This window comes from Aedes albopictus, chromosome 2 (genome assembly GCF_035046485.1).
Source record: "Aedes albopictus strain Foshan chromosome 2, AalbF5, whole genome shotgun sequence".
Lineage (NCBI taxonomy): Eukaryota > Metazoa > Arthropoda > Insecta > Diptera > Culicidae > Aedes > Aedes albopictus.
The window spans coordinates 459,820,595-459,941,003 of NC_085137.1; the positions used below are offsets into that span (position 1 = coordinate 459,820,595).

Genomic DNA, 120,409 nt, shown 5'->3' on the forward strand with positions numbered 1-120,409 from the left:
TTCTATCTTCTATCTTCTATCTTCTATCTTCTATCTTCTATCTTCTATCTTCTATCTTCTATCTTCTATCTTCTATCTTCTATCTTCTATCTTCTATCTTCTATCTTCTATCTTCTATCTTCTATCTTCTATCTTCTATCTTCTATCTTCTATCTTCTATCTTCTATCTTCTATCTTCTATCTTCTATCTTCTATCTTCTATCTTCTATCTTCTATCTTCTATCTTCTATCTTCTATCTTCTATCTTCTATCTTCTATCTTCTATCTTCTATCTTCTATCTTCTATCTTCTATCTTCTATCTTCTATCTTCTATCTTCTATCTTCTATCTTCTATCTTCTATCTTCTATCTTCTATCTTCTATCTTCTATCTTCTATCTTCTATCTTCTATCTTCTATCTTCTATCTTCTATCTTCTATCTTCTATCTTCTATCTTCTATCTTCTATCTTCTATCTTCTATCTTCTATCTTCTATCTTCTATCTTCTATCTTCTATCTTCTATCTTCTATCTTCTATCTTCTATCTTCTATCTTCTATCTTCTATCTTCTATCTTCTATCTTCTATCTTCTATCTTCTATCTTCTATCTTCTATCTTCTATCTTCTATCTTCTATCTTCTATCTTCTATCTTCTATCTTCTATCTTCTATCTTCTATCTTCTATCTTCTATCTTCTATCTTCTATCTTCTATCTTCTATCTTCTATCTTCTATCTTCTATCTTCTATCTTCTATCTTCTATCTTCTATCTTCTATCTTCTATCTTCTATCTTCTATCTTCTATCTTCTATCTTCTATCTTCTATCTTCTATCTTCTATCTTCTATCTTCTATCTTCTATCTTCTATCTTCTATCTTCTATCTTCTATCTTCTATCTTCTATCTTCTATCTTCTATCTTCTATCTTCTATCTTCTATCTTCTATCTTCTATCTTCTATCTTCTATCTTCTATCTTCTATCTTCTATCTTCTATCTTCTATCTTCTATCTTCTATCTTCTATCTTCTATCTTCTATCTTCTATCTTCTATCTTCTATCTTCTATCTTCTATCTTCTATCTTCTATCTTCTATCTTCTATCTTCTATCTTCTATCTTCTATCTTCTATCTTCTATCTTCTATCTTCTATCTTCTATCTTCTATCTTCTATCTTCTATCTTCTATCTTCTATCTTCTATCTTCTATCTTCTATCTTCTATCTTCTATCTTCTATCTTCTATCTTCTATCTTCTATCTTCTATCTTCTATCTTCTATCTTCTATCTTCTATCTTCTATCTTCTATCTTCTATCTTCTATCTTCTATCTTCTATCTTCTATCTTCTATCTTCTATCTTCTATCTTCTATCTTCTATCTTCTATCTTCTATCTTCTATCTTCTATCTTCTATCTTCTATCTTCTATCTTCTATCTTCTATCTTCTATCTTCTATCTTCTATCTTCTATCTTCTATCTTCTATCTTCTATCTTCTATCTTCTATCTTCTATCTTCTATCTTCTATCTTCTATCTTCTATCTTCTATCTTCTATCTTCTATCTTCTATCTTCTATCTTCTATCTTCTATCTTCTATCTTCTATCTTCTATCTTCTATCTTCTATCTTCTATCTTCTATCTTCTATCTTCTATCTTCTATCTTCTATCTTCTATCTTCTATCTTCTATCTTCTATCTTCTATCTTCTATCTTCTATCTTCTATCTTCTATCTTCTATCTTCTATCTTCTATCTTCTATCTTCTATCTTCTATCTTCTATCTTCTATCTTCTATCTTCTATCTTCTATCTTCTATCTTCTATCTTCTATCTTCTATCTTCTATCTTCTATCTTCTATCTTCTATCTTCTATCTTCTATCTTCTATCTTCTATCTTCTATCTTCTATCTTCTATCTTCTATCTTCTATCTTCTATCTTCTATCTTCTATCTTCTATCTTCTATCTTCTATCTTCTATCTTCTATCTTCTATCTTCTATCTTCTATCTTCTATCTTCTATCTTCTATCTTCTATCTTCTATCTTCTATCTTCTATCTTCTATCTTCTATCTTCTATCTTCTATCTTCTATCTTCTATCTTCTATCTTCTATCTTCTATCTTCTATCTTCTATCTTCTATCTTCTATCTTCTATCTTCTATCTTCTATCTTCTATCTTCTATCTTCTATCTTCTATCTTCTATCTTCTATCTTCTATCTTCTATCTTCTATCTTCTATCTTCTATCTTCTATCTTCTATCTTCTATCTTCTATCTTCTATCTTCTATCTTCTATCTTCTATCTTCTATCTTCTATCTTCTATCTTCTATCTTCTATCTTCTATCTTCTATCTTCTATCTTCTATCTTCTATCTTCTATCTTCTATCTTCTATCTTCTATCTTCTATCTTCTATCTTCTATCTTCTATCTTCTATCTTCTATCTTCTATCTTCTATCTTCTATCTTCTATCTTCTATCTTCTATCTTCTATCTTCTATCTTCTATCTTCTATCTTCTATCTTCTATCTTCTATCTTCTATCTTCTATCTTCTATCTTCTATCTTCTATCTTCTATCTTCTATCTTCTATCTTCTATCTTCTATCTTCTATCTTCTATCTTCTATCTTCTATCTTCTATCTTCTATCTTCTATCTTCTATCTTCTATCTTCTATCTTCTATCTTCTATCTTCTATCTTCTATCTTCTATCTTCTATCTTCTATCTTCTATCTTCTATCTTCTATCTTCTATCTTCTATCTTCTATCTTCTATCTTCTATCTTCTATCTTCTATCTTCTATCTTCTATCTTCTATCTTCTATCTTCTATCTTCTATCTTCTATCTTCTATCTTCTATCTTCTATCTTCTATCTTCTATCTTCTATCTTCTATCTTCTATCTTCTATCTTCTATCTTCTATCTTCTATCTTCTATCTTCTATCTTCTATCTTCTATCTTCTATCTTCTATCTTCTATCTTCTATCTTCTATCTTCTATCTTCTATCTTCTATCTTCTATCTTCTATCTTCTATCTTCTATCTTCTATCTTCTATCTTCTATCTTCTATCTTCTATCTTCTATCTTCTATCTTCTATCTTCTATCTTCTATCTTCTATCTTCTATCTTCTATCTTCTATCTTCTATCTTCTATCTTCTATCTTCTATCTTCTATCTTCTATCTTCTATCTTCTATCTTCTATCTTCTATCTTCTATCTTCTATCTTCTATCTTCTATCTTCTATCTTCTATCTTCTATCTTCTATCTTCTATCTTCTATCTTCTATCTTCTATCTTCTATCTTCTATCTTCTATCTTCTATCTTCTATCTTCTATCTTCTATCTTCTATCTTCTATCTTCTATCTTCTATCTTCTATCTTCTATCTTCTATCTTCTATCTTCTATCTTCTATCTTCTATCTTCTATCTTCTATCTTCTATCTTCTATCTTCTATCTTCTATCTTCTATCTTCTATCTTCTATCTTCTATCTTCTATCTTCTATCTTCTATCTTCTATCTTCTATCTTCTATCTTCTATCTTCTATCTTCTATCTTCTATCTTCTATCTTCTATCTTCTATCTTCTATCTTCTATCTTCTATCTTCTATCTTCTATCTTCTATCTTCTATCTTCTATCTTCTATCTTCTATCTTCTATCTTCTATCTTCTATCTTCTATCTTCTATCTTCTATCTTCTATCTTCTATCTTCTATCTTCTATCTTCTATCTTCTATCTTCTATCTTCTATCTTCTATCTTCTATCTTCTATCTTCTATCTTCTATCTTCTATCTTCTATCTTCTATCTTCTATCTTCTATCTTCTATCTTCTATCTTCTATCTTCTATCTTCTATCTTCTATCTTCTATCTTCTATCTTCTATCTTCTATCTTCTATCTTCTATCTTCTATCTTCTATCTTCTATCTTCTATCTTCTATCTTCTATCTTCTATCTTCTATCTTCTATCTTCTATCTTCTATCTTCTATCTTCTATCTTCTATCTTCTATCTTCTATCTTCTATCTTCTATCTTCTATCTTCTATCTTCTATCTTCTATCTTCTATCTTCTATCTTCTATCTTCTATCTTCTATCTTCTATCTTCTATCTTCTATCTTCTATCTTCTATCTTCTATCTTCTATCTTCTATCTTCTATCTTCTATCTTCTATCTTCTATCTTCTATCTTCTATCTTCTATCTTCTATCTTCTATCTTCTATCTTCTATCTTCTATCTTCTATCTTCTATCTTCTATCTTCTATCTTCTATCTTCTATCTTCTATCTTCTATCTTCTATCTTCTATCTTCTATCTTCTATCTTCTATCTTCTATCTTCTATCTTCTATCTTCTATCTTCTATCTTCTATCTTCTATCTTCTATCTTCTATCTTCTATCTTCTATCTTCTATCTACTATCTTCTATCTACTATCTTCTACCTTCTATCTACTATCTTCTACCTTCTTTCATAGTTTCTACAGCTCAGTTTGGTCTTTTTTATTAAACTCTACCTGACTGCTTTATATACGTGAAGTCCACACCAGATGAACCATTTATTTATTTTATTCGTCGCGTGTCCAGTCGCTGCCGAATTGGACTTGTTCCTTTATTTCCGACTCCCACCCCCAGAAGAAAAAAAAACAGACACACGACGACAGCTACGGATTTGGCTAATGGAAATTTCAGTTCGCATTAATCCCAATCATAAATATTTGTTCCGACTTGTCCTTGAAGAGGTTAGAACGATTAACGCCGCGCGGGCCAAGTGAAAATTTCTGTCCACCAGCAACAGTTTGATTGACAATTTTTCACCCGATTTTACGACGATCCCCAGCAGCACGTGTCGGGTGCGAGAGAAATTTTCGCACTTACCGCCCATTGACAATGGGGGGAGCTAGAAATTAAATCAACGTGAAGATTCATTTTCGTCTGCATTGCTTAAATTGTTGCAAAAATTTAGAGAAAACAAATACGCAAAAGCGAAATCTGTCGTTCCTCGATCCTCTGGCCGTGTGTCTTGTTCTGCGCGCCGGAAAACAGCGCCCAAGGAGGCAGGCGGTCGTGTTTTCTCGCGATTGTTATTGTTATCATTGCTATTATTGCAGCGCCGAAGTGGGTGTTTACGGGATTGTGTTGTTTTTAGAGCTTGGTTCCCGGTGTCTCTGGCCACCGCTCCCACTCATGTGTGGCCTACCTTCATTCCCTGTTGATGCAGATCTTGATACGAAGGGAAAAAGCAGATTATTTTTAATAATTTGGGGGTATGATGTCAAGAAATGTGGGCTGGTTACGATAAACATATTGCAATTATACATTTCTGACGCTGAATAATGTGATAGGGTAAAAAAAATTCTTCGACATAAGCGCTAATTCCCGTCATATCAGATGCCTCATTAGATGGAAGCAAAACGATGTAGACTATCGACAATTTTTCTAGTTTTGCGTACGACGAAGGCAACCGCACCAAAGCAGCAACTAGCCGAATTATTCTTCATTATCATTTAATTTTCTCTTCGTCTGATTCACTTTTTGAACCAACCTTCAATTCACACCCCAAAAAAGCTCTGTGTCACTCTAAAGTCGGATTTCACTGCTGCAGAGTGCAGCAAAGGCTATTCAATTAATTAAATTTCACGTCGGTAAAATGTAATCAACAAGTTGTCTTCGTCTAGGGAGGATGCAAACAAATGTGTGCGTGGATTTTCTGCATACGAAACGTCGTATTTCATAACCACGGAGAAAGATTTCCTCGTTACACTGTGATGGTGAATTATGATCTGGGGGGCAAAAATATTAAGGTACCCCGGGGCAAGTGGGAGCTAAAAAAAGGCTAGTTTGGTTTTGTCATGACAAAAAATTCTAAATATAAATAATTTTATAATTCCAATGGTTCTAAAAGACATTGTTGGTATATTTCTCCTTAATAACGGGCATTAAAACTGTTTTGAAATTTTAACATTCTATATATTATGCATATAAAGAAAAGTGGAGCAGATCTTCATTTACTCCGCATCACGGGGCAAGTGGGAATCATTCGGAATTTTTGTACAAATGGCTTAATATAGTTGCTGCATATGTGTAAGGTAGCATAAAAAGAAATAGCTGATGCGAAAAACTATGTTTAGCGATTTATGTTGGAAGTGTTTTGTGGTATCGTGCATAAATTACGTAACATACATAATAACGTTTCAATGAGAAAAAATTTGATTTAACCATAGCATCTTGTGCAAAACAAATTGATTTTTTCATTATACAAAAAGCGCCATAAAGGTAAATGCTGGAAGATTTCTAAACTTGCTTTTCATATTACGTAGTTAATGAATCTCGCCAAAAGATTTTTCAAGATTTACAGATCTTTACCTTACATAATTTTCCGATCATAAAATAAAGATTTTTAAATCGTGAACTTTGAATAAGTCGTTTTCCAATTTTTTCATACTTTATGGTCGGTTCCTAAACACTCATTAAGTAACGAAAAACGAAAAAAAAAATATAATTTGCTTAAATGAAAATATGAAAAATAGAGGATTTCGAAGAAACACACGTTCTACCCAAGACTTTACCATTTTAAACAATAGCTTCATCATCAGAATAGAAGAAATTAAGTATAATTCAACGATTGATTACTTAAGACGCCGATTTTAACTTTACTATGTGAATTTTGACTTAGGCTGAAGACAGCGAGATCAAACTATGAAATTGTGTTTGTTTACTCTCACAGGTCTCACTTGCCCCAGATGCTGAAATGTACTGGGGCAAGTGAGAGTAGTCAACTAAAGGTAATAAATAAAAATAAATTACACCTTTTTCGCTTAAAATAATTTTCAAGCACTCCAAATATCATCCTGAAACCGAAAAAGTTTGACTTTGTTTGATATTCCATTTTAAAACGACGAATATAGTAGAGTACGTTAATCTCACTTAGTGAATTGAAAATTATAAATGAACAACAATAATATATATGGTCTCTTTATGGTGAGAACAATAACAATTTTTGAATTCAAAGTATCCGTTGGTGTGATACCTATGTTTTCCATGAAGAATGTTGACCTTAAAAATAAAAAAATAGATAAAATTATAGCCGTAGGTCTCACTTGCCCCGGATTCTCACTTGCCCCGGGGTACCTTATTTGAAATATTTTGGTCGTTATTCCAAGGCTACATCCATGCTCAAAAGTACTTTGAACACATGATTTGATATGGATTGCGAAGAATTTGACTGACTTTTCAAATAAACACCTACGGTCAAATCTTAATTTTTGAGCATCCCTACCATAGCGTCACGTAGAAGGTGTGCCGGGAATTCAATTCAGGTTGTGCCCGAAATAGACGTGAACTAGACGGAAACAGAGTTCGAGGGACAATTGTGCAATCTTATTATTTTAAGAAAATTTTAGCTAATTTGAAATATTGTTCTGCATGATATGGAAGCTAATTTGTAAATTAGTTATTGAATACTAAACTGGCTTTTTAAATTTTAAAAAATGTATTGATTTTTTAATTTTATACAAATGAGAACCTTTTTCTAAGACACAAGGTTTTTAGCGGCTTCTTTAGCGGTGTTGAGATAATTCCATATTCTGAATCTGCATGCCAAACTGAGCCGATATCCAAATTTTCATGAATTTTGGTGCCCGGGAACCTATTTAAAAATGAGTTTGAAATTTGTATGGGAGCGATTTGTCGAATCACCCCTCGTCGCATTTTGTACTGGGCGGAGCTGTCAAGTAGTTACCCAGCTGTCAAAAAGTGATTTCGGAAAATCTCTTTGTAATTGATTTTAGGTATCGTAATAAAGTTCTAAAAATCTGAAAAAAATCCTAGTGTCTTAGAAAAAGCTGCTCTTTCGTATAAAACCAAAAAATCAATACATAATTAAAAAATAAAAAAAAACTTAATTGGCCATTAGGCGAGGCGCAAAAATAAATTCGATAATTATTGATCCATGCTTTGCGAGACGCGGATTAGATGAAAACCCTATATGAAATGTGTATCCAATTATCCAATTATATCCAATTATCGGGACACGCAGTAAACCTCAACCGATTTTAATGACCGACGGTTACTCGACGCGGAATCTGTTCGAATCGGTTTAGCCGTTCCGGAGTTATGGCCATTTAGGTGTTCCGGACCGGTACCCCAGGAAGGGGCCAGATATGAAAATGCTACAATACCATGCATGCGAGACTTCAGACCGCGGCTTCTTCGATAACCTGATGAACGGTGAGCAGGAAAATAGTCTCAGGCCATATCTAAACCGGTAGTGTTCCGGAATTGGTTCCGGATGTCTCACCGGAAGTGGCAAAATATAAAAGTGAGCCAAATCAATGCATGCGATACATCAAATAGCGGCTTTTTCGATAACCTGATGAACAGTAAGCAAGAAAATAACCTTTGATTCAGTAGAGACTACCGGTAGTGTTCCGGAACCGGTTCCGGGTGCCCCGCCGGAAGTGACCAAATATAAAATTGAACCAAACCCATGCATGCGACACATCAAATCGCAGCTCTTTAGATAACCTAATGAACGGTTAGCAATAAAATGGAATCAGACCGTATTTAGGAAAACCAGTAGTGTTCCGGAATCGATTCCGTGTGCCCCACCGGAAGTGGTCAAATGTAGATGGGAACCAAACCCATGCATGCGACACATTAAATGGCAGCTTTTTCGATAACCTGAAGAACGGTAAGCAGGAAAATAGTCTTATATCACAGCAGAGACTACCGGTAGTGTTCCGGAACTGGTTCCGGGTGCCTCGCCTGAAGTGGCCAAATATAAAAGTGTACCAAACCCTAGACCTGACCCATGCAGGCGACACATCAAATAGCGGCTTTTTCGATAACCTGATGAACGATTAGCAATAAAATGGTTTTAGACCATATTTAGGAAAACCAGTAGTATTCCAGAACCGGTTCCGGGTGTCCCACCGGAAGTGGTCAAATGCATATGGGAGCCAAACCCATGCATGCGACACATTAAATCGTGGCTTTTTTGATAACCTGATGAATGGTTTTCAAGAACACAGCCTTTGATTACATCAGAGACTAACGGTAGTGTTCCAGAACCAGTTCACATCAAATCGCGGCGTTTTCGATAACCTGATGAACGGTTTATAAGAAAATAATCTCAGATCACATTAAAGACTACCGGTGGTGTTCCCAGAGCCCGTTGTGCATGTCTCGCCAGAATGACCAAAATGTAAAATGAATCAAATCTATGCATGCACATCAATTTTCGGCTTTTCAGAAAACCTGTTAAACAGTTAGCAAGAAACTAGTCTTAGACCATATTTGAGACAATAGGTACAGTCTTGGAACCGGTTCCGGGTATCTCACAGGAAGAGGTAAAAAAAGTGAAAATGCAAGCGATAAATATGTGCAAAAGAACACAATCTTGACAAAACTGAAGCAGGCTCATCGAATCACTCCTTTTCAAATTCCTGAGGTGTAAATATACAGTAGAATTGGGGTTGCATGGGAAAATTGAAATTTAATCGCATTAACCTCGAACAAAATTTTTCAATCCCCTTTGGCGTCTAAAATTACTGCACAAAATTTTGATCCGACTGGTTTGGGCGAATATGTTTCCGTGACTATGATTTGAATCGAAAACTGTTCAAAGTGTTACGTCTGTTTGTCTGTGGTTCTAATTTGAATTGAATTCAGTATGAAAAATTTCACTTACTGCTATTTTTTGGTCAAATTTTATGAATCTAGTAACCAATAATAATAAAATATAGCCTTAAGTGTGCAGAAGAAAGTTTATCGAAGACTGTAAAGTGATTTTTAGTTGTGAAATAAGTTATATTTTAGCTTGTTCTTATTGTCTTAGTATTGATCGGCCTAAAGCATACAGGCCAATAAGCCTAACCTCAATTATACTCAAAATAATGGAGAAGATTCTGGATGAGCATATCAAAAGCTCGTTTTTAAAAGCTCACAAGCTAAATAAATTACAGTTTGCCTATTGCAAAGGCAAGTCGACGGTAACAGCCCTTCACACGTTGACGCAAAAAATAGAAAAAAGCATCAAATACAAGGAAGTAGCGTACTGTGCATTTCTTGATATTGAAGGTGCGTTTGATAACGCTTCACATGCTTCAATCAGATCAGCTATGTATAAACGGGGCTTTCATGGCTCAATCGTTGACTGGATCACTGCAGCGCTGAGAAATCGATGTATTGTCTCCAGACTGGGCGAATCAACCATTAAAGTAAGTACGTCTAAGGGCTGTCCCCAAGGAGGTGTACTTTCACCATTGCTGTGGTCTCTAGTTGTAGATGACTTGCTTAATAGTTTAGTGGCAATGGGATTCGAAGTCATTGGTTATGCAGATGATATCGTGATAGTGGTAAGAGGGAAGCATGATGAAACGCTATCAAACAGAATGCAAATAGCGTTAAACTACACTCTTGCCTGGTGTAAAGGAGAGGGACTAAACGTAAATCCCTCAAAAACTACTCTTGTAATTTTTACAAGAAAAAGAAATGTCAATATAAAGGCACCGTCCTTGGATGGGGTACAGTTGACATTCTCCTCCAGGGTGAAATATTTAGGAGTCATACTAGATAAAAAACTGAACTGGAGTGAACATCTAGAGCATGTAGTAAATAAGGCAACAACTGCTCTTTGGGCCTGTCGGAGAGTGATCGGGGGAAAGTGGGGGCTAAAACCCAGGATAGTTCATTGGATCTACCTGGCAGTTGTTAGACCCAAAGTCTCTTATGCCTCTCTAGTCTGGTGGCCTAAAACCAAAACCAAAACAGCCCAACGAGTGCTGGCTAAACTTCAACGTTTAGCAACAGTGTTAGTAACAGGAGCTATTCGAAGTACTCCTGGTTCAACACTAGATGCCTTAATGCATCTGCTACCCTTGCACCAATTTGTGCAACTAGAGGCGAAGAAAAGTGCCTTGAAGTTAAAAAGATATAAGAACATCTTAGAAGGCGATCTAACAGGACATTTGGAAATCTTAACCAATGTTACTGTAAATCCACTAGTAATACAAAATGAAGACTGGATGGAACCAAAATTCATCTTAGATATACCATACAAAGTTTCGATTGATGATCGGAGCGTATGGGAATCAGGAGGACCAACGGTTCGACCAGGATCTATTGTATTCTATACGGATGGATCGAAAATGAGTGATAGAACTGGGGCTGGAGTATATGGACCCAGGACTAAACTCGCCATACCAATGGGTAAATGGCCAACGGTGTTCCAAGCTGAAATTCAAGCTATTTTGGAATGCGCTGCCATCTGTCTTAAAAGAAAATATAGACATGCGAATATCTATATCTTTTCAGACAGTCAGGCAGCTTTAAAGGCAGTCTGCACATTTGAATGTTATTCTAAGCTAGTATGGGAGTGCATTACAATACTGAAGGAACTGGCTGGAAGGAATACTGTAAAATTATTCTGGGTACCAGGTCATTGTGGAATTGCAGGCAACGAAATTGCGGACCAGCTAGCTAGGGAGGGATCTCTGGGTGCCTTGTATGGACCAGAACCCTTCTGTGGAGTATCATCAAGTGCTCTATCGATGGAGCTAAAAAAATGGGAGAAACAGAGCGTAGGAGCAAACTGGCATACTGCACCTGGAATATCCCAGTCAAAGAGATTCATCGTGCCAAGCGTGAAAAACACGAACACACTACTGAAACTTAGTAAACGCGAATTAAGTGTGTACACAGGATTGTTAACTGGGCACTGCCCATCTCGACACTTTCTATTGAAGCTCAAGAAGATTGAATCAGAAGAATGTCGGTTCTATGGTTTCATCAACTCTGAAACCTCGGAACATCTACTTTGTGAGTGTAGTTTTCTCTTTAAGAAGAGAGAACGTTATTTCGGTGGATGCATCATGCATCCCCGAGATATCTGGTGGAATATAAATCCCAAGAAAGTAGTGGCTTTCATTTTGGAAGCTATTCCAGACTGGGGTAAAATGCAGGCCTAAAAAAAAAAAAACAATCGCTAGTTCTTAATACTAGTGAGTGTACTAATGTACTGCATAAAGCAACTGGGTCTTACCACAATAAATCAATTAATGGTCGCAGTGGTTGTGTACCCCTACAGGGAAAAAAAAATTGATCGGCCTCCAGTAATAGTAAAGGTGGTCAAGCAGTCAAGGAGGACTGGGTCTCCAGTTAGCCTAGTGGTTAAGGCTATGGATCGCCAATCCGGAGACGGCAGGTTCGTAAAATAGGTCAAACAGTCAAAATTTGAGATTTTTTGATGCACTCTATGAAAAGTTATAGCATCTTGAACTTTTTTGTGAGAGAAAAATAGTTGCCTATCCCAAACATTTTGGCCATCCCCTGTACATACTGGAAAAACAACCATAATGTCTTGCCTCACACAAATGTGGGAGGCTCAAGCTGTTAGTACACAGAGTCAAATATTTGTCCATAAACCAGCCAATGCTCAAACATCTTGTTTAACTCGATCGAATCTTCATTAGTGTCAAACTGATGTTGTTACTTGAGTCCTTTCCTTGTCAAATATTTGACCCTGTGTACTTCAGGCCTTACCGTAGTTCAAAGTCGATCATTTTTCCGGTCCAGCGCGGATCTCCAACTGAGAGCGGACATTTGTGGTAAACAACACACAACGTGATTGCAAACAACTGTTGTAAACTGCACCGAAACCGATGTTTTCGGTTTGTATTATTTTAAGCACTCGGCTCGGCAGCCAAAACGCATCAAATTGCATTTTGGAAACCTGCCTTACGCGAAAATTTCCACCATGACTCGAAGTGTGGACCTCAGCATCTCAAAAGAAGGAACCCGGGTAGAGGTGAATGGCAAACCAAAAACAAAAGAATAACAAATTTTATTGTCATAACTTATTTTATCATTCATGAGTTCTTCATGAAGAGCTTAAAACAACATGTGAATAGCATAATATGATATCATATCAAAATATTCCATTCGCTTGTCATTTTAAAATTTGGAAGAATAACTACTGAATGTCTTATTTTGCTATCATAACAAATTTTACAATTGGTGAGATATTGTTGACCTTTTGCGAGTTTGATGAATTCGCAGTTTTGGCACTTATCAAGAACAACATAATGACAAAATTTGAATTTTGGTTATTCTAATGGTAAATTTTGATATTTGTTTGCAATTACTTTCCATCCAAAAAACTTATAAGTTTTCATTTTGTTATTGGAATAAACAACTTAATATACCCTTCTTTTGGATGACAAGGGAATAACTAATTTTGATATTGTTCTATTTTCAATAACTCAATAATGGTATATTTTGCAATTCTCTATCTTAATTTTTTTTTGTTCTTGGTTTGCCATTGTAATGTCAAAATTTGACATTCTTTAGTTATTTTATTGAACAATGTCAGTTATTATTTTTGCCCTTTTGTCACTTATTTCAAACAAACCAATGACAAATTTTACCATTCAGTAATTGTTTTTGAATTGTAAAACTTGCAATTGTTTTGTAATTCTTTTCTGCCCGGGAAAGGTGCACCGGGATGAAAACGATACCCTTCGCGCGACTCGACAGACATCGTCATGGCACAGTAGTCATAGCATTGAACGATATTGAAGTGGCCAGTGCACTTTCAGCACCACCTGCAATTTATCATCCACACCCAAGTCCACCACTGGCCTGTCTGGCCGCCCACAATGCTCGGTAGGGATGAGTACCGCGAAGTGAATTAACGCGATTAAGATGGTCCCGCGAAGGAATACAAAGTTTACAATCTGTATGTAGTTATCTCTGTGGCGAGGATAACTTTCTTTAAATTTCTCAAATTTCCAATAAAATTTCTATTTTGTGGCTATGTTTTGTTGGGCATTCCTGAAATAATGTTCACAAATTCAATATCTGGTCATTTGTTTTGAATCTGCTTTATGCGTCAAGCAAGCCATTATTGATTAAAGGACCAAAGTTGTACTCCACATTGCAGGTTCCAAGAATAGTTTATTGAAAGCTACGCGCCTTCGAACTGTAGAAATAAATCCATGAAGACGCTGGCTTAGTTGATGATTTTTAAATTTAAAGATATTACCGGACGACCACAGTCGGAGCATATTGGAGTACTCTCTCCTACTCAGTGGGGGTGGAAATGATCTCTGGTGCATGCGGGTATGGTGATAATTAACATGTGTACGAGTGGATTATCTCTTGTTCAGGGCGTTCCAAATAAACGATTTGAACCATTGTTGACCTTATTTTGAGGCATACGGGACTTTAAATGGCTGCAATAATCGACTTTTCTGGGAAACACAACAAGACATTAAAATGCCGGCTCTGGATTGACAGAAAGAGATCACGTTGAGGACAAGACCTATTAGCCTTGATCTTCTCTTGTCAATTGTACTTTCAACATAAAAAATAATTGCTACCAGCTCTCTTGCGCTAAATGAAAAAAAAAACGGAAAACGACTTGCACGCGAAAACTCTACAAGATCAGTTTGTCAACGAAGCGAGAAAACAACGAAAATCAAAATCGCAATAACATCGGTAGAATTTTCTCGAGACGCAGAGTCTCGAGCAGTGTGATCGAGAAAGTCGATACAAAACAACAACCGGCCTTTTTATAGTTCCCCAAGAATAACATGACAACAACATTACACGGTACGATGCTCAGATGCGAGGGAGAGTGGTTTTGGGAAATCCAAACAGAAAGGTTTGAAAATAAAACAGGATATTAAATTACCGAAGGCACCGTTTCTGAATGGAATGGAAACAATACGCAAGATCAAGCATAAGATCGGAGGCCGCGTGGGAGCCGGGAAATTGTATAATTTACTGTCTGTCACAAGCGTGCGGACATTTGAAATACGGTGGTGACGCGAAATTTGTCTAATCAATCTATTTTTTGGTGGTCGTCACCATAGACGACAGTGCTCTCTGCGCAAAGAAGGTCGCCGCTAGGAAAATGTACAATGCACATAAAAATTGTGTCTTTTTTCTTAGCGAATCACTTGAGTGAATGACGCTATTGGTTTTTGTGGTTTTAATGGCATAGGCAGTGGATGTCCATTAAACTTTATTTTGGTCACTTATGGGTTTCACTTTAATAATTTCAATGTATTCATTTATTTAGTTCACATCAAATTCATGATAATACTGAATCAACAATTTGCCGCCATAATACTCGATTTGCAGCTGCAGCTCTCCAACGTCGGTCACGCCCAACACTCGCCAGATCACGCTCCACCTGGTCCGCCCATCGTGCTCTCTGCGCTCCACGCCTTCTTGTACCAACCGGATGGTTAGTAAACACCAACTTTGCAGGGTTGTTGTCCGGCATTCTTCCAACATGCCCTGCCCACCGTATCCTTCCAGGTTTGGCCACTTTCTGGATACTGTGTTCGCCGTAAAGTGCAGCGAGCTCGTGGTTCATCCTTCTCCGCCACACACCGTTCTCCTGCACACCGCCGAAGATCGTCCTTAGCACCCGTCGCTCGAAAACTCCGAGTGCTTGCAGGTCCTCCTGGAGCATCGTCCATGTCTCGTGTCCGTAGAGAACCACCGGTCTTATTAACGTCTTGTACATGGTACATTTGGTGCGGGGGTGAATCTTTTTTGACCGCAGTTTCTTCTGGAGCCCATAGTAGGCACGACTTCCACTGATGATGCGCCTTCGTATTTCACGGCTCACGTTATTGTCAGCCGTTAGCAAGGAACCGAGGTAGACGAATTCTTCTACCACCTCGAAAGTATCCCTGTCTATCGTAACATTGCTGCCAAGGCTTGTCCTGGCTCGCTCAGTCCCACCTACCAGCATGTACTTTGTCTTAGCCGCATTCACCACCAGTCCGACCTTTGCTGCTTCACGTTTCAGGCGGGTGTACTGTTCTGCCACCGTTCCAAATGTTCTGGCAATAATATCCATGTCATCCGCAAAACAGACAAATTGGCTGGATTTCGTGAAGATCGTACCCCGGCTGTTGAGCCCGGCTCGTCGCATAACACCTTCCAGGGCGATGTTGAATAGTAGACAGGAAAGTCCATCACCTTGTCGTAGTCCCCGTCGAGATTCGAATGAACTGGATAGTTCACCCGAAATCCTTACGCTGTTCTGCACACCGTCCATCGTTGCTCTTATCAGTCTAGTCAGCTTCCCGGGAAAGTTGTTCTCGTCCATGATTTTCCATAGCTCTGTGCGGTCGATACTGTCGTATGCCGCTTTAAAGTCGATGAACAGGTGATGCGTTGGAAGCTGGTATTCACGGCATTTCTGGAGGATTTGCCGTACGGTGAAGATCTGGTCCGTTGTCGACCGGCCGTCGATGAAACCGGCTTGGTAACTTCCCACGAACTCATTTACTTTAGGTGAAAGACGACGGAAGATGATCTGGGATAGCACTTTGTAGGCGGCATTCAAAACGGTGATCGCTCGAAAGTTCTCACACATTAATTTGTCGCCTTTCTTGTGGATGGGACAGATTATCCTTTCCTTCCACTCCTCCGGTAGCTGTTCAGTTTCCCAGATCTTGACTACTAACTGGTGCAGACAGGTGGCCAACTTTTCCGGGCCCATCTTGATGAGTTCTGCTGCGATACCGTCCTTACCAGCCGCTTTGTTGTTTTTGAGCTGGTGGATGGCATCCTTAACTTCCCTCAGCGTGGGAGTTGGTTCGTTCCCGTCCTCTGCTGCACCAACATAGTCATTTCCTCCGCTGCCTTGGTCCTCCGTGCCTACATTCTCTTCGCCATTCAGGTGCTCGTCGAAGTGCTGCTTCCACCTTTCGATCACCTCACGTTGGTCCGTCAGGAGGCTCCCTTCCTTAACCCTGCATATTTCGGCTTGCGGTACGTAGCCTTTGCGGGATGCGTTGAGCTTCTGGTAGAACTTGCGTGTTTCCTGTGAACGGCACAGCAGTTCCATTTCCTCGCACTCCACTTCAATGTATATTTCATTCAAATATGACGTTAGTCTATTAAATCTAACGAGTCTGTTCATACTTGATGGACAACAATTCGTAGCGGTGAATCTACGCAAAATAAAGCACCCGTCTATACTACTGGTCGCGGTCCTGGACCAATCGCCCTGAACGTTCAGAGTCCTTAGGTGCTCCTGAACTACAAAATGTCAACGTGTGCGCGGTGTGCCGTGTTTTATTCGCAGTTCATGCGGCGACGCTAGATGCCATCTTCCAGTTTAGGCGCTGTCCATAAACTACGTAGTCTTTTTTGCCATCTTAGACCCCCCTTCCCCTCGAAGACTTCAGAAGAGGTCATACAAAATTTTCGATTTTTTTATGGAGCGTAGACTTTGACCAGAAACCCTGTCCTCCCTAAGAGGCTAAGAGCCTACGTAATTTATGGACAGGCCCTTAACGCCGAGTATTGTTCGCAACTCTTAACATTCGAAGACTCCAAAGGCTCTCCGATAAACTTCTCTCAACGCCCACAATTCATGGCCTTATAAACCGAGCTGAACAGTCAGAGTTTTGTAAAACGCGAGTTTTATCATGGTGTGCAGCCTATTTACGGCACTTCAGCTGGTTTCTCAGACCAAAAAAGGCCCGATTTGCTGCCACAATCCGTCTTCTCACCTCGCGGGTGAAGTTACCACTTGATTTAGATCCGTCAAGCGTCGTGACGCGTCATACGAATTAGCCTAATCAGCTTCGCCGGAAAACTACACGGAGAGACGAAACTACCCAAAAGTGAGTTCTTTCCACTCAACTTCGTGGTTGCGTGTGTCAAGCCACTTTTGAGTTGATGGAATCGATGTTTTTGTTGGGTTGTTCCCGCTTGCTTCCATGTGAAAGGAATACCTAATTTTAGGTTTTTTTCACCCAACCGAAATTTTGACTAGGTTGTATTCACTCAAATTTGAGTACTGTGCTAGAAACTCAGTTTTGGCTTGACGCACTGAACTGCAAAAGTTGGGCTGTTTCTCTCTTCACTCTCTGACAACATTAGAAAGAGCGCATGAAAAGGGAGACGAAAAAGAACTCAAAATTGAGTTTAAAAGTACCTAATTTTGAGTTTTTCAGTTTCTCCGTGTATGTTCGATCATAATCTTTTACACACGGAAAGAAATCCATTCTCCTTATCGTGAATATAAAATCATGTTTTTATGATTACTGCCAAGTCATAATATCATAGTTATGATGCATAATATCATGAACGAGTTAACCAGAATCATGAATAGCAACAAGCATTTTCATAATTTATGTTAATGGTTACTACCTAGCGTTACACTTATCTGCCATATGTAATTGTATAATTTGCGCGGTCGTCCAGCACAGACACGTGGAAAAAATCAAGCTGTTATTTTTGAAAAGTTTCCATTCGGTTAGAGTAATAAATGTGCATTAAATGTTGAGTTTGCTTGGGACTAAAACTTGACTAAAACAGTAAACGCGCAAAAAGTTCCTAAGCATTGACCAGCTCGCGTTCGCTTGGTGACATTTGTCGTAGTTCCGAGTTTGTGTACGGAAGGGGTAGCAAATTTTGTGGGATTCACGCGCGCTGGTTTTTGGTGATTCTTTCGATTTTTTGTATATCCTTCGTTCGACGACTGAAGCCTCAGCAAGTGGTGTGAACGAGTGAACATTCGATACGGTTTGGACGGCATTCTTAGGCTATTGGATACAGCAGCAAAATTTAAAAAGCAGAAAACCAGATGAATAAGATAGGTGGGTTCGATCATTGTTGTTTTTGAACATATCTTTACTAATAAGAGGCCAACTTGAGAGTGCTGCTTTCTCTTAGGAAAAGAAGGATGGTGGATAGGTCCCAAAATCATAGAAATGGCCTCTGATATCACGAATTTTATTTATCATTTTAGCTTGCATTGTTTTCTAATCTAAAGGCATTTGGGATCAACGACAGAATAATAAAAGTAATTTTTAATTTCATGAATTCTATACATGGATCAATCTCACTCAACCATAATTTAATGAATCTGGTAGTTAAGCATCAGGATCTGCATCCAGGATTATGAGAACAATTCTTGATGAATGCTTCTCATGAATCCAGCTTATCTAACCATAATTTCTTGAAATTGTAAAGAAAATTTGGTTAAGTACTGTTCCTTTTAATTCCCAGGTTCATCATCATAATTTCTTGAGTATACCCAGATGAAAATAATGAGATTTACACGTCATGTAAACTTCAGTTGAGTCATGTAAACCTAGTGTTATGATTGTTTACATGATATATCATGAAAATTTGTGTTATATGTCATGTAAACACACAGAGTAATGCTTAATCACATGATATATAACGGAAGTTCACATGATATTTTATGACTTTTACATGCTATGTCATGTAAACTTTTATGAAATCCCACATGCACAGAATTTTACACTCTTTTTTCGATCTGTGTATTTACCATTTCTGGTCGTCGAAAGCCAAAACAATAACGGGTGTATAGCGTTATAGTGAAGTCAATCATGCTTTCTTACCTTATAATCATGGTATTTATTTATAACATGAAATCGTAAAAATAAAATTATCATTCATATTCATGATTTTCGGAAAGGATTTTTTTTTTCGTTTGAATGGAGCAGATCGCCTCTTCCTTACACTCCTCCGGTAGTCGTCCGGTTTCCCAGTTCCTGACTATCAACCAGTGCAGACAGGTGACCAAGTTTTTCGGCACATCTTGATGAGTTCAGCTGCGGTACCATTCTTATCAGTAAATAGCCTGGATAAAACAAAGAGGAGAAACGTCAAAATTGGAACAGTCGATCTAGTGTCATCCCCATAGTTTCAATCGAGCGGAGACCTGTCAATACGACAAGGATTCTCCACTTTGGTATACTCGAGACACTTTACTTACCAGCTGCTTCGTTAGTTGTGAGCTGGTCAATTGCATCCTTAAATTCCCCAGCTTGGGAGTTGGATCATTTCCTGCATTGGCGTAATTGTTTCCTCCATTTCCTTTGGTCTCCCGTGCCTACATTCTTCACGCCATTCAGGTGCTCCACCTTTCGATCACCTCATGTCTATCCGTCAAGAGGCCCCCGTCCTTATCCCTGCATATTTCGGAATTTCCATGTTCTTGGGCACGTTTCCAGCAATGCCATTTCCTTGCACTTCGCTTCTTCCAGTCGGCCCTTTTTCTCCCGAAAGAGGCGGGTCTGCTGTTTCTGCTTCTGTTTGTAACGTTCTACATTCTGCCGGGTTCCTTGCTGCAGTATTACCGCCGTTCTTCTCCTCTAAAATCGCTCTGCACCCTTCCTCGAATCATAAGTTCCGTCAACTCCTTTCCACGTACCCGATGGTGCTCTCGGCTGCCTCGATGAGCGCTGCTTATGGTGCACTACAGTAGTCCTGGCAAGACTACCTCGAGATTTTACGCGTATGATGAGACGACATCCGATTGCTTCAGTCGCTCTTGGTTGTACCGTAGCCGTACCGGTACCGTACAGTATGACCCATAAAATAATGCGAAAATCCATTTTTTTCTTTCTTTGGTAATTTTTGTTGCAATATTTCTTATGAATTCAGTTTTTTTTAGATAGGGCTACTATAATGAGGTGATTGTCATACAGGATATCTCAAATTTGTGTCAAAATATTCATTGGTTACGTATATGGGATATCTAATAGGTGCCATCAATTTCAGAAAAAAATAAATGTTTCCTCGAATTTTCGGAGCTTTACGAATTAGAATGAAAACTTTTAAATACATGGAAATCATGCAGAAATATGTATTCTTAAAAACGCGGCTATTTGAAAAACTTTTTGATAACAATATTAAATGCTTAGGAACCAAAAACTTAAAAATGTGGCATATTTCAAAAGCCTTATATAAGATAGATCCATAAATAACTTCAAGCTGTTTGAAAAAAAAATCAAAATATTTCTTGCTAATGAAGGCTTATAAGCCTACGTTTATAATAGACACAAATACGTATTACTTAACAACAGTTTGATGCTTCATACATCTGTTCTTCTGAAAATGTTCATTTGTCGTACACTCTAATTTTCAGTAAATGTCCCATAACTTATAAGACAATATTTTCTTTTTCACTTGTCCAAAGCACCAACGATCGCCTGGAGACCTTGTCTATCTACGAAAGTCCTGTTCTTGAAATAAAATTTAATTGAATGTGACTGAGTGCAATTTGACCAAAATTACAACCTTAAAAAACACCTCTGGCGCGAGGACGTTTTTGAGATCCTTATGTTTAACATTATTTTTATCAATGGTTTATGATTCTAATCAGTAAATGTTCCTATGCCATTGTTAAATTAGTGCCTCGACTATATTATCCAATAGATAAATACAAGGTTTATCGATTGGAAGCAGGTGAACAATGTCTTCGAAAACTTTCGCATTTTTTTATGGATCATACTGTACATTGTAGATAACGTAATGTTTTGGGGCGCAGTTTGACCACCACCGAGAGGGTCACAGGTTCTGACGTCGAAAATGTTGGCAAGGCGTCGTACACAAATTACGTAACGCTATAGGGGGAGGGGGGAGTCTAGCTTAGCGTTACGAGCCATACAACATATTTTTGGTTTTCATACAAAAAGCGTTACATGGGGAGGGGCGGGAGTCTGAAATCGCTGATTTTAGCGTTACGTAATTTGTGTACCATGCCCAAAGTGCCGTCCGTCAATCAGAACGTGCTCGATTTGCGATTCCGTCTGCTGTGATGATCTGCGAATGTAAAGATAAGGGAAGCTGTGTTGGATAAGCATGCTAAGTATGGTCATATTTCGTTCGTCAGCTGAAGGGCGCTGTACTTTACAATCGCCGGTCTGAGTTCCTCCTGACCTTCCTAAGCGTTGAGATCGCCTATGATGATGGCGACGTTGTGGTTTGCTTCCGGAGTGTGGTCTGTGCAGGTCGATTATGTTGAGGTTGAGGTTGATTCTTTCGTCAATCGGCTACTAACCGATCACGCGCCTCTGCATATTGCCCATCACGATGATAAAGCAGTTTCCAGCTAGCGTGTGTTGCCAAAGCTCTGGTAGATGACATGATTACCTCAACACGTTCGCACCATGGATCCTCCCTCCTAGCCAACAAATTGGTTCACATTACTCAATTACAACTCTGCTAAGTGATCCTTTACTCGATTAAAGGAGATTGTTTAAAATGCACAGATTTGCTCTATTCGTACAAATCTGGAAGCCATATACTGTAGTATGCGTTGCTGTTATATAAATGTATTATGTCACAATAAAGAACTACTTCCATCGAGCTAGACGTGTTTTCCTGCAACTTCAGAAGTGGGATGGATCCGTTCCGGAACTGTTTTATCCAAATTTAAAGTTACTACGATTGCTGATTGGAAACAACAGTGAATCTTGCAGCGTGTCTAATACGGTCATTACTCTCGAACGAGATCGGCGAGAGGAGTTACGGAATGAAATGGAGCAGAAGCGATACCATTATTGAGAGGATATTCAAGCATTGTGTTGCATTACAACTTCGAAGACTTCGTCGACGAGTTGGAGTTTTAAGAAAGATAAAGTTGGGACAGCTGTGCACATCGAGGACGATGTGATAAGTCAAGATGGCCGAACTGTAGTTATATAAATGTATAAATGCATTATGTCACAATAAAGCACTATAGTATACTTCCATCAAGCTAGACGTGTTTTCCTGCAATACGTACATTTCAATGAAATTATTCTGTCTTATACAACTGCAGATGAATTGATCTGTTGCAATATAGAATTTCAATTATATCTGTGTTTGGATACCAATATGATTTCTTTTTTACAAACAACAAAAAAACGAAAAACGAAAACAAATCGATTTGCGAGTCTTGATATTTTGACCAACAGCTTCGTATCCAGATACTCTACCACTAAGCCGTTCATTTGATGTTGTAGGGTGCAGAATTTGGACAAATATAAGTTTTTACGGACTGGTCAGTAGCGCGGACGATGATATCTAAAAATATATAAACAAAAGACCGATCTGAACTTTACTTTGTGAACGATGCCAATTGCGCTGACGGCGGAATGTGAAGGAAAAGTTAATGTTTACGATCATCCGGGAGAAGAAAACCCTTACCTAATATCGATACCAACGGAAGTCCACGATGCGGCCAGCACGGGCCGGGTTCAGCGTTGATGTAAAATGGATACCCAGGTATGAAAATGGAATAACACCAGAATTCTCTTCAATCTTTGCAAGCATTAAAATATTAACTTTCCACTGCCACCGCAATCAGATTCCCCTCTGTATAATTTCAGATTCACAAATAAGAACTTATAAACAATCAAACACTATAGATTACACTATAATCGTAACCACTACAGAAGAGATTGTATAAGGATGCCAATATGAAATATGATTGTTGAATTACATTGTTGTCCATTTGAAATTGAAATTATACAAGAACAAGACGTAAAACATGATCGGATGAAATTGCTGGCTTCGTTAACGATTGCAGTTGATCAGTTATCGCTTTTTTATAATTTTAACTGTACATGAAAACGATTTGAAATTACCATCCTTATCTGATATCTGATTTGTTGGGCTGTCCAACATACCTCCTACAGCTCTAGGATGCCAGACCGGCGGTCCTTCAGTAGATCGGTGATTATACGAGTCCCCCAACGAGAGACCGGCAGTTAAACATACCGAGTTTCCAATCGCAAGTTCTTTTTGTACACTGGGGTCATTGCCGTTGGTCTCGGTTGGTATTTACGGCTGGCTCGCATGGCCGGACATCGACTCCCTACTTTCCGGACGACCATAGTTCACTATTCAGCTTAGAGTTCTTCCATGTCACTCGGACGTCGATCAGTCGACATGGGGATTAGACGTTGTAGCGAGCCGCTCCTCCTGGAGAACAGACGCTCAGGTTTGCAAAAGCAAACGTCCCCCTCTATGATTTATCTTCAATGATTTGAAACTTTAATATCAAAACTCAAGAAATCTCATATCACAGATATTTTTTACCAAACTTCTCAACGTATGATGCACGCGGAAAAATACTAAATGGAAAAAGATCAACCAACTAGGTGGTGGTGCTATTTTTAGTAGTTCCATCTGCAATCAACAGTCACTTTTACGATGGCAACAAGCAACTCGCCCGAACTAAAGAGCCAGCTAGCAGTCCATATACTCATTTCGACGAGGTAACATAAACGACCTCGTAACGGTTCTCGGAAAGGCGTTTTCGGAGCACGGAAAATAAAACAAAATCTCACTCGTCACCACGTTTGATCATAGGAGAATTGCAATTGCTGATCTATCACTTTACGACATTCTAAATTGCTTTGGAAACGATTTAAATACATATAATTTATGAGTAAGAATTAGATCTATCATGATTTGTCAACACTTGGTTCAATATATACCAAAACCCAGAAAGATTCAAGAACGGAACAATTCCTGAATGACCTGACTGCACCATTGCTATTATGTTTTTCGCAACAACATGTCTGCAACCGAAAACTTTTGGACCAACTGAGAAAGGTAGTTCCTTATAATACTAAAATGAGTTATATAAAATAGAAATCATGATACTGAATAGCATAGAACAATAGGTTGTTATGCATTAAGGACAAAGTGTTCGGAAGGAGTACACAGCTCAAATTTTCTTGAGTACAAATCTAGAGAACCGTCAAACGATTCTGGCTGAAAATGTAACTCAATGATTACTGTGCGGAAGCAAGCAGCCAGATGCGTATGGCAGTTCTCTAGATTTGTGCTCGAGAAAATTGGAGCTATGTACTTCAAATACTTTGTCCTTAAGGTGAAACATCAAGAAATCCCATAGCAATTTTGCATACAAACTTTAGAGGCACAAATCTGACGAACGAAGCATCGAACCAAGCCACACTTGTTTATCCTGGCTTTGCTCACTTGCAAAAAGAGCCAGCCTTTCCAAATCGAGAGCATTTGTTTACGAATTTTCAAGATTGGTGCTCTTGAAAACGTGAGTAGGGGGCCAAGTCGGCCATTGTGGCAGCCATGTTTGTACTCTCTGAAGTTTCTCCTTAACTCTGAGAGCTCTCCCAATGTAATTTATTCGACACGGAACGGTTATTCTGTCAGCAAACTAATTTTCCCCTTTACCGCTTCCATTCCTCAACTTTAGACAACGCAAAATTATTAATGTCACCACACTCACGGTAGCAGGATGCAAAAATTGTGCAGAAATTAAACTAATTAGCCACCCATATGTGCCTAGAGTAGACTCCAACTACACCGAACGTTGCGCTACAACATCCTACACATCAACACTAAATAACTGAAATTATGAGACAATTTGACACCAGCTCAACCCAAACGGTTAGCGAATCGAAACTGTTTTCTTATTCACTTTAGACTAACATCCCAACTGAGCAGCAACCTCCTTCTCAAATAAGAGCTCTATGGTCCTTCCGCAGCATCATACCAAGAGCTTTCTTTGCCAAAGTCACCATTAAAGCATTATTCGAAAAATTGCGAAAAACTGGGAGTAGTGTACTGAAAATATCTACATTTCTAGCCTGTAATTTCCTTTGAGTAAATCCCGATCGAAGAAAATCGCAATAAATAAGGTTTGAGGCGCATAAACTCATTGTCGAGATAAACATCACACATGCCATCTAACGTGTGATTCTCCACGTATTCAAAAGAAAGTCGCCATTAGTCCCTAAGAATTGCTCAGATCCATAACGGTAAACACATCGCAATCGCAGGTTCGCCTAATTGACAGTCAAAAAACAGGACCCCCATATACAATGTGACAACTTGCTGCGCGCCATTTCATTAAAGTATTTTCCTTCAGGATCATTAGACTACACTGCACTGACTGGCTGCAAGTGCAAGCAGCCACACGAGATTGGACGTCTTAATCAATCTTCCCGCGAACAACGGCAACAACATTAAGCCGGGCGCAAATAAAGTCGGAAAATAAATAACGCAATATATTGGTGTCGGTGTTTAAACATCCTTCTTGATACGCCCCCCACCGACCACGTTCGAGAAACTGTGCAAAGTCTCAGAAACGTTCGTTAGTGAGTTATGACTGTGAATGCAATTCACCCACATCTTCGCAGAAATCCGCGTCAACGAACGAAGATCGCATCTCCACGCAATCAAAAGTTTGTCTATCCATGCTACCCACATATGCGTGGTGCACGCCTGCCACCACTAGCCATGCCGACTGACTAGCTGTAGAGACATCTTTTTATAGATGATGGCGAAGCGACTATTAGGATGATGATGACGGCGACAGGAATAACTCCGTTTTGGTCATAATGCCTAGAATAATGTTGGCAGCTGGTTGCGGACATGTGCTGTGCGAGCTACGCACATTTACGCAACAGACAGTGAGGTAGTACTAGGCAACATATTAGTAGTTGGCACTAGTAGCAGCAAAGCATCAGCGAATGTGTTTATGTTTTATGTTTAGTTTGGGTACACACGTATGTAGAACATAGGAACCACTGTTTCAAAATTTAAGGGAGTGTGGTGCACAGATATACGTCCAACCGACTTTCAATCCTGAGCACCTACGGTGGTGCAGAGGGCCGAATCGAAAGATCTCCATCCTGGGCGATTGCCCGCCATTGCCTTGACCTGTAATCAGGTCTGTCGACATGCTTGATTTCGTTGTTGAGGATGCGCCGCCATGAGCCTCTGCAGTTATCGTTTCCGCCCCTGCATAGAGTTTGGCTGACCCACCTCCACTTTTACTCTCGACTTCTGTCGCTATCGGCTTTTGGTGACATCGACAATATAGCTCCACGTTGTAGATCCAATTGTTAGGCCACCCACCATGCAGGAATTATATACCACAGGTATCTATTGAAGAAGACCTGCAGCCGTTGAGTGTTCTCCACTGATACACACCATGTTTCACTGGCGTACAGCTAGATTGCACGTTCGAGTTGATAATTCGGATTTTGGTGGGTCAACTAATTTCGTTGTTTTTCCATCATTTCTTAAAATCGCAAAAGCAGCCCTCGCCTTCTTGATCCGTGCACCTATGTCGATCTTGGTGCCGCCATCGGCCCCATTTATGGGCTACCAAGATATTGGAAGCTTTCAACATTCGCCACTACTTGCCCAGTAAAGCTGGAGGGGTTGACCGCGTTTAAATCTAACGATTTGGTCTTGTTGACGTTGATGGTGAGACCTGCCGCCGATTAGCGATTGGCAAGATCATCGAGCTTGCTCTGCACGTCAGAGCGCCGTTGATCAGCCAGTTCCCGAGCAGAAGAAAAAATCAGCAGCATAATAAAATATGTTATTTTCGCTTAATAACTGAATAATGGAATCAGTAATGTTTATGTTATTAGCATAACATATTATGTTATAAACTTGTCTGTCATAAGCGGCAAAATAACAAAAATTATAACAAAAAAATATTCCTGGAAGTCTAATTCAATAACATGTTTTGTTAGATCAATAACAACTTAATGACAGGAAATTTGTGATCTTGTTTTTGTTGTGTTATTGTTCATCACATAATTGAACATTAGCTATAGTAGAATAATAACTATACTTGTTCTACAACAAAATATATTATTGAAATGTTATCGTGGGGATATATCGCAACAACTTCAACATAACAAAATAAGATTACCCAACAAAACATGTTATTAAGAAGATATATTTTGATAAGTTAACAATAACAAATTATGATATAAAAACAGGCTATCTGATTCGGTTGTTATCAATTTGCTATTCTCCTCTGCTCGGGTTCGAAGTCATTCAGGTGCTCCATGGTAATGGGCTACCACAGCGATCCACGATTTGGCTCACGGTCAATCGCACTTACCAGGATCTCGTCGATTACGATGAGGAACAGTAGCAGTGATAGGATACATCCTTGCCTCACTCCAGCAACGACCCGGATTGGATTGGACATCACACCGTTATGCAGCACTCTGCACGAAAATGCTCTGTACTGTGCTTCAATGAGGCCGATGATTTTCTCAGGGAGACTCTTGCGCCTGAGGGCTTCCCACATGTTTCCGTGATTGAGACTGTCGAAAGCTTTTTCATAATCAATAACACCAGGTAGAGAGACTCTTGGAATTCATTAATATGCTCCAGGATGATACGGAGTGTGACAATATGGTTCACACAGGATCGTCCGGCTTGGAATCCTGCTTGCTGTCGTCGGACGGTTGCGCCAATCTTCTCCTGTATACGGTTAAGTATCACTTTGCAGATGACATTGAGAACGATACACAGTACCATGATGCCCCGCCAATTATCGCATACAGTCAGGTCACCCTTTCTGGGTACCTTTACTAAGACGCCTTGCATCCAGTCGGACGGAAATGTCGCGGTTTCCCATATGTTTCAAAATAATTGAATCAGTAGTTGTGCGGATACTACCGGGTAAGCCTTGAGCATCTCAGCTGATATGCGATCGACCCTTGAGACCCTGTTCGATTTCATGCACTGATGGAGCTTCGGTGTTGACACGGGTTGGTAGCGTGGCCGACACTTGAAAAAGGTTTCCAAAGTGTTCGAACCAGCGTTTCAACTGGTCAGCCATGTCGGTTCGTAACTGTCTAGACGTGTCTTTCACGGGCATCGTAGCATTTATCTTGGTCCCACTAAGGCGACGTGAGACATCGTAGAGAAGACGGATGTCCCCGGGTTTGCTCACTCGGATGTGGCTTTCTCGCCTTCATCGGCTAGGGAGTCCACCCACGCTTTTTGTCCCGTCTACATGAGCGTTTCACTTCCTTCTCGAGAGCCAAATACCGCTGGCGGGCTACGGCTTTGGCTCCTCGTGTTTTCGCTCACTATATCGCAGCTCTGGCGTTCCTTCGCTCCTCTATCTTCCTCCATGTATCATCTGTGATCCACTGCTTTCTCCGGGTGCGTAGCTCATCCAAATTATTCTCGCCGGTGACGATAAAGGCGTTCGTGATGGCGCTCCATTGATCTTCTACGCTTCTACCTGCTGGAATATCCGCAGCACGGTTCTCTAGCTCCTCGACGAAGGACCTTTTCATCGCAGTGTCTTCCAGTCGGCGTGTGTTGAACCGGCGCCCGATTTTCTCCTCCTGTCGATGGATCCTAGCAATGCGCAGTCGGATCTTGCCGAATAGGAGATGATGGTCGGACGCAATATCGGCGCTACGTTTGTTCCGCACATCAAGAAGCCTCCGTCTCCATTTTCGGCTGATGCAGATGTGGTCGATTTGATTTTCTGTGACGCCATCACGGGAAACCCATATCACTTTATGCACTGGTCGACGAGGAAAGAGCGGTCCTCCAAGCACCATGTCATTGTTGCCACAAAACTCTGCAAACAACCTTCGCGTTGAAGTCGCCCATGAGGATCTTGATATCATCTTTCGGAATCTTGTCCACGACAGCATTCAGTTGTCTGTAAAAGTTCTCTTTCGGCAACATCAGTTGGCGCGTAACATTGGATCATGGTAAGGTTTCGAACCCGTGTTCTGAATCTGACTACAAGTATCCTCTCATTAATAGTTTCCCACTTCATGAGCGCTGCGTGGGCGTGAACGCTGAGCAGGAAACCAACTCCACGGTGTCGAGGAGCGTGTTCATCTCGTAGGCCAGAGTATAGCAGAATTTGGCCCGACACCAATCTGTGTTCTCCAAAGTTTGGCCAGCGGATTTTGCTCAGTCCTTGGATCTCAAGCTTCATACGGCATGCCTCATTGGCTAGTTGTGCCAGTTTACCCTGCTGGGCTAAGGTTAATACATACCAAGTTCCAATTCTTGTCCGTTGTTTCGCGCTAAAAGTCGTTGCCGTTGAATAAGTTTGTAATCTTTCATTTTCGGTTTCTGTAACGGTTTTTGGGTTTCGGAAACAGTAGGGGCCCATATAGCCGAGGCGGTAAACGCACGGGTATTCAGCATGACCATGCTGAGGGTGACGGGTTCGATTCCCGGTCGGTCCAGGATCTTTTCGTAAAGGAAATTTCCTTGACTTCCTTGGGCATAGAGTATCTTCGTGCCTGCCACACGATATACGCATGCAAAATGGTCATTGGCAGAGGAAGCTCTCAGTTAATAACTGTGGAAGTGCTCATATAACACTAAGCTGAGAAGCAGGCTTTGTCCCAATGAAGACGTTACGCTAAGAAGAGAGAGAGAGAGAGAGAGAGAGAGAGAGAGAGAGAGAGAGAGAGAGAGAGAGAGAGAGAGAGAGAGAGAGAGAGAGAGAGAGAGAGAGAGAGAGAGAGAGGTTGTTGCCCTAAGGTCCCCTATCCACCTTGGTGGAGCTGCCACGTCATACATTCAGCCGCTGGATGCTAAAACAGACGCTGTTTGAGCCGCACCTCCTTGCAATGTTGGTAAACTCACACTCAAAGCACACTCATGAACCGCTCCTGCGTGAGCAAACTCGCACGCGATTCTGAATCGTTTTCTCACGCGCGAGAATTTCATGCAAAATCTCGCACTCACGAGTCAAGCGCCGAAGTCTCATTCGCTTGTAAAACAAAACCAAATACCAAATACATTTGAACGACAATCAATGTTGTTGTACGCTAGATTCGCTTTTGTTTTATCATACAATCCTAAAAATTTCGATGTAAACATTAAGAACCCCAAGAAATAAAGGAATGAGTGAAATCATGAGTCAACTCATGCATGATTTTTTCGGCGGTGAGTTTGGCGAGTCAAGAATCGCGCGTGAAACAACTCAACCATGAGATTTGAGAATTTGAGTTTTTACCAACACTGCCTCCTTGGTGAACAGACGCTCGAGACGTACCTCCTCAATCTAGCTGAAGTCCGAAGGACAACAGTGCCCAGGCTGTACTACCAGCTAAGCACACAACTCTTAGCTGGCGGTCTTTTTTTTTGTTTTATATTAACGTGTATTTTAACTTAAATGCTAATTCTACACTTACACTGGCGGTCTTTGTCATCGCTTAACCCGTGGAAGCATGAGATTGGAGATAGGTACGCCAATTAAAAAATACTACATAAATTAGGAAAAGTGCATTGCTATGTCAAGAACATTAAAAAATATGTGTTGGTGCAATTGATGTAGCTGTCTCCAGTTCCATTTTCGCGGCTGTCCGGTACGCTATGAAGCTGATTTTTTCAGCATATTTGGAAGATTACATAGGCTTGTTAACTATAAAAAACGAGCTGGATTGCAAGATAACCGAGAAAGCCAGAAATTCCAACTCAAACCTTACATACTTCAAGGTTTACAAGCTTAACTTGCTGTTTGAGACTAACATAGTTTTGTAACGAAAATTTGAAGAAAATTGATTAGTCTGAAGGGGCGCTCGAAGAGTTAAAGTTTTTATAGAAAAACAAACAAAAATGAATGCAGAAATAGCACATCAACAGTTTTCTGCAGTTAGGTTGCGATGGAATGGTTCAATCAGAACTATTTTTGGCATTGTTTCACGGAATTATATGGACATCAAGTTTGTCTACGACGCTTGTAAAAAAAGGATGTCCAAGGTACAGTTCAGTATATAGAAAAACAAGCAGTTTGTATATGTATATGTAAAAATAACTAGGATGACAAAGGGTATTATCGGCAGGTTTGTTCTCTTCGTCATGAGGGGTTTTTGTCGGCCAAATTTCCTGAAACTTGTTCATATAATTTAGCTTGATTGGAAAAGATTTGAGATCAATTTTGAGTTCATCAGGTTTAAAAAAAAACATTGACGAAGAGAATAAAACGGCCGAAAATAGGGAATCGCGCTACTTGGGCGGTGGCTTCTATATTCGTCTGTTTTCCACTATAACTCAGTCAATCTTGAACCAATTGACACAATTCTTGGAATGCGGTGAGATAGGTATAGTATCTACCCGTGTACAAAATTTCAAGTCAATCGGTTCAAAATTGACCGAGTTACAGTGGAAAACAGACGAAAATAACAGACGAAGAAAACCACCGCCCAAGTAGCGCGATACCCTACGTGTGAAAGTTGCGTAACTCACCGGAACAATCCGTTCCCAGTCATCTTAGCAAACTCCAGTAGAATCACTTGGCAGGATACTGGCAGAATCGCGATGCAGGCGACTTGCTCCGCCAAAGCTCCACTCCACAAATGAGGTAACATCATACTGCCCACCTCGTTATGATGCTTGCTGTCACCAACGCTTGCTAGGGGAAGGACACCCAAGGGGAATGTCATTAATCATTGTTCACACCAAGGATCGGTATATTCGCCTCATTCCATTCATATTCACTCCTCTTTGCTGAAGGCTCAAAGCATCAGCAATCATCAACTATTGAAAACAATTTTTTTGCTCAAAATTACAAAACCAGTATTGAAAATTATTTCACTGCTATCTACATGGTAAATATAGTGTAGTGATAAATTTTGATTACTGTTGGTTGGAATTTGATCGATAAAACTGCCATTTATTTTGTCAATATGGATGATGGATTGTTTCCTCTGAAGCGAATCGAGAAAGACGCAGCAAACGGATTGTCCTGATCATACACGCAACCCCAGCAACTGACTCTCAGCAAAACGATTTTCGAATATCAGCAATGAACTTTCTCAATTGCTATTGTTTGCTCATTGCTCGTTTGTATGAATCGCGACATTAATAAGTGCGCTGATATGTCGGCAATTTGAATTAAGTGTGACGATATTAGATACAAAAGTTTCAATTATTTATTATGTTAACCACTGTTTAGTTTAGGCACAGACAAACAGACGTAACACTCTTCAAAATGGCTTGGCACATGCATTTAACGATCAATTCAAATGTCATTTAATTTGCGCGATCGTTCCACCAGATGCGCTAGTGTTCGATCGCTTTGACGTTTGCCAGTGTACACGTTGCTGAATGATGCAAACGAAAATTACAGGCAATTTGTGTAGTAGTGTGCGTGTCAGCAAAACGTCAAATCGAAATCCATCATGGCCGACAGTGTCGCGCGCGGTTCTACCAACAGGCGACAGTGTGCTCATGAAAATGACACCAGGCAAAAGTTTTTGATGAATTTCCTCTAAGAGTTACGTCTGTTTGTCTGTGGTTTATGTAATATCAAAGAACAAGCCTATCTTTTCTTTTCCCATTATTCTATCCCGTTGAAATATGAATCTACTTTGTAGTGACTTGTCAGTTTTGGCAAAATTGAAACACGTGAAACGTTTCTATCTAATTGGAAACTTCTTCTTAAGATTTTCCCATCAATATTTTTTTAAGTTTAAGTTAGCAAGAAATAATTTCGTTTATGTCCCCTAAATATCTCGTTACCAATTTTTATTTTTTGAAATACCTAACCTGGAAACAGCCGCGAGTACTTCGGTTTCCCAAACTAACATAGTATTTAAGGCAGTATAAAAAAAAATGTTTAATGTAAAATTAATGCAAAAAATGAACAAATGATTTCAGCTCAGTTTTGCTCACGTGGCGCCCGAGCCTTCCAAATGAAGGTTTTATTGGCTCAAATGCACAGTGGTCCATGAACCAGATTTACGACGAAATATTCATTTAACGCCTTCAAATGAACTTTTAGGCTAATATGATCTTCTACAAAGTTGTCCCCAATAATAAGGCCCTCTTTCCAATGTGCATGAAAATTAGGGTGGTCCATATTTTCAAAGAAATTGGTCACCAAACTTTTTTATTTGCAAGAATAACTGTAAACATTCTTCGGGAAAGTTGTAGATCTTTCAATTTTGAGCAAGTTTGCTGAAGACACTTTTTATGTAGCTTTCAAATTGACCGATCTAGAGGTATTTTTCTGAATAAGCTTAGGGTGGTTCAAGAAAAACCGGTTTTCTGGCGTTAACTTTTTCAGTTTCGATTTTTCATCAAAGTCGCCCAAGAAACACTTGTAGAGCATTTGAAGACGACCACCCTAATTTTCATGTACATTGAAAAGAGGGCCTTATTTTTAGGAACAACTTTGTAGAAGACCATTTTAATCTAGAAACCCATTTGAAGGCGCTGAATGCATCTTTCCTCGTGAATCTGTTTCGTGGACCATTGTGTAATGGGGCCGGATTAGAACGTCTGCGGCCATACAGTTCCGGACTTTGATTCGCGATTTTTTTTTTGCGAAATAGGGTTCAAAAGTTTGGATGCGTCATAATTATCCCAAGTAACAATTATAGTTTTGTGGCAATCCTGAAGTAATTTCTAAGATAGAATAATAAAACTTAGCAATAAAGCTTTTTGTTCTGCAAATCTGAGATAAAATAGGTATAAAACATTCATAAGACTAATCTGGCCCACTCTTCAGGAGATCTTCAAAGCTGCTTTTGAAGACTGCTTTGAAACTAGTTGTATTTATGTACATGCGCTGATGATTGATTATAAGAACTTCATGAAACTATAACAAGAATATCTTGAGGCATGTTGATCTTTTAGCTGTCTTTCTCAAAAGTGTCAACAGTGCATAATAAATAAAATCTTTTACCTTAGCATTATGCAGATGCAAACAAGTTTTGTTTCATGGATGAAACAATAATTGAACTGCGAATTAATTTTCATCAAATTGAAATGGCTAAAACATTTAAATTGCCTGACAGATTATTGATGACAGGGAATCGAAATTTTCCGTGCCATACCCACTTTTTCGTTGATATGCCACCCAAAACATACGAAAATTACAAAGCGCCTCAAAAATAATATCAATCATTAATATACGAAGACATAAATTTCCTTTAAGGTGACTTGGTGCATCACAGAATTTTCATAGGAATCATTGACTTTTTAATTTTCAATGATTGTTTGCCTCGCGTTTTTGAAGTGATAAAAAACGGGAAATTTTGCAGTCACGCAGTAGAAAAAGTATCATTACACTCACCACGAGTGAGCATATGGGATGATACATTTTCATCCGAATTTGCGCTTTGGTAACTGAGTTTTATCACTTTGAAATTTTGAGCGAGATTTCAATGATGCTGATGACGCACTACGCGTCGTTAAAAACAAAAGGCTACGCCACTTTTTCAATTCTTTCTAAGCATGGCTGCCGTTCTAAGCGAACAAAACTCATACAGCCGCCATCAATTTTTATAACCTTTAATCCAAACCCCCTCAAAACAATGATGGAACCAAGTCACCTTGCATGAACGCTACAGCCTTTATTGAAGATTGTTTTTACTAGTTATGATCTTGAGGCAGATTTGTTCGTCTTAAATGAAACTTATTCGTTTTATACAAGAGTAACAGCCTTTGGCAATTGTTTGTTTACGTTTTCGATGCTAGAAAGTTGTCTCTGTACATTTCGCGGTGTTACGCGTCAAGATGTGCCAATTCCATTTTGTTTCCCTCTATTTTTGCTATTAATAATGAAGTGCAACTTACTACAAAATACACTATTTGGCATGAGCTTGAGCAGAGTCACAGTAAGTACCCATTTCATTTTCGATTCGCATAGCTATGGCCTGTGTGAGAAACTGGTTGAAGGCAGGACGACAGCAGCCAGCTACTCGCATTTTTGATTGGCCGTAAAATCATTATTTCGTTGACATGATTACTTTTTAGCACAAGAATGGCTAAATTATCAGTGAGCAAACATGTTTATGTGTTTATATTTGCATGAGAACGCGGTTTTTCAACCAATTTGTTACATTCATTATTTCGTTGTCTTATCATTATTTCGCATAGTTCTTGTTCCAGAGTAATGGCTCTAGCTCAAGAATAGAAGGCTTCAAGAAGTTTTTGAAGGAGGATTAGCCAGATGAAATGCACTTGAATAAACGAAGCATAAACTTTTAATAAAATATGTTGATGTTATGTGTTGAAAATAACTTCAAATACACCTTAAAACTTATTATGAGATTTAATGCTCTTGTAAATTCAGTTGTTTTATGCGCGAATTTCAAAATTAACTTGAAGACAACTTAAAAAACGCAAACGAGCGAAGATTGTTTTCTCTTGATAAAAACAACTATAAATGTTCCATGAATTGGCCATGCTCTGATAAAGCTTCCATAAAAATAATCAAATCTAAAAGGAATTGAAATTGTTACTTGGGATAATATCCCATGTACCTTTTTTCCTTGGACTTCGTGGCGTATCTGCAAGTTCGGAAGTTATGCCCCGAAAAAAATGCGCCATTATGTCCTGGGACTTTATGGCCTCGGACTTTATGATACTGCGCCGACTCCAATTTCAAAAATGTAACATGTACAAAACGATCATAAAAACTCTGGTCGTCCACGAACATAAGAACCAGTAAACGCTAGGAGTATTCAAGAGATTTTGGGGTGCTTGGGATTATCTTTCACGGTATGCAGAAAAAAAAACAGTGTGTGCGGCTAAGAGGGCCTGCATACCAGTCAAACGGTTGGTCAAACATCGTATGGCCAACAAACAACTCTCTCCGATTGACGCAATGTTAGTCATAAACCGATCAAACATAGCACAATTCTGAGCGTGTTAATCAGTCGTGCGGCCAGGTTTGATCAACCGTTTGACTGATGTGTGGCCTCCTGAGAGTGTACCAGGATCCCACGAATTCTACATTCCCCACTGGAACTTGGCCTGCCTCGCTTCAATTTAGTGTTCTTTGAGCACTTCCACAATTATTAATTGAAGGGCTTTCTTTGCCTGCCATTACATGAATTTGTATATTGTGAGGCAAGTACAATGATACACTATGCCCAGGGTGTCGAGAAAATTTTCCTGACCGGAACGGGAATCGAACCCGCCGTCTCCGGATTGGCGATCCATAGCCTTAACCACTAGACTAACTGGAGACCCCCACAAACTCTATAATGAACCTTATATTCCAACGGTGGACAAAGCTTGATTGTAGCGGGCAAGATACGATGACCAAGCTCATAGAACACTTAGCTGAATAGCAGACTCTGTCCCAGTTCGGACGGACTGTCCGACCTGTTCGAACTGTCCGAACGATCAGTTTCTTTGGGACAAAAAAAAGAAAAAGGAAAATGAATCCTCTATCTTGGACCCATATAAAGTTTCATTGTAAACTTCGCCCACCTCACAGTAATACTTGCATCTTCTATCAGGCAGTGTTGCAAAATGAGCGAGTACTCACGCAACTAGTCAAACTCACGAGTGAGTATGAGCAGTACATCTTAAACTCACCGTGAGTATTACTCACATTTGAGTAAGCGCTGTACAACTCACACTCACTCGTGAGTATTGACGTGCAGATACTCACTCACGAGTATGCTTTACTCATATTCATACGGTAATCTAAAATTTATCTAAAGGCTTGGAATCCTATCAAACATTAAAATGGTATGTATTATTGGGGCGAATGTATTGAATCAGTAGACAAGGTTGCTTGTCAATAATTCTATTGTTTTTTTTTATTATAGTGAATTGTATCTTACTGGTAGTTCTAAGCGCTCCGTTAAGGGCGGTCCTGATGAGGTCCCCTTTGAGCCCAACAGCTCAAAATGAGGGCTTTTGTTTGAACTCAAACCTCTTGTAGACAGAGATCAATCCCCTGAAATGGCTGTCATCCACATATATCTGGCGTGACATTCACATATAATTGAGTTCAGCGTTGTTTTAAATGGACGAAATGTATTTACATGCTTGTGCGTCTTGTAAATTTAATAGAGAACACTAAACGCATTGAACAAATGTGTAAACGATCGTTTCTCAAATGCACGATAATTCGTACGACAAAGTTCGCTTCCGCACGTAGCAGATTGAAAGGCAGGCTGAAATTTCGTAAACGAGCCCGTTCGAGCCGGCTTCAAGAACTAACGCTTTCTTCAGGGGGTTGGCAGAGAGAGCAATTAAGAAAAAGTAATTTTACGGAATCGTGTGGTGTGCTCGATTGGTAGCCGATTTGACCTTGGATTTGACAGTTCGATAGCAGCAAACCTGCTGCAAAGGCGCATATAGTGCTGAATTAATGCCATTTTAGCTGCTTATTGGTTACCTGGGTGTGATTACTGGCCATGTTACTGGTAGTAATTTACTCGGCAGTTTTTTTTTCTTTTTAGGTCCGAGGCTCATATAATTAGGGTGGTCAAACTTTACATGAAAAAAAAAAACTAAGCCTTGAAAAAGCTCATGGGATTCCTTCAGAATTTGTTCCTTTTTTTTCATTCTTCAATCACTTTACCTAATTTACAGCTCTTTTGTCCACCAGGGCGTGAGCGATTCCAATTGGAAGATGTACTTACACCGAGAAAAATTTCTACTCAATGACTGAGTTGGCCTTACTCAGTAATCTAAAAATCCTGTTTTCTTACTCAGTTTCGGCTAAAAGTGGGACAACCCATTGGCAATGGGTTGTCCCACTTTTAGCGGAAACTGAGTAAGAAAACAAAGAATTTTTCGATTTCTGAGTAAGACCAACTCAGCCCCTGAGTAGAAATTTTTCTCTGTGTACACTTTGTACAGCTCCTAAATGTATTCTATTATAATTCTACTAGATCGAACTGGATTCCGCTGCGCTGTTTTCACTTTCAACACTATCATGGTAGAATGATGAGCACGAGGATGTTGATGTGTGGCTCTTGTTCCTTTTCCGGTCCGATTGGGGGTCCATTATGAGTTGCCGTTAGCCGATATCCAGGTGTCCGGGTCCGTTGGAGCATATGCTCTGAAGAGGGTCAGGTGCCAGCTGCTCTCGGGGGGAAGAGTAACTGACGAAAAATTGCAAGTGCCGGGCTGGGATCGAACCCATGACCATCCACTTATGAAGTGAACGTGTAGCCACTACGCTACGGGCCCTGGCAATTTGGTCCTTTTGTCACCCATAAGTTCCAATAAAGTTTTGTTTCAATTCTATCAAGTCTAAGCACTTTTTTATGAAACATCCAGCGATTTGTGCTGATAGGGCACAAAGTTGTACCGGACTCTAGCAAAAAATTGCTTAAAAATCAACTATTCGTTTTGCTGGTTCTTGCTTTGCTGGATGCGTTTAGTGTATAAGTTTCATGTTCGAAAGTTGAGTACTCGAGTAAATTTACTATTTTATGTAAATTTTAACTTACAAACTGATCAAGTGTTTAGTATTAGGAAAAACGTTACTTTTCCTTACGGAATAATAGAACGGACTATTTTTCCGCGCAGAAAAAAACTATAGCTCTTTTAGATTTACAAGGGAGCCGTTACCAGTGTAAAACTTTTTTTCCTTACTTGCCTACTCAAGTAATTTTGAAGCGAAACCACTATTTGTCCATTATATGCCCTATATTTTTGCACAGTAATAGAAACTAGCCACATGGGAAAAAAACGATCAAATGTATGCAGAAAAGAAAAGTTTTAAATGTTTGGACCTAGGAGATGCTATAATTGACCCTACCATTTTAAATTTGAAGGTAGGTAAATATATGCCAAACATCTTTATTGAATACCGTAAACAGCGGTTTTCAGATCGTGCACCGCGGTGCACTTGGTGCACCGCGAAGCCTTGTCAAGTGCACCACGACAATTCTGAGTATGCTACAAGTCTGATGAAAAATTCTTCATTAATTCATCGACCAACAACGAGAATAACTGATAGCAGTGTTATATGACTATTGTATCTGAAATATTTAATTTAGGAAACCTTGAGAAATCAGAGCAAAGCATCTCTGCGGCAGACAGAAAAATGTTTAAATAAATCCTTTATAAGTTTTCTAAGAAGAAAAAACTCTTATGAATTTATACCATTAATCTTAGAAGGTATGTTGGAACGTATTCTCCAGAATTTTATTAAGAATTTCAAATGGAATATGACTAGTATTTTCAAGAATCTAAGAAGGTATATTTCATTTACTTTTGAAGTAATTTACCACGAACCATACAACAAGTATGTTATTATTTCTCTGGGAATTTGACTCAGATATTTCAAGAGGTATTTTCAAGTTCTGAAAACAGACAACTATTTTGAAGATATTTTTTTGAACCCCTCTAGAAATCTTTCATAAAGAATATTTACCAAAAATCACACCGGTTATCCAGAAATCCAGGGATCAACGCAAAACTTCACTAAAATTAACCAAACACTAATATCGCCAGAACCAAGATCATGACCCGACGTATGCGAAAAATGTTATACCATTGACAAAGTATGGTGAAATATAGAGATTTCCTAATTGATGATATTACTTTGCATGCGTAGGTAAACAATAAGAGTTTTTAGCCTATGGTGCCAAAGCTCTCGAGGAGATTCACCTTTCCTCGAAAACTGTGCCTTGTATATAAATAATCACCATTGCAGTACAGAACAAACGAAAACATCATTTCAAACCAACAAAAATAACTTACTCACTAAACTCACCGTGAGTAAAATGAGTAACTCACGCGTGAGTAATGACGTCATACTCTCGCGTGAGTATTACTCACAAGTATGACGTCATTACTCACGCGTGTGTATACTCATACGCGAGTAACTCACAGCGTGAGCATTACTCGCAAATGAGTAAGGTGAGTGAGTATTTTTTACTCGTGAGCATGAGTTTCGCAACACTGCTATCAGGTCGCCACCTAACACATAAATCAACAGCAACAAGTAGCATCGAAAACTCGATCCATCATCATCCTCCGAAGTTCACCACTCCCCTACGAAAACCAGCTTGGCAAGCAGCTATAAGATATGAAAATGGTATCCATTCTTACAACCACGTTCAACGGCAGTTACTATACTACTTTTTTTCGACGGCGACGATCATCACTGAACACTGACTCTGAAAACGTTCATATTGCTCAAACTCGCACACGCACACTGAGCATACACATGCGCAACGCCGCCGCCATCATCAGCCATCCTCGCACGTGCACAATCCCCCCAAACGCATATCTGATCTTACGGATCAGAGTTTTCCCGAGTTTCCCCAGACCGCATGCACGCCAGTCTAGTTCGTTATCCCTATGCCGTTTCTACTGCTGTTTGCACAAACAAAATAACAACATGACCAATACCACCACTATTGCACAGTGGGATGCGGTGGTATAGAAATGGTTAACATTATTCTGTGGAAATTTACAACTTGGTACAGTCGGGTCTCCTATAAGACGCTGCCACCCTCTGCAATTCTTAGCTGTCTTGCAACCGGTCCAGTTGATTTTTTGCCTGAAGTAACGCTATATTACAGGCTAGTCACATACCGAAAATGAAATAAATTGGTTAAAAGACAACGAAGTATATTTCTAGGGATTCAACCGAGGATTTTTGGTGCTACATTGAAGGGTTCAAGTAACACCACAAAATCCTCGGAGAAATCTCCGGAAAATTTCTAGCAAGATCTCTGAATACACCCGATTCCGTTTTGCACGGGGGATACGTACCGTGCAAAAAAAGTTTTTGATTCAAAATTCGAAAAATCGTGCAAAAAAATAACATCATTTCTCAACGAATCATGCAAAATAAGAGTTTGAAAATGTTTTTTGTATGTATTTTTTTTTTTGCACAGCCGCGCAAAAAAAAAAAACTTTGCAAATATAATCGGGTGTATAGGGGAAATTACCTATTCTCGGCCGTTTTGTTCTCTTCGTCTTAAGGGGTTTTTTGAAACCTATTGAACTCAGAGTTGGTCTCAAATCCTTCCCAACTAAGCTGAATTATGTGGCCTAGTTTCAGGCCATTTGGCTGACAAAAACCCCCCATGACGAAGAGAACAAACCTGCCGATAATACCCATTGTCACCCTATAAGAAATGATTGAAAAATTCTGATATTATTCTGTTTAATGTCTACCGGAAAATATCACTCACTGACCACTATTCGTCATTACACACCAGCACGCAAGCAGCGAAAGGAAAACAACAAGGAAAACAGCACCCGAAAGACGGAATAACGGATTTTAATAAAAAGGCAGACGTGCGCCGATCCGCGCCTAAATGTGAATACACCCATCGTGGAAAACCATCATCGAGCAGAAAGACACCATCATTTCGTTTTTTTTGGTGCGCGTGAAAAAAAAACTCACAATCAAATATACAAAATCTTCTGCACCGTGCAAGTATTGCGAACCGTCGTCGTCATCTGTAATAATCATCGTCGCTCGGATTATAGTCCCTCAATTGGAGAAAATCCAACCCGGCCCGTGTGTGTATAGTGCATTACCAGAATCAGAATCGAGTGTGGATCGCGACTTGGCGGAACGAGTTTTGGGATTTTCGTCGGATCAGCCAGAATCGAGACCATCAACCGCTTCAGTCGGTGTTTTTGGGTCGCGTCGAAACCATCGCGATAGAAACCTCCGCGCGGACGACGAGCATTTTTCGGAACATTCGGTGCTACGGTTTTTATTGAGAGTGTGAAGTTTGTGCAGTAAGAGCGGTTAGGAAGCGCAACCAGGTGCATTTAGTTGGCAGTGATTTTACACACTAGTGTCTATTGTTTTGTGCTTCTGTGAAGTTTACATCAACACCAGGAAAACATGGTTAGTATTGTGGGATAGTAGAGACCTGAATAATGGACATGGTTAGGAAGATTGGTGGAGTCGCATGGTATTTTGTCAATGCGAGTAATAATATTCTAATCATCATCTAAAGCTCAAATAAAGCTTTAAAATTAAAAATGATATTAATGAATAAACCGATTTTTACCTCAAGTGCAATAATGTCATAGAATTTTTATGCGGATGTAACAATTTTTTCCTCTTATTATTTACTCAAGCCATCTCGACAGGGATTTTATTTCGGGCAGTGTTCCGATTAATACTCAGTAAATGTTGAACCAATTGACACATTTTTTGGAACGCGGCGAGATATTTCAAGTCAATTGGTTTGGAATTGACTGAGTTATAGCGAAGAAGTGCTTAAAATACCAGTCACTGCCCAAGTGGCTCAGTAACCTTCATAGCGAATTCTCAGAGCTAATCAGTAGTGTGACTCAAGCTAGTATGGAAAAATCACACTTGTCATTTCCTTTTACACCATGATGCACTGGTAAATTTGCAGCTAAATCCGTTAAAATTCGAAGGGTGTTATATCCATTTGATGTTTGTATGAACTTTTCTCGTGACGGGAGATTACTTACCTTCAATCATATTTCCGATAAATGTGACTGAGGCCTTGGATGTGCCGAAAAACTTGGTGAAAGATTTTAAAGTGACAAGTCGCTTATGGGATAAGTTATATCACACTCCTTTTCCACCGAAACAACGAAATTTGTTGCTATTCTTTAAATGTTTGAATTGGACATACGGTTTCAAAACTTACGCGCGTCTGATCGCTTTGAAGTTTTTGTCGAAATTTATAGGCACACGCAAGACATCATCACTCCAAACCGATGAATAAATTAAGATCATCTCACAAGAAAAATACAATGTTTTCCCAAATAAATTCAAATACGAACTTCAAATGAGTATAGCACAGCTCAAATGTTAACAAATTTAGCTGTATATTGAACTGGAGTGTTATGGCATCATGTAGAAAGAAGTAAGAAGTGAACCATTCAGAATTTTCGACAATAGGCTGATCAGGTTTAAAGGGATATTTTCAAGGAAAATCAAAAATTAATCCAGTTTTTGAATAAACTTAAACATTTCAGACAGCTTTCTCAGATAATGAAATGACATGCCAATGTTTAGACGTGGCATTGGCTTACGGAAGACCGAAACTTCGGGAGAATAGGCAACAATCGTTCTTGTTCTCTGGTGTCCTGAGTGGAGTTATTCATAAGGGTGTGCACGCACATTCTATTAAAAATTTTATCATTTATCATTTAATGATCTCTAGTTGGAAATTTCCACACTAACTGGTGCTCAAGTAACAATCCTAATTCTATTTGGTTTTATTTGTTTTTATGATAGTTTTATCGGAACATTGCATATTCTAGTTGATCTTATCGGAGTTTCAGCTGAGCATAGCTATTCTTCATCAATATGTGGTTTTAAAAACACCTCCAAGAATACTTGAGGTTCAGTTCATAAAACCATAAACACAACAAGAACTGTTGAACTTATTTTCAGTTTTATAAGGTTCTTGTGGTTATCTTCAATCATCCGTTCTTGATCAAGAGCAACTGTTCTCGCATGAGAACAGTTTCGTTCATGAAAAATACGAGAAAAAACTCAAGCATCAGATTTTGATTCTCATCATTCCATTATTGCTGCCAATCAAGAACACCTATCCGGAAACCCAACCGCGACGCGGTGCAGTGCCAAGTTCCTCCGGTTGCAGCATCCGAAATGAGGTTGATTTGGTCATCCAGGACGTCGATTCCCTTGTAATCGGGAGTCAAATAATCGACCTGCGACACCACTTACCTGTTGGAAATGCTGACCGGAGGAATAAGGCGCTGCACCATGGCCGGTTCCCGAAAAAGGTCTGCCTGGTTGGCAACGAAGTTCACAAAATCCACCGCGGTGCGATAATTTATTGTTTGTTTACAATTTATACATGTACATGATTTATGACGTTCTCGGCGGAGTTTGCATAAACCTACATCAAGAACGTTATAAACCTGAGTACTCTTGAGTAATACTTCTTACCCTTGCATAAGATGAAATAAATTTAAGACGTTCTTGATGGAGGCCAACCAGGCTGCATTGAGAACGTTATAAATCCTAGTATTCTTGAGTTATGCTTTTAGCTCTGGCATGAGTTGAAAGAAATTTAAGACGATCTTATGGTGATGTTGATTAAAACCATCGATGATGGACCGACCACCGGCCTAGATTTCAATGGAAGCCATGTTGAGAAAACTCATGAGCAATGTTCGCATGACCAGGAATTATATTTTTAAATATTTTATTAGTGCGTTATAATGGAAGCGCGTTGCCATTTTTGGAAGTATCTTGCAACATATATAAGACGAATTTTGCTTGGCATTTGGCATCCTTGCTACATCCCGGAAATATTTCCAATTTGTGTAATAAATTAATCCCGATTACAATAATGTGTCATTTTCATTGTGTTTTTAATTTCAATTTAATTCACCAAACTTTTCTGTCGACATAAAAGCTGCACACTGACAAATTTATTATCGTTTTATCGTGCACTTGAAGAATTCTACAAGGAGAGAGCAATTCGCCTTGAGGACAACTTGGGAAGTACAACAAGTATTAAGAGAAATTTAAAAACAACTCTCCAAGAGCATCTTAGGATGGGCCTCTTTGATCTTATGGCGGGTTTATGGTTGAGTTGATGTCGTGTTGTAGAGCAATTTGGTTTATGCATGGTTTTAAAGAACAGGTGTTGAAGAATACTTCAAAAGCATTATAAAATTAATTTTGTTACTTGGGTTCTCAAAACTAATCAGTAGTGTGATTCAAGCTGTATGGAAAAACCGCTCTTCGCACACCACACCATGATGGACAACAGTGACCCCACACCGATGAATTACCTTAATTTTTGTACACTATTTATGAATCATCATGTTGATCAAATGGAGTGATCCATAAATTGTGGTCATTTTTGCCGATTCATAAATTGTGAGGTCACTGTAGTTCAATTTGCAACTTAATCCGTTAAAATTCAAACGGTTCACTATCCATTTAAAGTTTGTATAAACTTTTCTCAGTCTTTAAGTAGAGAACATTTTTTTTTTTTTTTTTTATTCCGTGTTGGGTATTAGCATCACTGCGACCATTGTTTTGATCTATTGTGACATATTCCCCATTTTTGTTTAGCTTTGTCTGGATAACGTACCACTATTGGGAGTGGTCGTCATCACTTGACATAAAGCATTTCCCCAGCACTGTACTACACATCGGATGAAGTGCAATACCGTACTAGGATTTGTTCTCCAGATTTCAAAGGGTTCAAGTAGCCCCTTATCGAAGAACCTAATTCTTTGATTAAAAATTGCCGGACAATGGCATAACAAATGTTCTGAGTCTTCCTTTTCTGTGTTACAAAAACGACACAGATCATTTTGAAGTTTTCCGATTAGCTTCAAATGATATTGACTCGGACAATGACCTGTCATAAGACCAGTATACATACTAATATCTTTCTTGGAGAGTTCCAATATTTTGCGAGTCATTTTTACATTCGGATCAATGAAACGTTTCGCCTGCCTCGCTATTGAAGTGTTTTTCCAATTGGCATCCACTTTTGATAATTCCCATACCTTCAGCTCCATTTTAAGAGATGCAGTAGAAAGCCCGCAAAAAGGTTCTGGTCCTATAAATTGGTGTGACGATCCGAGCCTAGCTAACATATCTGCTCTTTCGTTACCTTCAATTCCGCAGTGACCAGGAACCCAGTATAGATTGACTTGATTACGACAAGACATTTTTTGAAGTGATTGGACACATTCCCAAACATGTTTAGATGTACATGTCGCCGAATTTAGAGCATTCAGGGCTGCTTGACTGTCCGACATAATACAAATATTTGAATGCCTGTAATTTCTGCGCAAGCAAATAACAACACATTCCAGAATTGCTTGAATTTCCGCTTGGAAAACAGTTGGCCACTTGCCCATCGGAATCGATAAATCTACACCCGGGCCAGTCACTCCTGCTCCAACTTGATCGTTCAATCTTGAACCATCTGTATAGAAAACTATTGATCCGGATCGAAGGTTCGGACCACCCGATCCCCATAATTCACGTTCAACGTTAATCACTTGATATGAACGATTGAAGTTGTATTTTTTCGCCATCCAATCTTCATTATTCAGTATCAAGGGATTAACATTAAATTTTTCTTAAGATGCTGAGATGACCTATAAGATCACCTGCAAAGAGGTTCACAGATCTTTCAATCCTTAGAGCACTCTTTTCAGCTTCTAATTGCACGAATTGATGTAATGGAAGCAAGTGAAGCAAAGCATCGAGTGCTTTCGACGGCGTACTCCTCATTGCACCAGTAATTGAAAAAGTTGCTAATCTCTGTAGCTTTTCTAGCTTTTTTTGTGCACCTTTTTCCCTAGTCTTAGGCCACCATACCAACGAAGCGTAGGTAATCCTGGGTCTTACAATTGCCAAATAAATCCATCGGATCATTTTTGGCTTTAGTCCCCATTGCCTACCAAAAGTTCTTTTACTTATCCATAGAGCATTTGTCGCTTTTTTAATTGCATACTCCAAATGATTATTCCAGTTGAGTTTGCTGTCAAGTAATACACCTAGGTATTTGACCGTATCTGAAAGTTCCAAAATTGTTCCTTTCAATCTTAAAGTTCCAATCGAGTAGTTTCTCTTTCGTGTAAATGGCACAATAGTAGTTTTAGAAGGGTTTATATTTAGCCCTTCCCTACTACACCACAAAGAGACTAAATTTAAAGCACTTTGCATTCTGCAGGTGATGATAGAATCATATTTACCACGAACTAGTATGACTATATCATCAGCGAAGCCAATTACCTCGAATCCTTGAGATTCCAAATTTTTGAGAAGATCATCAACTATTAATGACCACAATAGAGGTGATAGCACGCCTCCCTGTGGACACCCTTTTACTGCTCTGACACTAATGGAAGAGCTTCCAAGGTTTGCCGATATTTCTCTGTTTGATAACATCTCGCTAATCCAATCAATAATGCAATTGTCGAAGTTACGTTTCCTCATTGCAGATATCATTGAATTATGAGATGAATTGTCAAATGCTCCTTCAATGTCAAGGAAAGCTGCAAGTGAAATTTCTTTTGATTCCAAAGACCTTTCTAATTTTGTAACAACTGCATGTAGTGCTGTTACTGATGATTTGCCTTCCTGATACGCAAACTGAAATTTGCTTAAAGGAACTTTGGCTGTATATGATGATTTAATATGCTCATCGATAATTTTTTCCATCGTTTTTAGTAAGACTGACGATAAGCTAATCGGCCTGAAGGATTTTGGTGATGTCCTATCCTTTTTATTAGCCTTCGGGATGAAAGTAACCCTAACTTGTCGCCACTCTTCTGGAATATAGCGTAATGATAAACTTGCTTGAAATAGTTCCGTTAAAATGGGTATTAATATCGCCTTTCCCTTCTGCAGTAGTACAGGATAAATTCCGTCCCTACCAGGAGATTTGAAGGGATCAAAGGTGCTAATCGCCCATTCCACTTTCTTTTCAGTAAAAGTTTGTTTGGCCAAAGTGCAGGCATCTGTCCTGGACCTTTCTAACACAGTTGAATCATTTATTGCATTATGATTATTAGTCCTGGTTTCACAGCTACCAGTCCCTGATGCAGATGTACTTTGGTCATCATTTGAATTGATAATAGAACAAGGAAAGTGCGTCTTCATCATCAACTCCAATGTTTCATTAGCCGAAGTAGTGAAAGAACCATCTTCTTTCTTCAATGTTCCTAAACCATTGGAATGATCTTTAGCAAGGATTTTTTGCAACCTTGCGGTCGCAGGAGTATTTTCAATGTTTTCACACGTATGCCTCCAGTGTACCCTTTTTGATCTCCTTATTTCTTTATTGTAGGAAGTGAGGGATTCTTTGTACTGATCCCACTGTTGTGTTCGCTTAGCCCAGTTGAAAAGCTTTCTGGTCTTTTTACGAAGTTTCTGTAACTTGTTGTTCCACCACGGCACATCTCTACTTGTAGACCGTTCCTTAGTGGCGCAACTTTGATTAAAAGCATATCTAATTATATTCGAAAGTTGTTTAGAACTCTCTTCGAGTTCTTCACGAGTATTTGTATTAATTGCTAACGTGTTTACTTTTTCCGCTAGCTGTGTATTATACAACTCCCAGTTTGTTTTCCTGGGATCTGTAATGGTTTGTATGAGTTGTTGACCAGCCTCATATTCAAATAATATCTGCTTGTGATCAGACAAAGATATTTCGTCTGATACATGCCAATTTTTGATTTTATCTGAGATAGTTGGACTACACAGTGTTAAGTCGAGAACTTCCTCTCGAATTGCATTTATAAATGTTGGGACGTCACCTCTATTGCATATATCTATTTCATTATCTGTAATATATTCAAGAAGGCACTCACCTCTGCTATTGATGTCCTTACTGGCCCATACAGTATGATGAGCGTTTGCGTCGCATCCAATTATAAATGCTTTATTTTGCGTTTTGCAGTACTTGACAAACGCCGCGACTTCTGGTGGTGGAACTTCTCCCAGGTCTCCTGGAAAATATGCTGATGCAACACACATTTCAGTTTTCCCGTGAGTTGTTGGCACCTCCAACACTACTGCGACGATGTCCTTTGTTATGAATTCTGTAATTGGAATTATTTTTACCTTTCCACTTACTAAAAATGCAGTTCTCGGTACTGCCTGCGCTTCATCGTAAATCAACTTACCACAATTTGTAGGAATACCAAGTATCCTACTATTATTCGCCCATGGCTCCTGGATGAAAGCAACATCCAGTTTGCTCTCCGTGAACCTTTTACAAAGTATGGCAGTTGCTCCCTTTGCATGGTGAAGGTTCACTTGTACGAATTTTATTTGTTTACTGTTGAATTTGGGTTTTTTCACCGCTTTCCTGGGGATTTAACTCTGCCCCAACGTTGGTTACACGGTTCCCTTTATTTGATTTTTTTGCTCCTTGGATTTTCAGGTTTCTGTATCCTAGTGCTATTTCTTTATTTGTCGACGTGTTATTATTCTTCAAACCGTCGACTGTACTTGTAGTGTGGCCAGAGTTTTTGATGTTTGTTTTCGTGCTCTTAACACCACTCGGACCTGGGATTTGTTCAATTTGATCTACGATCATCTTGCTATCACCAGTGCTTTTGTGGGTCTTTAGAGGACCACAATCATCCTTTCGCTCTGGTCTTTCACTACCATCTTCTTCGTTCTTCTTTTGGTATTTTTTCCTTAAGCTGGCATATCCAAATTTGAAGTCTAAGTTGAAGCAGTTTTTTATTATGGAGTTCAATGACCCTCCATCAACAGTAAAAACTAGTTCTACGTGTTGGTTTTTTATGCTGCGTTGGAGTATCCTCCACGCATCAACAGCCAACCCTTCGTTCTGGCTTTCCAAAAGAGTGAGAATTTTGTCGTTGCTATCTTCTGCACTCCATGGGAAAAAGCCAATAAGTATTTCCGGACGAGGAATGTCTTTTTCATCCACCGCCAAAAGTTCTGCCCCTGCCCAGGGAGTTATAGAAGGAATAATGCCTTTTAACCAGTCTGCTGTTTCTGGATTTTTGCAGACTATGATTAAATAGCCAGATTTGAGCACACAATTGCCAAACTTTGGCTTGAGTGACTCTTTTCGTTGTCCTGCCACCTTCATCAATATTTCCTTTTGAATGGCAGTCAATTGGTCTGTTGAGAGCTCTATTTTGGGGTATCCTTTTGAGAGCACCCCCAGCTTCACATAGTTTGCAACATCCCGGTATGATGGGTTGATCCTTCCCTCAGTCCCTTTTTGAGGTATTGGGAGTTTTGAACGAACCGCATCAATCCGATGTTGCACAGAGCTGCTTTTCACCTGGGGTTTATGAGCACCCCCGTTGTTACGCGCAATTTTAGCGGGTGTAGGATTCCCGCTTGTACTTGATCCATTCAAATCCACGTTTCTTTGACGTTTTGCTGAATCCTTGGGTGAAGGTGGAATCACTGCCAAGCGACGAGCTTCCTGTCGGCTATGTCCACTCTCTACTAGCTTTTTGAAGCGTTTTTGAGCCGCTCCACTTAGTTTTATACGAGTTGTCTCCTTAGTTTCACGTGAGGGGGCATTTGAATGCCCTCCAGACTTTTGGGAGACCAGTGTTGATGGCGGAGATGATAACAAGGTCACATTGATTCCGTCTTCATAGTCGTCGTCGTCGTCGTAGTAATCATCGTTATCAGCGCCATCGTTATCGGTGTTTAAGATTGAAGACGAAACGGAAAGGTTGTCGATAGATTTGCTTTCAAGTTGCAAATCATCTTCTTCCCTTTCTCTTTCAATTTCCATCTTCATTCCACTCATGTTGTTTGCTAGAACATATAAAGAAGGGGACAATTGTACGATAAAAGCTTTAAGGAGATTTAACACTAAAATACAAAGGAAAAGTAAGTATACAAAATCAATATAAAAAGAGAAATATATACCAATAAAAGAAAAAAAAAAAAAAGAAAAATAATATGATAATGATAAAAATAATAATCAAAATATGTCAATTACTTGTTTTTAAATTTACTACATTCACTACAGCAAATTATGGACAAATGAGTTTTTTTTGTTTTATTTATTAATTAATTAATTTATTTTGTAGGAAGCTTTTATCCCCAGTCTCCCCCAAAACTGCATTATTGCTCTGTTTGCGGCGTATACGAGCATCGCCACCGTTGTGAGTGTGTTGTTCTCACTTATTCTAATCTCAACTCACTCATCAAGTCTTGCTCACTTTCGGATGATTTGTGAAGCATAAAGGCCAAGCAAATTAAATGACGCTCGGCCGTTAGGTTGATTATATAGGTTTTAGCCGTATCGAAACCGGTAACCCAAACAATCAGTTCGAACTATAAGGGTGATGTTGATTTTGTTTACACCACCAGTATCACTAAACACTTTTTCAATTGCACAACCTCACTGTTTATACAGGCGGTAGCATAACTTGTATGCAAGTTTGGCTTTGTTATTCCACACACTGCACACTTTTTTGTTCTTCCTTATAGGTAACCATTAGCAACCGAGTGAGGAACTAAAAATCTGCTTATTAAGCAATATGTTTGCAATTCTGTTGTTACTCACGTACAAATAGTAATCCTTAGCACTTTCCGAAATACACGCACTTGCACTTGAAAACAGAGAACAATTGTGGAACATAAATGTATTAACAATGCCACTTATGGGAAATGAGAGGCACTATGACCCATGCGAAAAAAAAACAAAACCCGTCGGCCGAAACGTCGAGAGAGTAGGAAACAATAGTTTTGAACTCAAATGCTGAGAAAGACCTCCAAAATATCAAATAAAGAGCCGGAATCCACAAATGGCTAAAATATTATCTTCCATAAATTTAAAAAAAAACCTACCAAATATTTTAAAATTTGGAAAAAAAACTAGTGGAATACTTTAAAGATGATCTAATCAAAATTGAAATCAATTTAGTTCCTGTTTCACAAACAAAACTACTAATGTTTTAATAAATTAGCAGTTTATATTGGTACGCACTACCTGTCACAAGTATGAACTAAACTACTAAATAGGTACGCATTTGACCAATTTATTGGGGTGGGCGGGGGTTGGGGTTTTATCAAACTCTGTATGTTTCTGATTTTTTGTATGAGAACATTTAAAAATCGTCCAATATAGGGAGACAAATCATGCATGCCCTCCTAAGTTGGTGCCTATGCTTTTAAGATAGTACTGCATCAACAATCAATACATATGCCTCAGTGTCTTATTTTTAGGATAGTACTTCTGAAGTTAACATCTTGAAAATTACACAGTATTTCAGTATAATGAATTCGGTGAAGTTTTACATAAGATCCATACTTCATACGTAGAGAATAGTTACTTTTAAAATTAGCTCATTAGGTGGCGAAAACGTTTCTGCAAAGACTGCATATTGTCGCGATTCACGAGTCAAATTTCAACTGTGAAGTGAATTTGTTTTCCTGATATCCTAACATTTTTTTTTTAAATTTAATGTTGGTGTCTTCGGCGGAGTTGTACATATTGGTGTGAACCTTCTGTTTGAAGGACCTCTAGTTAAAAATTTCCACACAGTTGGTGCTGTAGAATTCGATAATTCGGTTTGATTTGATAATGTCTCAGTCCATTAAAAGGTATAAAATGTTAGTGTAAAAAAATATGTCGAAAAAAATACACAATTCATACCGATAATCCATGGAATTCTCCTCCAGGAGAAATCCCAAGATATTTCTACAAGGTTTCATCTTGTAGATCCTTGAAACAATGGTTAACATTTAGAAACACTTGACTTTTGCACTTCTAAAAAAGTGATAATGAAGTTGTAACTCCTTCCCGCAATCTTGTAGTGATTCGTCCCAGGGTTGCTCTTGGAATTCCTTCCGATATTCCACTCAAAATTCTTCCTGGATTCCGTTCAAGTCTCCTTCTGAGAACTCTTCCGTGAATCACACCGCGGGATTCTTTCAAGGGTTCCTTTGGGTGTTCCCAAAAAGATTCCTCTCGATATTTTTTCAAGAAACCCTTAATAATTCTTTTAGGGACTTTCTCAGGCATTCTCCCATCGATACCACTTGGGAGTTTTATTTAATTCCTCACCGGATACATTAAAAGATTTCTTTGAAATTGTCCCTTGATTTTCCACCAAGGATTACTCGGTAATTTTCCCAGAGATACCTCCCAGCATGCCTCCCAGGATTTCTTTTTTGAATTCTACCGGGTTCCTTTCAGGAATTTATTTCGGTATTTTCTCGAGATTCTCCAGGTTTCCTTAAGGGATTTCTCCTGCGACTACTTTAGGAATCCCACCAGAGTTTTGTCAGATATTTTTTCAGGATGTTCTTTTGGAATTCCATTAGAAATTTCTCCCGGGTATCCAGAAATTTCTTCCGGCATTCCATGAAGGATTGACCCGGAATTTCTTACTCGATTCCTTCTTCAAGGATTTCTCCTAGGATTTTCCACGGGATTTCTTTCCGGATTTTAGTGAGATTCCTTTATTGATCATTCCCGGAGGAGTGCCAAGGAAGGTGGGGGGTATTTTATAATCGACCCCCCCCCCCCCCTCTTCCTTACAGAGCCTACCTATAGAAATATTTCCAAAAATTCCGTTATACATTCTTGCCAGGATATATCCGGGAGTTCTTTCAGGGATTTCTCTTGAGATCCCTCCAGATTTTTCTCTTAAAATGTTTCCTGAGAATGGATTTTACCAAATAAGTTTCTTTGAATCTCTGCGATGAATACTCCATGTGGAGGAAAGGGGACTCTACGACAGTTTAACGAGCCATCTACATTCATAAACATATCGTCTCTTTCACTCGTTTAAAGTGTCTTATGTGATTCATAATTGCTGGAATATTTCTTTGTGAAGACTGAGGTTTCCAAGTAGTTAAATTTACTTTATGATGATCGCGGAAATTTTTCGCTTTCGCAGTCACAATCAAACGATTTATTTTTCTATTCATCTGACGGTTCGGTGTTTATAACACCTTCTTCAGGGAATTAGAACTAGTAATCGTTCTTATTCTTAACGTTCTGATCTAACCATATCAGTCCATATCAGTCCCTACTGCGCGACTACTGAATGGTGAGTTAGATATTAGAGTGATCCAAGCTTCAAAAATTAATAAATTTGTACGTGTTAATCTGGAAGCATAGCTTGATCCAACTTTGCTAGCCATGTTGCGTCACCTTGTACGTATTGATTCATTCAGTACATCTAAAACGAACGTCTCCTGGTTTAAAGAAGGTGAATCCTTGACAAGAACATCAATCATAACATTTGATTTCTAGATAACAAATGTAAAAAAAAACATGAATAAAGTAAGCACACGAAGCTTAATAAAGCATGACAGATTCAGTGGTGCATTCCAAGTAAGTTCTCTATTCTCAAAATATTCATCAGTTCGTTCGAACTCCAAACAGTCAACTATTCATTTGACCGTAAATCTTACATATCGGCACTCCTGTTTCTGGGTACAAGACCAGAATTTTTATTGACCTATGCACCTTCCCAATAGAAGTGGAAATGTGTTAGTTAAGTTCGCCAATTTATGCTAGTACAAAAATGGTCATCGAAACCAGGGTTGGTAATCATCAGTTTCGTCACTGACCAACGAATTTGAAAAATTTTGAAAAATCTTACCTCCTAAATCAGTTGTTTTGGACTCTCAGAAGCTACGTTCAAAATTTGAGCAAAATCAATTAAGCCTAAGGGGGCGCTCAAAACGCTTGAAGTTTGTATGGGAAAACTTGGCCAAATGTATGCAGAAATTTTAAGTTTTCGAATTTTGCCGCTAGGTGGCGCTGTAAGCGTTCAATAATCAAACCCTTCATCATTATTGTAGGTGACTATATGCCAAACAACTTTGTCGAAGATCGCAAAGTGATCCAACGTCTGTGAAAAAAGTTATAGTCTAGGTAAAGTGAGGATAAACTTTATTGTTGTTTTTCCAATACTTGTAAGGGAATAATATCAATAATGAAATCTGAATACTTTGCCTCACTTTGCATAGGATATAACTTTTTTCACAGCCGTCGGATCACTTCGCGGTCTTCGACAAAGTTCTGTGGCATATAGTCACCTACAGTAATACCAAAGGGTTCATTTATTGAACGCTTACAGCGCCACATTCGAAAAAATTCGCCGGCTAAATTCGAAAACTTAAAATTTCTGCATACATTTGGCCAAGTTTTCCCATACAAACTTCAACATTTTGAGCGCCCCCTTAGGCTCAACCGATTTTGCTCAAATTTTGAACGTAGCTTGTGGGAGTCCAAAACAACTGATTTAGGAGGTAAGACTTGGCATTTTTTAATTTTTTTGTTTTTCACATAAGTGTGGGCCACCCTAATGTTCATTCGGGATATAATTTTTTTCAGTCCTTTGTTGGGGGCTAATCTAATATTTTCTTTTGGAATTGCTATTTGAAATTAAAGCAGGAACTCTATCGAGAGTTTTTAAATATTCATTTGAGAATACCTTCAGGCATTCTCTTTAGATTTATATCTGACTGATCTTTTTGGAGGTGTTGTCTCGGCATTTCTTCAATGAATTTCATCTAAAATAAGAGAATTCATTCACAACTCGTTCTGGAATACCTCTAGGAAGGAGCTCTTTCAGGACTTTTCCAAACATCCCTAATGGAACTACCTGAGGGATTAAATCAAGACAACCTACAAACGCTGATTCGAAGTTTATTTACAAAATTGATTAGTTCATACAAGAATTAATAGAAGAATCCCTTAAAACAATCTGTGCAGCTGTTATTTTTAATGTTATCAACGTTTGGATGCATTTATGAATTTCTGGCATGCATGAATCCTTCGGAAATTTTCATGAGATTCGTATTGAAACTATTTCAGGCATATCTTTGACGATGCCTTCAAGGATTTATGAGAATTTTCTCGGCAACTTATAAAAAAATCTTTGAGAATTCATTCCGTAATTACTTCGGGAATCTCCTCAAGAATTCCGCCCATGATTGCTCCTGAACTACTTCAAGTATTTTTCGTTTTTTTAGGATTTACTTGAAAACTCTTCCTAGTACTTACATGGCCAGTACATATTCTATCAGAGATTTTCCCAGGCATTCATCCAAAACAATCCTTCTGAAAATTCCCTTTGGAATTCCCTTGTTTATTATATTAAGACGTATCTCGAGATTGCATCAGCGGAGAATTCTTTCACTGTTTCGTTTTGGGTATTTATTTGGATTTTTTTTTCATAGGATTTGTTTTAAAATTCTGTTTTTGCGACTGAATTTTTATCTTCATTGTAATTCTAATTGCAATTGTCCGGTCAAATCGTTTAGGAATTCCTCGGTAACTATTCAAAGGAATTCTGAAAGAAGTTAATCTGCGATGTTTTAGCAGGAATATTTGGATATTTAAACTTACGGGCTTCATAAAACTGTAGGAAATTGTTTCAAATGTTTCTTTACGAAAAAAAAAAATCTAAAAAATTCTGAAGGAAATCCCAAAGGTATTTTCAGTTACCTAGGCATATTTTTGTTTAAAAAAATAGATGAATATTCTTAGAGAAACCACATGTTATTCTAAAAGCATTCTCAGGAGGTACTTTTTAAATAATATCTGGCGATATTCCGAAACTAAACCCTAAACTTTTAACTAGATGTTTTTCTTAAGAAATCCTTATAGGATATTTAAACATAAACCTCTATAAGTTGTCCACTAGGTTGTCCAGATGAAATTCTTGATGATATTGTTGAAAGAAAAAGGTATTTTCAAAAGAAATTCACGGAGTTATGATTGGAAAAAACTGTCATAGAATTTTAAATGGGATCTGAGAAAAAAGTCCAAACTACATTTTTTTCTGCAATGCCAACTTGAACTCTTGAAGAAGTTCGTTAAAAATATCATGGTCAAATTTTTAAACTAATCCTAACAGATAATCATGAAAATTGGCAAGCGATATTCCATAATAAATCTATATGAACAAATTTGCAATATGGGAACGTCCATAAATTACGTCACGCAAAAAATGACCATTTTTAACCACCCCTCCCCCTAGTAACACTTTTTGAATGGGACCTCAAAAAATGTTGAATGGGTCGTCACATTTTACTGAACCCCCCCTCCCCTCTCAAAACGTGACGTAATTTATGGAAGTTCCCTATCATAATTAAGATCCTTATTTTATTTCAGGTTCCACATCACAAGCCACTGTACCAGCAGGGGCCAATTTTGGATAATTTTCTCTTATAACTCAGTCAATTTTATATCAATTGATTCTAAGTTTTGTTCACTGTTAGATACTGTAACAATCTCTCCGTGTACGACAAATCAAGTGGATTGGTATAAAATTGACTAAATTATAAGCGAAATCTGTTCAAAATAGGTTCCCTTGCCGACTAGGTCCCTCCCCCTATTACTATTATGCAAACGTACAGATCAACTGACTCACATCCTTTTTCTCTATTTTTTCAGGATGATCTTACCCCAGAGCAGATTGCAAGTAAGTAAACATCGTGATTCTCCTCGAAGAAAAACGCAAAACTCATTCGCAAAACCAAAACCCTCCCACGAATCATAAAAAAAGCAGCAAACGTTCGGAAAATCTTCATCTCTCTAAACACTGCGCACACCGCATCTGTCTGGTGATGGAAATTTAATACCGACACTTGACACAAATTTCGGCGTGCACCCACCAGCCACCACAACAGTCCACTCCGAGGCCAAAAGACAGCAGCAGCATAGGAATAGGAGGGAAAACCGTTACACGACCGACGTCCAACCATTAATAATAATCGTCCTCCTCGCTGCTGATTGGCCCCTACTGACCATACTGACCGTCGTAGTTGTCATTTTCTTGGGGGCATCTAAAAATAACGAGAATCTACTCCATAAACATTTGAGCAGCAGCCGGTTTGAAATTGTTGTGCGCATCCACCAGAGAGGATCCTATCCTATCCTAACACGGCTGCTCGCTACCACTGACTGTTTATGTCAATAGCTGCTCGAGTGACAGTAGGAGTAGATTAGCCGTTTTCTTAGCTAGCACAAGTCGCCATTTATACTTTTTTTGTATTGCAAAAGTAGGGGAAAGCTGTTGAAAGAGTTTTTCCTACAGTTTTTCTATTCATGTTTAGGAAACACCAAGAAGTATATTATTTTTTTAAATGATACCTATGAGGGATGTCAAACACATTGTTCTTCTTGGTTTTGTTAGTTTTCTTTCCTTCTTCTTCGTCGTTTTCTCCTTCTTTTCTTTTTTTCTTATTCTGCTACTCCTAGTTGTAGGAGCGTTAAACGTACATATTCATAGAGACCATGCTGTCCCAGTTAAACCAGCAACTTTTCCTAATCATGATTTCCTCGACTTCTTTGGAGTGGACAGAGCGTGTTTTTGGTCTTGCACATGAAAAATTGTCATTAGTAGAGAAAGCTCTTAGGTAGCTCTATAGGCTATATATCCTGGGTCAGCCAAATATCTTTTATAAAAGAACAACATTAAAATCCTTCTAAGATTAATAGAACATTCCGAATCACCTACCCCTAAGCGGGAAGTCCCCCAAAATGAGAACAACAAAGGCCAGATCAAACTAGTCCATCCGGCAAATTGTTTACATCCGGCCCCGCGTGGGTGGTGTGTGTGGCGGCCGGCAGGCAACCAGTCGTGTGCAACCCACTTGTTGATCACTCGAGCGAGCGGACGAGCGAGCGATGCGATGGCGCACTTGCCAAATTGGAAGATGAAGATGATGGACATTGGCAAGCCCATCAGGCCACCTGCCACAACAAACGAAAATTGATCCCGTTTTGCGAGTAAATCACTGCGCCACCAACGACAAAACATCCGTGGCGGGTGATTCACTAGGTATTCCTTCTAAGTAGCAGAGCTCTTTGCGGAGGTGGTGACAACTAGCTTTCACTCATCAACCAAGCGCGTAGAGGAACAGGGTCCAAAATGCCAAGATGGTGTAAAATGGCCTAACTCATAAAATCATTCCTGATTTTGAAAACTACTATAGGTAAATGGTGTCAAAATATTTTTGCATCAAACATTCTTCTAGAAGCTAAGCCGCCAAACACACGAAAATTGGCAACTTCCAGTTTTTCGTGCTTGCAATTAAGGTTTTCTGCTGATTTTATTACCAGCCAAGCGTTTCCAACGAGATTGAGGCACACATGGAGGCGCATGGTTGTTGATGTCTACGCTATCCATGTTAGGGGTCATTCAAATATGACGACCTTCGTTTTGCGGGAAGGGGCATGACACCCCATTTATTGACTATACGCAAAAAGCGGGACAGAGAGGGAAAAGGGAGTCGGAAATGCCCGAAAACTGAAGGACGTAATTTTTGAATGTTTCATGAAGTGGCATCCTACCCCATGGCAGATGGCTTTTTTGCACCACTTCCGTTGTACGAACCAGTTTTAAAAATCGATGAAAATGTAATATTTTAGTGAATATTTTTGCTGAAGTATCGAGCAAATATTGTCTAAGCTGGTGCTTGCAACGGATCCGGTTGGCACAAGAAGGCGTGGAGCGCAGAGAGCACGATGGGCGGACCAGGTGGAGCGTGACTTGGCGAGCATTGGGCGCGACCGAGGATGGAGAGCGGCAGCCACAATCCGAGTATTGTGGCGTACTATTGTTGATTATGTCTTGTCTTAATGATGTTGAACAAATAAATGTATGTATGTATGTCTAGTTTCTGTTACCACTTTGAAAGCCTAACAAATGAGGCTAATTATCATTGAAAATGATGAAAGTTTGAAAAATGGCATCTTACCCCACTTTCCCCTATATTCGCAGTGAACCGAGGTTGAAACTTCTCTGAATGATTTTCTGATCAGTGTCAGCTCACCTGTCAGGAAAATCAATCCATCGTGGTGGCGCGCCAACAGCGCAGCATGACTTCGAAATCACCAACATCCATTTCGAAATGTGATGAAAATTTCTCTTCTCGCTTTCATTTTTCTCAATGTTTAGGTACAGTAGACGTTCGCTCGGTACAAACGCTTTTACTGCAAGCCGCTAAGTGCAACAATTTCGCAGTTATCGCACCGCTATCCGTCAAACTGAAATGTCAACAGCGATGCGATGTTTTTCGCATGTACTTTTGATGCAATGCGATGTTTTCCGAATGCACATTGACTGCATTCTGTAGCAACTGACAGTTTTTTTTACGTCTTTGCAGTTATCGAATTTCATTCGGTAAGTGAAACGTAAACATGTTGTAGTTATCGAACGTCTACTGTACACTCACAGAATTGCAAAAAAGATAAATCGATTTTCGTGTTTTACTCTTTATTAGATTCTCGAAATTTATTGCACACAACATGAAACGAGAATAGTGTTGAATACACGTATTGTAGATTAAGAACCAAATTGGCGTCGGAAGTAACTTTATTGACTTCCGCTGCCTTTCCTATGCACTAAACATAACGTCGAAAGCAGTGCGCTGTATGGTAATGGCTAGTTTCCACTTCGTACGTACTGTGTAAAAAGACAGGACAAGTAATGATCAAGTACTGATTCCGCTTCAAAATTACTTTAAGCGGTTCGCAGATGGCAAGTAATGAAAAAAGTGTAACGCCAGTAACGCTTCCCGTGCAAATCAAATGAAGCTGTCATTTTTCCGCGCGGAAAAAAAAGTCCGTGTTATTAAGGAAAAGTGACATTTCTCCCCATATTGGTCAGTTGTCAAAATTACTTGCGGAAAAAGGAGGAATTTTACTTGAGCGCTCTACTTGGGATCTGGAAACTTAGCTTAAATGTGATGCTCTATTCAGCGTTAATGAAGTTACTTCCGACACCAACTTAGTGCTAAATGTACAATATTACATTACGAAAAGATCCTAGACTGATATGGAATCGAACATACATATCCCTTAAAATATGGTATTTCTCACGCGTGTTTACCTTTTCGGTCGCATATGGGCCTCTCTTTTCGCTTCTACTATTGTTTGACATTTCTTCAAATTAATTACTGATGTGTTATAAAAACACACTTCGTCTCGTGGTGCTCCCGCAAGTTAATTTTACGTCTGTGCAGCTTGCTAACATCTTTGTTCCTGACGATGGTGAAGGATCACTCTCGGTAAAGGGATGCACCATCGCTCGCCAACACTAAGTAGCTACATCATGGGCACAGACTATTAACCGTCCAAATGACGATGACGGATTTCGTTCTGTCTGCCAGTCGGGATTTGGTAAGCTAGATTTGTAGAACGGTTCTATTGCATTATAGAGGAGACGCAAGGGATGGCTATTACAATATACGCCAAGAAACATTGGTGAGTACATGGCTCAGTTTTGTCACGTCTTTTCATACGAGCGTAATTAGACCATGTCACGTCTCCGTCTGGCTGTTGTATTGGGAAGGTTGATGAACTCGGTGCTATGTTTATAGAGATTAACAAATGTAGTCATTGCATCACTCAACATTGTATTACAATGTTGATATGCGCTACCATGCATCTCCATTTTTTTTTTCATGCATACCGTAATCATGGGTAACATTGATCATTCTAGCTGTGGGTCTCCAGTTCCGCACTCTGCGAAGGGTCCGCAAATCGTCCTCCACTTGATCGACCCACCTAGCTCGCTGCGCACCACGTCTTCTTGTCTCGAGAACCATTTTAGTCGGGGTGCTATCCGACATCCTGATGACGTGACCCACCCACCGTAGTTTCCCGATTTTCACGGTGTGGACGATGCTAGGTTCTCTCAGCAGCTGATGCAGTTCGTGCAGTTCATTCGCCTTCTCCAAGTTCCGTCTTCCATCTGCACCCCACCGTAGATGACCCGCAACACTTTCCGTTTGAAAACTTCAAGGGTGCGTTGGCCCTCTGCACGTAGGGTTCGTGATTCGTGTCCATAGAGGACGTCCGGTCTAATCTGCGTTTTGTAGATAGTTAAATTCGTGTGACGGCGAACTTTGTTCGATCGTAGAGTTATTCGTCCAAAGTAAGCTCGATTTCCAGCCATGATGCGTTTATGAATTTCTCTGCTGGTGTCGTTGTCGGCGGTCACCAGTAAGCCCAAGTACACGAATTTTTCAACCGCCTCGATTTCAGCACCGTCGGTATAAATTCGGAGTGGCGGGCGCGCTGATTCCTCCCTGGAGCCCTTTGCCATCATGTACTTTGTCTTCGACACATTAATGACTAATCCGATTCGCCTGGCTTCACTCTTCAGTCTTATGTACGTTTCCGCCATCGTCTAAAATTTGCGAGCTATAATACCAATATCATCAGCGAAACCAAGCAGCTGAACGGACTTCGTGAAAATCGTCCCACTCGTGTTTATCCCCGCTCTCCCTATTTAACCTTCTAACACAATGTTGAACAGCAAGCACGAAAGACCATCACCTTGCCGTAACCCTCTACGAGATTCGAAGGGACTCGAGAGTGTCCCTGATACTCGAACTACGCATATCACTCAATCCATCGTCGCTTTGATCAATCGTATCAGTTTATCCGGGAATCCGTATTCGTCCATAATCTGCCATAGCTGATCTCGATCGATTGTATCATACGCCGATTTGAAATCGATGAACAAGTGATGTGTGGGTACGTTGTATTCGCGGCATTTCTGCAACACCTGGCGGATGGCGAACATCTGACCCGTTGTAGCGCGTTCACCCATGAATCCAGCCTGATATTGTCCCACGAACTCTCTTGCAATCGGTGATAGACGTCGGCATAAAATTTGAGAGGGTATCTTGTAGGCAGCGCTCAGTAGTGTGTTCCCGCAATCCAACTTGTTGCCCTTTTTGTAGATGGGACACACGATACCTTCCATCCATTCCTCCGGTAATACTTCCTCCTCCCAAATCTTGGTAATGACCCAGTGTAGTGCTCTAACCAGTGCTTCTCCACCGTAGTTGATCTGCTCCAGCGGCTTTGTTGTTTTCAACCGGCTAACCTCCTCCTCAATCACTTGGAGGTCAGGGGCTGGGAGTCTTTCGTCCTGTACACATACTGCTAGATCTGTTACCATGCCACCTTCGGTACTTGCAACGTCGCCATTGAGGTGTTCATCGTAATGCTGCTGCCACCTCTCGACCACCTTACGCTCGCTCGTGAGAATATTCCCTTGATTATCTCGGCACATGTCAGCTTGTGGCACGAAGCCTCTGCGCGAGCGGTTCAGCTTCTCGTAGAACGCACGAAATCCTCAGCGCAGTACAGCTCTTCCATCGCTTCGTGATCTCGTTCCTCCTGCTGGCGCTTCTTCAACCGGAAGACAGAGTTCTGCCTGTTCCGCGTCTGTTTGTAACGTGCCTCATTCGCTCTCGTACGGTGTTGCAGCTTTCTCGCCCATGCTGCATTCTTCTCGTTTTTCAACTGTTCACGTTCGCCGTCGTATCAGTCGTTTCTGTGATTCGGAGTCACGAAGCCTAGTGCAGTAGCCGAGGTACTACCTATGGCGGATCGGATGTCCCTCTATCTTCAAGTGTAGCTGCGCCAAGCTGCTCTTCCGTTGGTAGGGCCACTGCTAACTGCTGCGCGTAGTCTTGAGCCACTTCTACGTTACGCAGCTGCTCGATATTGAGCCGCGGCGTTCGACTTCGTCGCGTGGTGATAACAGTCGAAAGTTTTGAGCGCATGCATACAGCGAGTAAGTAGTGATCCGAATCTATAATGGCACTGCGGTATGTGCGGACATTGGTTATATCCGAGAAGAATTTACCGTCGATTAGAATGTGGTCGATTTGGTTTTCTGTTTGATTGATGGTCGGGTGATCTCCAGGTGACTTTATGGATATCTTTGCGGTGGTAGAAAGTTCTTCGGACTACCATACCGCGGGAGGCTGCAAAGCGTTGTTGCCGTGCCTTCTTTGTTGCCTATTTTTCGCTTACGGTGCCATATTAGCCTCTGCATGCTGTGAGATTTTGACTTTTACTGCGAGCACTGTGTTCAAAATTCATGTGAGAGTGAGTAGGGCAGCACCAAAACATGGCTCGCAGTAAAAATCAAAACACAGAAGAATTTTGCCAGCATAGACAGGCTAATTCTGCGTACACTGATCATCTTTTGATATATCAAAGTTCACCAAAACTGGCAAAGAACTGAAGGAATTACCGAAGAAAGCTATAAAAAAAGCTTCGCTTGAGAATTTTGAAAAACATTCCTGGATAATTCTAAGCGTATTCCCGAAAGAATCCTTGGAGGAATTACTGAAGGTAGTCACGTATGAAGAAACTGTTATTCAGCTAGTTTTGTTTCTTTGGATAGAAACTATCACCGGAGGAAACCCTAGAGGAATTGCTTGGCATAAATTCTTGAGGAATTCCTGGAGGAATTCCAGGAGAAATTACTTGAGGAATTCTTGGAGGAATTCCTTGAGGAATCCCTGGAGAAATTCCTTGAGGAATCCCTGGAGGAATTCCTTGAGGAATCTCTGGAGGAATATCTTGAGGAATCCCTGGAGGAATTCCTTGAGGAATCCCTGGAGGAATTCCTTGAGGAATCCCTGGAGGAATTCCTCGAGGAATTCCTAGATATATTCCTTGAGGAATCCCTGGAAGCCCAAGTAACAATCAGCATGCCTTGAAGGTTTATTCATGTTTTATCCTGGTTTTATACGAGCATGTCAAAAAGCTTGTTGTTCTAAATTAGTTTTATGTGGTAGTTTTTTACTTTGAACCTTTGGCGTTCCATAAAACTATCATATAACTTCTGCTATAAACATCTTCAATTAAAGACTTGCAAGTAGACATGAATTGGTTTTATCACTTATTATATACCATTTCAATAAAACTTGCATTTGCGGTTGTTGTCGGAGAGATTGTTTTTGTAAACAAATACACAAAACTGTGAGGCAATGCATAAAACCAACAAAAGATTTCGTGGCCGTAACATAAACCAAAAAAATGCTGTGATAAAACCGCTAGTTCTATCATGAGCTCAGTTATGACTAACTAAGGAGAGTTAGCCCTATTGGAGGAATCATCAGGAACACAGAGTTTTATCAGAAAAATATGTCGCCTAGCCGGGATAGTTCATGTAAACACAGAAACATTATTATTCAATTTTATGATTTCACGTACAGCTTAAGATCAAATTAAACCATACAACATGTTTCCGTCATTTTATTTTATCAGAAAAATTACATAATGTCTTTTAAACTCCGCTGTGTTGAAAAACACTTTTTTTGCACCCAATTCCACCGAGTAAATAATTGCATTTAACTTCCAAATTATGCATAGTTTGTGTGGCGCGCTTAGTTTTTGTCATTATCACAGTCACATCCACCACAAATTTTCCGTGGCATGTCTCCTGACACGTATTAAATAGGAAAACAAATCTGAATTCCATATCTGCATCTTTCCAATTGATGGCTGGATGAACAACCAAGCATAATTTATTCTGACGATCGAACATTGAGAGTGAAAAATAATCAAAACAATCATTTGACAAGTCGGAAGATGGTTTTATTTAGAAGATTGATAAAACTATGATACAACCCGAAATCCTAAGCCGGTTTGCATACGAAGTCCTGTAGACCCTAATAAGACTGGGCCAACTAGCCAGAACGTAAGCTTATTGAGGCATACAAGAACTCGAGAGCATTTTCAAGTCGGCATAAATGGTTTTATGTTTAGGATTTTTGAATCGCTAAAAAACTTTGATAAAATTTAAATTGTTACTTGGGAGAATTCCTTGAGAAATCCTTGGAGAAATTCTTGGAAGAATTCCTTGAGGAATCCCTGGAGGTATTCCTGGAGAAATTCCTTGAGGAAGCCTTGTAGAAATTCTTCGAGGAATCCCTGGAGGAATTTCTTGAGGCGTCTCTAGAGAAATTCCTTGAAGAATCCCTGGAGGAATTCCTCGAGGAATCCCTAGATATATTCCTTGGGGAATCCCTGGAATAATTCCTTGAGAAATCCTTGGAGAAATTCTTGGAGGAATTCCTTGAGGAATCCCTGGAGGTATCCCTGGAGAAATTCCTTGAGGAAGCCCTGTAGAAATTCTTCGAGGAATCCCTGGAGGAATTTCTTGAGGCGTCTCTAGAGAAATTCCTTCTGGAATACCTGGTGGAATTCCTTGAGGAATTACTGCAGGAACTCCTTGGGGAATTCTTGGTGGAAATTCTTGAGGAATCCCTGGAGGAGTTTTTTTTAGGAATCTCTGGAGGAATTCCTCAATGAATCGCTGGAGCAATTCCTTGAGGAATTTCAGGAAGAATTCATTGAGGAACTTCTGGAAGAATTCCATGAGGAATTACTGGCATAATTCCATGAGGAATTACTGACATAAATTCTTGGAGGAATTCCTTGAGAAATCCCTGGAGGAATTCCTTGACGAATCCCTGGAGGAATTCTTTGAGGAATCTCTGGAGGAATTTCTTGAGGAATCCCTGGAGGAATTCCTTGAGGAATCCCTGGAGGAATTCCTTGAGGAATCCCTGGAGGAATTCCTTGAGGAATCCCTGGAGGAATTCCTTGAGGAATCCCTGGAGGAATTCCTTGAGGAATCCCTGGAGGAATTCCTTGAGGAATCCCTGGAGGAATTCCTTGAGGAATCCCTAGAGGAATTCCTTGAGGAATCTCTGGAGGAATTTCCTTGAGGAATCCCTGGAGGAATTCCTTGAGGAATCCCTGGAGGAATTCCTTGAGGAATCCCTAGATATATTCCTTGAGGAATCCCTGGAACAATTCCTTGAGAAATCATTGGAGAAATTCTTTGAGGAATCCCTGGAGGAATTCCTTGAGGAATCCCTGGAGGAATTCCTCGAGGAATCCCTAGATATATTCCTTGAGGAATCCCTGGAAGAATTCCTTGAGAAATCCTTGGAGAAATTCTTGGAGGAATTCCTTGAGGAATCCCTGGAGGTATCCCTGGAGAAATTCCTTGAGGAAGCCCTGTAGAAATTCTTCGAGGAATCCCTGGAAGAATTACTTGAGGAATCGCTGGAGGAATTCCTTGAGGAATCCCTGGAGGAATCCCTGGAGATTCCTTGAGGAATCCCTGGAGGAATTCCTTGAGGAATCCCTGGAGGAATTCCTTGAGGAATCCCTGGAGGAATTCCTTGAGTAATCCCTGGAGAAATTCCTTGAGGAATCTCTGGAGGAATGTCTTGAGGAATCCCTGGAGGAATTCCTTGAGGAATCCCTGGAGGAATTCCTTGAGGAATCCCTAGATATATTCCTTGAGGAATCCCTGGAACAATTCCTTGAGAAATCCTTGGAGAAATTCTTTGAGGAATCCCTGGAGGAATTCCTTGAGGAATCCCTGGAGGAATTCCTCGAGGAATCCCTAGATATATTCCTTGAGGAATCTCTGGAAGAATTCCTTGAGAAATTCTTGGAGGAATTCCTTGAGGAATCCCTGGAGGTATCCCTGGAGAAATTCCTTGAGGAAGCCCTGTAGAAATTCTTCGAGGAATCCCTGGAGGAATTCCTTGAGGAGTCCCTGGAGGAATTCCTTGAGGAATCCCTGGAGGAATTTCTTGAGGAATTTCAGGAAGAATTCCTTGAGGAACTTCTGGAAGGATTCCATGAGGAATTACTGGCATAAATTCTTGAGGAATTCCTGGAAGAATTCTTTGAGGAATTCCTGGTGGAATTCCTAGAGGAATTCCCTGCGGAATTCCAGGAGAAATTACTTGAGGAATTCTTGGAGGAATTCCTTGAGAAATCCCTGGAGGAATTCCTTGACGAATTCCTGGAGGAATTCTTTGAGGAATCCCTGGAGGAATTTCTTGAGGAATCCTTCTGGAATCCCTGGAGGATTTCTTTGAGGAATCCCTGGAGGAATTCTTTGAGGAATCCCTGAAGGAATGTCTTGAGGAATCCCTGGAGGCATTCCTTCTGGAATCCCTGGAGGAATTTCTTCTGAAATCTCTGAAGGAATTCCTTGAGGAATCCCTGGAGGAATAACTTGAGGAATCCCTGGAGGAATTCCTTGAGGAACCCCTGGAGGAATTCCTTGAGGAATCCCTGGAGGAATAACTTAAGGAATCCCTGGAGGATTTCCTTGAGGAATCCCTTGAGGAATCCCTGGAGGAATGTCTTGAGGAATCCCTGGAGGGATTCCTTCTGGAATCCCTTGAGGAATTTCTTCTGAAATCTCTGAAGGAATTCTTTGAGGAATCCCTGGAGGAATAACTTGTGGAATCCCAGGAGGAATTCCTTGAGGAATCCCTGGAGGAATTCCTTGAGGAATCCCTGGAGGATTTCCTTGAGGAATCCCTGGAGGAATTCCTGGAGGAATTGCTTGAGGAATCCCTGGAGGAATGTCTTGAGGAATCCCTGGAGGATTTCCTTCTGGAATCCCTGGAGGGATTTCTTCTGAAATCTCTGAAGGAATTCCTTGAGGAATCCCTGGAGGAATAACTTGAGGAATCCCTGGAGGAATGTCTTGAGGAATCTCTGGGGAAATTTCTTCTGGAATCCGTGGTGGATTTCCTTGAGGAATTCTTGGAAGAATTCCTTGAGGCACATTCCTGGAGAAATTCTTGAAAGAATCCCTGGAGAAATGCCTGAGGGATTCCTGAATGAATCTCTGGAGGAATTCCAGGAGTCCCTGGAACCTAGTGGACCCTAGTGGAATTACTGGAGCAATCTGTGGAAAAATCACTGTAGGAATTCCTGGATGAATCCCTGGAAGAATCATTCTCTCTTGGAGGAATTCCTGAATTAATGCCTGCAGCAGCAACTGAAATAATCCCAAAAGGAATTTCTGAGGAAATCGCTGGAGGAAATTTTGATGGTACCCCTGGAAGAATCCTTGGACAGTCATTAGAGGAAACCCTTGAAGCATTCCCGGTGAAATTTCTTACTGGCATTTTCGGTTTGATCTTCGCTTGACTCGCAAAGGCTCCATGATTCTATCGAAAGTGATGGAGACCCATGGTGCTTAATGGACTGATTTCGGAATGTCGCAAGTTTACCGCTATCCTTTGCATGAAAGTAGGTCGTTTCGTGATTTACCCCAATAAACATTTTTGCTGTATAAGAGTGGAACAAACCACTCTTAAGAAAACTTTAGCTGAAGAAACTGCTATTCAGCTAGTTCTGTTTCCTGGGACAACATTTAAAATATTATTGGAACTCATTTGTCTATGGGTGGCATTGAATATATTGACAAGAACCCGTATTATGAAAACACAAAGCGAAAAAGTAACTAAGAGTTTTGTTCATATTGACTTTAGGGCCCGATAATGAATTCATCACGATAACTTAATTATGCACCTTTATTGTATATTCCGAAAGGATTTCACAAAAAAATTCGAATGTGGGATCTGTTCTTCATATTTCAACATATAATGTTCTCTGTATATTATATTCAGCTACCTTTCTTGGAAACTTTCCAACAATATAAGAAATGTTGCTCCCAATTAGGAAAAAAAAACGGGAGGAATGTGTCACGCTCATCATCATTTAATTCCATGTCCATCACAAACCGTGCTGCACCTAATTTGTCATTAGTTCAACCAATTAGCTAAACTTATTTGCTCATTTTTCCATCTTCTCTTTCCTGATATCCCCACGTGCAGTCCTGCAGAAGGCCTTCAACAGCTTCGACCGCGAAAAGACCGGTAGCATCTCGTCCGAAACGGTCGGCGAGATCCTCCGACTAATGGGACAGCCCTTCAACAGCAAAATCCTCGAGGAGATGATCGAAGAAGTTGACGAAGACAGTAAGTTCCCTGTGCGGTGATTATCGTCGGGAAGAACATATTCGTAAATTTCGTGTTTCCCTTCTATCTTCCCCTGCGCAGAATCCGGTCAAATTGAGTTCGCCGAGTTCATCACGCTAGCGGCCAAGTTCATCGTTGAGGAGGACGAGGAAGCCCTGCACAAGGAGCTGAAAGAGGCCTTCCGTCTGTACGACAAGGAAGGAAACGGCTTCATTCCCACCTCCTGCCTGCGCGAGATCCTTCGAGAGCTGGACGACCAGCTGTCCGAGGAGGACCTGGACATGATGATCGAGGAAATCGACTCCGACGGTTCGGGAACGGTCGATTTCGATGGTAAGTTGGAACGGTCTTGACGACCGTCGATGTGGGAGGAAGGGGGTTGATTTCGTTGTTTGAATCCATGTGGCCGAATAACAAGTTTTATGATTTACGTCAACGGGGACAGTGCTGTACGACCTCCAAAGGAGAATCAACAAACCCATTCAGACAATAATTTTAGATCGCGTGGGTGGAGTAAACAATCATCTTCCGGCTCGATTGCACCTTGCGGTGGGGTGCTCAAGTGGGATCGGGCAGTGGTTTTCAACTGGGGATTTCACTATTCTTGAGCGGACTCTACATAAGCATCTTCATCAACATCAGTGCTTTTTGTTGAAATTTTTGTTAAACTTTTGGTTTTTCCGTTGTAATTTTTAAAGATGTTTCGATTAAGCTGAAGGTTTGACGAAAATTCCCACAAAAAAGTGATATTTGTTAGGTTTTCATGCTCATAGGGTGTCTCCAAATATTTTCAACTCTTTAACTTAATCTCGTAAAAATACCAAGTTGGTCTTTTTTTTTTAAGGCGCCGTCCACAAGTTACGGAACGCTCTAGGAGACGAGGTATGACCGAGCGTTATGGTTCATATAAACAAATCAAGGTTTTCATACAAAAAAGCGTTGAAAACCACTGAGCTAGAACCATAGATCGCTGTTGCCGAAACCGGCATGGAGCCACGATACAGCTGCTTTCGAATTTGGAAAATCAAGCCAAGCATTTTCCGGAAAAGTCAATCCGATCGTTTATTTTTACATTCATTTGCATTTAGTTTCGTTGATGGGGAAATCCTACCGTGCGTGATCGGGCTGGTGTGTCGGGTCGACCAGCGTCGTCGCCGGGGTATGTGTATTTGAAAACTTCCATAAACCCTGAAAACCATAATACGATCGGGTCGGAATGATGGCGGCAGTCGAGTGATTTGGCCATCCGAAATGGGATAATTACGATTTGTTTGCGGGGTTTCCATCTCCCTCCGCGCAAAATAAGCAAGCAAATTTGGTAAATCACATTAGGAAGGGTTTTGGCCATCTACCAAATCGGCTTTTAATCGCTCGGAAACCGCACACTTGAGATCCAGATCTGACGGAGTATTGAAAACGAAAGCCGAAGCAGGTTGGCAACGCGTTGTTTGTGGAGAAAGTAAACTTTTACGTATAAATAAATCATCACTAGCCGTTGTACCGTCTCCTCCATAAATCGAGAAAGGAAAATTGATGGATTTTCCCGGGGTGATGAGACTAGGCGCCGATTTGTTTTGGCGGAAAATTTCAACAAACGGCGCAAAAGGCTGGATGTGTGCAAGATTTGTTTATGAATAAGTTGCACTGCACTGTTGATCGGGGATTCCCAAAACACAAAATCTACAAAATGATGAGATGAAGATTAGTCCTGTTCAGTGAGGTTGGCTGAAGTCATGAAAGTCTTCTCTACTGTCACTTTACAGTTATCTCAGGTTATATAATGCATTACTGGTCGTTAGATAAAAAATGATTTCGATGTTGACAAGCATATCTGCTCGAGGCATGACACGCGAGTTTTTTTTTCCTATAAGTATCATACTGTGGTTTCTAAATAAAAGTTCCCCTCATGAGTAATCAGCGTTGCCAACCTTATAGATTTATCTGGATATTTAAAATTTTCGATGTTTCATTTTACAAAAGTCTTCAAAGATCCGGATCTGGATAAAAAATTGCCCGGAGTTTGTAAGGTTCTCATATATACTTGTTCACACGATCCAGGCTTCAGTAAACACATATTTTCAAATCATTCAGATTTTTCAAAATTTGACTTGTTAACACTGCGGAAAACTGTGGATTTTTATGGATCATGGTTTTTCTGCATTTACTGCGGGTACATTTATCATTTTTTTAATGAGCATTCGTTAAATTTTCTAAAAAAAAAATTCTAGAAAATGAATATAAATTTACGGCAGTGTCGCTAGAAATTGGGTCGACCAAATTTTAAGATGAGAGCGGTAATATGACCCATTTTCTATTAGCTTTCAACTGCTTTTTACAGAACTTAGCTGAAAAATCTGGAAAAAAAGTTATTAAGTAAATTAACTCTTCATGTCATCGACCAAAAGTTTGGGGTCACCCCTCAATATGATGTATCAGCCAAAAGTTTGGGGTCACTTTCGTGAAACACGGAAAAGTGATTTGGTGATATCTTCGTCATCTATAGTTCAATTTTAATTCTTTTTGGCTCATTTCAAAGATAACGCAAATTGGCGAAGATATGGGCCTAAAAAAATGACATGATTTTGAGGGGGTGACCCCAAACTTCTGATCGGGAGTGTATATCAGGATGACATATCACTATTGTGAGTGATCGCCATCGTTTGATTAATATCATTAACCCAGCACGGTTCGAAATTTCGAATGAACTGCACTACCGCACTGGGTGTTGTTCTCCAAATGTCAGAGGGTTCTATCAGCCCTTTGACGAAGAACTTACGTCTGTTAATAAGAAGTGTCGGACAATGGCACAGTAGATGTTCTGTGTCTTCTTTATCTGTGCCGCAAAAGCGACACATGTCATCTTGAAGTTTTCCCATAAGCTTCCTGTTATACAGGGTGTTAGGTTCATGAGTGCAAACTTTTTAAAGGGTGATAGAGGACCATAAATGGTGAAAAAAATTGTTCTACGCATATGGTCAAATCTCAACCGCTACGTAGTTATTGAACTCCCCATGTTTTTTACTCTTATTATCTTAGTTGGCTTTAACTTTAAAATGGTCAAACTTATCGCTGTTTTTTTACCCTTATTCGAAAGATTATTGAATTTTCTATCAAATGTCATCTTTCAACCGATTGGTTAAGTTAAATAACTAAGTTTTCTAGAGCAAAATAGCTAAAAATAGCGTGTTTTTATTGGTTTTTGTCAATTATCTTTGAGAAATGCGCAATAAATTAAAATTCTTTCTTTGGCAAAGTTGTGGCCCCTGTTCCACTCTACAATTCGTTATTTGATGCCAAACTTCTTAATCTTATCATTTTCTTGCAATTTTTATTTAAATGTGCGGCACAGTGCGCAAAAAGGTGCTTACCATGACGATTGCAAATTCATGATCTGAAATGCGACGTTTAAATCGAAATTGCAAGAAAACGATAAGAGATAGAAGTTTGATGTCAAAGAACGAATTGTGGAGTGGAACAGGGGCCACAACTTTGCCAAAGAAAGAATTTTAATTTATTACGCATTTTTCAAAGATAATTGACAAAAACAAATTAAAACACACAACTTTAAGGCTATTTGCTCTAGAAAACTTAGTTATTTAACTTAACCAATCGGTTGAAAGATGACATTTGATAGAAAATTCAATAATCTTTCGAATAAGGGTAAAAAAACAGCGATAAGTTTGACCATTTTAAAGTTATAGCCAGTTAAGGCAATAAGAGTCAAAAACATGGGGAGTTCAATAACTACGTAACGGTTGAGATTTGACCATATGCGTAGAACAATTTTTTTACCACTAATGGTCCTCTACCACCCTTTAAAAAGTTTGCACTCAGGAACCTAACACCCTGTATAAGTCCAGTATATACGCTAAGATCTTTTTTGGAAAGATCCAGTATTTTGCGAGTCATAGAGACATTTGGGACGATGAATCGCCTTGCTTGCCTAGCTATACGAGTGTTTTTCCAATTATCCACAACTTTCGTGGATTCACTTACTATGAGCTCCATTCGTAGAGCACATGCAGATAGCCCACAAAAAGATTCGGGCTGAACTGAAGAGATGATCCAAGCCTTGTTAACTCATCCGCTCTTTCATTTCCATCAATTCCACAATGGCTAGGAACCCAATACAAGTTGACCTGATTACGGCAGGCCAGCTTTTGAAGTGCTTTATAGCACTCCCAAGCACGTTTTGATGTACATGTCGCTAACTTCAAAGCATTTAGTGCTGCTTGGCTGTCAGACAATATGCATATACTTGAATGCCTATAGTTTCTTTGCAAACATATATTAGAGAATTCAAAAACTCCTAGAATTTCTGCCTGGAATACAGTTGGATACTTTCCCATGGGAATCGACAATTCTAACCCTGGACAAGTTACTCCTGCTCCCATTTTGTTGTTCAATTTAGAGCCGTCTGTATAAAAGATGATCGATCCCGGTCGAAATTCTGGAACAGTGTCTCGCCACTAACTTCGATCAGGGTCAAAAACTTGAAACAGGCGGTCAAAATTGTACTTTTTCTCCATCCAGTCTTCAGTGTTCATAACTATGGAGTTTATATACCGCATTTAATTCACCACTGGACTGCGCAATGGGTATTCATAAGTGCGAAAACGTAAATAAAACTGCGCGATTGCATCAAATCAAATTGATGTCTTCGGTGCACTTTTTCTTCGAAGTATGCTGAATAAGTGCTCTGAAAACACCTAGCCGATTGGATGCAATCGCGTACTTTTATTTGCATTTACGCACTCGTGAACTAAATGCGCTATATTAAAAGTTTTTAGAATACTAAGATGCCCATTAACATACGCGCCAACTTGTGACGTAGTTGGGGGGGGGGGGGGGGGGGCAAGGCCTCTCAAAATCAATCTAATTCGAAAAATTTCGACCCAGTTCACCTAGTTTAGGAATACTTACGTGGAAACTAGTGCAATAAGATGAAAAAAGTTGAATTTTGTCCAATTTTGAAGAGCTTCGCCCCCCCAACTACGTCACAAGTTGGCGCCTGTGCCCATTAAGGTTACCTTCCAAGGGATTCGTAGATCTTTTAATCCTTAGAGCACTCTTTCCAGCTTCAAATTGTACAAATTGATGCAATGGAAGCATGTGTAATAAAGCATCCAATGCCAATGAAGGGGTGCTTCTCAGTGCTCCAGCAATTGAGAGAGTCGCTAGTCTTTGCAATCTTCCTAGTTTTCTCTGAGCGACGAATTCCGTGGTTTTCTGCCACCAGACCAATGAGGCATAGGGGTAATCCTGGGTCTCACGATTGCCGAAAAGATCCAATAAATCATTTTCGGTTTCAATCCCCACTGCTTATCAAATGTTTTACTCCGAGGTACTTGACTGTTTTTGAAAGCTCTATAGGTATGCCTTTCAGTTTTAGCTTATTTATAGAAAATTTTCTCCTCTTTGTAAATGGTACAATAGTAGTTTTGAAGGATTTACATTTAATCCTTCCCTACTATTGAGATACAATTTAGAGCAGTTTGCATTCTGTTTGCGATGATTTGGTCAAATTTTCCACGCACTATTATGATTATATCATCCGCGATACCAATTATTTCGAATCCTTGTGATTCTATATTTTTCAGAAGATCGTCAACTATCAAAGACCACAGAACGCGGTGATAACACGCCTCCTTGTGAAAGGGCACCCTTTCTCAGCTCTAACAGATATAGAGAAGTTTCCAAGGTTTGCTGATATCTCCCTTTTGGCTAACATTTCATTAATCCAACCAATAACACATTTACTGAAACCTCGCTTCATCATGGCCGTTGCTATTGAATTATAAGATGAATTATAAAAAGCTCCCAAGAAAAGCAGAAAGAGCAATTTCTTTGGCATTGAAAGATTTTTCAAGTTTTGTTATAAGCTTATGCAGTACTGTTCCTGATGATTTACCCTCTTGGTAAGCAAACTGATGCTTGCTGAGAAGATTCTCAATAGATTTTATGTTCTCAGTTTTTTTTTGCATAGTTTTTAGTAGTACAGACGATAAGCTTATTGGCCTAAAGGATTTTGGCAGTGTGTTATCCTTTTTATTAGCCTTGGGGATAAAAATCATCCGTACTTGTCGCCAACCTACTGGAATGTAACTTAAAGATAAGCTGGAATAACTGTAGAAACATTTTTAGAGGAACACTAGCACGAGGAGATACAGCCCTTTTTTAAATAAGATGGTTGAGTTCTTGAGAGGAACAAGGATGTAATTCATAGCAAACTCCTGATAAAATTCATAAATTCCTTCAAACTACATCGGAAATGTTTGAAGAAATCCTACATAACAAATCGTGAGAGAATTTCAAAAGATTTGCATTTTTTTATAGGACGTATCGTTATCAGTTGTGCTGTGATATCAGAAAAGTATTGAAAAGTTCCAATTTTACAACCCGTATTATTCAATCATAGAGCTATGACTATCTTTATCATTACCATTTTGTAAATTATAAAGGACAAAGAATTGCGGGTCATAAATAACTGCTGGTGAAAATCCCATATTAGGAAATCCTGAAGAAGAATCCCCAGAAGGGGCACATGCAGGAAAAATACCAGGTTATTATTATTATTATTATTATTATTATTATTATTTTATTATAGAGATTTTCATCCCTAATTTCCATCTCTTACCTTCCAGGTAGAAATTCTGAAGAAACACCAGTATTTAGGAAGAACTTTGGGAAAAACTAGGTGGAATTATAAGAAATGAATTCAGAGGTTTAGAAGTTTTCCTATGCGTTACTGGGGGCTTCTAGGGCGGGTTTGGGATGTTTCGGCGGGTCTAAGTTTTTTTTTGTATTTCTTTTTATTTGTGAATTTCAACTTAGCTAATTTATTCACACTTAGGTCTTACATGCGTTATGAGATCCGAGATGGTTAAACGTGGTTTTCGGATGAATTTTATGGAGTTTTAGATCATTTTCAGCGCCTAAAAGGTGCGTTTTCATGGGTTTCGGATGATCTCAGGAGCTTTACATTGGTTCCGAGGGGGTTTCAAAGGGTTTTTGGAAGAATTTCAGGATATTTCCAAAGTTTTTAGCGGGTTTCCGAGCATTACAGTGTGCTTCAAGGGTTTTGGAGTATATCTGGTGCGTTACATAGGATCCGAAGAAGTTCAAGTGGTTTTTGGAGGCATATCTGGGGTTTCGAAGGATCCCACGTGCGTTACAGGGGGTTTTCGAAGACATTTCAGGAAATTTAAGAGTATTTTCAGCGGGTTTCGGTTTCAGGTGCGTTGCAGGGGCTCCGAAGGGTCTTCAGTGGGTTTTTGGAGGAAGTTTAGGATGTTTCAGAAGGTTTTCAGCGGGTTCTCGAGGAATGACAGGGGCGTTTCCGAGGGTTTTGGAGGGTCTCAATCAGGAAGTTCTAGAGGACATTTTTAGGGGTTTTTGAGAGTCTCAGGTGCATTACAGAGTTTTTTCGTAGGTATTTCAGGAAATTTCAGGGGATTTTCAGCAAGTTACGGGGCCGTTACAAAGGCGTTTTTAGGGGTACTATGGCGATCCAGGAGGGCCCATATAGCCGAGGCGGTAAACGCACGGGTATTCAGCATGACCATGCTGAGGGTGACGGGTTCGATTCCCGGTCGGTCCAGGATCTTTTCGTAAAGGAAATTTCCTTGACTTCCTTGGGCATAGAGTATCTTCGTGCCTGCCACACGATATACGCATGCAAAATGGTCATCGGCAGAGGAAGCTCTCAGTTAATAACTGTGGAAGTGCTCATAGAACACTAAGCTGAGATGCAGGCTTTGTCCCAATGCGGACGTTACGCCAAGAAGAGAGAGAGAGATGACGATCCAGGCTGTGTTTAAAGGATTCCGAGTGTATTTTAGGGGGTTTTCGGAAGCATTTCAGGAAGCTTCATGGGGATTTTCATGGGGTTCCGGGACATAACTTGGTCGTTATTGGGAGTTAGGTGGAGTCTCAGGTGCGTTTAGATGGGGGGGGAGGTTAGGTGTGACGTTACAGTGGAGTGGGGTTCAGGGAATTCTCGGAGGCATTTATGGATGTTTCAGAGAATTTTCAGCGCGATTCGGAGGTTCGGAGGGTCTCAGGAGCGTTACATGGGGTCCATTGAGATTTCAGAGGATTCCAGGAGATTTCTTCTTCATCTTCTTCTTCTGTATGGCTGTACGTTCTCACTGGAACTTGGCCTGCCTCTCTCCAACTTAGTGTTCTTTGAGCACTTCCACAGTTATTAATTGGAGGGCTTTCTTTGCCTGCCATTGCATGAATTTTGTACCTTGTGAGGCAAGCGCAATGATACACTATGCCCAGGGAGTCGAGAAAATTTTCCCGACCGGAACGGTAATCGAACCCGCCGTCTCCGGATTGGCGATCCATAGCCTTAACCACTAGGCTAACTGGAGACCCCAACAGGGGATTTACGGAGGAATTTAGGGAAGTTTCGGAAGATTTTCAGAGGCTTTGCAGTGGCGTTTTCGGGGGTTTAAGCGGATTCTCAGGTGCGTTACAGGGACGCCGAGGGGGTTTCAGTGGCCCTGCAGTTTTTACAATATTTCATTCATTCATTCAGGCATTTTTAATCGTTTCATAAAGGATGCAAGACGTTCCAGACTGAGCGTATAACTCTCCACTTGACAGCACATGCACTTGTTGTACAAGTATGAATTTTATTTAAACACACAAGTTATGCATGTAGATCGGATGAGTCCCCCACTACCGAAAAAAGTCTGTATTGCAATGCAAAGTGTAGGAACAACCGATCACGCTAAAATTTTTACCTAGTCGTTCAAGACCATAGGTGGGCCATCAGAAAAAACAAAAATCATCACCATGACCTATGGTAGTGAGTGGGAGAGCTGCTCTAAGTAAAAAAATGCCTGAAAGCCATTTGGTAGGGCTTATTGTCGAAAAAGAAGTGGTATACATATATGGAAGCCTCTCCCCTACCTACAGGGGATGGCCAAAATGTTTGGGATAGGCAACCTTTTTTCTCCCACAAAAAAAAAATCAACATGCTGTAACTTTTCATAGAGTGCATCAAAAAATCTCAAATTTTGACTGTTTGTCAACCTAGTATATGTGCATCATTGGTACAAATTTGGGCTCGATTGATTAATTTTTCGCGAAGTTAGAACTGTTCGGGTAAAACACTATTTTTTAGACAACACATTTTTGAACTGTCATATCTCGGAAACCAGTGAACTGAATTGAATGATTTTTTTAACGTTTATCAACAATATATTGATACTTAATACCACGTTATAAAATGTTATATTTTCTCACGACGAATTAAGTTATACCGGGTTGAAATTTTTACCCATATAGAGGAAAATAAGTCAAATTTACAATACCACACAAAAATTATTAAATGTATTCTTCCTTCAATCTAAATAGGCTCTAATATATCTGATTAGAGATAATTTGAGAACAGAAGTGGAAAATCTTTGGATATCAACACTAAAATTTATTGACATTGATGTGAAAAAAATACATTTTTTCGAGAAAAATACAAAAAGTGTCAATCCATGATAACTTTTTTCAATGTTTAAAAAGTACCTATGTTTTAATAGTTTGTGAAGCATTCTCATATTGCTAGTGTACGTTCAAAGTTTCATTCAATTCGGTTCACTGGTTTCCGAGATATGACAGCTCAAAAATGAGTTGTCTGGAAAATAGTGTTTTACCCGAACGGTTCTAACTTTGCGAAAGATTTATCAATCGAGCCCAATTTTGTACCAATGATGTACGTATAATAGGTTGACAAACAGTCAAAATTTGAGATTTTTTTATGCGCTCTATAAAAAGTTATAGCATGTTGAACTTTTTTGTGAGAGAAAAAAAAGTTGCCTATCCCAAACATTTTGGCCATCCCCTGTATATAAATCTGCGACCAAATTGGTTCAATGCGTAACGTGACCTAAAAAAAGAAACGAAAGTCTTCACATTTCTCCAGCACACTACTTTCGTATGCTCCCAATTCCATGAGCTACGTAGCATCTATTTTTGGTCTCCTGGATGTCATCGTCAGTTGAAACACGCCCACAATTATCACACGCACACACACACATTACGCGAACGATTTAGCATCATTCTCCACACCCTGCTCGGGAAATAATTTAAATCATCCATATGCGCGTCTCCAAACATCTTCTAATGACCCAAACCGCCGACACACTTACTTATAGTTCATGGAAATTTGCAACGGCGGCAGCTGCGTGTGGATGACTTCAATTTACAGACGTAACATTCTCATCTGTTTGATCCACGCCGCATTAGCCGCCAAATGTTCAACCAAGTTGACTCAACTCGCCGAAATCGGCGCAAAAATAAAACAAATCGACTTTCATTTTTCAGAACCTGGGGTCTGGGGGGCTATGCCAATATGTTGTCAAAACAACGCATCCATACCTAATTTCTCAAGCGGCCACATGGTGTTTTATTCGGCGCAATTTCCTCTGACAGTAATTTCGTACTTCGTACGCTAATGTTTCGCCTCTTTGCTTTACTCTCTTTTCAGAATTCATGGAGATGATGACTGGTTAAACGGGAATGTTTACACCGGATCGGCTCCACCGTATTCCCCCATCCGATGCGATCGTGGTCATTTTCCCCCCACTCATCGACGAGAGAGGCATAGGCACCCATAAAACGACCCTCTCAGCACATTTTGTTCTCAATCTCTATGACTTAAAGTTAATTATTGTTTTGTATACACTTACTTTTAGAAATCACAGATTAAGAACGGACTACGTGTTTGTTAGCTCGTGTATTGTTAGACAAGCCCGTTTCTAATGGTATCGGACCTTGCATTACTATTTAAAAACTGTTTAGTTGTTTGCTTTTTTGAGTAAGACGTAGAAAAATTAGAAAATCAACACCTGAGGATTAAAAACAACATCGGAATTCTGCGGCGTCAAACCCTATTTAGTATTTGAATTCACCATCAATCTGTTTTATTCTCTCTCTTAAATTATGATTTAGTTTATCTTACTCACCTGTATTGTAGCATTGTTCTTCTCTGCGCGTAAGGAACGATTTAACAGGACATTTTTTCTCAGTACTCTTCTGCATTATTAATGTTTAATAATAAAGAAAACGAGTTCAGTAAAACGAATAATTGCTTGTGTTATTATTGCACCCTAGACCCTTTCCCAGATAAATGTATACTTAAGTCTCGGTTTCAATCCATCGTTTATAGTTCTCACAGTCTTGACTTCATCAGCGGTTTCAGGTACAGCTCGAACGTTTTATTGACCGGTTCCTAAAACGAAATGTTCAAAATATGTACATAAATTCCCAACCATTTGACAAACATCAAACAATCATAACGTTACCTGATTCAACGGACTCTTCATGGCTTCGGCGAACAACCGTTCGTACACATTGCCATCGTAGGCTCCTAGAGCGGATCCGAGCACAAAGTCCGGATAGTCGAAAGCGTCCACTATGCCGACGGCATTCGGACGAAGAGCCTGTAGACATGCCTCGTAGTTCTGCTCCAGTTTAACCAGGTCGGTTTCGGTCATAGTAGTGAACTATAAAACAGTTAAAATGAAAAATATACTCACTTGTTACTTGGGCTAGATACTTAAACATATAGGAATTTAAGCAAATCAAACTACAGTCACACCAATAAAACAGCTCCTTTTATACAGTACACAGGTCCTGATTAAAAGAGAGGGGTGCGGTGGTGCCATGGCCCTGGGCCCCCACATTTAGGGACCCTACAAAATTACACTTCACGAAGAAGAATGTGATATACTCTGACCATATTTCACGTCCACTAGGAAGGCATAACTAAACTACCCTAAAAAGCATCACAGTTCTTTCCTTCTTCTGTCGAAATACAAATACTAGACGCTAGTTTACCTTCTCCATGTGTTCAACAAAGCTTGAGTATTAACCAAGGGCTATCACGTGATGCCATTTATTATTCGGAATTGTGACCTCAGATGGCAACACTTATCAATCTAAATAGAATAATCCATTGACTGGGGGTGTTGCAATTTCACCGTAAACATGAAGATTAAGACAACGAAATTTGAGCAAAATTGAAATCCTTAAATTAAGTCATTTGAAATTATCAAAGACAAAATTGTTTTGATAATTGGTAACAATGATAACAATGAATGAATGAAAAAGTATTATGAAAATCTTCTGAATAATGCATCACATTCTAAGCTTTGGAAAACTATTAACTCAATATTAGGAAAGAAGGCAAACAATGCAAAACTATCATTAGTCGTTGATGGTGTTGTCGTCAGAGATAGCACTTCCATCTGTGAAAGTTTCAATAAACATTTTTGTGAGATTGGTCCTAAATTAGCTGAAAAAATTGATCCTTCTGCTGGAAACCCAATACGCCATATTCGTCCCATTTCTGATTCTATTTATCTGCAGCCTTCGACAATGAATGAAGTAACATTATTAATCAATGATTTAAAGCAGAATAAAAGTCCTGGTCCCGACAATATCCCAGCTAGCATAATAAAAAATAATGCAACTGCTTTCTCTCGAATTTTGTCGGAGTCTTTCAATTTGATGATCCAAACGGGCTCATACCCGGATTGTCTTAAAATAGCTAAAGTTATACCTATTTTTAAATCAGGCGATCCATGTAAAGTCGACAACTATCGCCCTATCTCTACGCTGTCTATGTTTAATAAAATATTTGAAAAATTGTTGATCAATCGGTTGATGAATTTCCTGGAGCGGCATAACGTTTTGTATTCATTGCAATATGGATTCCGTAATGGTAGCAGTACAACAATAGCCATAACTGAATTGGTGGATCAAATTTTGAAAGAAACAGATGCAAATAAAGTTGTTGGCGCCTTGTTTTTGGATTTGAAAAAAGCTTTCGACACTTTAAATCATGAGATTTTATTAAGAAAGTTGGATCTATATGGAATCAGAGGAATAGCTAATAACATAATATGCAGTTATTTGGAAAATAGAAAGCAGTTTGTTTCACATGACGAATCGTCTAGTTCTTGTAAGCCACTTGGAACCGGGGTCCCACAGGGCAGCAACATTGGGCCCTTAATGTTTCTCATCTACATAAACGATATCTGTAAATTAGGCCTTTCAGGAATTCCCAGGTTGTTTGCCGATGATACGGCACTTTTTTACCCTAATGTCGATGCGAACATGATCATAGTTAATATGCAGCAAGATTTGTTACTTTTACAAAACTATTTTGCGGTCAACCTTTTGACGTTGAATATTATAAAAACTAAATATATGGTGTTTAAATCCCCCAGGAAGGTGATTCCTACTTTGCCGAATTTAGTACTTGGTGATGATATTATTGAGAAGGTCGATTGCTTCAAATATCTTGGAGTGCATTTAGATCCCTCATTATCGTGGGATCGTCACATTCAGATGGTCGCAAGTAAAATGTCGTCAATGTGTGGAATTTTGAGCCGCATTAGTAGTTTCCTTCCAAGAAAAGCTTTACTGCAGTTTTACTTTGCGCATATACACTCTCACCTAACATATGTAATTACATCATGGGGTAGGGCGTGCAAGTCTAAACTAAAAAAGTTGCAAACAATTCAAAATAGGTGTCTCAAAATTATTTTCAAGCTACCGTTATTGTATTCGTCAAATCGCTTATACTCAGATTTACCCCACAACATTCTACCTGTAATAGGGCTATGCGATGAGCAAACTCTACTTTTGGTCCATAAAGTGCTACACTGTCCTGCGACTTTGAACAACTTACCCATTACTGTTGTACCTCGGATTCGCAGCTCCAGGCAAGCTAACAATTTGACTAGGTCCCGTGCGTTTTCAAATTTTGGTCAAAATCGGTTTTCGTTTATAGGTCCAACCAAATTCAACTCTTTACCACGTAATATTCAACAGATAAGTAATTTCATTTCCTTTAAAACTAATCTTAAACGTTACCTTAAAAACCACATATCACAGCTAGTAATTTAGTCATATCGGATCGTATTTTTTTTTTAATTCTGGTAAATGTATGTCAACCACCTGCGAACAATTACGTTTCTATTGTTATTAGATTAATTTAATTGTAATTATTCTTTTATTTGTTAATCTTGTGTGCTTCTTTAAAAGGATAATCAATCCACTAGAAGCATTTTACAGATTTGTTTTGTTTATATATATTCTGTTTTCCTTGCTTATTTGTCCCAGCCATTAGTTTTTGCTTTTGTTTGATTTGTTGTGTTGCCTACGGCTGGGGCTTGAGTGTCCACTACCAGGAGGCTCAACAATGAGTCTTTTGGTGTGGGGGAGAGCGGAGGGTCACTCAAAAAAAAAAAAAAAAAAAAAAAATGATTAAGTAGAGCCAGATTTGACTAAATATTTCGGATACACAAGGTGTTAACCAATTCGAACAGCCAGATAATTTCACATTTATTAAGTGTTATCCAGCATGACATTATTCAATCAAACCATACACTGAGGATACTGTTCGTATGTTTTTCATAGTTTACATCTTATGAATCAGTAATTTTTATTATTTTCAACATTTCATAGTTCTAGTATGCTTTTCATACTTTGAAATGTGAAATCCATAAGATTTGTCGTATGAAAAATCTCATAAGAAGCATCGTATGAAAATTATAAGATGTGTTATGAAACACTATTGCTAAAAAACAACAAAACTTTTATTGGCTTCTAACCACTTCAACTTCCGAAGCGTCGATGGGCGTATGAGTAAAGCACGCACTCGCCAACCATGACGTCCCTGGTTCGATTCCAGGCTGCGTTTTTTTTAATTTGTGCAAAATATTTCATAAACATATGTATGATAATCATACGACATAGTTTCAGTTTTTATACGTTATCGGTATGATATTCATACGTGAGTGTTATGAAATTTATACAGTAACAGTATGACAATAATAGTTGGCGCTTTGAATCCAAAATCATAGTTCGTAACTATGATTTTCGCAAGAAATTCTTGTGGCAAAAAATCATAGTTAATTCGTATGGTTTTCGGAGTTGCAGTATCCTCAGTGTACGATTTAAAAAGCTGGCAACACTGCTGATATAGGTTAAGAAATAATTAAATACAGTCCATTCTCCTACTACTAGGTTGGTTCCGCGTTGTAGGTATCCCAGGGATCATGGGAATTTCGCCTGATTGAAGTTGTAGGCGAATATCTCAGGCGTATTTCAAAATAGCGACATACTTTCTTCGAAAAAGGTATTGTACTAGAATAGATCTATTATGCAATGGTAACTAACAGCCAATAAGTTGGCAATTTGGCCAATTGAGGTGCTATTCAACAGTAGTTGCGTTTTACACTTACCAGTAGAAGCTAAAGTTATCTCATGCGATATCTCGAGATCTAGTTTGTTTGAAATAATGGTGTATTCGGCAAAGTTGTTCATAAGGAAAAGAATAAAAAGGTACATCGGGGCAAGTTGAAACAGGTGGGACAAGATAAAACGCGAAGATTGATAAATATTTCATCACAATTTGAAAATTCTGTTTAAACTTGTTCCGGTGTACTTTATGATGATTCTCCAAATAGATGGTGTAGCAACTACGAAGTGTACGGTCACCAATGCTCATTCTCCAAATAGATGGTGATATCACCGCCAGGTGGCGCTTATTGTGAAGTAAAGTTTTGAACTTCTCTATCTCGGAATCCAAAGCAAATATAAAAGTATCATCTTCGGCAAAGTTGTTTAAAAAGAGAAGAGGTCCCAGGGGATTTCAAAAGGTTACTTGGAGGTCTCAGGTACGTTTCAGGGGGTTATCAAGGAGTTTCAGGGGATCTGAGAGGTTCTCTGGGGTATTCCAGGGGAACTCTAGGACACCTCAGGGGAATACGCTTAAGGGGCTCTTAAGAAATGTCTAAGGGGTACCTAGAGATCTCAAGGGCGTTTGTGTGGTTCCCAGGGGGTTGAGAGGAGACCTGGTGGTCTCAGGGGAGTTCCAAGGGTGCCAGGAAGTCGCCGGGGCACCAGGGGGTCTAAGAGGTGCTTCAGATTTGTATCGTAGCACCCTTAAAGCCTCCTGGAAACCCTCTGAAACGCCCCTGAAGCCCATTGGAAACCCTTCTTTTGGGCTCTCTGGAAACTTCCTGGCCCCAACACAAACTCCCAGGAGCAAGACCTTTTCTGTCAAACAAAGTTTCCTCATAAAAGCCCTGATTTGTTTTATGCAGAAAATTCCCTCTTTTTATGCCCTATTTAATTCATGCACATTTTTAATTTAGGCACTGATCATGATTGATCTCCCGTGGATGCTACTCTAGTATCGCCAAACTAGCTACACTCACGCAAGGCACCAATCAGATACAATGGCGCCTACCACGTCAGGTTGCAGATCAATATGGGTATCAGAAGCGGTAGCCTCTAGACCACCAAGATCGTCTAATTTACACATCTAGTTTTACCGAAATCTCAACTGGTGAGTGTTCAGTAATGGTTTTTCACCGAAATCCTGTAAAAATTACCAAGTTTCGGTAAAATGTTATCGTTTATCTGTCAAATTCTAACGAAGTTCGGTAAATGTCACCGTTTTTTTACGGTAAAAAACTTAACGGTTGGGATTTCGGTAAAATATTACCGAAGTCGGTGATTTTTTCTAAGTGTGTAGGTACCCCCAGCCAATGTAATGGTATGAAAAAAGATTCCTGTGTACTCTACTTTAGATGCATTAAAACCTTGGCATATATTCGAATTGCCCATCTCACACCATTCCAGAGAGCTTTATTTAAATCTGTATGATCAGTGTTGCCAACGATAGTAAAAATTTTTGGCGCAATTTCGAACAATGCGCTGAATTTATGTCAGTAGGGTGGGATTACTATGAGGAGCTCTATTCGACAGTCTTCAGTGCAGTTGACATTCAATGGATATCTGTTAAATTAACTTGAAAGATTGAGGCAACCAATCGGCGTTTGACCAACACAAGAGAAGAAAATAAATAAATAAATAAAACAGAAATGGTTTGCAGTAAAAGTCAAAACATAAAAATACGCCCCAACGCACCGGTCTAAGGTGATCTACCCACGTTACGGGTTTCGAACAATGTACTGAACTTGAGGTGCACCAAAGCTTTGCGAACATTCGAACTGCGTATCTCACACCAGATCTGAGATATTAAGCTTTTTTTAATCTGCAAAACCAGTGCTGCCAGCTACTACAAGAACTATGTGTTATAAAATAACGCCAAAAATTGCTGCGTTATGAAATGACACTAAAGATGCTACTCCACTTCTACATATCTTGACTGCACATTCGAATACGGGAGCATTGATCGATGTTTGACATCATGCAGTGTTGCAAATTGCAGATACAAATTAAAAAAGTCGAAATTAACAAAGACAATTAGGTAAATCTAGTTGGCTTTCTGATAATGTGTAACACTATTGTAGTGAATAACAAATTAGGAATTTTATTTTCAATTTAGCAGTGTTGTCAGCTTTCGGAAAAATACAGTATTATTCTATGCAACATTAAACAGCATTTGATGGCCAATACAATTATACTGAACAGTCTTATATCTTGTAGAGATTCACTGGCGTAGCAACCGGGGAGGGGACCAGGGCAAAATTCAGTAAATGATTCTATTTGAACAGAGTTACCATCCAACAGTAGATATATAATATCATGAGCTATCGCTGGTTGGACATTGTTGTCCATTAGAACGGCGTAAAATAAACGAACGTAAAATAAGATTCCTATTGAAAGTATTACAGCTATCTGTCCAGCTTCATAACAATTTCGAAACTTTCTCTAAAACTTGTTGTTTTTTATTTTTATTTTTATTTTTTTGAACTAATCAGTTTTGATAACCCCTTACTCAAGATTAACAACCACAAATGGTTTTGCTCAGGAAGTTCAACAAGAAATGCTGTACCTAGGAATTTTTCGCCCGAATTTTGAAAGAACTTCTCAATGAATTCGTCGGGGAATCCAAAACTTTGTAGAAAGAGTCCAACAGTGAATGCTGTATTAAGTTCATTTCTCCCGGAAACTTGGAAGAGCATTTGAAGGAGAAACACTTGCTAGATTTTAGACAGAAGTTTTTAAAGAATTTCGGTCTGAATCTATTAAGATGAATATGACAGGTTTTGGAAAAGAAATAATACAAACTTTGGGAGCATGAATCTGACAAACGAAGCATCGGTCCACTCTGTATTTGTTTATCCTGGCTTTACTCACCCACTTGCAAAAAACGACAGATAATACAAATCAGTCACATTTTTTTAAGAATTCTTAGGTGTAGAGCTCTCCACAGCCTGAGTAGGGGTAAAAGCCGACCATGGTGGCAGCCATATTTGTATTCTCTGATGTTTCACCTTAAGCTTATCAAATAAAAGATCCCATACAATTTAGAAACCTTTAGAGCTCCTAACTACGCCACTGATCCTGTTGAGGAGCACTCCCTGCAATAGGTTATCGCGAAATCTGGTTAACCTGATTGCTTCATGGATGACATGGACATTTTCAGTAGAAGATACATAGATAGATATATAGAAGAAATGCCCTACAGCGCTGGAAATGTTAATGTATGTGTGCACTGTGCAAAAACATCGTTTGATCACATCGACTTTCATTCTGAAAAATGACGTCGAATCAAAAAACGCGTGCGCGAACTAATTTTGCACAAAATATTGAATAATCCGAAAATGATGCACAGCGATATTCCCAGAGAAAGTATCTTGTATCACTGGCCATATGCTACGTGGTTATTTTTCTAGATATTCCAACGCCCTCTTCCCTGCACGGTCGTTGGTCCATACATGCCCCCCCCTTATTAAGTGGTTTATGGATGACCCCTTATCATCAAGGTTGCGACCATTCATTTGCAAAGATTTACATTCATTTGCTATTATCTCAGTTCAGAAGCATGCTATCGAAAAACAATGTATGGATGAATTTAACCTTGTAGTTTTATCTGAAAGTTTGCCGAATAACATTGGGGTCGCAAACGTATACCAAAGTCGAGAGCGAGCTGTGAAGACAACTCTCCACGCGGTGAATGTAAATTTCATTCACGCTGTGAAAAGTTGCCTTCACAATTCGCTCACGACTTTGGAATGCGTGTGCGACCCCACCCAGGTAACCACTAAGCATTTGAATAAGCCGTACATCAGCCCGTATTACGCATTTAAACTGCTTGCTGCCCTACATAAGCATTTCGAATGCATAGCTGCCTTGAGTTAGCATAAGCTGTGCTGCTCAAAAGCTTTCGGCTGTTAATTAGCATTTCAACTGCTTGAAGTGGTTTCACTTGGGAGCATACAGAATGCTTTTCAACTGCTCTTTAAATGCTAGGAGCAAAAAGGTTGGGAGATGTGTTACGCATTTGGCAACACATTTTGTCTCTCTCTCTTACAGAGCCTATGCTTCTGTTTACAAATTTGTGCATCTTATTTGTTTCTTCATTTTCCCCTACACATCCAAACGCACCAAAGAAAACATTACTGCAGCTGGATTGGATTGGGAACTTATCGATAAAAAAATCACCAATTATTTATCATTTTGTCGGAAAATATTTGCCGAATAGGTGGATGCTTTGGTGGATTGTTTGAAAGAGGGAAGAAACAGTCTTATTCCACAGATATTTAAAAGAGGGGATCGTAATGCTCTACCACAATGAAATATCTCAATGAAAACAAGTTTTGGATGTTGAATCTGAAGCTGTTATCGAATCATTCTTTATATTGGCGATTGAATCAACGCACGCCACCGGGACAGCTTTAGCATCGTGGATCAGGAGCAACAGAATCCGAAGCAGATATGATTAATCAATCTCCGGATCGTAAGTTCAAACCTACATCACTACAAAAATCAGCAAAAAAGTACCTCCTAGCACCGGCTGTAATATGGAAGGACGATGAAGCGGGGAAGCAGGCTGAGACGCTGAGAGAACGAGAAGCAGACGTCAATATATTTTTGTTTTTTTTTTTTTTATCGAGGCGTTACGCTTCTTTGACATTTCGTCACGACGTTCCTGAAGGGATAGCACTAAGACAGCCCGTTATTTTGCCAAAACCTGCTGTGAGGTAGCACTATAGGCGCATATACGGCTAATTAGCATTAAACGCCTTGTCGTAAAGGCTACTATAATGCTGAAGGAATGCTATTTTAAATGCTTACTGGTTACTTGGGCAATGTTATTCGGCAAACTTTCAGATAAAACTACAAGGTTAAATTCATCCATACATTGTTTTTCGATAGCATGCTTCTGAACTGAGATAATAGCAAATGAATGTAATTTTTTGCAAATGAATGGTTGCAACCTTGCTTATCATGACTTGCACTTTAAACAGTCAAATTTATGTTTAACAATGTCTGAATAAACGTCTTGTTACCTTTCATTGGGACACACAACGGTTCGGTGCTGTTCTGACATGACCAGCCCAAGTAACAATGAATGCTGAACAGTGTAAATATTAGCTTAACGTTCGCTGATTAATGGTGTCAGTGGCTGAACACAATGACAGCTGAATATAGGTCTGAAGTATGGCTTATTCAACCTCTCTAATCAGCAATGCATGGTTGAAAACCAAGTTGTATAGAATATTATTCATCTGTGCTTCAAAACATACACCAATACAAGATTTGTTCAACTTATGTTTCTTAATTATTCAGACAAAACAAGTAATGCTCTTGTTTTCAAGGATATGTTTACAATTGTGTGTGATGTAGGCTCTAAGGTGAGTGACTGTAAATCAGGAGGTCCGAGTTCAATTCCCAGTTTTCCAAAGATTAAATTATATAATTATCTCGTCTGGAAAAAGAAAGCCGCAAATGGTGAAAAATAGGGTTACGAATGTGTGTTTTCCATATTACAAATAAATAAATTGAATTGATTTTAGATTATGCACATATTAAGCCTTGAATCAGCCTTTTAATGAACCTTAAATCTAAAGGTTGAATAAAATCACCAGAAGCAGATGTTTAGGAGCTGAATAAAGGATTGTACCTCTTGTGCTTAGCTTTTGTTCTAACGAAGGCTGATTAAAACTATTTGGAGTAACAGCATCAAATTGTTTCCTGGGAGGCATCTACCTTGGGGCAAGAAAGATCTAACGAGAGAAAACCTGTGTTCGAAATGTTGCACAGAATTCCTCACCGTTCCTCAGATTTTCTCCCATTTATACCAAAGTGTGATCTGGCACCAATGTCAAACTACAAAGTGTTGCGTGTGCTGAATGAAAATTGCTGTTTTGGGGATTTCTTTCAACAAAATTCGTCGACCATTAATAATAAGAGTTACTCCGAATTTCTCAGAGTTGCTCTCGTTTGCACAGTGCCTTGCCCCTAGGCATCTACCAACTGGTTCAAAATTATTACACTGCAAATAAGGCCGTTACAAATATTTATTTCACTTTTTGTGCCACCACTCTTTGGCTGGTCGAGGGGGGAGAGGATAAACATAATAAAGCATTTAATCTGAAAAATATTTAAAACTCATCGGATTTGTTAAAGATTTTTCATCAAACCCCGAAATTTTGATAAATATTTTTTTTCATCTGCCCCCTCAAAATGCAAAATCCAGCTAAAATTTTTTGAAATGGGGGGGGGGAGAGACAAAAAGGTCAAAATATAATTTGAATCAGCCTAATGTTAGTATTGTCCCGAAGGAGTGCTGAATTCGCAAGGTGTTGATTCGGCGGATTCGATGATCCGGAATTCCCTCTTAATTCGTCCAATCGAAACAAATTGGGCTCTGATTTAAATGAATCTTTAAAAACGAATGCAATATAACAAAATACTGCATGCAATGTGTTCATTCAAATATAAAAATATACCGCCTACCCCCGTTGGTTTGAACGACACCTCATTCAAACCAACGGGGTTCATTTTTTAATTTGAACTTCTAGTAGCCCTACGAGCATCGAAAAACACACTGACGGTCACCCTTTTTGCTGTTTTGTTTTGATACTGCGTTCCGTTTCACCCCGTTCCATGAGCATAATGACGTTTGAACCCTTTTTAGTTTCAACGATGTGCAGATTAGAGGGGGTCAAATTAAAAAGTGTTCAGATTAGATGAGGTCAAACCAAGGGGGGTAGACGGTAATTATAAAAAAAAATATTCTGAACGCTGTGTAACAAGTTTAATATTTTTGGTGTTGTTAACAATAACTTAATCATTTTATGGCTATATCGGTCTTTTTCTACTCAGAGTGGAAGGGACTAGAGATCAAAGTGATCATGATAGATATGATAGTATTCGCTAGGTAGCGTGAACATTTATAGAAAGTGAAATTAGGCAAGTAGGCCATGTATTGAACGAATACATCGAATGCGTGAAACTTCTGCCGTACGACCTCTGCTATTAAACAGATCGGCTTAATTGGTAGTTCCTACCACCTTACCACCTGGTAAAAGTTTCATTCACTGACTGCCTATGTATTGTTCTGTTTTCATCACAAGTTCTATCGATCGGTAGCTTTTTCGGAATTCACACTCCGTTCATAGGGGTATGCCTGTTAACACTAGCGACACCTAAGCGGTCAATTTCTACAGTCAGTGGTTAATGTGCATATCTAGATAAGTTTCATTTTCACCACTGCCAGCAACATGGAAACTATGAGATAGCAGCGAAACCACGGTGTTGCCACTTGTGTTGCTATTTCAAATGACCGTTGAATTCCTTACAAAGTTTTGAAACTGGACTTAACCTAACGCAAAATTTGACAATTTTAGACCCCCTCTCTCCCCACGTAAAAACTTTTGTATAGGAAACTTTGAAATTTTGTATGGAGCGTAACACAGTGCTAGAACACCTCCCTCCCCCTTTTGCGTTACGTAATATTTGAACGAACCCCAAAAGCTCAAGAAAAGCGTCAAACGAAAAGTACGCGTATTTGGATATAACACATCGAATTCACTGAATTGAAAATGCTGCATCTTTGTAAGTTGATGATTCGTTCCTTTTAATCACACTACTTTTTCGCTGATTACTTTTTGCTGTGTACCTACATTCTTTTGCAAAGATCAAATTGGTGGTTAAGAATAAAACAAAGCTAAGAAATATCCCAATGTTGCGAGTGCTCATAGAATACAAACTGGCCTGCAGGCTTTGTCGAAGCAAGAATAAGCATTTCAAGAATACCATATCGCATATAGTGTGTGTTGAACTAGCGGTAAAAGTTAAAAAACACAATAAAAATAAATATTTAGTACTAGCTGTCCCGGCAAACTTTGTCTTGCCGTCTTGTGGTGGTTTCAAAAAAAATCAGCATTTTGTCAATTTTCGCACATTTTTAGTACATTTTCCTAACTTTTTTTTACATATAAACACAGCCACCATGAATACGAATCTAACCATGCAAGATTCATTCTGATCGGTTCAGCCGTTTGTGACTTTTGTAGCCTCAAAGGGAAATCAAACTCATTTATATATATATACTAGCTGTCCCGGCAAACTTTGTCTTGCCAAGCTATGGTGGTTTGACAACTGTTGAGGTCACAACGTCACCGCACTCTAGATTGGTTTCATTTCAATCGTGTTGATTTCCTTCCCAGCTCACGAAAATCAGTACTTTATCAATTTTCTTACTTTTCTAGTTGATTATCGTAACTTTTGGGACATATGAACACAGCCAACACGAATACGCACCGAACCGTGCAAGAGTCAAGCTGATCGGTTCATCCGTTCTTGAGTTTTGTTGCCTCAAAGGGACTTTAAACTCATTTTTATATATAGACTAGCTGTCCCGGCAGACGTTGTACTGCCATTTTGGTTGTGATTGTTTGACAACTGCTGTGCGCTAATTTTGGCACCGCACTCTAGATTGGTTTTATTGCAATCGCTTCGAATTTCTTCCCCGCTCATAAGAATTTCAGTAATTTTACAATTTCTCTACTTCTAATTTGATTTTCATAACTTTTTCTACTTATAAACACAGCCACCATGAATACGAATCGAACCGTGCAAGGGTCATGCTAATCGGTTCATCCGTTCGTGAGTTTTGTTGCCTCAAAGGGACTTCAAACTCATTTTTATATATATATATATATATATAGATAGATAGATATATTAAGTGATACTCACCCTCAGCAAGTCTCCTCGGATTCTCAGCGCCTCATCATAAACCACCAGCTTGCACAGATTCTGCATAACCGAAACCAACGGCGCCGATGCTTTCTGGCAAGCCTTTTCAAACATTTCGTAAGCCGACTGCAGCACAAACCAACGGCCATGAACTTCGGCCACCTGAATCAGCTCCAATCCGGTCATATTGGTTGCCTCCTCCGGAGTGGCACCTTTAGCCTTGCGTTTTTCAATACTCTGACATGCAATGCGCAGCTTATTGGCCACTACCGCCTGGAATGCGGAAATAATCACCGGCACTGAATCGCTCCAGGGGAACTGTTGAACCTGCTTGCCAACGTAGTTCTGCAGATATCCGACAGTTGGCATCAACTGCTTACCCTGAACGGCTTGGTTCCACATTTTGACTAGAAATCTGGGATAGTGAGGAGACGAATGAGAAACATTTATAAAAATATAAGAGCCTAGTATTAGTACCTTGCAGTCTGCAACAGCAGTACAGTGTTCTCGCCTTCGTAAGTCGACGCAGCCGAAGCCAAGCTATAATAGTTCAAGAAGTTGGCACACGTTAGATATCCATGCCCTCCGCAAGCCAATCGACACACTTCGACGCCCGTGGCAGTGTCCGAGGTGGACACTACCTTCAAACAACACGCAATGGCATGCAACTCCGGTAGACGATCCAGACTGCCGGAGTTCAAATCGGACGTCGTGCGTTCATACATCTGCCACAGATTGTCCGAAGTCAACTTCAGTGCGATTGCCTTCGCCACCAGGGGGAACAGTTTGGCCTGTTGAGTCACGTGGTCGATGACTTGTACTTCCGGTAATCTAAACAAAATAGTAAGGTTAGTGACTAACTGCAATTCTCGAACGGATGCATCCAACTTACTCTGGATTGATATGGCTCTGGCGTCTTACACTGGAATACCGCACAGCAATGGTGGCCGCCTTTGCCAACGACTGTGCCATATTCCTAACGATGATCACCCTCACGAACACCATCGTACCGTAGGCCAGCACAGACGAAGAAGGTTTCACATAGGTTCCATCCCTCATCAACTTAGCGTTCTTCATCATCATGCCGGTACGAGGAATGCGGACGTTCTTCAACCCCAAGTACCCGTTGTTCACGCCCTTGTAACCCATTTTGTCTCCAATATCTCCGATGTCGATTCCCGGCATTGGCATATGCGTATCCGAATCCCTCACCTGCACCATAAACGGATGGATACCGTAGCACTTTCCGTTGGAGTACAGCTGCGCCATCACGACACAGTGGTTCACGGTTTGCGCCACTGAAACGAATCTATTCGTCATTTTCAAAAGAACGCCAACTTAAAGCCGAAAAAACTCACAAGCTCCGGGCCACCATTTGTACGAGGTTAGCGTTGGGCTGTTGATTACGAATTCATCCGTCTGGGGATCAAAAGTAGCGGTCGTTTCCAATCCTCGCAGGAATGTTCCGTGGCCCAGTTCGGTTTGCGCGTATGATCCGATGATTTCACAATTCAGCGCCTTCTTTAGGTACTGGTCTTGTTGTTCGGGGCTAGCATGACCCACTATCGCCGGGATGAACATGGAGAAGTGGATTCCCAGGGGATTACCCTCCTTGATGAAACCTGTGCCGAGAAGAGCTTCCATGAAGTGGCTGGGGAATAAGGTTTGTTCGTTAGAATTTCAATAGCTAAAACAAACACAAGTAAAACACTTACACATATTTTTTCTCATCGTATTTTCCCTGTTCGGTCAGAAGTTTCTTCACTTTAGTAAAGATGACCGTAGCTTTACGAACTGTTTCCTCGTACAGTTCCTGATGGGAAGCAAAATGGAGTGGGACTTTGTCCTGGAACTCCGGTTGACTTTCGAAGTAGCTTTCTTGAAGATGAAAAAAATACTAAATGGTAAAATTGAATTGTGATTGTGATTAAAAGTTTTGATATTAGTAAAGTTTTCCAAATTTTCTTGATTCATTATTATTGAAATTGTATTTCCAACAGATATGTACGTCGATAGCGAGAGCATATATATCACTGGTATGGTAAGTACTTCAGAGTCGCGGGTAGATATTTTTACAAGGCAATTGCGTTACATGCTCGAGGCATGACACGCGAGTTTAATATTTCATTTCTACAAGAAGTATCAAACACATCGGGTTCACAAGATATAAGTTTCTCTTAGAAAAGTAAGGTTCTTATACTAAAATCATTTAGTCTGTGCCATTTTACGTGTTTGTTTTGATCGTATGTGCAAAATAGGAAGCAATCAGTGAAGTACTAGATTGAAAGTTGTGAGCTGGATGTTTGTATGGTGAGATGATCAATTCTCCGTTTCTGCAATGAAATGGTGCAAACAGCTTGGGTTATTTGATTTCTTGCCTAATTTGATGCTGTTTGAGCAAAAGTTTGGGTAACTGTGTTGATGCATTATTTATTTCTTGCAACTTCAACAACACAGTTACCCAAAGTTTTGCTCAAACAGCATCATATTAGGCAAGAAATCATATAACCTACGCTGTTTGCAGCATTTCTTTGCAGAAACGGAGAATTGATCATCTCACCATACAAAAATCCAGCTCACTACTTTCAATCTAGTACTTCACTGATTGCTTCCTATTGATCTGACCTTTTTCGAACCGTAGAATTGAATGGGAGCAATAAAATCAAATTCAAACTGTTGTGCAGCGGACCTGGTGTGATGGTTAGAACATGTGACTATCACGCCGAGGACCTGGGATCGAATCCCACTCCCGACAAACTCACAAAATGTGAGTTCTTCCTTCGGAAGGGAAGTAAAGTGTAGGTCCCGAGATGAACTAGCCTAGGGCTAAAAATCTCGTTAATACAGATTAAAAAAATTTGAACTGATCAAAAATAGTAGATCGAACATCAACTGGGCCGGTACCCGGCTTAACAGGGAGTAATACAGGGCTAAGAGTGTGATTGCTGAAGCACAGGGAAGTATGGGCAGGAACAATATGCGGAGGTTTTATGCAACTGTTAATAGTGCGCGGCACAATACGGCGCCAGTACCCGCTATGTTTAATAGCAGGGATGGAAATTTCATAACAGACAAAACAATGGTGGCAGTGGTAGACAGGTGGAAGCAGCACTTCTAAGATTGGTTGAATAGTAGCAGTGAAGGAGCACCCAGAAACATGATTACCATAATGGATGTCGGTCACGCAGTGGAACCACCAGTCAAGGAGCTGAAAAACAGCAAGGCTGCTGGGAAGGATGAGATCCCGGTCGATCTTCTTAAGTACGGAAGCAAGCAGCTACCTCAATCAAACCACCAGGGCTCTGTAGCATAATCGGGCTAATAATATTAGCTACAGGTTACAAGTTACAAGTACTAATATTACAAGTGCTAATAATTTGTGTTGCATAAAGGCTCAATTTTCCACTAATATTATTAGCACTTGTAATATTAGTGACCATGGAAATACAAGTTGTTTTGGTTCATTTACCTGTCAAAATTCATCCGACAGTTCACTATTAATTTGAAACGGCAGTTGATATTTGTTTATTTTCTGCAATTTCCGCGTGACATCCGGAAATAACTTTATTTATTCTGAAGTTTTGCATGCTTTTTACGATACATGAAGAAAAGCATGTGCTGTTTGGATTATTTTCGGCCGCTCTGACGAAATATTTTTTTACAAAGTATGGCACTGCAAGTACCTAGATTTTTAGTAAAATGTCCCAAAGATTTAATAGTACTAGTTGAAAAACAATGTATAAAGATTTAGTAACATGTATTATGCTTCTTGTTAAAATCCGAGGTGATCTGGGATGCAAAAATTGAGCTTTTACCTACTTTTATATGTCGCAACTCGATTCGAGTTAGTGTATGTATATTGTAGCTCTTGATTAGCTTAATGATGCACAATACAAGCAATTGATTCAAATTTATTTCGCATCTCAACTTTGCCTGTGCTTATGCAGTGACTATAATATATAACTTTACCAAGAACTTACAATCAAAGATGGGTATTGTAGAAACTGTGGAGAACTTGAGAGACTCAGCAGAAATTATACTTTGGATACAAAGTGTACATCAACGCAATTTTCTCTTCAATGAGCTTCGAATACATATTGCCAAATTTAATCGTCGGAAACTGGAATTAAGGTTGACATGTTAGATAAATAATATCTTTTGAGTTCATCGTAATGGTAAACCGATATATTCAAAACTAAATATGACTTCTGCAATACTTTAAATCTAACTTGTAAATTATTTTACAAGACCTTTGAGACTTGTAATCAAAAGTACAAGTCATAGCTAATATTTTATACTTGTAGTTTGTTTATGCAACATACACTTGTAAATTCCACTAATAATATTAGTCCAACCGACTTGTAGAATTGACTTGTAACTTGTACTTGTAGTATTTTTATGCAACAGAAAATTACAAGTTACAAGCTACAAGACCAATATTATTAGTAAAATTTTCATTATGCTACAGGCCTCAGATTGAGGTAAAGATTTGGGAGAATGAAAAATTGTGTACCAGCTGGTGGGATGCCCTCATATGCCCAATCTACAAGAAAGGACACAGACTAGAGTGTGCCAGCTACAGCGGGATTACCCTTTCAAATTCGGCGTATGAGATACTGTCGCGTGTCCTGTTCAACAGACGAAGAACTCTTGAGTAGTCCTTCGTCAGAGCATTTCCGGTTGGTTTACGTAAGGGCCGTTCAACGACGGATCAAATGTTTAACATGCGGATTATCCTAGATATATAAATTTCAGGAATATAACTTGTAGGCTCACCATCTGTTCATTGATTTTAAAGCAGTGTACGACAGAGACAGAGGCAGACCTAGTGGTGTAAGTGCTGAGGTAGTGATGGAGATGGAGATGTGTTTGAAGTTTTTGAAGAATTCCTGAAGTAACCACTACTACATAAATTCTTGGAGCAATCCCGGAAAAAGCTTCTGGAGCAATCCCTGAAGGAATTCCTGGAGAAATCCCTAGAAACCCTGTAGGAATCCCAGGAGGAGTTTCTGAAAGTATACCTGCATGAATTTCTGGAGGAATCCTTAAAGTATAAATGGGAAGAGCCATTGGAGAAATGACTAAAGAAATCTCTTGAAGAAAAACTTGAGAAATTCCTAGACAAATTTCCGGAGGAATCCTTGGAGGATTTTTTTGACGAATTCCTGGAGGAATTTCTAGAGGAGTTCTTGGAGTAATCCCTGGAGAAATTCCTGGAAACCCCCCTAAAACAATTCCTAGAGGAATCTGTGGAGAAAATTTTGGAGGAACTTCTGGACAAATTCCTGGTGGAATCCCTGGAGAAATTCTTGAAAGTATACCTGGAGGAATTCCTAGTGGAACCGCTAGAAGAAGTCGTGGAGAAATCTCTAAAGAAATAAATGGAGGATTTCCTGGAGGCAACCCTGGAGAAATTCCTGGTCAAATGCCTGGATTCCCCACATGAAAGGAGATCTCTGGAGCAGGGATGAGAAATGTACTGGAAAAAACGATTACCAGCTGTACATTTGACATTTTTCCACACGAACATCATAGGCCCAGCCAAACTCAAACTGTTCGAAAAATAAATGTCATAACATTTTTTTTCCTGCAGCCTTCTTCCTTAAAACGGTTTCCAAGCGCCAGTACTTGAGCACAACGACGACAAAAATTTCTGTCTCTCCCGTTTTCGCATTTTTCTGCGTTTCAAACCGCTTCTAGACAAACTTCTTTACATGCATCACAAACATTGGCGTATCTAGGATTTTTTCCTAGGGGGTGCCCAAGGGGTGCCAGTTTCAGTGGATTCCAGGTTGTTTTGTTTTTTTTTTTGAAGGGAAATACCTATCCACCCTCAATTTCTTAGTATAATGATATACTGCGTCACGGGAAAAATGAGCCCGTAAGTTTAAACGCGCTGTATTATAAAGAACTTTTTTTTTGGAAAATCCTAACCATTGTACTGATTTAACACTTTCTCCGCCATGTGAAGTTTGAAAACTTGATTGCGTATAATGCATGGAAGCATGGAATTTGCATTTTCAGTTTGAACTTAACAATTATCGCGATAACCTCTTTGCTTTGAGGACAGAAAACAATCAGGTCCGTAAAATATATTTTCAGAGCAATTATTAGAAGTGTATATCTCGGAAACTATTATAAAATATCCATAAATTTGCGTGTAACTTGTATTATAGTTCCGTTCTGAAGCTTCACGAACATATTATCAAACCTGGAATTTGGTGCGAGCGAACTTCGATTTTTCTCTTCGGAGTTCTGATGCTCACACTAAATTCCAATTTCGACTGGATTGATACTATATCTGGTGAAGGGAATGGTGTATAAAGTTAAAATTTTGACTTACGTTAAACCAACATTGTAGTAATCAGTCAAGCTTTCAGCTCCATACATTTCGGATAATTGATTCTGGTTTATACGTATAACACAAGAAATTTGTGTTTTCGGCAGAACATTCTTTTGGTAATTCCTCAAGAAATATTTCCGTCAATTTATTTGGAAATTGTTTAGCAATTTTTTTCAATTGAGGCTTCTTTTGGTAATCTGTCAGTAATTTCTTTGAGTTTTGTAAATTTATTCGGTTATATCTTCGGATCCTCTTCGGCAAATTTTTTAAAAATTTATTTGGTAATATGTTTGGAATTTGAATTTGGTACGAAGCACCTTTCACATCTCCTTTGAAAATTTCATTGGCAATTATTTTGGAAATTTCTTTGACAATTCCGTTAGGAGTTTATTTGGCCTTTTTTTTTAACTTCATTCGAAATGTTTTCTCGGGATTTCCTTTGCCAATTTTTTAATAGTGTTTCAAGCATTGTTTTGTTAATGTCAGCTATTTTATTGATATTTGCTTTTTCAAAATTCTTAAATTAGTCTTCAGGTAATTCCTTTGGGAATTCTTTTAGTGTAGTCTTTGGTAACACTAGTTTACAAAATAAAACGAAAGTCGTGAACTTCTGTCAACGACCAAAGTTTTTGAAGCACAATTTAGTACTGATTTCGAAACCGTGCTTCAAAAATTTTTAAGTAGAGCACTTTTTGAGTTTTAGCTCAATATCGATTTTTACAACTTTTAAAAGTATACAATTTACTAAAATCCAAATATCTTGCGTTTTGTTCAACCAATATCAAATCTTTTTCCATGAATTAAAAGCTGAATACAATACCATTCGATCATCTGAATGCAGGTTTTGCGTCAGATTGATGAAATTCAAGATATTGGCGAGTTTTAGGGACGATCTTTTTAAATTTTAGCCAAATTTCCAAAAATATATGAAGAAATGTATTTTTTTTTTTTTCAATAAGAAAAAAACAATCTAAAAATTCTTTCTCAACGTTTATTTGACATATCATATGTAGGCGAGTTACAGTAAAAAAATCAGCTCAATCGTAGCATTGATTACGGAGAATGAGGTGTGTGAAGTGAGCGACGTTGCTTAAAAATAGAACAAAAATCGATTTCAAATCATCAACCTTGTATGGAAAGTCGAAAGAATTTCCGCTCTACTGTAATTTTTTTCCTTCGCGTTTTCGAACTCAGGGCATGATTCTACACCAAAAATGATCATCAGCTTACCGAGTTCAAAAATGCTGTAAACTAGTGTAATTCATCCGACAATAACTCTGGGAACTTCCTCACATTTTATTTGAAAATGTCTTCGGCAAGTCATTCTACTTTTTTTGGTATTTTTGTCAATTTTTTGGACTTTCATTATCTATGCTATTCAGTGTTCCTTCGCCAATTCCTTCAAGAACTCCTTCGGAAATTCTTTTTATAAATTGCTTCTATAATTTTAATGATAACACTGCTCGACAAAATTTTACAAAATTTGTTGTTATGGAATGAGAAAAAAAAAATAACACGGATTTGGGACCCTAGAAGTGTCATAGTGAAAGAATTTTTGAAAAATATTGGACCAGGCCTTCACAGTTTAAAACCGAAGTTTTTATGGAGAACTTGGAGTGTTCAATTGATATGTGCATTAGAACGTGCCGTGCATATTTTTAGGCGTTTTCGGTATTTGGGTTAGTTTCGTTATTATCTAACGCCTAAATATATGCACAGCGCGTTCTAATGCATATATCAATTGAACACCCCAAGTTCTCCATACAAACTTCGGTTTTGAACTGTGAAGGCCCGGTTCAATATTTTTCAAAAATTCTTTCACTATGACACTTCTAGGGTCCAAAACCCCTGTTCTTTTTTTTCTCATCCCATAACAAAATTTAGTGTTGAACGGTGTAATTTTTTATACAATTTCTGCAGTTATTATGTAAGGAATTCCTGCAGCAGATGATTTCGGACTATCTTCGGCAATTCCGTTGTTACTTGCTTTGATAAATTTATTCGGGAATTCCATCAGCAATTCTATTGGAAATTTAGGAAACTTCGATTATCACTTTGGGAACTTCTTGGATAATTATAATTCCTTTGGAAATCCATTCGCGAAATTTCTTAGAGATTTCCTCCGGGAATTTATTTAAAAAAAAAAACTTTGCCAGTTCTTTCGAAATTCTGTCACGGTGATTCTACGGCGATTACTATTGGCATAACATTAAAGTTTCTTCAGAAATGCCTTTGATGATTCCGGAAAATTTTTTGAGAATTTAATCGATTTTTTTTTTGTGAATGTTTGGGGAATTTTTTTTTAGTATATATTTCGGCAATTTATTTTGAGATTGGATTTGGCCAATTTTGTTGAAAAGCCTCAATATTTTCTTCCGAAATTCATCTGGTAATTCTTAAATAAATGCTTTTGGCAACTACTTTGAAAGCTTTAAGGTAATTTTGATGGATTTTTTTCCGGCAATTGCTTTGGGAATTTGTCAGGAGGGTTTTCTTTTTCTTTGAGCAAGTACAGTTGAGAATTTCTGAATTCACGGAAGCAATTTACGGAAGCAATATATATGAATACAATTAAATCATAAAGAATGACAAAAGTAATCACGTTAAAATTGCCTGAGAAAATTGCAAAAAAAAACTGAAAAATAAATTGATGAAATAATTTCAGAGGAATAGCCATTGAAAATATAGAAATAAAAATCCAAAGAAATTGCTGATTGAAGACTACCACAGAGATTTTCAAAAAAAGAACAACCATGACGAATGAACCCTCTAGGTCTAGCGAATACGGAGTCGTGGGTTCGAATGCAAGGTTCGAATCCCACAAGATCGCGATTTTTTTTCCACAAATTCATCTCTCAATTTGTCAATGGGCAACATTCGGTGCCTTCTAACCAATTAGTTTTTCCCGTTCATTCCTATAGGATTTCACTAGAGATTTGTCTAGTAATACCTCCTAGGATTTCTCTGGAAATTCCAACTACTCTTGAAATTCGTTAAGAAATTCCTACAGAGATTTCTATTGGGATTCCTTCAGTGGAATTCTTTGAAGAAGGCCAATAGGAGCTCCAGGAGTAAAACCACGATTAATTTCTAGAGTAATTCATGATTAAAAACTCTAAAGAAATTCTTGGTTGAGTCTTTAGAAAAATCCCTGAAAAAATCAAAGGCATTTCTGGAAGTATCATAGGAAAATTTCCTAGAAGAATTTTAGCAAGAATGCCTAGCGAAATCTCTAGAAGGATTCCTGAAGATATTTCAGTAAGAAATTCTGGAGGAGACCTAGGAGGCATGCCTGAAACATTAGAAGCAGCAGGAATCGCTTATGGAATCCCAGAAGGAGTTCCTGGATGAAAGTCAAGAGGAGTTCCTGGAGGAATCCAATGAGAAATATTTGGAGTAATCCCAGGAAAAAAAACCCCTTTAGGATTTCTAGGAAGAAACACCGAAGGTACTTCTGCAAGGATCCTAGGAAGATTTCCTTGAATAATTCCAGTAAGTTTTTGTAGGAATCCCTGTAGAAATTCTTAGAGGAATCCCTAGAAGAATTCGGAAATGTATTATAGTAAGAATTTCTGGAGGAGTCCTAGGAGAAATTGCTGGATCTCTCTGCAGAAACTTCTTGTACGTACAACCCCATCAAGAAGCCGAACCTAGGGGAAGTTTATTGAAGAAATATCGGGAGGAATCCAAAAAGGAGGCCTAGAGAAATCAATGTATAAATAGATAGAGGTATTTTTGGAGGAATCCATGGAGAAGTCTGTTCATTGTTCTTATCAATATCCAAAACGCGTATAACAGGTATATAAGTAATTCCAGGTGTGTCTAAGTTTTGTTCAAATGTGCCATTAATAAATATTGGAATTATTGTGTGAAGTTTTAAATTTAAGGTTCTTGTCAAGGAAAAATTCTAGGGGGTGCCAAATTTGTTCTAGGGGGTGCCAGGCACCCCTGGAACCCCCCAAGCTATGCCAATGATCACAAAGCTAGGAGTGTGCTCTAGCGATTTGTGCAAATCGATTCAAATTATTTGTTAAAACAAGTGAGTTATTAGCAGTTGGAAATATTTGACATTTTTCGCAATCACCTGCCTCAGCATGACTGCTCATAAATATTTTCGTGGGGAAGCGAAAACCATCAAGTCTGATGGTATTGGTGCTGCCGTTGTTTTGTTTTTATTTTACTGCCAGTATCGATGAACGAGAAATTCCGGAAGCAATCCTTAGAGAAATTTCGGAAGAAATTCTTGGAAGAATCCCTGAGGAATTCTTGGAAAAATCCCTGGGGGAATTCCTGAAGCAATTTCTAGAGGAAACCTCAAGAGCAATTCCTCGAGAAACTTCTGGACAAACTTCTGGCAGAATTCCAGGAAGAATTCCGGGAGAAATCCCTAAAGGAATTCTTGAGGTACTTGCGAGAAATCATCCCTGGAAGAATTCCTGGAGGAATTCTTGAATGAAATTCTGGAAGAATCTCTAGAGGATTTCTAGAAGGAATACCTGCAGAAATTCCTGAAGAAATTCTTAGAGGCAATGTTGCAACCATTCATTTGCAAAGATTTACATTCATTTGCTACTATCTCAGTTCAGAAGCATGCTATCGAAAAACAATGTATGGATGAATTTAACCTTGTAGTTTTATCTGAAAGTTTGCCGAATAACATTGGGGTCGCACACGCATTCCAAAGTCGTGAGCGAGCTGTGAAGGTAACTTTCCACAGCGTGAATGAAATTTACATTCATCGCGTGGAGAGTTGCCTTCACAGCTCGCTCACGACTTTGGTATACGTTTGCGACCCCAATGTTATTCGGCAAACTTTCAGATAAAACTACAAGGTTAAATCTATCTATACATTGTTTTTCGATAGCATGCTTCTGAACTGAGATGACAGCAAATGAATGTAAATCTTTGCAAATGAATGGTCGCAACCTTGCTTAGAGGAATTTCCAGAGGAATTCCAGGAAGAATTCTTGGAGGAATATCTGGATGAATTACTGGAGGAATTATCGGAGGAATTCCTGGAGGAATCTCTGGAAAACTCTTTTGAGGAATCCCTGAAGGAATTCCAGGTAAATTCCTGGTAGAATTTCTGGAGAAATCCATGAAATCATTTCTGGAAAAATCCCTGGAGGAATCTTTGGGGGAACTCCTGGAGGAGAAATTCCTGGATAAACTCCTGGAGGAAACCCTGGAAGAAAACTCGGTATTTCCGATAGGACATCCGATTTGGCTGCGATTGTGCAGGAAACCTCGATCCATGCAACAGTCACAGGTTCTGCCGAACAACAATGGACAAAAACACTGTAACTAATGATTCTCTGAAGAAGGTCCCAAACGGACCGAATCGTCGGATAAAATAAAATAACAGCATTTTGATTTTGTCAAGACTGAGAAGCCACAAAACATCAGTTCTCAACTACAGTCGTGCACACCAACGACATCCATGTCTGCAGTAATTTCTGGACGAATTATTGAAGGTATAATTGAATGGACTCCTAAAGGATTTTTTGTACAACTCTTCCTGAATTATTTTTTGAACAACCTCTAGTAAAATTTTCGGAAAAGCTTGTTGATTTTCCTGCTCACAGTCTTATGAAATGCGTTGATTAATTTATAATCATCGCGGACGTTTCGGTTCGGCTATTGGACCTTCCCAGGTCGAATAAGTCATTAGTAAAACAACATTTCTGGATGGCATTCCTGAAGAAATACTTCTAATTATTCCAGTTGGAATTATTAGAGCAATCTCTAGTGGAATTCTGCAAGGAATTTACGGAGAAATCCCTGAAAGAATACCTCCACAAATACCTTAGAGGATCTCCGTAGAAATTCCCGAAGGAAACCGCGAATATAGCACTGGAACAATCACTGGAGGAACCTCTAAAGATATCACAGGACAAATCCCCAAAGAAATGTATGGTGGAACCTTGACGCAAACGAAATTCGCTCTATATAAGACGCTGATTCTGCCGGTAACCCTCTACGGTCACGAGGTGTGGACGTTAAAGGAAGTAGACCGTAAAACTTTTCGGAGTTTTTGAGCGCAAAGTGCTGCGAACAATTCTTAGTGGGAAACAGGAAAATGGAATGTGGCACAGACTAATGAGTCACGGGTTGTACCAAGTGTACAGAGTGCGGCAGGAAAAAATGCGAAAAGTTCATGGCGCTATCACACGCTAAATTTGGGATATATATGACTATTTTTTATAACACTGTATCAGTCAATGTCTATATTCTAGCTCTACAAAATAAAAATGAATATATTTGATTTTTAACATGTGATAATGTAAGCCTAAAAAGTGGGTATCAATAAACTGCGCGCCCAATGGTTATCAAACAAAATGGCTAAAATAGTAAAAAAAAATTGCTTTAATTCAACGAAAAACTAGGCCGTACATATAAAATAAAGAGCCATGTAGTTTCACATCTAGACGAAATAAGCACATATATATAATGATATCGTAGAGAAAAATAAAAATGTTGTTTTATCAGATATGAAATTTAGCAACCCGTGTACTTTTTAGTGGTTTAAAAATTTTGATTGTCTTTAGCTTCAGGCGCCGTCTTGTAAAGGTTAGTGACCAAAATTGGATTTTTTTTTAAATAGCGTTCCAGATATTAGCCTATTAGATATCATGGAACGTTGGTTGATGTCAAATGGACGAAAATGAAGCTTGAAAATGAAAAATACTTTTGCATTTTTTTCCTGCCGCATACTGTACAAGGATACGAATATTGTGAAACGTATGAAATACGGCAGATTTCAGTGGGCCGGACACGTGGAGCGATTGTCGGAAGAAAGAATAGCGGAAACAATGACCAGGTAGAAATCGGCGACTTCGTGCGCGACCGCAAACGTGCTGGCTGCACGCGGTAGAAGAAGATCTGCGATCCCTACACGTTCGGGAAAACTGATGTGTAGAGGAACATCGCCCAAGTTCGACGAAGATGGTGTTCTACTATACGGTCGGCGTTAGAGTAAAGTTATTTTGTAACCAATAAGGTATCAAGATAGGAAGTAGAAAAAATGACTGAAAAGATTTGTTATGAGATGAATTTTTGCAACACTGTTTCAAGAGATCCAGGGGGATTTCGGGGGCATTTTAAGGAATTTTCAGGGAATATTCAGAAAGGTATAAGCTATTTCAGGGTTTGGGGTCATTCAAATATGATATCCATCGTTCAGGGGTAAAGGGGAGGTGTTCTGAGAAAATGTGACATTCCATGTATTAGTACACGAAAAAGCATGACGATAGAGAGGGGAAGGGGTGGGTCTAAAATTCTCAAGAAATGTTTGATGCCATATTTGAAGCGTCTCTTCCATGTGGTATCCAGTTGAGCAGACACAAACGCCTAGCAGACCTACTCATGAACAACAGAGGCCTGAATATATTCGGATTTACACGGCTGACAGTTCTGCTTTTCAGGATCAGTGAAGTACAAAAAATTGTTTTTTGCTATATAAATAGCACTAAAAAGCACTTCCCGCATCACCACTAGTTCTTCGCGAATAAAACTCATGAGTGTTTTACTTCATAGTCATTGAGCAAGCGGGAGCGAATGAACTCACGCAACGCTTACTCTTTCGTTGATTACACTAGTTTGCAAAATAAAAAGCACTGATTTCGAAACCGTGCTTCAAAAAATTTTAAGTAGAGCAGTTTTTGAGTTTTAGCCCAATATCGAGTTTTACAGTTTTTAAAAATATGGAATTTACTAAATAGTCAGTAGTGTGCGGTAGTTCGGCAGCAGCAAAGCTTTGCGCGCTCGCTTTGCTAGATTTTTGCGATTTTTTTTTTCTTTGCGGGGCACCGACGACGGGACGCCAAGCAGTCAGTACCTAGTGTGCGGTAGTTCGGCAGCAGCAAAGTTTCGCGCGCTGGCTTTGCTGGATTTTTACGATTTTTTTTTCTCTTCTCTCTGCGGGGCTCCGACGACGGGACGAGTGTGCGCGCGCCGTGGTTAAGTCGGTTCTGAATTTTTCGCTTCCCTTCGGCGCTAGTTTCCAATACACTTTTAGTTGATAATAAATATTTTCTTTCATTTTTTGCATTTACACAGAGTGAAAAATGTTAGTTCGGGTTCGCCGGTCGAGAAAAAATCCGGGCGCCGACAAGTGAGTCGCGTTCAGTGTATTTCTGTGTGGAATAGACTAAAGGTTTCTGCTCCCTAGTGGAGTGGAGACCCGCGATAGAATTTTCTTTTTGGCTAGTTTTTGCGTCGAAAAGTGGTCGGTTGTTAACGGCGGTTTGTGTATATTGATCCATTGTCAAATCATATCACCAACCATAGGTGACTCCCGGACTGACAATGTACCTTACCCTACTAACAAAAAATCCCTTCCTGAGACAAACGTGGAGATGCAGCGAGTCGCGGTCTTTATAACAACGTTTGTCTTACTAACATTCCCTTCCATCCTCGATGACCGTAAGGACGTGGCCGGCGCCGTTATTGACCTTATTAAAGTTGAGAGCTCTCGACCTGTGTACATTGAGAATAGTAAGCTAGTCCCAAGCCCTATTCATTGGTTCCTTGTGCAATTTCGATTGCTCTGGTCAATCACGGAGTAGCAACTACGAATTGTGCGGTCATCTATGCTCATGCTCATGCTCATTTAAAAATATGGAATTTACTAAATTTCAAATATCTTGCGTTTTGTTCAACCAAATTTAAGGAAAATCTTCTTCCTTAAATTAAAAGCTGAATACAATACCATTATATCATCTGAATGCAGGTTTTGCGTCAGATTGATGAAATTCAAGATATTGGCCAGTTTTAGGGACGATCTCCTTCAATTTCATAGTTGATGTACACGTGCTGTAGTCCCATGTACGGGAGCCATATTGCAAGCAAGCTCCCAGGAGCACAGTACATTTTGAGACTGAAAGTTGTGCGCCTCATTTTTCTCAAGATGTGTCTCATGAGCTTCGTCTCATGCGCTGATTAAATTAGAAAATTTCACGACAAAAACTTTCCAAACGAACGAGAATTGAAACCTTAACCTTTGCATTGAGAGTCCCTAGTCATATCGCATAGACCAACCAGACACTTGAGTTGTGTACGGAAAAAAGTAGTTGAGGTTCTTCGTTACCAAGAAGTTGTTTTTCACCTTAGATACCAACAGCTCACGCAGCGCATGAGACGAGCTCCCCGGGAGCTATGTGCCCAGCTCGCACCCACCAGATTTTCATGAGCCTCATAGCAGCGCAGCACACTGCGATTTTGAAGAGCTGGGAGACTCGCTGTCTCATTTATGTACACATGAGCAATGGGTAACTCTGTTCAATTTTGGCCAAATTTCCAAAAATATATGAAGAAATGTATTTTTTTTTTCAATAAGAAAAAAAAAAACAATTTAAAAATTCTTTCTCAACGTTTATTTGACATACCATATGTAGGCGAGTTACAGTAAAAAATTCAGCTCAATCGTAGCATTGATTACGGAGAATGAGATGTGTGAAGTGAGCAGCGTTGCTTAAAAATAGAACAAAAATCGATTTCAAATCATCAACTTTGTATGAAAAGTCGAAAAAAATTCCGCTCTACTGTAATTTTTTTCCTTCGCGTTTTTGAACTCAGGGCATGATTCTACACCAAAAATGATCATCAGCTTACCGAGTTCAAAAATGCTGTAAACTAGTGTTATTTGGTTGGATATTTTTGTTTGTTTTTACTCGCGAGTTGCGTCACGATGAGAGCAATTTCATCCTCTGGAACGCCCGTGAAACCGCATAAACTCCCAGAGCCCCCCCTGGAACGCCATTAAAACTCTTTGGGATCCCCTTTGAATACCTGTGAAACATCATGAAACGCCCTTGAAATACCTTTGTACGTTTGGTCACCAAATCTTTATAGCAAACACTTAGTTAGGGTTGAACGCTTTATGCTAGAATAGTTTCACTGAGATATTAGTTAGGATCGATAGTGTTACAAAGGTTCGACTCACAGTTTTGGTGTTCTACCGTGGGATGAGTTTTAGACCGTTCTGTGTTCCACAGCTATACATGAGTTTCCAGGCTAAATAAAATATATCCAATAAATTGCGGTTTTCTAATTATCTAATGGGAAATAAATTAACTAGCTTGCTGTTACGGAAAACAACACTGGCTCTCAATTGTCTTGATGGCCAACCAGTGATATCTGGGTTGATACAACTTCGTGCAACAAACTCTGATGCGAAACAATAATGAATATAAATACCTATAAGATTGAAGTGCTTGCTTCATTACCGAATGTGAACAGAAATTAAGGACAGAGTTGTTAGAATCCCCAAATGGCCGTCACAATGGCCGTCACAATGGCCGTCACAATGGCCGACTTTGGCACCTACACACGATTTCTAAAGCACAAATCTCTTCGTAAACAAAACCAGCGCAACTTAGCTTCTTATTTTAAGCTTATTACAAGTGAGCAATAACAGAATAATAAAATGCACTGATTTTTTAAGCTTGTTTCTTGAGATTTGTGTGTCTGAGTTCTGATCAGGTTTTTTAATCCCGACATTATTTTTTTTTCTGTTGTAAAGTTCACCTATTGCGACCAGTAATAACAAATTGAAGAAAGAGCTACGTTTGACAGAACCTTCATCTCTTCTGTCATCTCTTATCTCCTACATATACATACTCAATACCGATGCCCAGCTGTACCCAAGTAAACGATTCGAGAAACCCAGATAAACGATTCGAGAGGTTTGCTATTTGCCGTAACAACCCTTAAACAAACCTATGGAGTCTTTGAAAGCTCCTGAAAACCCCTTGAACACACTGAAACGCTTTTGCAAGCTCCTGGAAACCCCTTAATCTCCTGGCACACCTCTGAAATCCCTGGATCACTCATGAAAGCCCCTGAAATGCTCTGAAATATCCCTGGAACCCCCTTAACCCTCTAAATCACTCTGGAATATCCTGTAACGTCTTTGAAACTTCATGAAAACCCATGGAACGTACCTGAAACCTTCTGGTGCAACCTGCTACTCCTTGAAATGCACGATTGGGGAAAGTAAAAATAAATCTGGCAATCACGGTAACAGTTATGAAAGTGATCAACATTTGAATCATGGTCGCATAATGATAGTGTAACAAACAATGTTTTTTTTTTTAAACAATGAAAATAATATTTTAAACAATGTTAAACTGTAAAGGACATCCTTACAGTTCATGCAACTGTTATGGTAGTGTAGTAATACTACCTTCAGAATAAGTGTATTTTAGAGAATGAGATACGATCGAGTAGCGAGAGCTGAGCTCCTCTCGAGTTTGTGTTGTATTCTTTGTGAAATATATTCAGAAATGTTGAGACTGTAAACAGACCAAGATGTGTTTTATTGTACTGTACGCTGCGTTTCTATTTATAAGATAAAAGAGTAATTATATGGTGTGACATTGATATTAGTGGTTTGCCAGTAAAGCTTATTTCGTAACAGCAATTTTTTAAAATAGCCGCGTTGCCAGACGAGGGCGAGCTCGATGAGGCCCCTCTAGAGGACTGCTGGAGTACAGTGAAAGCAGCCATCAACGACGCAGCCGAGAGCACCATCGGGTACGTGGAACGGAATCGACGTAACGAATGGTTCGACGAAGAGTGCAGAACGGTTTTGGAGGAGAAGAACGCAGCGAGGGCGGTAATGCTGCAGCAAGGGACTCGACAGAACGTAGAACGTTACAAACAGAAGCGGAAACAGCAGACCCGCCTCTTTCGGGAGAAAAAGCGCCGCCTGGAAGAAGCGGAGTGTGAAGAAATGGAACTGCTGTGCCGTTCCCAGGAAACACGGAAGTTCTATCAGAAGCTCAACGCATCCCGCAACGGCTTCGTGCCGCGAGTTGAAATATGCAGGGATAAAGACGGAGGCCTCTTGACGGACGGACGTGAGGTGATCGAAAGGTGGAAGCAGCACTTCGATCAGCACCTGAACGGCGTGGAGAACGTAGGCACGGGAGCCCACGGCAACGGAAGGAACGACGACGCCAGTGCAGCGGAGGACGGAAATGAACCAACTCCCACGCTGAGGGAAGTTAAGGATGCCATTCACCAGCTCAAAACCAACAAAGCAGCTGGTAAGGATGGTATCGCAGCTGAACTCATCAAGATGGGCCCAGAAAAGTTGGCCACCTGTCTGCATCGGCTGGTAGTCAGGATCTGGGAAACCGAACAGCTATCGGAGGAGTGGAAGGAGGGGGAAATCTGCCCCATTCACAAGAAAGGCGACCATTTGGAATGTGAGAACTTCAGGGCGATCACTATTTTGAATGCTGCCTACAAAGTGCTATCCCAGATCATCTTCCGTCGTCTGTCACCTAAAACAAATGAGTTCGTGGGAAGTTATCAAGCCGGCTTCATCGACGGCCGGTCGACAACGGACCAGATCTTTACCGTAAGGCAAATCCTCCAGAAATGCCGTGAATACCAGGTCCCAACGCATCACATGTTCATCGACTTCAAAGCGGCATACGACAGTATCGATCGCGCAGAGCTATGGAGAATCATGGACGAAAATGGCTTTCCTGGGAAGCTGACGAGACTGATTAAAGCAACGATGGACGGTGTGCAAAACTGCGTAAGGGTTTCGGGTGAACTATCTAGTTCATTCGAATCTCGCCGGGGACTGCGACAAGGTGATGGACTCTCATGTCTACTCTTCAACATCACGCTGGAAGGTGTGATGCGACGAGCCGGGCTCAACAGCCGGGGAACGATTTTCACAAAATCCGGTCAATTTGTGTGCTTTGCGGACGACATGGACATTATCGCTAGAACATTTGGAACGGTGGCAGAACTGTACACCCGCCTGAAACGCGAAGCAGCAAAGGTCGGACTGGTGGTGAATGCCTCAAAAACAAAGTACATGCTGGTAGGCGGAACCGAAAACGACCGGATCCGTCTGGGTAGTAATGTTACGATAGACGGGGATACTTTCGAGGTGGTGGAGGAATTCGTCTACCTCGGATCCTTACTGACGGCTGACAACAACGTGAGCCGAGAAATTCGGAGGCGCATCATCAGCGGAAGTCGGGCCTACTACGGGCTCCAGAAGAAACTGCGGTCGAAAAAGATTCACCCACGCACCAAATGCACCATGTACAAAACGCTGATAAGACCGGTGATCCTCTACGGGCACGAGACATGGACCATGCTCGAGGAGGACTTGCAAGCACTCGGAGTTTTCGAGCGACGCGTGCTAAGGACGATCTTCGGCGGTGTGCAGGAGAACGGTGTGTGGCGGAGAAGAATGAACCACGAGCTCGCTGCACTTTACGGCGAACCCAGCATTCAGAAGGTGGCCAAAGCCGGAAGGATACGTTGGGCAGGGCATGTTGCAAGAATGCCGGACAACAACCCTGCAAAGCTGGTGTTTGCAACGGATCCGGTTGGCACAAGAAGGCGTGGAGCGCAGAGAGCACGATGGGCGGACCAGGTGGAGCGTGACTTGGCGAGCATTGGGCGCGACCGAGGATGGAGAGCGGCAGCCACAAACCGAGTATTGTGGCGTACTATTGTTGATTATGTATTGTCTTAATGATGTTGAACAAATAAATGTATGTATGTAATTTTTTAAAATTGAACTTATTAACTGTGCAGTTTTCGTGTCATCAGCGGTACAAAACTTTCAATCATTTTTTTTTTTTCAACGGAAAATAGGGGAGCTTACGTATTATTTCCGGCAGTTTTGTTCTCATCTCCATGGAGGTTTTTAAAACCTGTCGAACTCCGAGTTGGCCACAAATCCTTCCCAACCAAGCTGAATGATATGGCCAAGTTTTAGGAAATTCGGCCAACGAAACCCCGAAGAGAAGAAAACTTTGAGGGTAAATGTAACAGAACATCAATACAAAAACAAAATAAATGATAATACAGTAATGTTCCGATTTTATCACGCCCTCCGCGCGTCATTTCTTCATTTTTCATTCATTTGCTGTTACATTTAAGAACAAGTTGTTCCACTCTTCTTCAAGATAAATGTTTCAGGCACGTTATCCAACGTTAACAATATTGAAAATGCGTTTAGATTTTATAGAATATTTAAAAGCATTTGTGAAAATGGGAGTGATAAAATCGGAACAATACTGTATATAATATATAATAAACGAAACATTAATATGTTTGACCTATGGATGGTCTCGCATAACTATGGACTGAATAATTTTTTACTGTGTAGTATGTTTGCCTGTGGAATGATACTGTAGCTAAGGTTTACCTTCAGGCTGCTAATGGACTGCAATCAGTAGATTCAACAATAGCATCCATACATTTTTTGTTGCGCCTGTTCGATGTGCAAATATCCATTTTTTTGTCAATTAGCTTCGTACTGATAGGCAGCTATTCAGTCTGGCTCCATGCATGTCGGATTGGAAGTACATAGGGTATGTGTTCCATCATTAATCTCACGCTCCCATATTCATCCTATTCGAAAACAAGCGATAACGGCACCGATTGATTCCGTTCTTTCTGTTTTCATGGGTGCTCACTTTTAACAAAAAATACAAAAATAGGAAACAAAACAAACAGCGCTTCAATCCTTTGCTTTTCGTAGGATGAAAATGGGACCCACATGCTTAAGAAGGGAACCAATACCCTGTCTGTTCTTATTGCCTTATAAAAAATCATAATCGTACCTACTTATCAAGCATCAAAGTACAGCATCATTGAAATGCTGAAAATAACAGATGACACGCAAAAATATATCGCTATCAAAACACCAAAGTGTTATGAGATAATATGTCCATCTTAAATTCTCTTGATAACACAGGCTATTTCAATGGTATCGCTTATCTCGTTCATTCAGTGTTTACGTGCAAATTTAAAAGATGATAGCATTATCGCTTTACCCCACACCGAGTGCACTGCAATCGATCGAGGCGCGCGTGCAGATTGTTTCATACCGCGGTGGCCACCAAAACATCATGCATCCAAATTTACTCACCTCTCGATCGCTTCTCTTTCAGTTGCTCCTCTCCACCCACCCACCAGAGAGTGAACTCTTCCTGGTTGAACGTACACTTGTTGCGTTCATTCTGTAGATCTTTGTTTACAACCTGCGCCGGCATCCTTTTGCCTATAGAGATAAGTGACATTTCATCACACGAACACTAGCTTGAATTTTTCCATACACAAAAATGCACGCCAATTCAAAGGCTATTCAGATTGCATATGAAAATATTACCCAACTGATTTGGGTAAAACGGCTAAATAATGATAAAACTAACAACCGGGGTAAGAGTGCACATATTTTCCCCCAAGTTTCACTACTACATCTACAAAAGAGACACGCATACATTTGAACGTGATTACCACTATACTGCTCTGCAATATCTATGCCTGATATGCTATGATTCGCGACAGCAACTTTAAACCGGCTCTGCTCAATAATAACCAATTAGAGAGGCACTAAAAGTCCATTGAACTTCGAACGTCGTCTAACTATAACTTTCCACCTTCAGTAAAAACAAGTATCCTAGTTCTCCGAACGCACCTTCTTTCACCACCGTTCACTAAGCACGACTGGCTGATCAAGAGCTCGCGCAGACTGCACCACCACTCAAACCTTACCTAATGATATTCGCGATGATAAGCTGCAAATTGTGACCTTTGGTACTACGGACAGTGAGTGAAGTGAAGACAAGTCTAAGCACACGGCCGCGACTGTGCGCGCTTTTCGCGGTCGACATAAAAGTATAAAACCGCGAAAACGAAGTTTGGGGATACGTACTCGTGGAAGCTTTCGCGCACGTTTCGCGTTAACTAACTGAAGGCGCAAAAGAGGTTTATTGCGTACTGTAGAACAAACTTCAGTTCTGCACAGCTCCAAACTTCCTCCGTTTAGTTTCAATAGTTTGTGTGTACCATTACCCTAGTAACACACATCTTCTAGAAAAGTATATACAACTCTTATATAACTAAATTCAGGCTTACAAGAGATGCATATACTTTTGTAGAACATGTGTGCAATTCGAGTATTCACCGTAAAAATTTCAGAACTCTTAGAATTCTCATTTTTATTCATCTATTTTGGCTCATTTGAAAAAAATCTAGATTAGTTTCTGAAAATAAAACTTTTGGATGAACGCCAAGTGAATATTACGACGAATATTCGAAAGAAACTACCTATAAACAAATCTATACTGCCGTGAATCGCATATCAGTCCCATCTTTGCTGGATTTCCTATGCATATGGGACAAATATGCGATTCACGGCAGTATAACTCACACAACCACGGACGTATACATGTTTTCCTGACTTTGTTTTAAATCTAAATGTTCTAAGTGCTACGTCTGTTTGTCTATTGCAGAACTATTCAAGGTATGGATAACAAGTTCAATGTTAGACACAAATAACTGGTTTAATTCCGGAAATTTACAAATATACAATACACAGTTGGAAGTTAATTTCAAAGCAATGACAACTTTTACCATTAAAATAGAACTGCTTCATAAATCCGTAAACACCCGAGACGATCCACTTTTGGCAGAAATGCAAATTTTTTTTTGTTTCAAAACATTTTACCCTGAAGTTTTTTTTTATAATCAAGGGAAATAGTTGTGCTAAGAAATACATGGTATCTCCCCCCTTTGCACCCTCCCCCTTTTACTGGTAGCCGAAAATGCGTTGCTTTTTTATTGTATTTTTCATCAAGTTTTTCATATCAAGGTTGCGACCATTCATTTGCAAAGAATTACATTCATTTGCTATTATCTCAGTTCAGAAGCATGCTATCGAAAAACAATGTATGGATGAATTTAACCTTGCAGTTTTATCTGAAAGTTTGCCGAATAACATTGGGGTCGAAAACGTATACCAAAGTCGTGAGCGAGCTGTGAAGGCAACTCTCCACGCGGTGAATGTAAATTTCATTCACGCTGTGGAAAGTTGCCTTCACAGCTCGCTCACGACTTTGGAATGCGTGTGCGACCCCAATGTTATTCGGCAAACTTTCAGATAAAACTACAAGGTTAAATTCATCCATACATTGTTTTTTGATAGCATGCTTCTGAACTGAGATAATAGCAAATGAATGTAAATCTTTGCAAATGAATGGTTGCAACCTTGTTTCATATACATATTCTACATGTTTTTGCTCAAATTTCATCGTTTTGCTAATCATCAATAGTTTTTACTGATCCTTGACATGCAATGTATTACTATCGTAGCCTGTTGAAGTTTTGATGCCAGAGCTATTCTAAAGCCTCTAAGTACTCCGAAGTTTGTGTCACAAATCCACATCCTATACCAAATTTTATACACGATGAATCATCACAGAACATAGTCATACATACATACATTTATTTGTTCAACATCATTAAGATAAGACATAATCAACAATAGTACGCCACAATACTCGGTTTGTGGCTGCCGCTCTCCATCCTCGGTCACGCCCAATGCTCGCCAAGTCACGTTCCACCTGGTCCGCCCATCGTGCTCTCTGCGCGCCACGCCTTCTTGTGCCTACCGGATCAGTTGCAAACACCAGCTTTGCAGGGTTGTTGTCCGGCATTCTTGCAACATGCCCTGCCCACCGTATCCTTCCGGCTTTGGCCACCTTCTGGATGCTGGGTTCGCCGTAAAGTGCAGCGAGCTCGTGGTTCATCCTTCTCTGCCACACACCGTTCTCCTGCACACCGCCGAAGATCGTTCTTAGCACGCGTCGCTCGAAAACTCCGAGTGCTTGCAGGTCCTCCTCGAGCATGGTCCATGTCTCGTGCCCATAGAGCACGGGTTCCCAACTGGTGGTCCGCGGCCCCCTGGGGGGCCGTGAAGCCAGTCCAGGGGGGGGCACGATGTTACCAAAACAAATGTTAAATTTTTATTCTATTTTTTGCAAATTGCCACCGCCACCCTCAAAATCGAGAATTTGAGGAATAAATTTTCAGTATAAAACGCCTTCAGAAGATAAGAAATTTTGGCTGCGCCGCTTCTTTTCAGCTACGACTCAAATTGAATGTGCATGACATTATTGTTTACGAAATGTGAGTGTCGAATAAAAGAAAACGTATTATTGATCGTCACAAATCCCTCCCACAGTAAATTTCTGGCTACGTCACTGTATCCAAAAACCTCGGTTTCGTGCATTTAATTCATATTTTTTTCTAAAAGTTTTCATTGGGTCCCAGATATATTGACAATTATTAAAGGGGGCCGCCACCCCAAAAAGGTTGGGAACCCCTGCCGTAGAGGATCACCGGTCTTATTAGCGTTTTGTACATGGTGCATTTGGTGCGTCGGTGAATCTTTTTCGACCGCAGTTTCTTCTGGAGCCCGTAGTAGGCCCGACTTCCGCTGATGATGCGCCTCCGAATTTCTCGGCTCACGTTGTTGTCAGCCGTCAGTAAGGATCCGAGGTAGACGAATTCCTCCACCACATCGAAAGTATCCCCGTCTATCGTAACATTACTACCCAGACGGATCCGGTCGTTTTCGGTTCCGCCTACCAGCATGTACTTTGTTTTTGAGGCATTCACCACCAGTCCGACCTTTGCTGCTTCGCGTTTCAGGCGGGTGTTCAGTTCTGCCACCGTTCCAAATGTTCTAGCGATAATGTCCATGTCGTCCGCAAAGCACACAAATTGACCGGATTTTGTGAAAATCGTTCCCCGGCTGTTGAGCCCGGCTCGTCGCATCACACCTTCCAGCGCGATGTTGAAGAGTAGACATGAGAGTCCGTCACCTTGTCGCAGTCCCCGGCGAGATACGAATGAACTAGATAGTTCACCCGAAACCCTTACGCAGTTTTGCACACCGTCCATCGTTGCTTTAATCAGTCTAGTCAGCTTCCCAGGAAAGCCGTTTTCGTCCATGATTCTCCATAGCTCTGCGCGGTCGATACTATCGTATGCCGCTTTGAAGTCGATGAACAGGTGGTGCGTTGGGACCTCGGATTCACGGCATTTCTGGAGGATTTGCCGTACGGTAAAGATCTGGTCCGTTGTCGACCGGCCGTCGATGAAGCCGGCTTGATAACTTCCCACGAACTCATTTGTTTTAGGTGACAGACGACGGAAGATGATCTGGGATAGCACTTTGTAGGCAGCATTCAAAATAGTGATCGCCCTGAAGTTCTCACATTCCAAATGGTCGCCTTTCTTGTGAATAGGGCAGATTACCTCTTCCTTCCACTCCTCCGGTAGCTGTTCGGTTTCCCAGATCCTGACTATCAGCCGATGCAGACAGGTGGCCAACTTTTCTGGGCCCATCTTGATGAGTTCAGCTGCGATACCATCCTTACCAGCTGCTTTGTTGGTTTTGAGCTGGTGAATGGCATCCTTAACTTCCCTCAGCGTGGGAGTTGGTTCATTTCCGTCCTCTGCTGCACTGGCGTCGTCGTTCCTTCCGTTGCCGTGGGCTCCCGTGCCTACGTTCTCCACGCCGTTCAGGTGCTGATCGAAGTGCTGCTTCCACCTTTCGATCATCTCACGTCCGTCCGTCAAGAGGCCTCCGTTTTTAACCCTGCATATTTCGGCTCGCGGCACGAAGCCGTTGCGGGATGCGTTGAGCTTCTGATAGAACTTCCGTGTTTCTTGGGAACGGCACAGCAGTTCCATTTCTTCACACTCCGCTTCTTCCAGGCGGCACTTTTTCTCCCGAAAGAGGCGGGTCTGCTGTTTCCGCTTCTGTTTGTAACGTTCCACGTTCTGTCGAGTCCCTTGCTGCAGCATTACCGCCCTCGCTGCATTCTTCTCCTCCAAAACCGTTCTGCACTCTTCGTCGAACCATTCGTTCCGTCGATTCCGTTCCACGTACCCGATGGTGCTCTCGGCTGCGTCGTTGATGGCTGCTTTCACTGTACTCCAGCAGTCCTCTAGAGGGGCCTCATCGAGCTCGCCCTCGTCTGGCAACGCGGCTTCGAGATTCTGCGCGTATGCTGAGGCGACATCCGGTTGTTTCAGTTGCTCTAGGTTGTACCGTGGCGGTCGCCGGTACCGTGCATTGTTGATGACGGAGAGTTTTGGGCGCAGTTTGACCATCACCAGATAGTGGTCGGAGTCGATGTTGGCGCCACGATAGGTCCTGACGTCGATAATGTCGGAGAAGTGCCGTCCGTCAATCAGAACGTGGTCGATTTGAGATTCTGTCTGCTGTGGTGATCTCCAGGTGTAACGATAAGGGAGGCTGTGTTGGAAAAAGGTGCTACGTATGGCCATATTTTTGGAGGCGGCGAAATCAATGAGTCGTAGGCCGTTTTCGTTCGTTTGCGTGGGCGCTGAACTTACCAATCGTCGGTCTGAATTCCTCCTCCTGGCCTACCTGAGCGTTCAAATATCCTATGATGATCTTGACGTCGTGGTTTGGGCAGCGATCGTACTCGCGTTCGAGCTGCGCGTAAAATGCGTCCTTGTCATCATCAGTACTTCTGGAGTGTGGGCTGTGCACGTTTATTATGCTGAAGTTGAAGAATCGGCCCTTGATCCTCAACCTGCACATTCTTTCGTCGATCGGCCACCAACCGATCACGCGCCTCTGCATGTCGCCCATCACTATGAAAGCTGTTCCCAGCTCGCGTGTGTTGCCGCAGCTCTGGTAGATGGTATGATTACCTCTAAACGTTCGCACCATGGATCCTGTCCAACACACCTCCTGCAGCGCTACGATGCCGAACCCGCGGTCCTTCAGTAGATCGGCGAGTATGCGGGTGCTCCCAATGAAATTGAGAGATCGGCAGTTCCACGTACCGAGTTTTCAATAGCAAGTCCTTTTTGTTCGCTGGGGTCGTTGCCGTTGGTCTCGGTTCGTATTATTCTGTTGCTGATTTTCCGTTACAATGTTTTTTTACGGCTGGCTCGTAGGGCCTGACACCAACCCCCTACTTTC

The 120,409-nt window shown here is 39.8% G+C and overlaps 2 protein-coding genes across 4 annotated transcripts; one reads left to right on the plus strand and one right to left on the minus strand.

Moving 5' to 3' along the window:
* Positions 1-41,561: 41,561 nt before the first annotated feature.
* Positions 41,562-80,385, plus strand: LOC109407754 (troponin C). Its single transcript, XM_019680926.3, has 5 exons — positions 41,562-42,104; positions 57,121-57,148; positions 69,150-69,293; positions 69,375-69,626; positions 79,786-80,385. The coding sequence occupies exons 1-5, from the start codon at positions 42,102-42,104 to the stop codon at positions 79,809-79,811; spliced, it is 453 nt and encodes a 150-aa protein (XP_019536471.3). The 5' UTR covers positions 41,562-42,101; the 3' UTR covers positions 79,812-80,385.
* On the minus strand, positions 80,369-115,072 carry LOC109418937 (probable peroxisomal acyl-coenzyme A oxidase 1). Of its 3 annotated transcripts, none has more exons than XM_062853966.1 (9): positions 114,898-115,072; positions 114,530-114,661; positions 94,988-95,150; positions 94,631-94,923; positions 94,165-94,570; positions 93,750-94,103; positions 93,273-93,687; positions 80,603-80,803; positions 80,369-80,529 (listed from the first exon to the last, which is right to left on the minus strand). In XM_062853966.1, the coding sequence occupies exons 2-9, from the start codon at positions 114,651-114,653 to the stop codon at positions 80,470-80,472; spliced, it is 2,016 nt and encodes a 671-aa protein (XP_062709950.1). In that variant the 5' UTR covers positions 114,654-114,661; positions 114,898-115,072; the 3' UTR covers positions 80,369-80,469. The 3 variants fall into 3 exon arrangements, with proteins under 3 accessions (XP_062709950.1, XP_062709951.1, XP_062709949.1); XM_062853967.1 differs by having other exon boundaries at positions 114,882-115,072; XM_062853965.1 differs by having other exon boundaries at positions 114,530-115,072.
* Positions 115,073-120,409: the final 5,337 nt, after the last annotated feature.

Excerpts from the sequence above, each read along its gene's own strand:
- LOC109407754 (XM_019680926.3), top strand. Across the intron at positions 57,149-69,149 it reads TACCCCAGAGCAGATTGCAA|TCCTGCAGAAGGCCTTCAAC; the intron begins GTAAGTAAACAT and ends CCCCACGTGCAG. Across the intron at positions 69,627-79,785 it reads GGGAACGGTCGATTTCGATG|AATTCATGGAGATGATGACT; the intron begins GTAAGTTGGAAC and ends CTCTCTTTTCAG.
- LOC109418937 (XM_062853965.1), bottom strand. The coding sequence starts at position 114,680 with ATGTCACTTATCTCTATAGGCAAAAGGATGCCGGCGCAGGTTGTAAAC. Across the intron at positions 94,571-94,630 it reads CAAATGGTGGCCCGGAGCTT|TGGCGCAAACCGTGAACCAC; the intron begins GTGAGTTTTTTC and ends GATTCGTTTCAG. Across the intron at positions 80,530-80,602 it reads TGAAGAGTCCGTTGAATCAG|GAACCGGTCAATAAAACGTT; the intron begins GTAACGTTATGA and ends ATTTCGTTTTAG.